The 144,179-nt window shown below is 48.1% G+C and overlaps 5 protein-coding genes across 11 annotated transcripts; 4 read left to right on the forward strand and 1 right to left on the reverse strand.

Moving 5' to 3' along the window:
- Positions 1–29,122: 29,122 nt before the first annotated feature.
- Positions 29,123–46,337, forward strand: jakmip3 (Janus kinase and microtubule interacting protein 3; the record flags this gene model as incomplete). The annotated part of the gene is made up of 21 exons (XM_083994317.1): positions 29,123–29,257; positions 31,291–31,533; positions 31,809–32,048; positions 38,229–38,429; positions 38,766–38,879; positions 40,285–40,440; positions 40,531–40,668; positions 40,768–40,803; positions 41,160–41,336; positions 41,419–41,541; positions 41,649–41,732; positions 42,497–42,559; positions 42,705–42,803; positions 42,926–43,024; positions 43,170–43,223; positions 43,444–43,509; positions 43,882–43,950; positions 44,683–44,760; positions 45,356–45,589; positions 46,133–46,198; positions 46,287–46,337. The coding sequence occupies 21 exons, from the start codon at positions 29,123–29,125 to the stop codon at positions 46,335–46,337; spliced, it is 2,526 nt and encodes an 841-aa protein (XP_083850443.1).
- Positions 46,338–50,811: 4,474 nt separating this feature from the next.
- On the forward strand, positions 50,812–63,335 carry dpysl4 (dihydropyrimidinase like 4; the record flags this gene model as incomplete). The annotated part of the gene is made up of 15 exons (XM_083994783.1): positions 50,812–51,066; positions 53,635–53,723; positions 54,760–54,944; positions 57,314–57,478; positions 57,606–57,667; positions 57,755–57,835; positions 58,433–58,501; positions 58,935–59,055; positions 60,562–60,718; positions 60,876–61,017; positions 61,115–61,199; positions 61,311–61,396; positions 61,501–61,680; positions 62,479–62,644; positions 63,225–63,335. The coding sequence occupies 15 exons, from the start codon at positions 50,812–50,814 to the stop codon at positions 63,314–63,316; spliced, it is 1,935 nt and encodes a 644-aa protein (XP_083850909.1). The 3' UTR covers positions 63,317–63,335.
- A 4,905-nt stretch (positions 63,336–68,240) lies between these two features.
- LOC311003099 (rac GTPase-activating protein 1-like) lies at positions 68,241–82,678 on the forward strand. The gene is given in 16 exon segments (XM_083994784.1): positions 68,241–68,478; positions 71,352–71,554; positions 72,755–73,017; positions 73,158–73,214; positions 74,083–74,155; positions 74,775–74,828; positions 75,221–75,508; positions 75,514–75,619; positions 76,353–76,783; positions 77,976–78,071; positions 78,293–78,497; positions 79,463–79,568; positions 81,071–81,203; positions 81,845–81,950; positions 82,388–82,490; positions 82,626–82,678. Coding segments are annotated over 16 exon segments (2,361 nt in total). The 5' UTR covers positions 68,241–68,387; the 3' UTR covers positions 82,672–82,678.
- Positions 82,679–85,123: 2,445 nt separating this feature from the next.
- a1cf (apobec1 complementation factor) lies at positions 85,124–105,415 on the reverse strand. Of its 4 annotated transcripts, XR_014596251.1 has the most exons (14): positions 105,288–105,415; positions 102,856–103,005; positions 101,896–102,030; positions 101,677–101,807; positions 100,064–100,302; positions 99,382–99,546; positions 98,435–98,532; positions 98,214–98,351; positions 96,768–96,912; positions 94,450–94,673; positions 92,570–92,706; positions 89,652–89,815; positions 85,720–87,252; positions 85,124–85,534 (listed from the first exon to the last, which is right to left on the reverse strand). XR_014596251.1 is itself a non-coding variant. In XM_083994322.1 (13 exons), the coding sequence occupies exons 2-13, from the start codon at positions 102,955–102,957 to the stop codon at positions 87,101–87,103; spliced, it is 1,806 nt and encodes a 601-aa protein (XP_083850448.1). In that variant the 5' UTR covers positions 102,958–103,005; positions 105,288–105,415; the 3' UTR covers positions 86,139–87,100. The 4 variants fall into 4 exon arrangements, 3 of the variants coding, with proteins under 3 accessions (XP_083850448.1, XP_083850449.1, XP_083850450.1); XM_083994322.1 differs by lacking the exon at positions 85,124–85,534 and having other exon boundaries at positions 86,139–87,252; positions 94,450–94,649; XM_083994323.1 differs by lacking the exon at positions 85,124–85,534 and having other exon boundaries at positions 87,123–87,252; positions 89,642–89,815.
- A 5,978-nt stretch (positions 105,416–111,393) lies between these two features.
- Positions 111,394–135,426, forward strand: LOC311002805 (cGMP-dependent protein kinase 1-like; the record flags this gene model as incomplete). Of its 4 annotated transcripts, none has more annotated exons than XM_083994319.1 (19): positions 111,394–111,591; positions 111,685–111,791; positions 114,371–114,537; positions 116,493–116,606; positions 117,571–117,676; positions 117,758–117,821; positions 117,910–117,987; positions 119,692–119,786; positions 121,494–121,559; positions 122,640–122,714; positions 128,200–128,296; positions 129,653–129,792; positions 130,428–130,517; positions 130,644–130,785; positions 132,056–132,219; positions 132,402–132,524; positions 133,460–133,522; positions 133,709–133,775; positions 134,319–135,426. In XM_083994319.1, 19 exons carry the CDS (start codon positions 111,394–111,396, stop codon positions 134,415–134,417), a joined length of 2,055 nt encoding a protein of 684 aa, XP_083850445.1. In that variant the 3' UTR covers positions 134,418–135,426. The 4 variants fall into 4 exon arrangements, with proteins under 4 accessions (XP_083850445.1, XP_083850444.1, XP_083850446.1 ...); XM_083994318.1 differs by having other exon boundaries at positions 111,394–111,573; positions 111,664–111,791; XM_083994320.1 differs by lacking the exons at positions 111,394–111,591; positions 111,685–111,791; positions 114,371–114,537; ... (5 more) ...; positions 121,494–121,559; positions 122,640–122,714 and adding an exon at positions 125,235–126,021.
- Between the last annotated feature and the right edge of the window lie 8,753 nt (positions 135,427–144,179).

Genomic DNA, 144,179 nt, shown 5'->3' on the forward strand with positions numbered 1-144,179 from the left:
TGTCTCTCTACCTGTCTGTCTCTCTACCTGTCTGTCTCTCACCTGTCTGTCTCTCACCTGTCTGTCTGTCTACCTGTCTGTCTCTCACCTGTCTGTCCTCTCACCTGTCTGTCTCTCTACCTGTCTGTCCCTTTACCTGTCTGTCTCTCACCTGTCTGTCCTCTCACCTGTCTGTCCCTTTACCTGTCTGTCTCTCACCTGTCTGTCCCTTTACCTGTCTGTCTCTCACCTGTCTGTCCCTTTACCTGTCTGTCTCTCACCTGTCTGTCCCTTCACCTGTCTGTCTCTCACCTGTCTGTCCTCTCACCTGTCTGTCTCTCACCTGTCTGTCCCTTTACCTGTCTGTCTCTCACCTGTCTGTCTCTCACCTGTCTGTCCTCTCACCTGTCTGTCTCTCACCTGTCTGTCCTCTCACCTGTCTGTCTCTCACCTGTCTGTCTCTCACCTGTCTGTCTCTCACCTGTCTGTCCCTTTACCTGTCTGTCTCTCACCTGTCTGTCCCTTTACCTGTCTGTCTCTCACCTGTCTGTCCCTTCACCTGTCTGTCTCTCACCTGTCTGTCCTCTCACCTGTCTGTCTCTCACCTGTCTGTCCCTTTACCTGTCTGTCTCTCACCTGTCTGTCTCTCACCTGTCTGTCCTCTCACCTGTCTGTCTCTCACCTGTCTGTCCTCTCACCTGTCTGTCTCTCACCTGTCTGTCTCTCACCTGTCTGTCTCTCACCTGTCTGTCCCTTTACCTGTCTGTCTCTCACCTGTCTGTCCCTTTACCTGTCTGTCTCTCACCTGTCTGTCCCTTTACCTGTCTGTCTCTCACCTGTCTGTCTCTCACCTGTCTGTCTCTCACCTGTCTGTCCCTTTACCTGTCTGTCTCTCACCTGTCTGTCCCTTCACCTGTCTGTCTCTCACCTGTCTGTCCCTTTACCTGTCTGTCTCTCACCTGTCTGTCCCTTTACCTGTCTGTCTCTCACCTGTCTGTCCCTTTACCTGTCTGTCTCTCACCTGTCTGTCTCTCACCTGTCTGTCTCTCACCTGTCTGTCCCTTTACCTGTCTGTCTCTCACCTGTCTGTCTCTCACCTGTCTGTCCTCTCACCTGTCTGTCTCTCACCTGTCTGTCTCTCACCTGTCTGTCTCTCACCTGTCTGTCCCTTTACCTGTCTGTCTCTCACCTGTCTGTCCCTTTACCTGTCTGTCTCTCACCTGTCTGTCTCTCACCTGTCTGTCTCTCACCTGTCTGTCCTCTCACCTGTCTGTCTCTCACCTGTCTGTCTCTCACCTGTCTGTCTCTCACCTGTCTGTCCCTTTACCTGTCTGTCTCTCACCTGTCTGTCCCTTTACCTGTCTGTCTCTCACCTGTCTGTCCCTTTACCTGTCTGTCTCTCACCTGTCTGTCTCTCACCTGTCTGTCTCTCACCTGTCTGTCCCTTTACCTGTCTGTCTCTCACCTGTCTGTCCCTTTACCTGTCTGTCTCTCACCTGTCTGTCCCTTTACCTGTCTGTCTCTCACCTGTCTGTCTCTCACCTGTCTGTCTCTCACCTGTCTGTCCCTTTACCTGTCTGTCTCTCACCTGTCTGTCTCTCACCTGTCTGTCCTCTCACCTGTCTGTCTGTCTACCTGTCTGTCTGTCTACCTGTCTGTCTCTCTACCTGTCTGTCTCTCTACCTGTCTGTCTCTCTACCTGTCTGTCTCTCACCTGTCTGTCCTCTCACCTGTCTGTCTCTCTACCTGTCTGTCTCTCACCTGTCTGTCCTCTCACCTGTCTGTCTGTCTACCTGTCTGTCTCTCACCTGTCTGTCCTCTCACCTGTCTGTCTCTCACCTGTCTGTCTCTCTACCTGTCTGTCTCTCTACCTGTCTGTCTGTCTACCTGTCTGTCTCTCACCTGTCTGTCCTCTCACCTGTCTGTCTGTCTACCTGACTGTCTGTCTACCTGTCTGTCCTCTCTCCTGTCTGTCTCTCTACCTGTCTGTCCTCTCACCTGTCTGTCTCTCACCTGTCTGTCTCTCACCTGTCTGTCCTCTCACCTGTCTGTCTCTCTACCTGTCTGTCTCTCACCTGTCTGTCCTCTCACCTGTCTGTCTCTCTACCTGTCTGTCCTCTCACCTGTCTGTCTCTCACCTGTCTGTCTGTCTACCTGTCTGTCTCTCACCTGTCTGTCCTCTCACCTGTCTGTCTGTCTACCTGTCTGTCTGTCTACCTGTCTGTCCTCTCTCCTGTCTGTCTCTCTACCTGTCTGTCCTCTCACCTGTCTGTCTCTCACCTGTCTGTCTCTCACCTGTCTGTCCCTTTACCTGTCTGTCTCTCACCTGTCTGTCCCTTTACCTGTCTGTCTCTCACCTGTCTGTCTCTCACCTGTCTGTCTCTCACCTGTCTGTCCTCTCACCTGTCTGTCTGTCTACCTGTCTGTCTGTCTACCTGTCTGTCTCTCTACCTGTCTGTCTCTCTACCTGTCTGTCTCTCTACCTGTCTGTCTCTCACCTGTCTGTCCTCTCACCTGTCTGTCTCTCTACCTGTCTGTCCTCTCACCTGTCTGTCTCTCTACCTGTCTGTCCTCTCACCTGTCTGTCTCTCACCTGTCTGTCTCTCACCTGTCTGTCCTCTCACCTGTCTGTCTCTCACCTGTCTGTCTCTCTACCTGTCTGTCTCTCTACCTGTCTGTCTCTCACCTGTCTGTCTCTCACCTGTCTGTCCTCTCACCTGTCTGTCTGTCTACCTGTCTGTCTCTCTACCTGTCTGTCTCTCACCTGTCTGTCCTCTCACCTGTCTGTCCTCTCACCTGTCTGTCTCTCTACCTGTCTGTCTCTCTACCTGTCTGTCTCTCTACCTGTCTGTCTCTCACCTGTCTGTCTCTCACCTGTCTGTCCTCTCACCTGTCTGTCTGTCTACCTGTCTGTCTGTCTACCTGTCTGTCTCTCTACCTGTCTGTCTCTCTACCTGTCTGTCTGTCTACCTGTCTGTCTCTCACCTGTCTGTCCTCTCACCTGTCTGTCTCTCTACCTGTCTGTCCTCTCACCTGTCTGTCTGTCTACCTGTCTGTCTCTCACCTGTCTGTCCTCTCACCTGTCTGTCTCTCACCTGTCTGTCTCTCTACCTGTCTGTCTCTCTACCTGTCTGTCTGTCTACCTGTCTGTCTCTCACCTGTCTGTCCTCTCACCTGTCTGTCTGTCTACCTGTCTGTCTGTCTACCTGTCTGTCCTCTCTCCTGTCTGTCTCTCTACCTGTCTGTCCTCTCACCTGTCTGTCTCTCTACCTGTCTGTCTCTCACCTGTCTGTCTCTCACCTGTCTGTCCTCTCACCTGTCTGTCTCTCTACCTGTCTGTCTCTCACCTGTCTGTCCTCTCACCTGTCTGTCTCTCTACCTGTCTGTCCTCTCACCTGTCTGTCTCTCACCTGTCTGTCTCTCACCTGTCTGTCCTCTCACCTGTCTGTCCTCTCACCTGTCTGTCTCTCACCTGTCTGTCTCTCTACCTGTCTGTCTCTCACCTGTCTGTCTCTCACCTGTCTGTCCTCTCACCTGTCTGTCTGTCTACCTGTCTGTCTCTCTACCTGTCTGTCTCTCACCTGTCTGTCCTCTCACCTGTCTGTCCTCTCACCTGTCTGTCTCTCTACCTGTCTGTCTCTCTACCTGTCTGTCTCTCTACCTGTCTGTCTCTCACCTGTCTGTCTGTCTACCTGTCTGTCTCTCACCTGTCTGTCCTCTCACCTGTCTGTCTCTCTACCTGTCTGTCTCTCTACCTGTCTGTCTCTCTACCTGTCTGTCTCTCACCTGTCTGTCTGTCTACCTGTCTGTCTCTCACCTGTCTGTCCTCTCACCTGTCTGTCTCTCACCTGTCTGTCTCTCACCTGTCTGTCCTCTCACCTGTCTGTCCTCTCACCTGTCTGTCTCTCACCTGTCTGTCTCTCTACCTGTCTGTCTCTCACCTGTCTGTCTCTCACCTGTCTGTCCTCTCACCTGTCTGTCTGTCTACCTGTCTGTCTCTCTACCTGTCTGTCTCTCACCTGTCTGTCCTCTCACCTGTCTGTCCTCTCACCTGTCTGTCTCTCTACCTGTCTGTCTCTCTACCTGTCTGTCTCTCACCTGTCTGTCTCTCACCTGTCTGTCCTCTCACCTGTCTGTCTGTCTACCTGTCTGTCTCTCTACCTGTCTGTCTCTCACCTGTCTGTCCTCTCACCTGTCTGTCCTCTCACCTGTCTGTCTCTCTACCTGTCTGTCTCTCTACCTGTCTGTCTCTCTACCTGTCTGTCTCTCACCTGTCTGTCTCTCACCTGTCTGTCCTCTCACCTGTCTGTCTGTCTACCTGTCTGTCTGTCTACCTGTCTGTCTCTCTACCTGTCTGTCTCTCTACCTGTCTGTCTGTCTACCTGTCTGTCTCTCACCTGTCTGTCCTCTCACCTGTCTGTCTCTCTACCTGTCTGTCCTCTCACCTGTCTGTCTGTCTACCTGTCTGTCTCTCACCTGTCTGTCCTCTCACCTGTCTGTCTCTCACCTGTCTGTCTCTCTACCTGTCTGTCTCTCTACCTGTCTGTCTGTCTACCTGTCTGTCTCTCACCTGTCTGTCCTCTCACCTGTCTGTCTGTCTACCTGTCTGTCTGTCTACCTGTCTGTCCTCTCTCCTGTCTGTCTCTCTACCTGTCTGTCCTCTCACCTGTCTGTCTCTCTACCTGTCTGTCTCTCACCTGTCTGTCTCTCACCTGTCTGTCCTCTCACCTGTCTGTCTCTCTACCTGTCTGTCTCTCACCTGTCTGTCCTCTCACCTGTCTGTCTCTCTACCTGTCTGTCCTCTCACCTGTCTGTCTCTCACCTGTCTGTCTCTCACCTGTCTGTCCTCTCACCTGTCTGTCCTCTCACCTGTCTGTCTCTCTACCTGTCTGTCTCTCTACCTGTCTGTCTCTCACCTGTCTGTCTCTCACCTGTCTGTCCTCTCACCTGTCTGTCTGTCTACCTGTCTGTCTCTCTACCTGTCTGTCTCTCACCTGTCTGTCCTCTCACCTGTCTGTCCTCTCACCTGTCTGTCTCTCTACCTGTCTGTCTCTCTACCTGTCTGTCTCTCACCTGTCTGTCTCTCACCTGTCTGTCTGTCTACCTGTCTGTCTCTCACCTGTCTGTCCTCTCACCTGTCTGTCTCTCTACCTGTCTGTCCCTTTACCTGTCTGTCTCTCACCTGTCTGTCCTCTCACCTGTCTGTCCCTTTACCTGTCTGTCTCTCACCTGTCTGTCCCTTTACCTGTCTGTCTCTCACCTGTCTGTCCCTTTACCTGTCTGTCTCTCACCTGTCTGTCCCTTCACCTGTCTGTCTCTCACCTGTCTGTCCTCTCACCTGTCTGTCTCTCACCTGTCTGTCCCTTTACCTGTCTGTCTCTCACCTGTCTGTCTCTCACCTGTCTGTCCTCTCACCTGTCTGTCTCTCACCTGTCTGTCCTCTCACCTGTCTGTCTCTCACCTGTCTGTCTCTCACCTGTCTGTCTCTCACCTGTCTGTCCCTTTACCTGTCTGTCTCTCACCTGTCTGTCCCTTTACCTGTCTGTCTCTCACCTGTCTGTCCCTTCACCTGTCTGTCTCTCACCTGTCTGTCCTCTCACCTGTCTGTCTCTCACCTGTCTGTCCCTTTACCTGTCTGTCTCTCACCTGTCTGTCTCTCACCTGTCTGTCCTCTCACCTGTCTGTCTCTCACCTGTCTGTCCTCTCACCTGTCTGTCTCTCACCTGTCTGTCTCTCACCTGTCTGTCTCTCACCTGTCTGTCCCTTTACCTGTCTGTCTCTCACCTGTCTGTCCCTTTACCTGTCTGTCTCTCACCTGTCTGTCTCTCACCTGTCTGTCTCTCACCTGTCTGTCCCTTTACCTGTCTGTCTCTCACCTGTCTGTCCCTTCACCTGTCTGTCTCTCACCTGTCTGTCCCTTTACCTGTCTGTCTCTCACCTGTCTGTCCCTTTACCTGTCTGTCTCTCACCTGTCTGTCCCTTTACCTGTCTGTCTCTCACCTGTCTGTCTCTCACCTGTCTGTCTCTCACCTGTCTGTCCCTTTACCTGTCTGTCTCTCACCTGTCTGTCTCTCACCTGTCTGTCCTCTCACCTGTCTGTCTCTCACCTGTCTGTCTCTCACCTGTCTGTCTCTCACCTGTCTGTCCCTTTACCTGTCTGTCTCTCACCTGTCTGTCCCTTTACCTGTCTGTCTCTCACCTGTCTGTCTCTCACCTGTCTGTCTCTCACCTGTCTGTCCTCTCACCTGTCTGTCTCTCACCTGTCTGTCTCTCACCTGTCTGTCTCTCACCTGTCTGTCCCTTTACCTGTCTGTCTCTCACCTGTCTGTCCCTTTACCTGTCTGTCTCTCACCTGTCTGTCCCTTTACCTGTCTGTCTCTCACCTGTCTGTCTCTCACCTGTCTGTCTCTCACCTGTCTGTCCCTTTACCTGTCTGTCTCTCACCTGTCTGTCCCTTTACCTGTCTGTCTCTCACCTGTCTGTCCCTTTACCTGTCTGTCTCTCACCTGTCTGTCTCTCACCTGTCTGTCTCTCACCTGTCTGTCCCTTTACCTGTCTGTCTCTCACCTGTCTGTCTCTCACCTGTCTGTCCTCTCACCTGTCTGTCTGTCTACCTGTCTGTCTGTCTACCTGTCTGTCTCTCTACCTGTCTGTCTCTCTACCTGTCTGTCTCTCTACCTGTCTGTCTCTCACCTGTCTGTCCTCTCACCTGTCTGTCTCTCTACCTGTCTGTCTCTCACCTGTCTGTCCTCTCACCTGTCTGTCTGTCTACCTGTCTGTCTCTCACCTGTCTGTCCTCTCACCTGTCTGTCTCTCACCTGTCTGTCTCTCTACCTGTCTGTCTCTCTACCTGTCTGTCTGTCTACCTGTCTGTCTCTCACCTGTCTGTCCTCTCACCTGTCTGTCTGTCTACCTGTCTGTCTGTCTACCTGTCTGTCCTCTCTCCTGTCTGTCTCTCTACCTGTCTGTCCTCTCACCTGTCTGTCTCTCACCTGTCTGTCTCTCACCTGTCTGTCCTCTCACCTGTCTGTCTCTCTACCTGTCTGTCTCTCACCTGTCTGTCCTCTCACCTGTCTGTCTCTCTACCTGTCTGTCCTCTCACCTGTCTGTCTCTCACCTGTCTGTCTCTCACCTGTCTGTCCTCTCACCTGTCTGTCTCTCACCTGTCTGTCTCTCTACCTGTCTGTCTCTCTACCTGTCTGTCTCTCTACCTGTCTGTCTCTCACCTGTCTGTCCTCTCACCTGTCTGTCTGTCTACCTGTCTGTCTCTCTACCTGTCTGTCTCTCACCTGTCTGTCCTCTCACCTGTCTGTCCTCTCACCTGTCTGTCTCTCTACCTGTCTGTCTCTCTACCTGTCTGTCTCTCTACCTGTCTGTCTCTCACCTGTCTGTCTCTCACCTGTCTGTCCTCTCACCTGTCTGTCTGTCTACCTGTCTGTCTGTCTACCTGTCTGTCTCTCTACCTGTCTGTCTCTCTACCTGTCTGTCTGTCTACCTGTCTGTCTCTCACCTGTCTGTCCTCTCACCTGTCTGTCTCTCTACCTGTCTGTCCTCTCACCTGTCTGTCTGTCTACCTGTCTGTCTCTCACCTGTCTGTCTACCTGTCTGTCCTCTCACCTGTCTGTCTCTCTACCTGTCTGTCTCTCACCTGTCTGTCCTCTCACCTGTCTGTCTGTCTACCTGTCTGTCTCTCACCTGTCTGTCCTCTCACCTGTCTGTCTCTCACCTGTCTGTCTCTCTACCTGTCTGTCTCTCTACCTGTCTGTCTGTCTACCTGTCTGTCTCTCACCTGTCTGTCCTCTCACCTGTCTGTCTGTCTACCTGTCTGTCTGTCTACCTGTCTGTCCTCTCTCCTGTCTGTCTCTCTACCTGTCTGTCCTCTCACCTGTCTGTCTCTCACCTGTCTGTCTCTCACCTGTCTGTCCTCTCACCTGTCTGTCTCTCTACCTGTCTGTCTCTCACCTGTCTGTCCTCTCACCTGTCTGTCTCTCTACCTGTCTGTCCTCTCACCTGTCTGTCTCTCACCTGTCTGTCTCTCACCTGTCTGTCCTCTCACCTGTCTGTCCTCTCACCTGTCTGTCTCTCTACCTGTCTGTCTCTCTACCTGTCTGTCTCTCACCTGTCTGTCTCTCACCTGTCTGTCCTCTCACCTGTCTGTCTGTCTACCTGTCTGTCTCTCTACCTGTCTGTCTCTCACCTGTCTGTCCTCTCACCTGTCTGTCCTCTCACCTGTCTGTCTCTCTACCTGTCTGTCTCTCTACCTGTCTGTCTCTCTACCTGTCTGTCTCTCACCTGTCTGTCTCTCACCTGTCTGTCCTCTCACCTGTCTGTCTGTCTACCTGTCTGTCTGTCTACCTGTCTGTCTCTCTACCTGTCTGTCTCTCTACCTGTCTGTCTGTCTACCTGTCTGTCTCTCACCTGTCTGTCCTCTCACCTGTCTGTCTCTCTACCTGTCTGTCCTCTCACCTGTCTGTCTGTCTACCTGTCTGTCTCTCACCTGTCTGTCCTCTCACCTGTCTGTCTCTCACCTGTCTGTCTCTCTACCTGTCTGTCTCTCTACCTGTCTGTCTGTCTACCTGTCTGTCTCTCACCTGTCTGTCCTCTCACCTGTCTGTCTGTCTACCTGTCTGTCTGTCTACCTGTCTGTCCTCTCTCCTGTCTGTCTCTCTACCTGTCTGTCCTCTCACCTGTCTGTCTCTCTACCTGTCTGTCTCTCACCTGTCTGTCTCTCACCTGTCTGTCCTCTCACCTGTCTGTCTCTCTACCTGTCTGTCTCTCACCTGTCTGTCCTCTCACCTGTCTGTCTCTCTACCTGTCTGTCCTCTCACCTGTCTGTCTCTCACCTGTCTGTCTCTCACCTGTCTGTCCTCTCACCTGTCTGTCCTCTCACCTGTCTGTCTCTCACCTGTCTGTCTCTCTACCTGTCTGTCTCTCACCTGTCTGTCTCTCACCTGTCTGTCCTCTCACCTGTCTGTCTGTCTACCTGTCTGTCTCTCTACCTGTCTGTCTCTCACCTGTCTGTCCTCTCACCTGTCTGTCCTCTCACCTGTCTGTCTCTCTACCTGTCTGTCTCTCTACCTGTCTGTCTCTCTACCTGTCTGTCTCTCACCTGTCTGTCTGTCTACCTGTCTGTCTCTCACCTGTCTGTCCTCTCACCTGTCTGTCTCTCTACCTGTCTGTCTCTCTACCTGTCTGTCTCTCACCTGTCTGTCTCTCACCTGTCTGTCCTCTCACCTGTCTGTCTGTCTACCTGTCTGTCTCTCTACCTGTCTGTCTCTCACCTGTCTGTCCTCTCACCTGTCTGTCCTCTCACCTGTCTGTCTCTCTACCTGTCTGTCTCTCTACCTGTCTGTCTCTCACCTGTCTGTCCTCTCACCTGTCTGTCTGTCTACCTGTCTGTCTGTCTACCTGTCTGTCTCTCTACCTGTCTGTCTCTCTACCTGTCTGTCTGTCTACCTGTCTGTCTCTCACCTGTCTGTCCTCTCACCTGTCTGTCTCTCTACCTGTCTGTCCTCTCACCTGTCTGTCTGTCTACCTGTCTGTCTCTCACCTGTCTGTCCTCTCACCTGTCTGTCCTCTCACCTGTCTGTCTCTCTACCTGTCTGTCTCTCTACCTGTCTGTCTGTCTACCTGTCTGTCTCTCACCTGTCTGTCCTCTCACCTGTCTGTCTGTCTACCTGTCTGTCTGTCTACCTGTCTGTCCTCTCTCCTGTCTGTCTCTCTACCTGTCTGTCCTCTCACCTGTCTGTCTCTCTACCTGTCTGTCTCTCACCTGTCTGTCTCTCTACCTGTCTGTCTCTCACCTGTCTGTCTCTCACCTGTCTGTCCTCTCACCTGTCTGTCTCTCTACCTGTCTGTCCTCTCACCTGTCTGTCTCTCACCTGTCTGTCTCTCACCTGTCTGTCCTCTCACCTGTCTGTCCTCTCACCTGTCTGTCTCTCTACCTGTCTGTCTCTCTACCTGTCTGTCTCTCTACCTGTCTGTCTCTCACCTGTCTGTCTCTCACCTGTCTGTCCTCTCACCTGTCTGTCTCTCTACCTGTCTGTCTCTCACCTGTCTGTCCTCTCACCTGTCTGTCTCTCTACCTGTCTGTCCTCTCACCTGTCTGTCTCTCTACCTGTCTGTCCTCTCACCTGTCTGTCTCTCACCTGTCTGTCTCTCACCTGTCTGTCCTCTCACCTGTCTGTCCTCTCACCTGTCTGTCTCTCTACCTGTCTGTCTCTCTACCTGTCTGTCTCTCACCTGTCTGTCTCTCACCTGTCTGTCCTCTCACCTGTCTGTCTGTCTACCTGTCTGTCTCTCTACCTGTCTGTCTCTCACCTGTCTGTCCTCTCACCTGTCTGTCCTCTCACCTGTCTGTCTCTCTACCTGTCTGTCTCTCTACCTGTCTGTCTCTCACCTGTCTGTCCTCTCACCTGTCTGTCTGTCTACCTGTCTGTCTGTCTACCTGTCTGTCTCTCTACCTGTCTGTCTCTCTACCTGTCTGTCTGTCTACCTGTCTGTCTCTCACCTGTCTGTCCTCTCACCTGTCTGTCTCTCTACCTGTCTGTCCTCTCACCTGTCTGTCTGTCTACCTGTCTGTCTCTCACCTGTCTGTCCTCTCACCTGTCTGTCCTCTCACCTGTCTGTCTCTCTACCTGTCTGTCTCTCTACCTGTCTGTCTCTCTACCTGTCTGTCTGTCTACCTGTCTGTCTCTCACCTGTCTGTCCTCTCACCTGTCTGTCTCTCTACCTGTCTGTCCTCTCACCTGTCTGTCTGTCTACCTGTCTGTCTCTCACCTGTCTGTCCTCTCACCTGTCTGTCCTCTCACCTGTCTGTCTCTCTACCTGTCTGTCTCTCTACCTGTCTGTCTGTCTACCTGTCTGTCTCTCACCTGTCTGTCCTCTCACCTGTCTGTCTGTCTACCTGTCTGTCCTCTCTCCTGTCTGTCTCTCTACCTGTCTGTCCTCTCACCTGTCTGTCTCTCTACCTGTCTGTCTCTCACCTGTCTGTCTCTCACCTGTCTGTCCTCTCACCTGTCTGTCTCTCTACCTGTCTGTCTCTCACCTGTCTGTCCTCTCACCTGTCTGTCTCTCTACCTGTCTGTCCTCTCACCTGTCTGTCTCTCACCTGTCTGTCTCTCACCTGTCTGTCCTCTCACCTGTCTGTCCTCTCACCTGTCTGTCTCTCTACCTGTCTGTCTCTCTACCTGTCTGTCTCTCACCTGTCTGTCTCTCACCTGTCTGTCCTCTCACCTGTCTGTCTGTCTACCTGTCTGTCTCTCTACCTGTCTGTCTCTCACCTGTCTGTCCTCTCACCTGTCTGTCTCTCTACCTGTCTGTCCTCTCACCTGTCTGTCTCTCTACCTGTCTGTCTCTCACCTGTCTGTCCTCTCACCTGTCTGTCTGTCTACCTGTCTGTCTCTCACCTGTCTGTCCTCTCACCTGTCTGTCTCTCACCTGTCTGTCTCTCTACCTGTCTGTCTCTCTACCTGTCTGTCTGTCTACCTGTCTGTCTCTCACCTGTCTGTCCTCTCACCTGTCTGTCTGTCTACCTGTCTGTCTGTCTACCTGTCTGTCCTCTCTCCTGTCTGTCTCTCTACCTGTCTGTCCTCTCACCTGTCTGTCTCTCACCTGTCTGTCTCTCACCTGTCTGTCCTCTCACCTGTCTGTCTCTCTACCTGTCTGTCTCTCACCTGTCTGTCCTCTCACCTGTCTGTCTCTCTACCTGTCTGTCCTCTCACCTGTCTGTCTCTCACCTGTCTGTCTCTCACCTGTCTGTCCTCTCACCTGTCTGTCCTCTCACCTGTCTGTCTCTCTACCTGTCTGTCTCTCTACCTGTCTGTCTCTCACCTGTCTGTCTCTCACCTGTCTGTCCTCTCACCTGTCTGTCTGTCTACCTGTCTGTCTCTCTACCTGTCTGTCTCTCACCTGTCTGTCCTCTCACCTGTCTGTCCTCTCACCTGTCTGTCTCTCTACCTGTCTGTCTCTCTACCTGTCTGTCTCTCTACCTGTCTGTCTCTCACCTGTCTGTCTCTCACCTGTCTGTCCTCTCACCTGTCTGTCTGTCTACCTGTCTGTCTGTCTACCTGTCTGTCTCTCTACCTGTCTGTCTCTCTACCTGTCTGTCTGTCTACCTGTCTGTCTCTCACCTGTCTGTCCTCTCACCTGTCTGTCTCTCTACCTGTCTGTCCTCTCACCTGTCTGTCTGTCTACCTGTCTGTCTCTCACCTGTCTGTCCTCTCACCTGTCTGTCTCTCACCTGTCTGTCTCTCTACCTGTCTGTCTCTCTACCTGTCTGTCTGTCTACCTGTCTGTCTCTCACCTGTCTGTCCTCTCACCTGTCTGTCTGTCTACCTGTCTGTCTGTCTACCTGTCTGTCCTCTCTCCTGTCTGTCTCTCTACCTGTCTGTCCTCTCACCTGTCTGTCTCTCTACCTGTCTGTCTCTCACCTGTCTGTCTCTCACCTGTCTGTCCTCTCACCTGTCTGTCTCTCTACCTGTCTGTCTCTCACCTGTCTGTCCTCTCACCTGTCTGTCTCTCTACCTGTCTGTCCTCTCACCTGTCTGTCTCTCACCTGTCTGTCTCTCACCTGTCTGTCCTCTCACCTGTCTGTCCTCTCACCTGTCTGTCTCTCACCTGTCTGTCTCTCTACCTGTCTGTCTCTCACCTGTCTGTCTCTCACCTGTCTGTCCTCTCACCTGTCTGTCTGTCTACCTGTCTGTCTCTCTACCTGTCTGTCTCTCACCTGTCTGTCCTCTCACCTGTCTGTCCTCTCACCTGTCTGTCTCTCTACCTGTCTGTCTCTCTACCTGTCTGTCTCTCTACCTGTCTGTCTCTCACCTGTCTGTCTGTCTACCTGTCTGTCTCTCACCTGTCTGTCCTCTCACCTGTCTGTCTCTCTACCTGTCTGTCTCTCTACCTGTCTGTCTCTCACCTGTCTGTCTCTCACCTGTCTGTCCTCTCACCTGTCTGTCTGTCTACCTGTCTGTCTCTCTACCTGTCTGTCTCTCACCTGTCTGTCCTCTCACCTGTCTGTCCTCTCACCTGTCTGTCTCTCTACCTGTCTGTCTCTCTACCTGTCTGTCTCTCACCTGTCTGTCCTCTCACCTGTCTGTCTGTCTACCTGTCTGTCTGTCTACCTGTCTGTCTCTCTACCTGTCTGTCTCTCTACCTGTCTGTCTGTCTACCTGTCTGTCCTCTCACCTGTCTGTCTCTCTACCTGTCTGTCCTCTCACCTGTCTGTCTGTCTACCTGTCTGTCTCTCACCTGTCTGTCCTCTCACCTGTCTGTCCTCTCACCTGTCTGTCTCTCTACCTGTCTGTCTCTCTACCTGTCTGTCTGTCTACCTGTCTGTCTCTCACCTGTCTGTCCTCTCACCTGTCTGTCTGTCTACCTGTCTGTCTGTCTACCTGTCTGTCCTCTCTCCTGTCTGTCTCTCTACCTGTCTGTCCTCTCACCTGTCTGTCTCTCTACCTGTCTGTCTCTCACCTGTCTGTCTCTCTACCTGTCTGTCTCTCACCTGTCTGTCTCTCACCTGTCTGTCCTCTCACCTGTCTGTCTCTCTACCTGTCTGTCCTCTCACCTGTCTGTCTCTCACCTGTCTGTCTCTCACCTGTCTGTCCTCTCACCTGTCTGTCCTCTCACCTGTCTGTCTCTCTACCTGTCTGTCTCTCTACCTGTCTGTCTCTCTACCTGTCTGTCTCTCACCTGTCTGTCTCTCACCTGTCTGTCCTCTCACCTGTCTGTCTCTCTACCTGTCTGTCTCTCACCTGTCTGTCCTCTCACCTGTCTGTCTCTCTACCTGTCTGTCCTCTCACCTGTCTGTCTCTCTACCTGTCTGTCCTCTCACCTGTCTGTCTCTCACCTGTCTGTCTCTCACCTGTCTGTCCTCTCACCTGTCTGTCCTCTCACCTGTCTGTCTCTCTACCTGTCTGTCTCTCTACCTGTCTGTCTCTCACCTGTCTGTCTCTCACCTGTCTGTCCTCTCACCTGTCTGTCTGTCTACCTGTCTGTCTCTCTACCTGTCTGTCTCTCACCTGTCTGTCCTCTCACCTGTCTGTCCTCTCACCTGTCTGTCTCTCTACCTGTCTGTCTCTCTACCTGTCTGTCTCTCACCTGTCTGTCCTCTCACCTGTCTGTCTGTCTACCTGTCTGTCTGTCTACCTGTCTGTCTCTCTACCTGTCTGTCTCTCTACCTGTCTGTCTGTCTACCTGTCTGTCTCTCACCTGTCTGTCCTCTCACCTGTCTGTCTCTCTACCTGTCTGTCCTCTCACCTGTCTGTCTGTCTACCTGTCTGTCTCTCACCTGTCTGTCCTCTCACCTGTCTGTCCTCTCACCTGTCTGTCTCTCTACCTGTCTGTCTCTCTACCTGTCTGTCTCTCTACCTGTCTGTCTGTCTACCTGTCTGTCTCTCACCTGTCTGTCCTCTCACCTGTCTGTCTCTCTACCTGTCTGTCCTCTCACCTGTCTGTCTGTCTACCTGTCTGTCTCTCACCTGTCTGTCCTCTCACCTGTCTGTCCTCTCACCTGTCTGTCTCTCTACCTGTCTGTCTGTCTACCTGTCTGTCTCTCACCTGTCTGTCCTCTCACCTGTCTGTCTGTCTACCTGTCTGTCCTCTCTCCTGTCTGTCTCTCTACCTGTCTGTCCTCTCACCTGTCTGTCTCTCTACCTGTCTGTCTCTCTACCTGTCTGTCTCTCTACCTGTCTGTCTCTCACCTGTCTGTCTGTCTACCTGTCTGTCTCTCACCTGTCTGTCCTCTCACCTGTCTGTCTCTCTACCTGTCTGTCTCTCTACCTGTCTGTCTCTCTACCTGTCTGTCTGTCTACCTGTCTGTCTCTCACCTGTCTGTCCTCTCACCTGTCTGTCTCTCTACCTGTCTGTCTCTCACCTGTCTGTCTCTCTACCTGTCTGTCTGTCTACCTGTCTGTCTCTCTACCTGTCTGTCTGTCTACCTGTCTGTCTCTCTACCTGTCTGTCTCTCACCTGTCTGTCTCTCACCTGTCTGTCTCTCTACCTGTCTGTCTCTCACCTGTCTGTCTCTCACCTGTCTGTCTCTCACCTGTCTGTCTCTCTACCTGTCTGTCTGTCTACCTGTCTGTCTCTCACCTGTCTGTCTCTCACCTGTCTGTCTCTCACCTGTCTGTCCTCTCACCTGTCTGTCTGTCTACCTGTCTGTCTGTCTACCTGTCTGTCTCTCACCTGTCTGTCTCTCACCTGTCTGTCTCTCTACCTGTCTGTCTGTCTACCTGTCTGTCTCTCACCTGTCTGTCTCTCACCTGTCTGTCTCTCTACCTGTCTGTCTCTCACCTGTCTGTCTCTCTACCTGTCTGTCTGTCTACCTGTCTGTCTCTCTACCTGTCTGTCTGTCTACCTGTCTGTCTCTCTACCTGTCTGTCTGTCTGTCTCTCTACCTGTCTGTCTCTCTACCTGTCTGTCTGTCTACCTGTCTGTCTCTCTACCTGTCTGTCTGTCTACCTGTCTGTCTCTCTACCTGTCTGTCCTCTCACCTGTCTGTCTCTCTACCTGTCTGTCCTCTCTACCTGTCTGTCTCTCACCTGTCTGTCTGTCTACCTGTCTGTCTCTCACCTGTCTGTCCTCTCACCTGTCTGTCTCTCTACCTGTCTGTCTCTCTACCTGTCTGTCTCTCTACCTGTCTGTCTGTCTACCTGTCTGTCTCTCACCTGTCTGTCCTCTCACCTGTCTGTCTCTCTACCTGTCTGTCTGTCTACCTGTCTGTCTCTCTACCTGTCTGTCTCTCACCTGTCTGTCTCTCACCTGTCTGTCTCTCACCTGTCTGTCTCTCACCTGTCTGTCTCTCACCTGTCTGTCTCTCACCTGTCTGTCTCTCACCTGTCTGTCTCTCTACCTGTCTGTCTGTCTACCTGTCTGTCTCTCTACCTGTCTGTCTCTCTACCTGTCTGTCTGTCTACCTGTCTGTCTCTCTACCTGTCTGTCTCTCTACCTGTCTGTCTCTCTACCTGTCTGTCTCTCACCTGTCTGTCTCTCTACCTGTCTGTCTCTCACCTGTCTGTCTCTCACCTGTCTGTCTCTCACCTGTCTGTCCTCTCACCTGTCTGTCTGTCTACCTGTCTGTCTGTCTACCTGTCTGTCTGTCTACCTGTCTGTCTCTCTACCTGTCTGTCTCTCTACCTGTCTGTCTGTCTACCTGTCTGTCTCTCACCTGTCTGTCCTCTCACCTGTCTGTCTCTCTACCTGTCTGTCCTCTCACCTGTCTGTCTGTCTACCTGTCTGTCTCTCACCTGTCTGTCTCTCTACCTGTCTGTCTGTCTACCTGTCTGTCTCTCACCTGTCTGTCCTCTCACCTGTCTGTCTGTCTACCTGTCTGTCTGTCTACCTGTCTGTCCTCTCTCCTGTCTGTCTCTCTACCTGTCTGTCTCTCACCTGTCTGTCCTCTCACCTGTCTGTCTCTCTACCTGTCTGTCTCTCACCTGTCTGTCTCTCACCTGTCTGTCCTCTCACCTGTCTGTCTCTCTACTTGTCTGTCCTCTCACCTGTCTGTCTCTCACCTGTCTGTCTCTCACCTGTCTGTCTCTCACCTGTCTGTCCTCTCACCTGTCTGTCCTCTCACCTGTCTGTCTCTCTACCTGTCTGTCTCTCTACCTGTCTGTCTCTCACCTGTCTGTCTCTCACCTGTCTGTCCTCTCACCTGTCTGTCTGTCTACCTGTCTGTCTCTCTACCTGTCTGTCTCTCACCTGTCTGTCCTCTCACCTGTCTGTCCCTTCACCTGTCTGTCCTCTCACCTGTCTGTCTCTCTACCTGTCTGTCTCTCTACCTGTCTGTCTCTCTACCTGTCTGTCTCTCACCTGTCTGTCTGTCTACCTGTCTGTCTCTCACCTGTCTGTCCTCTCACCTGTCTGTCTCTCACCTGTCTGTCTCTCTACCTGTCTGTCTCTCTACCTGTCTGTCTGTCTACCTGTCTGTCTCTCACCTGTCTGTCCTCTCACCTGTCTGTCTCTCTACCTGTCTGTCTCTCACCTGTCTGTCTCTCTACCTGTCTGTCTGTCTACCTGTCTGTCTCTCTACCTGTCTGTCTCTCTACCTGTCTGTCTCTCTACCTGTCTGTCTGTCTACCTGTCTGTCTCTCTACCTGTCTGTCTCTCACCTGTCTGTCTCTCACCTGTCTGTCTCTCTACCTGTCTGTCTCTCACCTGTCTGTCTCTCACCTGTCTGTCTCTCACCTGTCTGTCTCTCACCTGTCTGTCCTCTCACCTGTCTGTCTGTCTACCTGTCTGTCTGTCTACCTGTCTGTCTCTCACCTGTCTGTCTCTCACCTGTCTGTCTCTCTACCTGTCTGTCTGTCTACCTGTCTGTCTCTCACCTGTCTGTCTCTCACCTGTCTGTCTCTCTACCTGTCTGTCTCTCACCTGTCTGTCTCTCTACCTGTCTGTCTGTCTACCTGTCTGTCTCTCTACCTGTCTGTCTGTCTACCTGTCTGTCTCTCTACCTGTCTGTCTGTCTGTCTCTCTACCTGTCTGTCTCTCACCTGTCTGTCTCTCTACCTGTCTGTCTGTCTACCTGTCTGTCTCTCTACCTGTCTGTCTGTCTACCTGTCTGTCTCTCTACCTGTCTGTCTCTCTACCTGTCTGTCTGTCTGTCTCTCTACCTGTCTGTCTCTCACCTGTCTGTCTCTCTACCTGTCTGTCTGTCTACCTGTCTGTCTCTCTACCTGTCTGTCTCTCACCTGTCTGTCTCTCTACCTGTCTGTCTCTCTACCTGTCTGTCTCTCTACCTGTCTGTCCTCTCACCTGTCTGTCTCTCTACCTGTCTGTCTCTCACCTGTCTGTCTCTCTACCTGTCTGTCCTCTCACCTGTCTGTCTCTCTACCTGTCTGTCCCTTCACCTGTCTGTCCTCTCACCTGTCTGTCTGTCTACCTGTCTGTCTGTCTACCTGTCTGTCTCTCACCTGTCTGTCTGTCTACCTGTCTGTCTGTCTACCTGTCTGTCTCTCTACCTGTCTGTCTCTCTACCTGTCTGTCTCTCTACCTGTCTGTCTCTCTACCTGTCTGTCTGTCTACCTGTCTGTCTCTCTACCTGTCTGTCTCTCACCTGTCTGTCTCTCACCTGTCTGTCTCTCTACCTGTCTGTCTGTCTACCTGTCTGTCTCTCTACCTGTCTGTCTCTCACCTGTCTGTCTCTCACCTGTCTGTCTCTCACCTGTCTGTCTCTCTACCTGTCTGTCTCTCACCTGTCTGTCTCTCACCTGTCTGTCTCTCTACCTGTCTGTCTGTCTACCTGTCTGTCTGTCTACCTGTCTGTCTCTCTACCTGTCTGTCTCTCTACCTGTCTGTCTGTCTACCTGTCTGTCTCTCTACCTGTCTGTCTCTCTACCTGTCTGTCTCTCTACCTGTCTGTCTCTCTACCTGTCTGTCTGTCTACCTGTCTGTCTCTCTACCTGTCTGTCTCTCACCTGTCTGTCTCTCTACCTGTCTGTCTCTCACCTGTCTGTCTCTCACCTGTCTGTCTCTCTACCTGTCTGTCTGTCTACCTGTCTGTCTGTCTACCTGTCTGTCTCTCTACCTGTCTGTCTCTCTACCTGTCTGTCTGTCTACCTGTCTGTCTCTCTACCTGTCTGTCTGTCTACCTGTCTGTCTCTCACCTGTCTGTCCTCTCACCTGTCTGTCTCTCTACCTGTCTGTCTCTCACCTGTCTGTCCTCTCTACCTGTCTGTCTCTCACCTGTCTGTCTGTCTACCTGTCTGTCTCTCACCTGTCTGTCCTCTCTACCTGTCTGTCTCTCACCTGTCTGTCTCTCTACCTGTCTGTCTGTCTACCTGTCTGTCTCTCTACCTGTCTGTCTCTCTACCTGTCTGTCTGTCTACCTGTCTGTCTCTCACCTGTCTGTCTCTCTACCTGTCTGTCTCTCACCTGTCTGTCTCTCTACCTGTCTGTCTCTCACCTGTCTGTCTCTCTACCTGTCTGTCTCTCACCTGTCTGTCTCTCTACCTGTCTGTCTGTCTACCTGTCTGTCTCTCTACCTGTCTGTCCTCTCACCTGTCTGTCTCTCACCTGTCTGTCTCTCTACCTGTCTGTCTGTCTACCTGTCTGTCCTCTCACCTGTCTGTCTCTCACCTGTCTGTCTCTCACCTGTCTGTCTCTCTACCTGTCTGTCTGTCTACCTGTCTGTCTCTCTACCTGTCTGTCTCTCACCTGTCTGTCTCTCACCTGTCTGTCTCTCACCTGTCTGTCTGTCTACCTGTCTGTCTCTCTACCTGTCTGTCTCTCTACCTGTCTGTCTGTCTACCTGTCTGTCCTCTCTACCTGTCTGTCCCTTCACCTGTCTGTCTCTCACCTGTCTGTCCTCTCACCTGTCTGTCCCTTCACCTGTCTGTCTCTCACCTGTCTGTCTCTCACCTGTCTGTCCTCTCTACCTGTCTGTCTCTCTACCTGTCTGTCTCTCACCTGTCTGTCTCTCTACCTGTCTGTCTCTCTACCTGTCTGTCCTCTCACCTGTCTGTCTCTCACCTGTCTGTCCTCTCTACCTGTCTGTCTCTCACCTGTCTGTCCCTTCACCTGTCTGTCCCTTCACCTGTCTGTCTCTCACCTGTCTGTCTCTCACCTGTCTGTCTCTCTACCTGTCTGTCTCTCTCCTGTCTGTCCTCTCACCTGTCTGTCCTCTCTCTGACAGATGGGAGATGTCTGTCATCTGGTCTCCATGGTAACGATGACGATGATGAGCGCGAACACAGCTCCAAGAAAAACAGGTGAGGTTAAAGGGATATTCCGGCGTCAGTATAAGCCATGGTCCAACATGGTAACACCATGGTAACACCATGGTAACACCATGGTAACACCGAGTTAGACCCCCCCTCGAGAGATGAAGTCTGCTAACCGCTAGCTTCTCTAGTTGTAGCAACTTTAGCAATGACCGCACCATAACAAACAGCGCAGTATACGGATCCACTAGCCACCGATCAAAAAGCCACTTACAGCCACAAATAATGTTCACAACAGCACCAAACGTCATCAACAGTACAAACAGGGTCCCATCCCATAAAACGAGGCATCAAACATCTGTTAGCTTAGCCTGGTTTCTATTGAAAAGAGACGAAAACAACTCACCCACTCTGCTCCAGTTATACGCTATGCAGCAGCTTTCCGTGTCCAGCACAGAGTCCAGGCACTGACAACACACGTCCGAGTCCGACTGGCAGCACAAACATCTGGTTTCAGCACAAACATCTGGTTTCAGCACAAACATCTGGTTTCAGCACAATCATCTGGTTTCAGTACAAACATCTGGTTTCAGCACAAACATCTGGTTTCAGCACAGACATCTAGTTTCAGCACAAAGATCTGGTTTCAGCACCGACATCTGGTTTCAGCGGCCACCGACAGCACAAACATCTGTTTCAGCACAATCTGGTTTCAGCACAAACATCTGGTTTCAGCACAAACATCTGGTTTCAGCACAAACATCTGGTTTCAGCACAGACATCTGGTTTCAGCACAAACATCTGGTTTCAGCGGCCACTGGCAGCACAAACATCTGGTTTCAGCACAAACATCTGGTTTCAGCACAAACATCTGGTTTCAGCACAGACATCTGGTTTCAGCACAAACATCTGGTTTCAGCGGCCACCGGCAGCACAAACATCTGGTTTCAGCACAAACATCTGGTTTCAGCACAATCTGGTTTCAGCACAAACATCTGGTTTCAGCACAGACATCTGGTTTCAGCACAAACATCTGGTTTCAGCACAAACATCTGGTTTCAGCGGCCACCGACAGGCAGTGACCACCAGACTGACCACTTGATTCCCCCATATCCTATCTGTGATGTCTGCTAGTTGTAGCCATGGTTACAGGTAGTCAGCTGTTGTAGCCATGGTTACAGGTAGTCAGCTGTTGTAGCCATGGTTACAGGTAGTCAGCTGGCGTGGAGGCGATTACCGAGTGAAGTAGAGTCCCGCAGCTATAGGATGAATGTGTGTGTATTACTCCATATAATGCAGCCAAAGTTCCTATGTATCTTCATCAGTTTATAAAAGTTATTATCGAGTGTTCACAGAGTGTTCGCAATCAGGACGCCGTTTGTTGCCGGAAGAGACTGTCTAATTTAGTGAAGGAGACATCACGGACACGACTGGTTTCATTTCGATGGGCGCCACTATCCGTTTGAGACCGAGTTTACTGAAGACGAGCTGAAGGAAATGGAGGAGTAAAGTCAAAGATGGGCAGCTGCGGTGGAGACTATGTTCTGGACCTGGGGGAATCAAGTGGTCAGTGTGGTGGTCACTGTCTGTCGGTGGCCACTGAAACCAGATGTTTGTGCTGAAACCAGATGTTTGTGCTGAAACCAGATGTCTGTGCTGAAACCAGATGTTTGTGCTGAAACTAGGGATGTGTACCTTTCGCATTTGAATCGATACGGTATCGATACTCTGTACCTGGGAACCGATACCGGTACCAATCGGTACCTGTTTTTGGTACTTTTTGTGTGTGTGGCAATTAAAAAAAAAAAAAATCAAAATGTCTAAAATTTTAATATTTACCTCTTAACAACTCCTCAGCCTTTAAGAGTATTTTATGTTTTAGGGATGGGCAATGATTTTCATATATTGGAATAGTCATTCAATGAAAAAAAAAAAAAAGAAGTTTATGAGACTATCGTCTTGTCTGAAAAAATGTCCGTTTTTACTGTGGGAAAAGGAGAAACATGGAGAGACTCCTGCAGCCATCAGAAAGCTCTGTGTGAAACTTTGTCAAATAAAAAAAACAACTGAAACTGCAGTGCAAACTCTGTAACATGTGGACTTCACGTTTTGACGAGAGGAGAGTGGGAGACTTCATCCTCATTACGTGACGAGGACTTGAATGGCGCCGCTGTGATGAGAAGCGGGACTCGGGACCGGACCGCTTCGGTACGGATTGTCACAAAAGTCCGTTCTTCACGTTAAATGACGGACGGCTGTTTTTCACATAGTGATTTTAAACGACGGGCTGGCGCTACCACTTCTCCGCGTCTCATTTCAGAGAGAGAGAGAGAGAGAGAGGGAGGAGGGGGGCGGGCGCGAGTGTGCGGGGCTCATGCAGACTGCACTCTCGCTGACGCACGGCGAAGGTGCGTTCAGGTACCGAACTGTGGTACCGATTGACTTTATGTGAATCGATACTCGGTACTTTGGTGGGAATTCGGTCGGTACCAAAAAAGTACCGAATTTCGGTACCCATCCCTAGCTGAAACCAGATGTTTGTGCTGTCGGTGGCTGCTTAAACCAGATGTTTGTGCTGAAACCAGATGTTTGTGCTTAAACCAGATATTTGTGCTGCCAGTCGGCCTCGGACGTGTGTTGTCAGTGCCTGGACTCTGTGCTGGACACGGAAAGTTGCTGCATAACGTATTAGCAGAGTGGGTGAGTTGTTTTCATCTCTTTTCAATAGAAACCAGGCTAAGCTAACAGATGTTTGATGCCTCGTATTATGGGATGGGACCCTGTTTGTACTGTTGATGACGGTTGGTGCTGTTGTGAACATTATTTGTGGCTGTAAGTGGCTTTTTGATCGGTGGTTAGTGGATCCGTATACTGCGCTGTTTGTTGTGGTGCGGTCATTGCTAAAGTTGCTACAACTAGAGAAGCTAGCGGTTGGCAGACTTCATCTCTCGAGGGGGGGTCTAACTCGGTGTTACGGTGTGTTGGACCATGGGTTAAACTTACGCCGGAATATCCCTTTAATTAAACCAATCAGAATGTGACCTGCTGATGACATCATCATGACGAGGCCGTGTCATTGGTCAGTGTTTTCTCTCTCTCTCTCCAGAGTGGAGGAGCCGATGTCTCTCGTCCCACTGGAGCGACGCATCACTCACTTCAGAGAGATGATGCTGGAGCGAGGGGTAACACACACACACACACACACACACACACACACACACACACACACACACACAACGTAATAAATATAACTTGTAATAAATTGATCGTCTCCATGACAACAGGTGTCGGCGTTCTCCACCTGGGAGAAGGAACTCCACAAGATGGTGTTCGACCCCCGATACCTGCTGCTGACCTCAGACCAGAGGAAACTGGTGAGTTCCTGTGGATTGATGTGTTTCACATGACATCACTGTTACCATGGTGACATCACTGTTACCTGTGTGATGTCACGGTGACATCACTGCCCCCTGTGTGATGTCACGGTGACATCACTGCTCCCTTGTTACCTGTGTGCAGGTGTTTGATCAGTTTGTGAAGAGCCGAGTGAAGGACGAGAACAGAGAGAACAGGAGCAAACAGCAGAAAGCCAGAGAGGAGTTCAGACAGCTGCTGGAGGAGGCCAAGCTCTCCTGCAGGTACCACTCACTCACTCACTCACTCACTCACTCACTCACTCACTCACTCACTCACTCATTCATCATTCACTCATTCATTCATTCGTTCATTCATTCATTCATTCAGAAAAAACAAAAATCTTCACACATCTATTTCTTAGGCAGGTGCATCGGAGGGTGACAATTAAGTTCAAATTCGAAAAAGAAGAGTTCCCGCACACATGGCCAACTTGCAGAATTTATTATATTGCAACATTTCGGTGCTAGACCTTTTTCAAGAATATGTACACATTTGTACACGACGTGGGAGGCGGTCGTCGGCAGAACCATCATGGGCCGATATGTGGAGGATGCCCCAAGCAAGGCTGAGCTTCACCATAAGGGCCACGTACGACTCTTCCCAGTCCCACAGAGGAGACATGCCAACTCTGCAGCTCTAGCAACCCAAGTCTGCAGCATATCCTCTCTGGCTGCAAGGCGGCGCTGATGCAGGGCCGGTACAGATGGCGCCATGACAAAGTGCTACGCAAGCTAGCCGAAATCCTGGAGGTACGCAGGCTAGAAGCCAACAACGCCAGCCCTCTAATGTCTCAGCAGCAGATCAAGTTTGTCCAGCAAGGAGGTGAAAGCCAGAGCAGCAGCGTCTTCTTTCCCCCGGAGGTGAGTGGAACATGAGAGCTGACCTTGACCGGCAGCTAAAGTTCCCTCAGGTCATTACACCTACCACCCTCCGACCAGACATTGTCCTTTGGTCCATCCCCACAAGGACAGTCATCATGGGAGAGCTGACAGTCCCTTAGGAGGAGGGATGGATGCTGCCTTTGAGAGGAAGAAGGAGAAGCACACTGATCTGGCAGCTGCATGTCAGCAAGCACGGTGGAAGGCTACCGTTTTTCCAGCAGAAATCGGGTGCCGAGGCTTCGCTGGAACCTCCACCCAGCGGCTCATGGTGTCCCTGGGAATCACTGGATCCAAGCTGAGGAACACTCTCAAGGATCTGGCAGTGGAGGCAGAGCAAGGGGGAAGCAACGAGCTTAGGCTAGTCGGTCCGGTATGCTGGAATGCCGTCAGGCCCAAGTCGGTTCGGTATGCGGTCAGGCCCAAGTCGGTCCGGTATGCGGTCAGGCCCAAGTCGGTATGCCGTCAGGCCCAAGTCGGTATGCGGTCAGGCCCAAGTCGGTATGCGGTCAGGCCCTAGTCGGTTCGGTATGCCGTCAGGCCCTAGTCGGTCCGGTATGCCGTCAGGCCCAAGTCGGTCCGGTATGCGGTCAGGCCCAAGTCGGTATGCCGTCAGGCCCAAGTCGGTATGCGGTCAGGCCCAAGTCGGTATGCCGTCAGGCCCAAGTCGGTATGCCGTCAGGCCCAAGTCGGTATGCGGTCAGGCCCAAGTCGGTATGCCGTCAGGCCCAAGTCGGTCCGGTATGCCGTCAGGCCCAAGTCGGTATGCGGTCAGGCCCTAGTCGGTTCGGTATGCCGTCAGGCCCAAGTCGGTATGCCGTCAGGCCCTAGTCGGTTCGGTATGCCGTCAGGCCCTAGTCGGTCCGGTATGCCGTCAGGCCCAAGTCGGTATGCCGTCAGGCCCTAGTCGGTTCGGTATGCCGTCAGGCCCTAGTCGGTCCGGTATGCCGTCAGGCCCAAGTCGGTTCGGTATGCCGTCAGGCCCAAGTCGGTATGCCGTCAGGCCCAAGTCGGTCCGGTATGCCGTCAGACTTACAGCTGGCTCAGGGAGATGGACGCCCCTAGTCCCTCGGGGCTCATTCCACATCCGCAAATACAATAAAACAAGGACAGAGCGCGGGGAAGGATTCCCAAGCCAGCGGCGGGGAGACGTCCCTGACACTGCCCCACCCCCCTGAGACATTCCGGGATTAAAGGGGCGAAACCTTAATTCATTCACTCATTCGTTCATTCATCGTTCATTCCTTCATCATTAATTTATTCATTCATTAGTTAATTGACTCATTCATTCATTCATTCATTCACTTGTTCAGATGACATCATCATCGTTTGTCTCTGTCCTCTGCAGATCGACCTTTAAAGAGTTCTGTGCTCGTTGCCATGGAGACCAGCGGTTCAGCGCCCTGAACAGTAAGAAGGAGCAGGAAGCGCTGTTCAACCACCACATCACTTCCTTAAAGAGACGGGACAACAACAATCACAACAACAATCACAACAACACAATAAGAAGGAGCAGGAAGCGCTGTTCAACCATCACATCACTTCCTTAAAGAGACGAGACAAGGAGAACAGAGTCTGGCTCCGGAAGACCAGATGAAGACCTGGTCCTGGACTAGACCTGGTCCTGGACTAGACCTGGTCCTGGACTAGACCTGGACCAGGACTAGACCTGGACCAGGACCAGGTTTGGAGCCAGTTCTGGTTCTGACTGGTTCGTCCTCTGCAGGTTCGTCGTCCTCTGCAGGATCTTCTGGTCTCTGTTGTGGACGGACGTGGACCTGCTGGACTGGACCAGAACTGGACCTGAGAAAGAATTAGCACAAAATACCTGTCTGTCTCTGTCTCTCTGTCTGTCTCTGTCTCTCTGTCTGTCTCACACAGTGTCCTCAGACTTTGTCCTCAGACCGTGTCTCCTTTATTGTCCCATGTTGAGTGGACATTGATGAACCTCAGTGAACTCTTTGCTGCGCTGTGATTGGACCGTCAGTGTTCTGATGATGTCGTGTTTGTGTTCTAATGTTTCATTGGCTGTTGTTGTTGTTGTTGTTTTCAATAAACTGTCAATCAAACACACGTGTTGTTGTTGTTGTTGTTGTTGTTGACACGCCTTAGTCTGTCGCCAAGGCAACCTGAGGTCATGACAGAGGGAACTATTATGGTCTTTTGAGTGCAAACACATTCAATTCAAACAGCTTTATTGACAGGAACAAGATTCACTAAATATTTACAGACAATACAATTTTATACAATTACATATAAATCTATGAGTTCCTCAGATCCATGTGAAGCTGCTGTCTGTCTCTTTACCTGTCTGTCCCTTTACCTGTCTGTCCCTTTACCTGTCTGTCCCCTCACCTGTCTGTCCTCTCTCCTGTCTGTCCTCTCACCTGTCTGTCCCCTCACCTGTCTGTCCTCTCTCCTGTCTGTCCTCTCACCTGTCTGTCCTCTCACCTGTCTGTCCCTTCACCAACAGAACTGACATTTTCTCTTCTGGGCCTAAAAACCTTTGACAACGGCCTCGGCCGTTTTCTCCCAGTTGGACCATCGGCCCCTCGGCCCCACGGCCCCTCGGCCCTAGAGGACAATTTGGAGAAATTTGAAGAAGTTTGATGTTTGGCCAAAAAAAACTTTTTGGACAGCATTAAACATGTGAAACGTCCTTATTTTGTCCTTGTTTTGTGTTGAGCGGTAACGGGAACCGTCCCAGTTCTGCTCGGCAGCCGTTGTTTGGGGTTTTCCTCTGAACATTTAGGATTCTTCGACAGAACTCAGTGTGGACGGATTCTATTGGCTGTTTATCCCATGAGCTATAATCTAATCTACTGAGACCAGACCTTACTTCCATAGAGAGCTACTGCTGAAATTACATAATCAAATATTTTTGTCCATATTCTAACTGGAATGTTGAGTAGTTTGGTTTTTAGTGCATTTACATTTACATTGAAACTTCCTGATGCAGATCCGGTCAGACCAGAAGGAAGAGTCACGTTCTGTCTGTTCAGTTAGTGTCTCTCTCTGTCTCTCTGTCTCTGACTGGTCCTCTCTTCCTGTGTGTGTGTGTGTGTGTGTGTGTGTGTGTGTGTGTGTGTGTGTGTGTGTGTGTGTGTGTGTGTGTGTGTGTGTGTAAGAGAGAGAGAGAGACTTGTTTTCCTCCTGAATACAAATGCAGCCTTTAGCTTCTCATTGGTATTCACACACAGAGTCCCAGTGATGTGTTGCCGTGACGACGGCGGCCGTCCAGCAGAGGGAGGCAGAGCGCTCGTGGTCCAGCGCTCCATCACACCGAGGGATGCTGGGAGGAGGAGGAGGAGGAGGAGGAGGAGGAGGAGGAGGAGGAGGAAGAGGAGGTGACGCCAGCAGAGCTGCAGAGATGCTAACACACACACACACACACACACAGGCTGCAGGAGCTAGCTGCTAACGGCTAACTGACATCACACACTGACGGACGGATAAATAGAGAGGTGGAGGCAGCACACACACACACACACACACACACACACACACACACACAAACACACACACACACCATCACAGTGAGCAGCAGCACACTGAGCTACAGTGAAGCTAAGTGCTGTTAGCTACTGAGCAGGCTAACCCTCTGACACACACACACACACACACACACACACACACACACACACACACACACACACACACACACACACACACACACACACACAGAGGGCAATGCAGCGTCGCCGGCTTTCTATTGGACGGTGAGTGATTATCTCTTAGTGTGTGTGTGTGTTCAGATAGGCCTCAACTCTGTGTATGTGTGTGTGTGTTTAAATGTGCAGCAACTATGACATTTGATGGTGTTACCATGGAAACAGCCATGTATTCACGCTGTGCAGTGTGTTGGTTCATGTGTCAGTCAGTCACTGGTACGACTGGTACGACTGTACTACCACACAGTCAGTACTTTGGAGTACTTGAAGACTACTGCTACTACTACTGATACTACTACTACTACTACTGCTACTACTACTACTGCTACTACTGCCATTACCACAACAACAAATACTACTATTAATGTTATTATTATTAAAGGGACAACAAGGAGTTTTGGAAAGCGAAGTGTTCTCAAACTACATTTCCCATGAGCCTCAGCGTGCACGGTGAAATTCTTTGACCGGTGCAAGACAGACTCATGTTTTCATTCATCAAGAATTAAAGTCAGAGGTTGGAAGACGATCACATACCGTCGTAGTTCCCACCATAAACGATGCCAACTCGCTATCCAGCGGCGTTATTCTCATGACTCGCCGGGCAGCGTCCGGGAAACTGAAAGTAAAGAACCGCTGGTCGGCTCGCCCAGCATTTCCACCACCACTAATAATAACAAAATAACCATAGAGACAAAACCATATATTTATCTAAAATGGACCATTAACAAGTGGTAACGGAGATTCATCCACATTAATATGAGACTCTGTTAGAACCAAATACAAACTCCTGGTTGTCCCTTTAATAATAATAATAAGTCATTTATTCATAGAAAACGGCTTCGATATAAAAACATAATAACACACAGGAACTAACTCCACATAGAGACACACTATGTGTGTGTGTGTGTGTGTGTGTGTGTGTGTGTGTGTGTGTGTGTGTGTGTGTGTGTGTGTGTGTCATTTATGGGGTGAAATTGAAGTCAAAACAACCGGAAAGACGCACAGAGACGTGTGTGTGCACGCATGGTTACTTTGTTATGCGTGCGTGCGTGCGTGCATGCGTGCGTGCGTGTTACGCGCAGGTTGTAGGGTTACTAGTAGCGAACCGAAAGTCGTCCAGAAGATGAAAAATAAAAAAATAAAATACTAGGAAAAAATCCACACAATAACAGTAGTGCCCGGTGCGATGGCCTGTGGCCCTAATTAGGTTTAAATTAGGTTTAGAGTAATGGTTAAGTTTAGACATTTGTTTTGGATGGTTAAGGTTAGGGTTAGGGGCTAGGGAATACATTATGTCAATGACATGTCCTCACAAAGATAGATTTACAAGGATGTGTGTGTGTGTGTGTGTGTGTGTGTGTGTGTGTGTGTGTGTGTGTGTGTGTGTGTGTGTGTGTGTGTGTGTGTGTGTGCAGATGTTGTCAACCTTCAGATTGACAGACACTTCATCCAGGAGGGGCGGAGCCAGCAGAAGGGGCGGAGCCAGCAGAAGGGGCGGGGCCAGCTGGTGGAGGTGGTGATGTCAAAGCGAGGAGCTGGGGGGCGGGGAAAGGGGGAACGACCGGACGCCATGGCAACCCTTCAAGCAGCCAATGAGGAGCTCCGAGCGAAACTGACAGAGATCCAGATAGAACTACAGCATGAAAAGAACAAAGTAAGGAGCCCAGAGTACTAACACAGTACTACAGTACTACAGACTTACAGTACTACAGTACTACAGACTTACAGTACTACAGTACTACAGACTTACAGTACTACAGACTTACAGTACTACAGACTTACAGTACTACAGTACTACAGACTTACAGTACTACAGACTTACAGTACTACACGTAAACATGGCGGCGCCCTGTCTGGCTGCAGCAGCTTTCGTTCTATGCACACTGTGTACTTGAATGACAATAAAGTAGCTATCCTCTTCTACTTCTACAGTACTACAGACGTACAACAGCTACTACAGCGTGTCTCTGGTTTTCATCACCAGTCCCAAATAAACACATCAACCAATCATCGTGACTCTACACAGCAGTTTCACAACGCTGCCGGTGTGAATGGTTTTGATGTGAAATATTCGCCGTTGAATATTTCGCAATTTCGTGTCTTTTATTTGTAACAACGCGGGGTGTGTAACGGCCTTTACAGTAGTACAGACTCACAATGAAGCCACTCAAAAGTTCCCCTCTTTCCATGATGAGTCCTTGACTGGTCCTTGACTGGTCCTTGACTGGTCCTTGGCTGAATCCTCGGGGTAATGTGATCGATCCCTCGTGATGATGTCGTCAGTGAGACTGGAAACGCCTCTAAGCAGCCTGAGTGAAAACCAGCTGCAATGCCTCATCTGTCCATGGGGAGGAGCAGTGATTATGGTCTGCTCTCAGTTTAAAAACAACAACACCACATGGCTCCAGTGCAGAAACTGTATTAAATACCCACGACGTTTGGAGCTGCCGCTCGGCTCCTAGGTGACGTCGCTTCCTCAATCCCCACACGTCGCATTATTTAGAAGATGCAGCTGCTAGCGTCAGCGTCAGCGTTAGCGTTAGCGTTAACCACAAGTTAAGAAACAAAGTTCAGTTTGACACAAAGAAAGGGGCCGATGGCCAATCGTCAAACCACTGAGACAAACATGTGACTAGTATGTTAGTGTAAAGTGTAAAGTGGGTTTCTCCAAAATATCTGCTAAATATAGTGTGAGGAGGGAACCTGTTAGGTATAATTATACTATATTGACTGGGTTAAATAGAATTACATTTCTAGAAAGAGATTTAAAAAATTGACTAAAATTGCTTCGCCTGTGATTCTGCGATCAGAGAAAAAAACGCTCCGGCCGCTTGGAATTCTTTCAACCAGTCACAATCGTTGCGGTCGGCGCCGTAGCAACAGTGCGCTTTCAAAATATTGCCGGTTGGAAACTGGATTTGGGTGCGTGATGTAACGACGGTCCGCATGGCAACCGCTGAAGGATATTTCTTCTTCTGTTCAGTTCAAGACACGGATGTAAAATAGATCCATGGTTCGGTTCCTGTTGTTGTTTGTTGATGTTTCCCGTTGCCGGGCGACGGACTGGGGCAGCTGCAGCACGGAGGCTCGTTCCGACCAATCAGAGGCTGATCGCAGCAACGCACTTCCGTCAGGCCAGACTAACTGAAACTAGACGAAAATAGTCATGGATTATTCTGACTAAAATAAGACTGAACTGCTCAGACTTTTAGTCGTTTGAGTAAATCAGTATGAACTAAACTAAAATGACAGTTTGACACTAAAACTAAACTAAAATTAAAACTGTCTGTTGGGTGATTGGCTATTCGTGGGTAACTAGTACTGTAACTTGTAATCTAACTAATTACTTTTGAATTGAAGTTGAGTTTAGAGTTATTTAAGTAGTAGACTTGTAAGAGTAGTCATCAGAAATACTGGTCATTTAAAAGTCTGTCCCACAGGCCATAGCCTTCCAACAAAACTAGTCCTTTCAAAGTTGAATAGCCAGCTGCATTTCTGGCTCTGTATGTGATTTGTGTGACAATGGGAGACCACTAGCCCATTGAGCAAACAAAAGGTTGAGCAATGATAATGCTAATTGGGTTAGGGTTAGGGTTAGCCTGCCTACACTACTTCCTGTTCATCACCTGTAATTCTTCCTCTTTACGTAGATTCACAGCTAATAAATTGTGATCAAATATTCGACAGGTGAGTCGTCTGGAGAGAGAGAAGAGTCAGGAGCTGAAGGCGGAGCATCACCGGGCAACGGTTGCCGTGACAGAACTGAAGACCAAACTCCATGAGGAGAAGCAGAAGGAACTGGCGGTTACTAGGGAGACGTTACTACGGCAACATGAGATGGAGCTGATGAGGGTCATCAAGATCAAAGACGGAGAGATTCAACGTCTGAACGGACTCGTGCTGACGCTGAGGGACGGCTCCGCTGACAAGGTGTCCACCTGTCTGTCTCTCTACCTGTCTGTCTCTCTACCTGTCTGTCTCTCTACCTGTCTGTCTGTCTGTCTGTCTGTCTGTTAACCTGTCTGTCTGTCTGTCTGTCTGTCTGTCCACCTGTCTGTCTCTCCACCTGTCTGTCTGTCCACCTGTCTGTCTGTCTGTCTGTCTGTCTGTGCTGGTATCACCAGGTGTGGATCAGCTGATCTTTGTGGTGACCTCACCAGAGTCCGGTGTGACAGTGTGTGTGTGTCTGTGGTGTGTTTGTGCAGGTGCGTAGCGCCCTGCTGGCGGAGGTGGAGGATGCGCGGCGGAGCTGGGAGTCGGAGCGCTGCCGGCTGCAGCAGGAAGCAGCGGAGCTCCGAGGAGCCAAGAGGCTGACGGAGGAAGCTCTGAACTCGGCTCAACAGGCCGGACAGGCCCGAGCAGCCGAGCTACGATCCGCTCACCACCAGCACCAGGAGGAGCTCAGCAGGACCAAGAGGGACTGTGAGAGGGAGATCCGCCGCCTGGTACCACTACACTATAGTACACTACACTACACTACACTACACTACACTACACTACACTACACGACACTACACTACACTACACTACACACTACACTACACTACACTACACTACACTACACTACACTACACTACACTACACTACACACTAGGAGCTCAGCAGGACCAAGAGGGACTGTGAGAGGGAGATCCGCCGCCTGGTACCACTACACTATAGTACACTACACTACACTACACTACACTACACTACACTACACTACACGACACTACACTACACTACACTACACACTACACTACACTACACTACACTACACTACACTACACTACACTACACTACACTACACACTAGGAGCTCAGCAGGACCAAGAGGGACTGTGAGAGGGAGATCCGCCGCCTGGTACCACTACACTATAGTACACTACACTACACTACACTACACTACACTACACACTACACTACACTACACTACACTACACTACACTACATTACACTACACACTAGGAGCTCAGCAGGACCAAGAGGGACTGTGAGAGGGACATACGCCGCCTGGTACCACAACACACTACACTACACTACACTACACACTATACACTACACTACACTACACACTACACACTACACTACACTACACACTATACACTACACTACACTACACTACACTACACTACACACTATACACTAAACTACACTACACTACACACTACACAACCCAACAATATCACCTAAACCAACAACACATTCATCCAGGTCAGAATTTCTTACCTGGATAAATTAAGGTAAAAAACAACAACAACATAGCACATAATTTAACACAATACAACACACGTTTTTACCACCAGTTTGTCTCAAAGGGCTTTACATCCCATCATAACAACATCCTCTGTCCTTAGACCCTCACATCCACTGAGGAAAAACTCCATAGAAAACCCTTTTAACAGGGAAAACCAGGAGAAAGCTCAGGGTGAGCAACAGAGGAGGGATCATCACCCAGGACGGACAGACGGGACAGAGATGTTGTTACAGACAAGAAAACTGTTTATAACAGAGAATGTGAGAAACATGGAAATGTTAACAACAGCTGAAGGAGGAAGCTTCTGGTAGGCAAGAGAGGCAGGGAGAGCAGACCAGCTTAATGGGAGGACTGGATGGCAGACTGGTTCATGGGAAGAGAGGACAGACCAGCTTAATGGGAGGACTGGATGGCAGACTGGTTCATGGGAAGAGAGAGCAGACCAGCTTAATGGGAGGACTGGATGGCAGACTGGTTCATGGGAAGAGAGGGCAGACCAGCTTAATGGGAGGACTGGATGGCAGACTGGTCCATGGGAAGAGAGGGCAGACCAGCTTAATGGGAGGACTGGATGGCAGACTGGTTCATGGGAAGAGAGGGCAGACCAGCTTAATGGGAGGACTGGATGGCAGACTGGTCCATGGGAAGAGAGGGCAGACCAGCTTAATGGGAGGACTGGATGGCAGACTGGTTCATAGGAAGAGAGGACAGACCAGCTTAATGGGAGGACTGGATGGCAGACTTGTTCATGGGAAGAGAGGGCAGACCAGCTTAATGGGAGGACTGGATGGCAGACTGGTTCATAGGAAGAGAGGTCAGACCAGCTTAATGGGAGGACTGGATGGCAGACTGGTTCATAGGAAGAGAGGACAGACCAGCTTAATGGGAGGACTGGATGGCAGACTGGTTCATAGGAAGAGAGGGCAGACCAGCTTATTGGGAGGACTGGATGGCAGACTGGTATAAGGAAGAGAGGACAGACCAGCTTAATGGGAGGACTGGATGGCAGACTGGTTCATGGGAAGAGAGGACAGACCAGCTTAATGGGAGGACTGGATGGCAGACTGGTTCATGGGAAGAGAGGACAGACCAGCTTAATGGGAGGACTGGATGGCAGACTGGTTCATGGGAAGAGAGGGCAGACCAGCTTAATGGGAGGACTGGATGGCAGACTGGTCCATGGGAAGAGAGGGCAGACCAGCTTAATGGGAGGACTGGATGGCAGACTGGTTCATAGGAAGAGAGGACAGACCAGCTTAATGGGAGGACTGGATGGCAGACTTGTTCATGGGAAGAGAGGGCAGACCAGCTTAATGGGAGGACTGGATGGCAGACTGGTTCATAGGAAGAGAGGTCAGACCAGCTTAATGGGAGGACTGGATGGCAGACTGGTTCATAGGAAGAGAGGACAGACCAGCTTAATGGGAGGACTGGATGGCAGACTGGTTCATAGGAAGAGAGGGCAGACCAGCTTATTGGGAGGACTGGATGGCAGACTGGTATAAGGAAGAGAGGACAGACCAGCTTAATGGGAGGACTGGATGGCAGACTGGTTCATGGGAAGAGAGGACAGACCAGCTTAATGGGAGGACTGGATGGCAGACTGGTTCATGGGAAGAGAGGACAGACCAGCTTAATGGGAGGACTGGATGGCAGACTGGTTCATGGGAAGAGAGGTCAGACCAGCTTAATGGGAGGACTGGATGGCAGACTGGTTCATGGGAAGAGAGGGCAGACCAGCTTAATGGGAGGACTGGATGGCAGACTGGTTCATGGGAAGAGAGAGCAGACCAGCTTAATGGGAGGACTGGATGGCAGACTTGTTCATGGGAAGAGAGGTCAGACCAGCTTAATGGGAGGACTGGATGGCAGACTGGTTCATGGGAAGAGAGAGCAGACCAGCTTAATGGGAGGACTGGATGGCAGACTGGTTCATGGGAAGAGAGGTCAGACCAGCTTAATGGGAGGACTGGATGGCAGACTGGTTCATGGGAAGAGAGGTCAGACCAGCTTAATGGGAGGACTGGATGGCAGACTGGTTCATAGGAAGAGAGGACAGACCAGCTTAATGGGAGGACTGGATGACAGACTGGTCCATGGGAAGAGAGGGCAGACCAGCTTAATGGGAGGACTGGATGGCAGACTGGTTCATAGGAAGAGAGGACAGACCAGCTTAATGGGAGGACTGGATGGCAGACTGGTTCATGGGAAGAGAGAGCAGACCAGCTTAATGGGAGGACTGGATGGCAGACTGGTTCATGGGAAGAGAGGTCAGACCAGCTTAATGGGAGGACTGGATGGCAGACTGGTCCATGGGAAGAGAGGGCAGACCAGCTTAATGGGAGGACTGGATGGCAGACTGGTTCATAGGAAGAGAGGACAGACCAGCTTAATGGGAGGACTGGATGGCAGACTGGTTCATGGGAAGAGAGAGCAGACCAGCTTAATGGGAGGACTGGATGGCAGACTGGTTCATGGGAAGGGAGGGCAGACCAGCTTATTGGGAGGACTGGATGGCAGACTGGTTCATAGGAAGGGAGGGCAGACCAGCTTAATGGGAGGACTGGATGGCAGACTGGTATAAGGAAGAGAGGACAGACCAGCTTAATGGGAGGACTGGATGGCAGACTGGTTCATGGGAAGAGAGGTCAGACCAGCTTAATGGGAGGACTGGATGGCAGACTGGTCCATGGGAAGAGAGGGCAGACCATCTTAATGGGAGGACTGGATGGCAGACTGGTTCATGGGAAGAGAGGACAGACCAGCTTAATGGGAGGACTGGATGGCAGACTGGTTCATAGGAAGAGAGGACAGACCAGCTTAATGGGAGGACTGGATGGCAGACTGGTTCATGGGAAGAGAGAGCAGACCAGCTTAATGGGAGGACTGGATGGCAGACTGGTTCATGGGAAGAGAGGTCAGACCAGCTTATTGGGAGGACTGGATGGCAGACTGGTTCATAGGAAGGGAGGGCAGACCAGCTTAATGGGAGGACTGGATGGCAGACTGGTATAAGGAAGAGAGGACAGACCAGCTTAATGGGAGGACTGGATGGCAGACTGGTTCATGGGAAGAGAGGTCAGACCAGCTTAATGGGAGGACTGGATGGCAGACTGGTCCATGGGAAGAGAGGGCAGACCATCTTAATGGGAGGACTGGATGGCAGACTGGTTCATGGGAAGAGAGGACAGACCAGCTTAATGGGAGGACTGGATGGCAGACTGGTTCATAGGAAGAGAGGACAGACCAGCTTAATGGGAGGACTGGATGGCAGACTGGTTCATGGGAAGAGAGAGCAGACCAGCTTAATGGGAGGACTGGATGGCAGACTGGTTCATGGGAAGAGAGGTCAGACCAGCTTAATGGGAGGACTGGATGGCAGACTGGTCCATGGGAAGAGAGGGCAGACCAGCTTAATGGGAGGACTGGATGGCAGACTGGTTCATAGGAAGAGAGGACAGACCAGCTTAATGGGAGGACTGGATGGCAGACTGGTTCATGGGAAGAGAGGTCAGACCAGCTTAATGGGAGGACTGGATGGCAGACTTGTTCATGGGAAGAGAGGTCAGACCAGCTTAATGGGAGGACTGGATGGCAGACTGGTCCATGGGAAGAGAGGGCAGACCAGCTTAATGGGAGGACTGGATGGCAGACTGGTTCATAGGAAGAGAGGACAGACCAGCTTAATGGGAGGACTGGATGGCAGACTGGTTCATGGGAAGAGAGAGCAGACCAGCTTAATGGGAGGACTGGATGGCAGACTGGTTCATGGTAAGAGAGGTCAGACCAGCTTAATGGGAGGACTGGATGGCAGACTGGTTCATAGGAAGAGAGGACAGACCAGCTTAATGGGAGGACTGGATGGCAGACTGGTTCATAGGAAGAGAGGGCAGACCAGCTTAATGGGAGGACTGGATGGCAGACTGGTTCATAGGAAGAGAGGACAGACCAGCTTAATGGGAGGACTGGATGGCAGACTGGTCCATGGGAAGAGAGGGCAGACCAGCTTAATGGGAGGACTGGATGGCAGACTTGTTCATGGGAAGAGAGGTCAGACCAGCTTAATGGGAGGACTGGATGGCAGACTGGTTCATGGGAAGAGAGAGCAGACCAGCTTAATGGGAGGACTGGATGGCAGACTGGTTCATGGGAAGGGAGGGCAGACCAGCTTAATGGGAGGACTGGATGGCAGACTGGTATAAGGAAGAGAGGACAGACCAGCTTAATGGGAGGACTGGATGGCAGACTGGTTCATGGGAAGAGAGGGCAGACCAGCTTAATGGGAGGACTGGATGGCAGACTGGTTCATGGGAAGGGAGGGCAGACCAGCTTAATGGGAGGACTGGATGGCAGACTGGTTCATGGGAAGAGAGGGCAGACCAGCTTAATGGGAGGACTGGATGGCAGACTGGTTCATGGGAAGGGAGGACAGACCAGCTTAATGGGAGGACTGGATGGCAGACTGGTTCATAGGAAGAGAGAGCAGACCAGCTTAATGGGAGGACTGGATGGCAGACTGGTTCATAGGAAGAGAGGACAGACCAGCTTAATGGGAGGACTGGATGGCAGACTGGTTCATGGGAAGAGAGGACAGACCAGCTTAATGGGAGGACTGGATGGCAGACTGGTTCATAGGAAGGGAGGGCAGACCAGCTTAATGGGAGGACTGGATGGCAGACTGGTTCATGGGAAGGGAGGGCAGACCAGCTTAATGGGAGGACTGGATGGCAGACTGGTTCATGGGAAGAGAGGGCAGACCAGCTTAATGGGAGGACTGGATGGCAGACTGGTTCATGGGAAGGGAGGACAGACCGGTTTTGCATTTGCATTTAAAGGGACAGACACTGAAACCAGCCGTTCTGAGAGAGCTGTGATGTTTGATCCTTGGAGGATTCAGACCGAAGCCGAACAGACACACGACTTTAAGAACCTGGTTTAATCTGTGGAGAAGAGACAGAATGTGTCTCCTAGAAACACAGAGCCAGAACCGAACCAGAACCAGGTTCTTATTGGTGAAAAAGGGGAATGAGTGTTTCACCCCGGCCTGACGGACTAACCTCCTGTTTAACCCCTCCTCTCACCTGTCTGTCTCTCACCTGTCTGTCCACCTGTCTGTCCACCTGTCCGTCTCTCACCTGTGTGTCCACCTGTCCGTCTCTCACCTGTGTGTCTCACCAGATGGATGAGATCAAGCTGAAGGACAGAGCAGTCCGTCTCACCTGTCTGTCTGTCCACCTGTCTGTCCACCTGTCTGTCTCACCTGTCCGTCTGTCTCACCTGTCCGTCTCTCACCTGTCTGTCTCACCTGTCTGTCCACCTGTCCGTCTCTCACCTGTCCGTCTCTCACCTGTCCGTCTCTCACCTGTCCGTCTCTCACCTGTGTGTCTCACCAGATGGATGAGATCAAGCTGAAGGACAGAGCCGTCAGTGTTCTGGACAAAGCTCTGGGTCTTCAGGCCGGCCACGCCCACCGCCTCCAGCTGCAGACTCAGGCGGCTGAGCAGCAAATCGCAGCGCTGAGAGACGCTCAGAGGGCGGGACTTAACCATCCAGGCCACTCCCCTAACTCCGCCCCTAACGCCACTCCTCATATTGTAAGCCCCGCCTCCTCCTGCTCCCGCTGCATGATGGGAAAACCGTCTCTCAGTTCATCTTCATTGACCTTCATCGTGACATCAGATTCAGGCTCCGCCCCCTTTACATGTCTCAGTATCTCATTGGTCCTCACAACCCGGTCATGTGACCATTATGGACCAATGAGAATGCTGAATGAACCTGAGTCTCAGGAGCGTCTCCATGGCAACTGGCGTGAAGCTGAAACCCGGGTTCAAACATGTCAAAGTAAAACCGGCTGCTGCAATGTAACAGTAACGACAGTGTGTGTGTCTTTGTGTGTGTGTGTGTGTGTGTGTGTGTGTGTGTGTATGTAGTCCCAGGAGGAACGAGACACTCGCAGGTTTCAGTTAAAAATCGCGGAGCTCAGCGCCGTCGTCAGGAAACTGGAGGATCGAAACGCTCTTCTGTCTGAGGAACGCAACGAGCTGGTAACACACACACACACACACACACACACTAGAGGGCCCGTTACCTGAAATGTATCAAAATGCAGGTTAATGTCAATGACGACAGACATTCAGACGTGTTTATAAGGTTAAAGGGATATTCCGGCGTAAGTTTGAGCCATGGTCCAACGCATCGTAACACCGAGTTAGACCCCCCCCCTCGAGAGATGAAGTCTGCTAACCGCTAGCTTCTCTAGTTGTAGCAACTTTAGCAATGACCGTACCACAACAAACAGCGCAGTATACGGATCCACTAGCCACCGATCAAAAAGCCACTTACAGCCACAAATAATGCTCAGAACAGCACCAAACGGCATCAACAGTACAAACAGGGTCCCATCCCATAATACGAGGCATCAAACATCTGTTAGCTTAGCCTGGTTTCTATTGAAAAGAGACGAAAACAACTCACCCACTCTCCTCCAGTTATACGTTATGCAGCAACTTTCCAAGTCCAGCACAGAGTCCAGGCACTGACAACACACGTCCGAGGCCGACTGGCAGCACAAACATCTGGTTTCAGCACAAACATCTGGTTTCAGCACAAACATCTGGTTTCAGCACAAACATCTGGTTTCAGCGGCCACCGACAGGCAGTGACCACCACACTGACCACGTGAGCTGTCCCTCTTTCACTTTACTCCTCCATTTCCTTCAGCTTGTCTTCAGTAAACTTAGTCTCAAACTGATAGTGGGTTAACAGATGTTTGATGCCTCGTATTATGGGATGGGACCCTGTTTGTACTGTTGATGCCGTTTGGTGCTGTTCTGAACATTATTTGTGGCTGTAAGTAGCTTTTTGATCGGTGGCTAGTGGATCCGTATACTGCGCTGTTTGTTGTGGTGCGGTTATTGCTAAAGTTGCTACAACTAGAGAAGCTAGCGGTTAGCAGACTTCATCTCTCGAGGGGGGGTCTAACTCGGTGTTACGGTGCATTGGACCATGGGTTAAACTTACGTCGGAATATCCCTTTAAGGGTGAGTTTATAACTCTGTGTTTATAGAGTTAGGGTTAGATTATAAGGTTAAAGTTAGTTTATAACTGTGAGTTCGGCGCTCGTCAAGCGGCTCAGAAGTGAGACGACTGGTTGTGTTACCCTGGTAACAGCAGCGTTCACGGTCAGAAACATCGACAGCAGCTTCTCAGGGTTAGTAACCTCACCCTAACCCTTCTCATGCACCAACAGGACGACAGCGTTCCCAATAAACAGACGGAATAAACGGGAAAATCACCTAAAACAACTGAAACATCTGTGCGTGTGTGCGTGTGTGTGTGTGTGTGTGTGTGTGTGTGTGTGTGTGTGCGTGTGTGTGTGTGTGTGTGCGTGTGTGTGTGTGTGTGTGTGTGTGTGTGTGTGTGTGTGTGTGTGTGTGTGTGTGTGTGCAGCTGCGGCGGCTGCGCGAGGCCGAGAGTCAGTTTCTTCCTCTTCTGGACAAAAACAAACGTCTGAGCAGGAAGAACGAGGAGCTCGCTCTGTCTCTGCGTCGCCTCGACAACAAGCTTCGCTTCGTCACTCAGGAGAACCTGGAGATGGTAACTATGGTAACCCCTCATCCCAGTGCTAACAGGCAGCTTCGCAGCGCCGGTAGACAGTGTTACCATGGTTACAGCGGCATCTGTTGTCGTCCACAGCGACGGCCGAGTTCCCTGAACGACCTGGACCGCAGCCACTCCACCAGTTACCATGGCTACAGCCAGGAGGACAGGGAGATGGAGTTTCTACGGTTACAGGTTCTAGAGCAGCAGCACATCATCGACGACCTGTCCAAGGTAAAGTACTGTCACTACTAGTATTAGTACTTCTACTACTAGTACTACTGCTGCTCCAGCGGCCCGTGGAGTTTCTCTGAACGACCGTTTGTGTTTCAGGCTCTGGAAACAGCCGGTTACGTGAAGAACGTGATTGTGAGTATCAGTACTTTGTAGTTTACTGTGTTAGTTGTTTTCTAGAGTCAACTTCCTGTTTCCGTGACGTCTCACTTCACCTTCCTAACGACTGAACAGGTTAACTCAAACCTCCACCTTCACCTTCTGAAAGGATAATTACAAGTCGTTGTGATGAAATTAGCATCGTTTTAAAATGTGAATGAACCTGAACAGGAAGTGACTGAGTTCAGTTTGTTCCAGAGGTTCAATGAGGTCAAAGGTCAATGAATCTGAGTGAAATGTCTCACACACACACACACACACACACACACACACACACACACACACACACACACACACACACACACTGAGCCTGTGCTGCTGCTGCTCTGCAGGAGAGAGACATGTTGCTAAGATACCGGCGCCAGGACACGGTGAGGAGGAAACGGACCTTCAGGGCCTGCAGAGTCATCGAGACGTTCTACGGCTACGACGAGGAGGCGTCGGTCGACTCTGACGGCTCCTCGCTGTCGTTTCACACCGACAGAACTCCAGATACTGAACCAGAGGAGGTAACACACACACACACACACACATACAAAAACACACACACACACACACACCCGGCTGAGTGTTTGTGTGCTTCAGGTGTGTGTGCGTGAGGAGGCGGAGCTTCGGTACCGTCAGCTGACTCAGGAGTACCAGGCGCTGCAGCGAGCCTACGCTCTGCTGGCCGAGACCAGCGGAGGAAACTACGACGCTGAGAAGGAGATCAAGGTGAGGAACCAATGAGAAGGCAGTGTCAGACAGGTTACCATAGTTACCTCAGAGCTCCTCCCCTCTCAGCCTGTGATTGGTTGATGGTTGTGTTTCTGCTGTTTCAGACCAGAGAGCAGCTGCTGATGGAAATCAGTCGATACGAGACCAGAGTCACTGATCTGGAGTCAGCGCTGAACCAACAAGGACTGGTAACACACACACACACACACACACACACACACACACTGAGAGAGCCAATGGGAGCCAGTGGTAGAACATGGTTAGTTAATGAGTCACTTAGGGTGCACTCAGACTAGGCAGTCGTATAGTCCGGATTCTATTGCTAGTGTGAGTGAAGTGTACCGGTCCACTTCCCTGGCCCGGCTCGGTTGGGAGAGGCTTGGGCACGGTACGCTTGGCCAGGTTATGCTACAGTAATGCGCTGCGGGCTCGTTCTCCACCACGTGTCTGCAACCACGTGTAAACAACAGTCACTTAACGATTACGTCGCGCCATGCGTATGTAAACATCGCTAGTTAACGTCGCTTTGATTAAACTTCAAGATAACCATGACAACCGGTCAAACAATTAAAAAGCGCCGTTCTTTCTGCAGTCAGAGCGCATCCTCCATGTTGGTATATCAACGTGATGACGTATGTGTCGGAGGCAACGTGCTTCAGCAGCTTGGGTTGGAGGTGGTGTGAGTGCGGGCCAGCGGGGGACAGGGGAGGGGGAGGGGGGGCATTCGGGCTTCAGCACGGTACAGAACAACTGGTCCTAGTGTCAGTTTCTAGACTCACTAAGTGGAAGTAAAATGGTGAATAAGTCAGGATGAGCTGAAGCCTCGTCCTCTCAGCCTGTGCTGGGCTGCACGGCCGGCCGCCCCCCCCCCTCAGGAAAGACACGGTAGCAGACAGTACCCCCCCTCAGGTCTGTTACAGGTCTAACCCCCCCCTCTCTCTCTCTCTCTCAGGATGTGAAGTGGGTGCAGGAGAAACAGGCGCTGTACCAGAGGAACCAGGAGCTGGTGGAAAAGGTGACTCACTCATTCAGTCCATGGCTCAGCTGTATATTGATATTATATTATATTAGTATTATATTGTGTTAGTATATTGTGACTCTGTGGCTCATCTGTATGTTGATATTATATTATATTAGTATATTGTAACTCTGTGGCTCAGCTGAGGCAGATGGAGACTGAAGAGCTGCGACTGAGGAACGACATCCAGGATGTCAGAGACCAGAACGAGCTGCTGGAGTTCAGGATCTTAGAGCTGGAGGTAACAAACACAAACACACACAAAGCTGCTGATCGCTGGTTCCACTCTTGACTGAGCCCAAATAAATAACTTTAAATAAACGCGCTGCCTCTGTTTCCATGGAAACGCTGTTCACTGATCAGGAGAGGGAACGACGCTCACCTGGTATAAGCTTCCAACATCTCCATTTCCCAGAAGGCCTCAGTCCTCTACAGATCTACTGCGAGGCCGAAGGAGTCACTGTGAGTACCACACACGTCAACACACCTTGTAAACACACATGTGTAAACACACATGTGTAAAGACACCTGTGTAAAGACACATGTGTAAAGACACCTTTGTAAAGAACCTGTAACAGTTTGTGTATGTGTCTGTTTCGTGGCTCAGGAGATCGTGATCAGTGAGTTGATGAAGAAACTGGACATTCTGGGCGATAACGCCGTAAGTGTATGTTGATTTATTCTGTACATGTTTCTGTTGTTTCATGTACGAAGTCGTCAACGTCGTTAGAGCTGTTTACATATGTATCAACAGACACATTGTTGTTATGATGTTGTTGATGTGTTGATGTCATGTGACTGACACAGGTTGTTGTTGTTGTTGTTGTTGTTGTTGTTATGGTGACACACAGTTATTGTTGTATTTCCATGTTTCCTTGTAGAATCTGTCCAATGAGGAGCAGGTGGTGGTGATTCACGCCCGGACGGTGCTCACGCTGGCAGAGAAGGTAACACACCTGAAAACACTGTTGTTCTCTGTCTCTATGGTGACCACGGTTCTCTGTCTCTATGGTGACCACGGTTCTCTGTCTCCATGGTGACCACGGTTCTTCTGAACATTCACAGCTCATGTTTGATCCTCCACGTGTTGACTCTCTCCTCTGACCTTTGATTCTGTTCCAAACCTTGGACGTTTGTGATGATTGTTTTGGATCCAAAGTGAAACGTCACTGTTTCCTCTTCAGGATAGAAACGGAGCTCAGACTTTATCACCGAGCTGAGGATGGAACCGGGATGTCACCTTCCTGCTGTCCTTTCACCTGTCTCTCTTTTCCTGTCTCTCTACCTGTCTGTCTCTGCCTGTCTGTCTCTCTGCTCAGTGGCTAGAGTCCATCGAAGTGACAAAGTCGGCTCTGCAGCAGAAGATGTTGGACATTGAGAGCGAGAAGGTAAAAGTTCATGACAGACAACATTCACCTACGGCCTCTCAGCTGTTACAAGGTGACAGTGGTTCTCTCCAGCCGGGAACATGAGGCGATACATTACAATGTCTGCAAACTATTACATCACATGATCATGACATCAGAGGCTGAAGCATCACTGGGCTGAACCACATTAACCCATCGTTTTCCACTCATGATGATGCTGAAACATGATTCAGATCGACACACAATCAACAGCTACATCAACACCTGATAAAGACCCAGATCAAGTTCATGTCAGGTGAAGGTGAAGGTGTGTGTGGCCTTCTAAAGTCCTCAGAGTCTCTGCTGTTGATTCATTTCTTTTTTATTTTTTTATTTTTTGGCTTTTGTGCCTTATTAGATAGTGCAGTTGAGAGAAACAGGAAATGGGGAGACAGAGAGAGGGGGAATGACATGCGGGATTCAAACCTGCAGCGAGGACCGTAGCATCTAGCTTCTGAGCTCTGGCTGTTGTTCTCCATCAGCTGTGTGATCATGTGACCACTCACTCTTTAAAAATGGCGTCTTCCATTATTGTGTATGACCTGAGGAAGAGTAATAGCTCGAAACGTTGTCACTATTAAATTATATTTATAGGAGCCCTTGCAGTGTGCGAGCTTTTCTTCATTTTTTCAGTCTTGTTTTTTGGCTCTGCACCTGCACACTGTGTTGTCTATGGATGTGTGTGCGTTTCTGCTACTTTGCTGTTGTTCTCAGGAGCTGTTCAGTAAACAGAAAGGCTACCTGGACGAAGAGCTGGACTACAGGAAGCAGTCCATGGATCAGGCTCACAAGGTCAGTGAACGCAACACAACACAGACATGCACGAGACATGACGAGCAATGGATCATTGAGCAACACAGTTAGCAGTTAGCTGTGTGGATTTACCTTCACGTATTAACGTCTTCCACAGGGACAGAATTCATTCCTGTGATTTAATTTTCAAGATATATTTTTGACTGCAGGGTGTGTTACATAGTGTCACAGTGGTTCACACTCACAGTTAGAAGGTTCTGGTTCAATCCCCGGGCCTTTCTGTGAGTCTTTTCAGACTGATCCAGTTCTGGTTCTAAAGTCTCAGGACCTCGGTGCTTTCGGGCAAACCGGCAGCGTTCACACCAGTCGAACCGGCAGCGTTCACACCAGTCTAATGAAACCAAGTGGCCGTGTGTCACTCAGCTGGAAATAAAAACTACAGTGGCAACATTTTTTGCATTTTTTTGTCTCTCGTCTTTCTTTGCTGTTTAGTTTGGTCTGGTGTGAACGTGGGCCGTCTCTCCCCAGAGTTCCTGTTGGTGTGAATGTCTGAGAGAGGTTCTAACAGATGTTCAGAGGTTCTAACAGCTGTCCAGAGGTTCTTCAGAGGTTCTAACAGCTGTTGTTCCTCCAGAGGATCTTGGAGCTGGAGGCCATGCTGTTCGAGGCTCTGCAGCAGGAGGAGGAGTCCCGGATGGAGGGGTTTAAGATCGGAGAGGGTCGTCTCTCTGAAACTCTGACTGACGGGGAGAGGGAGGGGCTTAGGAGAGCCATGGACCAATGGAAACGAGCCATGATGTGTGAGCTGAGAGAGAGGGATGTTCAGATCCTGAGAGAGAGGATGGAGATACTGCAACTGACACAACAGGTAAACAACCACACACAACAGGTAAACAACACACAACAGGAAAAACCAACACCCGACAGTTAAAGGGACAATGAGGAGTTTCTATCTGGTTATAAAAAGTCTCATATTAATGTGGATGAATCTCCGTTACCACTTGTTAATGGTCCATTTTAGATAAATCTATGGTTTTGTCTCTATGGTTATTTTGTTATTATTAGTGGTGGTGGAAATGCTGGGCGAGCCGACCAGCGTTTCTTTACTTTCGGTTTCGTGGCGAGTCATGAGAATAACGCCGCCGAATCTCCGTTTATGGTGGGAACTACGACGGTATGTGATCGTCTTCCAACCTCTGACTTTAATTCTTGATGAATGAAAACATGAGTCTGTCTTGCGCCGGTCAAAGAATTTCACGGTGCGGAGGCTCATAAATGTAGTGTGGAAACACTTCACTTTTACAAAACTCCTCGTTGTCCCTTTAAACCAACACCTGACAGGTAAACCAACAGTTTAACCCTTTGCAGCATGTTTCTAGTTGTTTGACTGTGATGACTGTGTGTTTGACAGAGGAACAAGGAGCTGGAGGAGTTCATAGAAGCTCAGAAAAGACAGATAAAGGAGCTGGAGGAGAAGGTACGTTGTAGCCCCGCCCCCTCAGGTGATGTCATCATGCTGCTGTAAAACCTGTGTTGACTCTGTTATTGTTTTCTCTTTTTTTCAGTTTCTATTTCTGTTTCTATTCTTCTCTTTGGCGTTCATCCTCTGGTCCTAACGGCAGCAGCTGGTGAGTGAACGGGGTTAACCCTAACCCTTCAGGTGTAGACGGTTTCTGAGCAACGTCACTGCAGATCTGTGTTATAATATGTTGTTACAAGCAGAGTCAAGCAGCTAAAGAAAATGACAAGGAGTTGTTGTGCTGTTAACTGCACAAACCGGTAAAAGGATAGATGGAAATTGTATAATATCCAGAGGGAATGTCATCAGGATGTACCGTAGATCCCTGTGCAGTGCACTCAGGCATCAGAAGGTTTTGTCTTTGTCCTTCAAAGCGCAAAACCCTGAACCTGTGTCATAAAACTTTAAGTCTTGCACATGACCACAAAGTACATCATTTCCGTCTAAAGATTTATATACTGTACATGCAGAGTCTTCAGGTCTTCAAGTCTTCAGGTCTTCAGGTGTTCAGGTCTTCAGGTCTTCAGGTCTTCAGGTCTTCAGGTCTAGTTCTGCAGCGTTAACTTGTGCTTCGTGTTTTCAGGACTCCAGACTCCGGCAGCGATTCAGGATTTGGACGCAGCAGCTGACGGAGGTTCACCGGCTCCACTGCCGCACTCACCGGCCTCTGGCGGCTCTCGGCCAATCAGAGCAGAGCTGCTCTCAGCCAATCAGAGCAGAGCTCAGGTGTCAGCTGACTTCACACCATCACTCCCACCCAGAACGACCAGAACGACCGCTGCTGCTTCAGAGACAGAAGGACTTTGTTTCAGACTGAGAACCGCTGACCGGCCAACTGGCTAACTGATGCTGTGGTTGCCATGGAGACCTGGCGCTATGGTTGCCATGGAGACCCGCTGAACCAAACAGTGCTGGACTCATTAGCGTTAGCGACATTAGCTGGAGCCAGTGACGCTAGCTGTGTTAGCTGAAGGAAACATTGGATTGTTGGACGGATCTGAGGTGTTCGTTCTGATTGGCTGCTGCACCAGCAGACTGTGGATCTGAGCGTTCTGATTGGCTGCTGCACCAGAAGACTGTGGATCTGAGCGTTCTGATTGGCTGCTGCACCAGCAGACTGTGGATCTGAGCGTTCTGATTGGCTGCTGCACCTGAGGGTTCAGGTTCAGACCGGCCGCGTCGCCTCGGGACCAACACCTGACAGAGGAAACATCGGACACGAGGTCAAACAGACCAGACTGTTGTGATTGGTGGACGTGCAGCGAGTCGGGTCCTCGTCGCTCTGCAGAGTTTACACACAGAGAGGTCAAAGGTCGAGTGGTTACACACAGAGAGGTCAAAGGTCAAGTGGTTACACACAGAGAGGTCAAAGGTCGAGTGGTTACACACAGAGAGGTCAAAGGTCAAGTGGTTCCATCCGTGCAGATCAGCTGATGAAAGACAACGGTGCTTCACAGACACAACTGAACAACAGAGGATCATTTCACAGAACTAAAAAATAAACATAGTGGATCAATTATATTATATTAAATTATATTAAATTATATTATATTATATTGGAATCAGTTGATTCCTAAATGTTCCAACATTTAAAGGAGCTGTTATGTTGTTGCTGTTGGTACAAAGCTAACGCTAGCCGTAGCGGCTTAGCGTTCTCGACCACATCTCTTCTTGTTCTGCAGTTAGCATGCTAACAGCTAGCTCTGGTCCAGTCAGACTGAAGCTGCTCGGACGACACGTTGGTGCTAATGTTGGCGTTACCAAACACTCACAGACTGCTCCTTTAAATGTTTGTAAAATGCTTGATATTTTGAAGTTTGCCTGAACTCACGCTGAGTTGTTTTTTGTTTTTTGTTTGGTTTTCGTTTCCAGTTTGAATTTAATTTGGTGTGATGTCAGTGAACGTAAGGAGGAGCCATGTTTTCTGTGATTTGTCCTCAGTGTTTCACTGAAGCAACACAAACCAGTTGTTGTGCTTTTATTAGTCCAGATGATATTTTTCTAACTGAGTGTGAACATGTGAAGAGTCGTCAGTTTGATGTGATTAAGATTAAAGACGGTGGAAACAGAACCAAGACAAACTGTTGGTGTTTTGTTGTTGAAGTTGAACTGCAGTTCCTCTGAGCCACTAGAGGGAGCCATCCCATAGAGCAGCCATCCCATAGAGCAGCCATCCCATAGAGCAACCATCCCATAGAGGAGCCATCCCATAGAGGAGCCATCCCATAGAGCAACCATCCCATAGAGCAACCATCCCATAGAGCAGCCATCCCATAGAGCAGCCATCCCATAGAGCAGCCATCCCATAGAGCAACCATCCCATAGAGGAGCCATCCCATAGAGGAGCCATCCCATAGAGCAGCCATCCCATAGAGCAGCCATCCCATAGAGCAGCCATCCCATAGAGCAGCCATCCCATAGAGCAGCCATCCCATAGAGCAGCCATCCCATAGAGCAGCCATCCCATAGAGCAGCCATCCCATAGAGCAGCCATCCCATAGAGCAACCATCCCATAGAGCAGCCATCCCATAGAGCAGCCATCCCATAGAGCAGCCATCCCATAGAGCAGCCATCCCATAGAGGAGCCATCCCATAGAGGAGCCATCCCATAGAGGGAGCCATCCCATAGAGGAGCCATCCCATAGAGCAGCCATCCCATAGACCAGGGGTGCCCAAATTCTTCTCAGTGAAGGGCCAAACATGAATCGGTCTGGAGGGTCGGGGGCCAAAACTAAACATTCTAATTAAATATGTCTGGTTAATGTGCAAAATAATAACACTACTGATTATTGTGTTTCACTGTTAAACAGGGCTCCAGACCCCTAAATGGAGGCATTCTGCCCCTACATGGAGGCATTCTGCCCCTACATGGGGGCATTCTGCCCCTACATGGAGGCATTCTGCCCCTACATGGGGGCATTCTGCCCCTACATGGAGGCATTCTGCCCCTACATGGAGGCATTCTGCTCCTACATGGAGGCATTCTGCTCCTACATGGAGGCATTCTGCCCCTACATGGAGGCATTCTGCTCCTACATGGGGGCAATCTGCCCCTACATGGGGGCATTCTGCTCCTACATGGAGGCATTCTGCTCCTACATGGAGGCATTCTGCCCCTACATGGAGGCATTCTGCTCCTACATGGGGGCAATCTGCCCCTACATGGGGGCATTCTGCTCCTACATGGAGGCATTCTGCTCCTACATGGGGGCAATCTGCCCCTACATGGGGGCATTCTGCTCCTACATGGAGGCATTCTGCTCCTACATGGAGGCATTCTGCTCCTACATGGAGGCATTCTGCCCCTACATGGAGGCATTCTGCCCCTACATGGAGGCATTCTGCTCCTACATGGAGGCATTCTGCCCCTACATGGAGGCATTCTGCTCCTACATGGAGGCATTCTGCCCCTAAAATCTGGGACAGTGCCAGTAAATATTTCATCTACTTGTGCACATGTGCAACCAGTGAATTTGCCTCTTGTTTTGTAACGCTGAAACATGAAAGGGGGGGACTCAAAAAATCTGATGTTTGTCATTACAGGTGGCAGGTCAATGTGTGTGAGTGTTGTGAATATTTGCTTTACAAGTGTTCGCCCCTAAATTTTCTACTTGCTCTCCTAAAATGTTAAGTTAGGGTTCACTGCTCTAGTGAAACGGTTAGTGGAGCTGCTGTTGAAACAAAGCTGAGTGACTGGTGCTGGTAGCTGCTCTGGTTGAAGGGAAATGACTGAGAACTGAGTCTGGTTGAGCTTTTATTTCACTGTGAAACGACATCTTCACGTTGCAGAGAGACAGAGACTTTGTTCTGGTTCACTGAGAGTGTGTGTGTGCGTGCGTGTGTGTGTGTGTGTGTGTGTGTGTGTGTGTGTGTGTGTGTGTGTGTGTGTGTGTGTGTGTGTGTGTGTGTGTGTGTGTGTGTGTGTGTGTGTGTGTGTGTGTGATTCTGTCAGGGAAATAAATCCAATTCAGACTGAAGGGACCTCAGAGTTTCAGATCATCAGCTGTAATGAGCACTGACCTGTGTGTGTGTGTGTGTGTGTGTGTGTGTGTGTGTGTGTGTGTGTGTGTGTGTGTGTGTGTGTGTGTGTGTGTGTGTGTGTCTCGTTGTGTTCACTGAAGCTGAAACTTTGAGGCCACTCACTGTGATGTCATAACAGGTCACGAACAAACCTCCAATCGATCAACACTCGTTCTAAACATCAATAGGGTCGGTTATACACATCTATATATATATATACACTTATACAGTATATATATTTATATATAATATAACAATCGGATCACTTTGAGTCATCTGATCCAGACCTCCTCCTCCTCCTCCTCCTCCTCCTCCTCCTCCTCCTCCTCCTCCTCCTCCTCCTCCTCCATGACCTCCTTTTCTTCTCCTCCTCCTCTCATCTCCTCATTTACTGCCCGAGGTACTCAGCCCTCTTCCTCTTCCTCCTCCTCCTCCTCTCTCCTCCTCCTCCTCCTCCTCCTCCTCCTCCTCCTCCTCCTCCTCTCCTCCTCTCCTCCTCCTCTTCATCCTTTGTCCCTGTGGTCTGGTGGTCTGATCTCATCTCTCCGTGATGTCTGAGGAGGACGACCGCTGCTCCCTGCTGTCCCGGCTCGGCTCCGACTCTCCTCGGCCCAGGATGAAGTATGGAGGGATGTTCTGCAGCGTGGAGGGAGCCTTCGAGAACAAAACCCTCAACTTCGAGTCCTTCAGTCCACGGACGGAGCGGCGGAGAGCTGCTCCGAGTCGCCACGACGACCACCATGGAGGAGGAGGAGGAGGAGGAGGAGGAGGAGGACGCGCCCGGGAAAACTACGGCAAGAGAGAGGTTTGTTCTCACCTGATGGTTCTCTATAGAAACACTAGTGAACCACAGAGCTGCAGCTCACAAGTAACTTAACATCACAACTCTGAACTGGAGCTGGTCAGAGCTGTAACAGAGAGTAACGCCACCTCCATTGACTCCTGTGGTTAAAGCCTCATGCCCCCTAGTGGCAGGATATGGGTGTTGCAGCAGCGCCCAGAAAACCCATTCACTCCAATGTATGTGTGTTGCCCACTGGCTGGTAAATTGATGAAAACTGCCGTGTTTTTGTTTTTAGGTGTCTTGGTCATATCAGATTATATTTATAATCTGTTTATTACAAAATGTAGATTGAAACATTCATGTAGAAAACTATTTATTTACTCTCCTATGTGTTAATGTTTATCTGTAAAGGATCCTCAATGATGCTATTAACGTAGGTGATATTTTATTTATTTATTTATTTAGAAGTCAGGACAATGCACATTAATAAAACATGTACCGTAGTACAGATTGTAGCCCGTGGGCTAATTTCCATCTGGATCTATAAATGTCCTTAAATGATTGAAAACACCAAACTACTCATTCACCAACAATGTAGAGATGTCAGTTCTCTCCACCAGGAGGCGCTGCCATTGGACCGATGCTGTCGTTACCATAGATACTATATATATCTCTATGGTCCTTACTCTCTGTTACAGACGCTCTAGAGCCGGTACAAGAGTCTGATGAATCTTTAAAGGGATAGTTCACCCAAAATTGAAGTTTCCCTCATCATCTCCTCCCCCTCATGTGGACTAAGGGCTGGGAGAAGTTTCAGAGTCCTCCGTGTCTTCTCTGAGTTACAGGGGGTCTCGGCGTAGCACTGCATGTCCATATAACGGTTGAGAACAGAGAGAACTTTTCTTCATAACAAAAAGACACACCAGAAAACATCCAGATACCTCCATGCTGCTCGTCTGTCATGTCCCTCTGGTATTGAAGCCCCGACATGATTAAAAGGATGTTTAAAATCAATGTATTGAATAAATATTTAACACTAGGATAAAGTAAGTTAATTATTATTACTAAATGATGGTTCTGCTTGTTTTATTTTGATACTATTCACTTTACTTACTCTCTTCCAGTCTAATCCTACTACAAGTTTTGTTTAGTTTAGTTATTGTAATGTTTCTTCCTGTAAACAGGGGAGGCATCAATAAGCTGCTTCTGCCGTCGGCCTGAAGCCCTGAAGCAGCTTATTGATCATGACATTTTGACTTGTTTGTGTGTATGTTTATGTTTTGTGGAATGGACGAATAAATCAAATAAAATCAAATATTTGAAGCTTGTTTGTAGCGGAAGCTCCCAGTGTCTCAGTTCACTGCTCTGCCGGTGTCGAGGTGGAGCTCCGTTCTCAATATGGACATGCAGTGCTGCACGGAGCAAGTTTCAATTTTGGGTGAACTAACCCTTTGATATCACTATAATATCAACTCTGAACTGGAGCTGATGAAGCTGAACACACACACACACACACACACACACACACACACACACACACACACACACACACACACACACACACACACACACACACACACACACACACACACACACACACACAGGTGGAAGTCATGGACATTCACATCCGGAGCTTCTTTTCAAAATAAAACCACATCGTTTTTCTGATTAATTGTGGAATTTGATCAAATAATGAGCTGAAATATAAATATTAAAACATTATAACAACAGAGAGGATGCTGACGTCATGACTCTGAGTGAAGCTCAGAACTAATGGAGGGTTAGGGTCAAAGAGAGAGAGACTTCAGACTTCAGACACTTTATTGTCATTTCACTAAATGTAGCTACAGGAAACATCAGCTCCTACTAGCAGCTTACACACAGTGGTGTGTGTGTGTGTGTGTGTGTGTGTGTGTGTGTGTGTGTGTTTGTGTGTGTGTGTGTGTGTGTGAGGGAGGGAGGTGTGTTTTATTTTGAAGGTCCAAAACGGAAGTCGTGTGCGTGCATATTGCCGGCGACGTGACGTCAGAGCTCACGGCAACAATAGCAGCCTGTGTGTGTGTGTGTGTGTGTGTTGATCACAGATCGATCAGGATGAAGAAGAGCAGCGCGAGACCCGCGGTAGGTCCAACCCGAGCCGAACCGAGCCGAGCCGGGCCAGTAACCAGGGCAACCGGCCGGTGCGCGAGATGCTGCAGCTCCGTCTGGTCTGCACGAGCCGCTGACTGACAGGCGGGGCTGCAGCATCACGCGCACCGGCCGGTTGTCCCGGTTACTGGCCCGGCTCGGCTCGGCTCGGCTGGTCCGGTCCAGTCCGGTCCAGTCCGGTTCAGGTTCGAGTCCGCAGCTTCAGATAGAAACTCAGATTTACATGTTGAAGCGACGGTGCGTTCAGGACTGTGGGACATTTCAGTGTTGTCACATTTCACCTCTTTGATTGATGCTAATGAGAAGCTAAGCTGAACTGGACCGGAAGTGACGTCACATTCAGTCACACACACACACACACACACACACACACACACACACACACACACACACACACGTCAGTCTGACCGGTGTTTTACCCAGAATCCTTTGTGTTTGCAGAGCGACCGTGTCATCATCAAAGGAGGAAAGGTTGTCAATGACGACCAGTCGTTCTACGCCGACGTCTACGTGGAGGACGGCGTCATCAAGTAACTGTCACCAGTGATGTCATCAGTGATGTCATCAGTGATGTCACACTGGTTGTGTCCTAAACTCCTCCCTCCTCCCTCCTCCCTCCTCACTATAGTGAATTCAATATAGTGACTCACTGGTCAAATAAAAAAACACTTTCTGACACTACTCCGCCGCACAGTTAATGACGTATTACGTCGCGTAATTAAAACGTTCTGACCGCGATTGTAACGGCCGGCGTAGTTACCATGGATACAACCAGCTTAATGCTAATGTATAATGTAAAACACCATAGACGGGCTAACAGAAATTAGCCTCGCTATCCAGAGTCTGTGGTCAGTTTATAACGCTTGTTAGGAAATTTATTTGGTAGCTACACCGGTCACTACTGCATTTATTTGGTAGCTACACCGGTCACTACTGCATTTATTTGGTAGCTACACCGGTCACTACTGCATTTATTTGGTAGCTACACCGGTCACTACTGCATTTATTTGGTAGCTACACCGGTCACTACTGCATTTATTTGGTAGTTACACCGGTCACTACTGCATTTATTTGGTAGCTACACCGGTCACTACTTCATTTATTTGGTAGTTACACCGGTCACTACTTCATTTATTTGGTAGCTACACCGGTCACTACTGCATTTATTTGGTAGTTACACCGGTCACTACTTCATTTATTTGGTAGTTACACCGGTCACTACTTCATTTATTTGGTAGCTACACCGGTCGCTACTGCATTTATTTGGTAGCTACACCGGTCACTACTGCATTTATTTGGTAGCTACACCGGTCGCTCTGGGTCGCTGTGGTAACGGCGTCGATCCGTGACCGCAATGCATGATGGGATATCTTGCTCCGGTTAGTGACCATCGGATGTTCACTACATTTTGCGGTGAATTAATTAATAATCACTAAACATTCAGACACCACTACTACAACTGGTCACTAGATAGAGAGGAGGGGGTTATTATGGGCTGTAGAGTTCTGTGGGCTATTATGGGTTGTCCGTCCCTGTCTCATCCCCGTGTCGTTGTGTCGTCCTCAGGCAGATCGGCGAGCAGCTGGTGGTGCCGCCCGGCGTGCGGACGCTGGACGCCTACGGACAGCTGCTCATCCCCGGCGGCGTCGACGCCAACACCTCGCTGCTGGCGCCGCAGAGGGGACAGAGCCCCGCCGACGACTTCACCACGGCAACCAGAGCCGCGCTCGCCGGGGGAACCACCACCATCAGTCAGTCCTCGCCGATCACCGATCACCGATCACCGATCAATACGATCGATAGAGGGATTATTGTCTAAAGTCTGAAACAGCTGCATCCTGACCGTGAACTGTAACGTTACCTGCATGGCTGAGTATCTTAACGTTAATTAATCTCAGCTTTCCATTAGTATGTGACCTCGTCTTCAGTCACTGTCGTAGTGAACATTTCACAACTCATTCTCTGCAGTTATAACGTTACAGCTGTGCCTGTGAGCATTTAGCTTTATCACCATTCAAACCAACGTGTCTAACACGTTATATTACTCCAAATTAATCTCCAATGTACTATTTTCTCCCTCGTTTGCCTTGAAAGGGGTGCGAGTTGACGGTATTCTGTAAAATTTGTGCGTTTTGTTATTTTTATCAAAACAATTAGTGCAACTAACAGCACAAAAAGACCTGGGTGGGGTTGCACCAGTTTGGCGTATCTCTTTACTAAATTCAGGATTTAGTAATTACTAAACCACTACTAAACCCTTAGTAATTACTAGCTAGTTTGCAACTAGTTGTTTACTAATTTCGGTTGCACCAGACCAGTGTATGCAATCCCGTATCTAGTTATGCGTAAGTGGTTACTAGCAGGTTACTAGTCTAGTTAAGTGACGACAACAACTTGGCTACCCAATCAGCGTGCGGAGCAGAATGTACACAGGAACAGCTGGGCGCTTTTATTTTGAAGTGTGCGACACATGCCACCACATCCGGGAAGCCGGCAATGTTGTGGTATTTCTGCCTGCACGGGCAGCTGCACGTACTCGTTGAGGTACTCACACTGCCACCCGACACACAGTACCGTTGTAGACTTGAATTGTGTCCCCAACCACATTCTGAATCGACCCCGTAGTGAAGTATCGCAGCGTAACAACGGAGGTAGAGCCCCGTTCGGACCCATGCTAAATTGCCGCAGCTAACGTTAGCATGTCCGTGATCCGCATTATGTGGTCGCATATTTAAACGGTACCGACAGTAAATATCAAAGTCATCATATCCACCACTTTATTTTCGTCACACCACAACGGAAGTCGGTTTTCAACTTCCGTTTCACCCAGGAATAGCATTCTAGCAAGCGGCTAACTGGTAGCGCTAGCCACCGGTGTAGGCACCAAATGTGGGGGCTCCGGGCCGCAATATTTTTTTTCCTACTATGACCAGCCAAGACCCGCCTTACTAGGCCTCTGATTGGCTTATCACGATGCCCTCGACTCTGACGGTTAGGTTTAGGCAAAGACGGTTGGTTTAGGCGTGTGAAGGGAGTGGTTAAGGTTAGGGTAAGATGCAGGGATAGGCTTAGCCTTGCAGAGGCAGCCAATCAGAGGTGGAGTAAGGCGGGTCTTGGCTGGTCATAGTAGGAAAAAAAATATCGCCTCCGGGCTGCCAAAACCGCCCTGACTAATCTGATGTCTGTCATGTCTACAAAACGAATTACCGAACAAACACCACCACTTCTGTGTGCACGCCTCTGCAACTAGTCATGGTTGTCGTAGTTGTTAGCTTTGCTGCTGCTGACAGCTAACAGCAGCAGCAAACTAACTCAGGACGTCAGCTGTTAAAACCCTCCCGTTGTCGGACACGACATGAAACTACTCCAGTTAGCTCAGTCATGTTGTAACAAAGATATCCGCTGGGGAAAATATTTTTTTTCATGGGCTGTTTATTGAGTTATTTAAGACACTGCTAACGGCTAATAGCTAACGGTTAGCCCAGCTAACGTTAATCTAAAATGTAATGAATGGAGTGTCATGGCGACACCCAGCGTCGTTCTCCGGAAAGTGGTGTGGATACATCTAAATTGTGGACTCTGTCTCTCAAAAGCCTTTTCCTAACGGCAGGTTCTCTGTTTTGTAAAGCAAACCTCTCTAAACGAGCCGTTATAAGCTAGTTGTTGTTGTTTTTTTCCAGTTGGTTTTGATCCTGTGTCGACAAACTGTAGCCTAACTAGTAAACAGTTACACAACCCCTAGGGTAGGTGTAAATATTTAGTAAACACTTAGTAATTACTAGCTCTACGTGATTCCTAGTAAAACTGGTGCAACCCATTTTAATTTAGTAATGACTAAATCTTGATTTAGTAAACACTTACACATTTACTCAGGTTAGTAAACACTTAGTGAGAGGTGGTGCAACCGGCCCCTGATCACGGCTCTTGCTGCTGTCTTTCTGCAGGCGACATGCGCAGTAGAACGTCTGTGACGTAGACGTAGAATCCCTCGATACGATCGGTACGATCGCAGCTAACAGTGTGTGTGTGTTTCAGTGATCTCAGCTAACGGTGTGTGTGTTGTTAACTGTGTGTGTCAGTCGACCATGCTAACAGTGTGTGTGTTGTGTGTTGTGTGTAGTTGACCATGCGCTGGCCGAGCCGGGGACTAGTTTGCTGTCGGCCTTCGACCAGTGGAGGGAGGCGGCGGAGCAGACGGCGTGCTGCGACTTCTCTCTGCACATGGACGTCACGCGCTGGCACGACGGCCTCTACGAAGAGATGGAGACGCTCACCAAGGACCGAGGTCAGTTACCGCAGTAATCTATTACCTCAGTAATCTATTACCTGCAGTACTCTGTTACCTGCAGTATTACATCAGTACTCTGTTACCTCAGTACTCTATTACTTAAGTACTCTGCTCCCTACTGCAGGCGTGAACTCCTTCCTCTTCTTCATGTCCTACAAAGACCGATTCCAGAGCTCCGACTCTCAGGTGAACTTCCTCTTCCTCTTGTTGCCATGGTTACACCTTGTTGTTCTGTCACTTCCTGTTACTGAGCTCTCGTTGCCATGGTTACAGCTCTACGAGGCGTTCGGGGTGCTGCGGGATCTTGGCGCCATTGCACTGGTTCATGCTGAAAATGGTGACATCATCGATGAGGTAATACATCCTGACCAATGGGAGCACTTGATCTTTCCACCACGTCAGACAGAAAAAACTAAACTAAACTAAACTAAACTAAACAAACTGAACTGAACTAAACTAAACTAAACAAACTAAACTAAACTAAACTAAACTGAACTAAACTAAACTAAACTAAACTGAACTAAACTAAACTAAACTAAACTAAACTAAACTAAACTAAACAAACTAAACTAAACTAAACTAAACAAACTAAACTAAACAAACTGAACTGAACTAAACTAAACTAAACTAAACTAAACTAAACTAAACTAAACTAAACTAAACTAAACAAACTAAACTAAACTAAACTAAACTAAACTAAACTAAACTAAACTAAACTAAACAAACTAAACTAAACTAAACTAAACTAAACTAAACTAAACTAAACTAAACTAAACTAAACTAAACTAAACTAAATGAACTAAACTAAACTAAACTAAATGAACTAAACTAAACTAAACTAAACTAAACAAACTAAACTAAACTAAACTAAACTAAATGAACTAAACTAAACTAAACTAAACTAAACTAAACTAAACTAAACTGAACTAAACTAAACTGCTGCTGTTTCAGGAGCAGAAGAAGCTTCTGTCTCTGGGAATCACCGGACCGGAAGGACACGTTCTGTCTCATCCTGAGGAGGTAACACACCTAACACACACCTGATACACACCTGTTACACACCTGTAATACACCTGTAACGGCGTGTCCACACCGGGCGCGAGGCAAATTTTTCTCGCGATAAGATTACATACAAAGTCAACGTACAGACGAGAATGGACGCGAATTTGTGCCGGTGGCGCAAATGACACCAATGGTGCGGCGCGAATGAAGCGAACGCGCGAAATTCGCGCAAATGCCGCAAGTAAAAACAAATATTCCAGCGGGCAAACTCGAACGAGTAGAGCGAGGCGAATATTTTACTCGCGCCCGGTGTGAACGCACTTTAACACACCTGTTACACACCTGGCTGTTACACACCTGTTACACACCTGTTACACACCTGTTACACACTGCTGATGTATCAGATGACGACACATGGTTGTGTTGCTGGTTTGTGTACTCGGACATTCAGGTGGAGACAGAGGCGGTGTATCGTGCTGTCACCATCGCCAAACAGGCCAACTGTCCACTGTACGTTACCAAGGTGATGAGCAAATCTGCTGCTGATGTCATCGCCAAATCCAGGAAGAAAGGTGACATCATCATGTTTATCATCACACCTTTTAAAAAAGAAAAAAATACCGCCATTTCGACCTTAGGAGACAAAAATTGTCGGAATGATGGGACTTTAAATTAAAGGGTTAAGTGTTGCCATTCCGACAATTAGGGCCTAATGTCGGAATGGCGGCATGTCGGAATGGCGGTTGCCATTTCTCCACATTTGAATATGTCATCTGGGGGGCCGAGGGGAGTCCAACGCAGAAGTTTGGTTGAAATTGGGCCGGTGGTTTTGGAGAAAACGACCAAGGCGATTTTCGAAGATTTTTAACCCCCGCAGCTGTCGAAAAAGTTTTTTTTGGCCAAACATCAAACTTCTTCATACTTCTTCAAATTTCTTCAAATTTGGATATGTCATCTGGGGGGCCGAGGGGAGTCCAATGCAGAAGTTTGGTTGAAATCGCCCCTAGTGGCAGGATATGGGTGTTGCAAAAGCGCCCAGAAAACCCATTCACTCCAATGTATGTGTGTTGCCCACTTGCTTGTAAATTGATGAAAACGGCCGTGTTTTTGTTTTTAGGTGTCTTGGTCATATCAAATTATACTTATAATTTGTTTATTACAAAATGTAGATTGAAACATTAATGTAGACAACTGTTTGTTTTTTTACTGGCCTATGTGTTAATATTTATCTGTAAAGGATCTACAATGATGCTATTAACGTGGGTGATCTATAAAAGTCCTTAAAGCAGATATCAGCTTCACGGCCGTTTCGGCTAATGCTGCGTTCAAGGCAGGCTTTTGAAACCGTAAGTTACAGCTTCAAGTCACAACTACGACTTGGTAGCGTTCCAGGTAACCCGTAGCTCGTGTTTTTACCATCCTGTTGTCTGTGAAAGTTCCCTATAACGGCCACTCGTAACTTCCGACCCGTGAACTCGTACCAGATCGAACTGGTATGACTTCACAGGAAGGAAAAACACAAAGTACGAGTTTCTTTGAACGCACCATGAGTTAGCAGCCCCCGCCCTTGTCAGGCATCAATTGGTCCTCGTGCTACGTCACCACATTCACGCGCATCCCTTGGCTGCACACACAGCCCTTCATGCCGTTCTCTCTCCTCATTGGATAACACTTGTATCCCACAAGGAAAATTTTCTCCTCGGGTTACAGCAGAGCAGAGTGACGGAGAGACTCGTGTTTAGGCTGAAATACTTCATGTAAGTGATTGCTGACGGAAAATAGGACTATTTAGGACTTATATTAACAAAAACATTCCACTGATATCTGCTTTAAATATTTGAAAACACCACACTGCTCATTCACCAACAATGCAGAGATGTCAGTTCTTGGGCGCTTTTGCAAAACCCATATTCCTCCACCAGGAGGCGCTTCCATTGGACCGATGCTGTCCTTACTCTCTTTTACAGTGCTCTACTCTGACTGAGTTGTCCTGAAGGTCAAAGTGTCCCACTGCTGCCATGGGACAGCGACTATCAGAGAGATATGTAGCTTCAACATCCTCCTGTTTGTGTCCTTAGGGATGGTGGTGTACGGGGAACCAATCACAGCCAGCCTGGCCACTGACGGCTCTCACTATTGGTCTAAAGACTGGGCGACTGCCGCTGCCTTCGTCACGAGCCCGCCCCTCAACCCCGACCCCTCGACACCCCAGTACCTCTCCTCTCTGTTGGCATGGTGAGTATGACGTCTCTCTGTCGGCATGGTGACGTCTCTCTGTCGGCATGGTGAGTGTTGGCATGGTGAGTGTTGGCATGGTGAGTGTGACTTCAGTATGACGTCCAGGTGAAGCAGCTGAGTCTGAGCTGCTTTGTGTCTTTGTGTCTCTGTTCAGCGGCGACCTTCAGGTGACCGCCAGCGCCCACGCCAGCTTCTCCACGGCCCAGAAAGCTGTCGGTAAAGACGACTTCACTCTGATCCCAGAGGGAACCACTGGGGTGGAGGAGAGGATGTCAGTGGTCTGGGACAGAGCTGTGGTGAGATGGTTTCACATTGGACCTTTAACCCCGAGCTGGCTGCACGACGGTTTCTCCTTGAAGACTTTAATGATGACCCGTTGTTCTGTTTCTACAGGCCACAGGGAAGATGGATGAAAACGAATTTGTGGCAGTGACGAGCACCAACGCCGCAAAACTGTTCAACATGTACCCACGAAAAGGTTTTCCGTACTTTTTAAAAACAGATGCAGAATGTGTACGACCTCAGCTGAAGGTGATGTTGATGGTTGATGTAAAATAAATCCACATGATGAATCTCTGTCTGTGTTCAGGACGCATCGCTGTGGGATCGGATGCTGATATTGTCGTCTGGAACCCGAAGGAGACAAAAACTGTTTCTGCAACGACTCACAACCTGGTAACGACAAGACCACACCCACACAGTGTCACTTAGTCTGGATATCCATCATACATCATACTGACTGAACATCCATCATACACTGCCCTCCCCCCCGTGTGCAGACAGTGGAGCTGAACATCCTGGAGGGGCTGGAGCTCCGCGGCGCCGCCTCGGTGGTGATCAGCGGAGGACGAATCGTCGTGGAAGACGGAAAACTCAACACAGTGGAGGGATCAGGACGCTTCATTCCCAGGAAGGCGTTCCCAGATGTCATCTACAAGAGGATCAGAGCCCGGAGCAAGGTCACTGACCAGCTGACTGACTCACTGACCAGCTGGTCACTGACCAGATGACTGACTCACTGACCAGCTGACTCACTGACCAGCTGACTCACTGACCAGCTGACTCACTGACCAGCTGACTCACTGACCAGATGACTGACTGACTGACCAGCTGACTCACTGACCAGCTGATTCACTGACCAGCTGACTGACTCACTGACCAGCTGACTCACTGACCAGATGACTCACTGACCAGCTGATTCACTGACCAGCTGACTCACTGACCAGCTGACTGACTCACTGACCAGATGACTGACTCACTGACCAGCTGACTGACTCACTGACCAGATGACTCACTGACCAGCTGACTGACTCACTGACCAGATGACTGACTCACTGACCAGCTGACTGACTCACTGACCAGATGACTCACTGACCAGCTGACTCACTGACTGACTGACTGACTCACTGACCAGCTGACTCACTGACCAGCTGACTCACTGACCAGATGACTGACTCACTGACCAGCTGACTGACTCACTGACCAGCTGACTGACTCACTGACCAGCTGACTCACTGACCAGCTGACTGACTCACTGACCAGCTGACTGACTCACTGACCAGCTGACTCACTGACTGACTGACTGACTCACTGACCAGCTGACTGACTCACTGACCAGATGACTTACTGACCAGATGACTCACTGACTGACCAGCTGACTCACTGACTGACTGACTGACTGACTGACTGACTCACTGTCCAGCTGACTCACTGACCAGATGACTGACTCACTGACCAGCTTCTCTGTCTTCCACCAGATGGCGGAGGCTCGCGGCGTTCCCAGAGGGAACTACGACGGTCCCGTCCATGACGTCATCAGCATGACTCAATCCGTCCCTCCCACTCCGACCGGTCGAGGAACTTCCTGTCCAAAAACCCTGACTGGTCCTCGAAACCTTCACCAGTCAGGATTCACCTTAGCAGGTAGATCGTACATCTAAAACTGATGGACTCTGGTGCATTCTGGGTAAAGACTGTACTCATGCAGTTCATGTGAATGTGTTCCGTGTATTACGATGGATTTTATTTGTATTTCTTACTGTGATGGACGTGGGCAATGTAGCGGCCTGACGCCCAAGACGAGTTTCCCTTCATGGGACAATAAAGTAAGCAAGCAAAAGTTAGCAGCCCCCGCCCTCGTCATGGATCTATTGGTCCTCGTCCCTACGTCACCACATTCAGGCGCATCCCTTGGCTGCACACACAGAGAGGACTGCCCCTTTATGCCGTTCTCTCTCCTCATTGGATAAAGGTTGTAGGATACAAGGAAAGTTTTCTCCTGGGCTCAGAGCAGAGCAGAGTGACTGACAGACCCGTGTTTCAGACCAAACACTCTATAGAAGTGATTGCTGTCGGAAGATACAACTATTTAAGACTTATATTAACACAAACATTCACCTTACTTCTGCTTTAACTAAATAAATACTGCAGTCAGGCACTACGTGTGAATCAGAAGAGGAAGAAGACGACTTATCCATAATCATCAACACTTCTTCTCTTCCAGGAGCCCAGATTGACGACCACATTCCTCGTCGCTCTGCCCAGAAGATTGTGGCGCCTCCCGGTGGACGATCCAACATCACATCTTTATCTTAAAACAGGAAGAATCACACCGATGCTTTGGGTCTCACAAGGGAAACATTTACTACAACTCCACAAGAAGGGAAACATTACAAATCCTCCAGCTGTACCGCTGGCCTCTGGCCCTATGACAGTACTCCTTCATGTATACAGTACTTCCATATCCCAACAAACCCACAAGATAAGTACTTTAATTCATTTAACTACTTAAATTATTATTAAACCCAATGATGGTCCCAAAGGTAAGATCAACTCTAAAACCTTGTAATTGCACAACTAATACTAAATCTTAAAGGTTACACAAAAACCTTACAACTAGTGAAAAACTCTAAATCTCCCACTGAATGTTGCAGTAAAGTTACCACAACCTAACAACTACTACTACACTGAACTAGGACATAGTACTGCATCAACATGCTCTAGTACTCAGCTCCGTAACAATAATATGACTTCAGCCTCACAACAACCAAGCAGCAAGTACTCAATCCCACATCATGTACTGTACATCAACTGTTGTAGAAGGTTAGGTATTAGTACAGCCCAGGTAGTAGTAGTAGTAGTAGTAGTAGTATAAATCTAGAACAAAACCCAACAACAAGATGAATTCAGTAGTAGTACTACAACCAATACTAAATACTAATACCCAATAACTACTAAATGTTCATCTACTTGTTCTAGTTGTAGTATTCAGTCAACAACGCAAGTACAAGATACTACAACTGGCTCTTAAAGGGATAGTTCAACATTTTGTCAAATTGGCCCATCACCATAATCCCTATAGTCATAGCAGTAGGTTCGTTACCTTTAATTGTCGGTGCAAGCTGTTTTTAGAACGGCGGAGCAGAGCCGTGAGCTGCTCAGAGCTACGCTACGGAGGCTCATTATGGGATTTCTTGGTTTCCCTCATCAAACTCATCAAATACACAATCCAACAACTCCACAACGCTCTGGTGGACAAGTTGTGAGCTGCACATTCACCACGCTATGAGATAATAACACAACGTTACCACACAGAGTTGTTTTAGAGGGAAATACAGAGACTGTTGATGAAAAACTGTCCCTGAAGGCAACGTGCATCAGTGGTTTTACATGAATTTCCCTCTAAAACACTCCTATGTTCCCCCCTTTTCCCCATAGGACCCTTTTTGGGGAAAAGCGGGGAACATAGGACTCACAGCTCTGCTCCACCGTTCTAAAAATAGCTTGCACCAACAATTAATGGTAACGAACCTACTGCTATGACTATAGGGATTATGGTGATGGGCAATGTTGAACTATCCCGTTAACACAACATTGTACTTCAAATAGGACTTGAGGCATTTGAAGTACTGTAATCCTACCGAGTACTCAACAACCTCAAGACTCTTCACTCATCACATTTAGTAGTAGTAGTAGTAGTAGTAGTAGTAGTAGTAGTAGAATGAAATCCTTTAGTACAGACGTGCAGTACTTCCTCTTCTCCTCCGTTCTTTACATCAACTCATTCTGCTCATTGTACATGACATCATTTAGCCCCGCCTCCTCTGAGGTCATGACATCATTTAGCCCCGCCTCCTCTGAGGTCACCACCAAGCTCATGACATCATTTAGCCCCGCCTCCTCTGAGGTCATGACATCATTTAGCCCCGCCTCCTCTGAGGTCATGACATCATTTAGCCCCGCCTCCTCTGAGGTCATGACATCATTTAGCCCCGCCTCCTCTGAGGTCATGACATCATTTAGCCCCGCCTCCTCTGAGGTCATGACATCATTTAGCCCCGCCTCCTCTGAGGTCATCACTCAGCTCAGCAGTCGTAATGTTTTTAAATGTTTCTACATTTTACTGAAACTCTTCCAAGTCCAGGTTTGTCTCAGATGAATTGATCCGTCCATATCAGCCTGGTATTGATCGGTCTAATATCTGTTAGTATTGATCAGTCTAATATCTGTTAGTATTGATCGGTCTAATATCTGTTAGTATTGATCAGTCTAATATCTGTTAGTATTGATCAGTCTAATATCTGTTAGTATTGATCGGTCTAATATCTGTTAGTATTGATCGGTCTAATATCTGTTAGTATTGATCAGTCTAATATCTGTTAGTATTGATCAGTCTAATATCTGTTAGTATTGATCGGTCTAATATCTGTTAGTATTGATCGGTCTAATATCTGTTAGTATTGATCAGTCTAATATCTGTTAGTATTGATCAGTCTAATATCTGTTAGTATTGATCAGTCTAATATCTGATCAGTCTAATATCTGTTAGTATTGATCGGTCTAATATCTGTTAGTATTGATCGGTCTAATATCTGTTAGTATTGATCAGTCTAATATCTGTTAGTATTGATCAGTCTAATATCTGTTAGTATTGATCGGTCTAATATCTGTTAGTATTGATCAGTCTAATATCTGTTAGTATTGATCAGTCTAATATCTGATCAGTCTAATATCTGTTAGTATTGATCTGACCCATGTTCTCATTAGTCTGGACTGAACCGGTTTAGTTTCCCACCATTAGACCTCATGTCAAGTCCCAAACATCACATGACTCTTAATGGTGCTAATCAGAACTCCACCGGTAGCTGCACGTAGCCCCTGAAGGGATTTTTAACAGTGTCTTTGATTTGTTGATACCTTGATCATTTTGTATTTTTTTACAGTGTTTACATCGGTGATGATGTCACAGTTCAGACCCGCAGGGCGGCCATGTTGGCGGCCGTGTTGGCGGCCGTGTTGGCGGCTGGATGCAGCATGGCGGCCGTGTTTCTGCAGCAGCAGGGTTGGGTATCGAACCTCCTCCTCATTAACTGACGGAGTCTCCATATGAACCAATACCTGAGGGGTAAATGAATAGAAGCTCATCCAGCTCAGTGATTGGCCGATAGAATTACACAGTAAAACAGCAGCAGCAGCTCCAACATGGAGCCAGGACGGATCGATACCCAGCTCTTTCTCTGAACTCTTTGTATGTGTCGTGTTCATGTGCAGACATAAAGAGTGTAACCATGGTGACAGTGCATCTGTTGTTGTTGTTGTTCCTGTAGTGAATGTAGAAGTACTTGTACTGGTGATACGAGCTGCATGAATAAAGTGTGACAGAAAAACCACCAGAGTGAGACGTCTGTTCTTCACCGAGCAGCTCCTTCAGTTCCCTGCAACAGCCAATCACGTCAGAGGACGATCCAACAGCCAATCACGTCAGAGGACGATCCAACAGCCAATCACGTCAGAGGACAATCCACCAGCCAATCACGTCAGAGGACGATCCGACAGCCAATCACGTCAGAGGACGGTCCGACAGCCAATCACGTCAGAGGACAATCCACCAGCCAATCACGTCAGAGGACGATCCGACAGCCAATCACGTCAGAGGACGGTCCGACAGCCAATCACGTCAGAGGACGGTCCAGCAACAGGATCACTGCAAAAAATCAAATATCTTACCAAGAATATTTGTCTTATTTCTAGTCAAAACTAATCTCTTTCTACTTAACTTTCTAACACTTTTTACTTCTTTCAAGCAGATTTTCACTTGAAATAAGTAGAAAAATCTGATAGTGGAGCAAGTTTTTCTTTCTTATTACAAACACAAAAAACTTGCTTTCACTGGCAGATTTTTCTACTTATTTCAAGTGAAAATTAGTTTGAAACAAGTGAAAATGATCTAAAAACAAGTTCATTTTTAGGTGATGAGTCTTATTCTAAGTGGAAAGAGATTAGTTTTGACTAGAAATGAGACATTTTGACAAGAAATAAGACAAATATTCTTGGAAAGACTTAGAGTTTTTACAGTGAAGGGTTAGGTGAAGTCGTGGTTATGATGATGAGCCATAAACAGCTGCTGATGAGCTCCAGATGTTGGTGTTGTTGAGCTGCTCCAGATGTTGCACATCCTCAGCAACAGAAACATCTGGCTCTGCTCTGAACTGTTTCACATTCACTGACAGATATAATGTCGGTTCACTGTTGATTCAAGGAGCATTAACGCAAATCCAAATTCTTAATCCGGCCACTAGATGGAGCCAGTGGCGCAGCATCTCAGATAGAAACACTCTCCTCCAGACATGTTATTTTAGGCTTTATGGTATTTAACAACCAGCTGACTCCTCTATAGGTTAAAATGCTTTATGGTGTTTAGAAACCAGCTGTCAGAGAGAGAGCAGCCTCGTTGGTGATAAGAAGAACAAGTTCTCTAGTGTAGGAACATGAGGAGAAAAAACATGCAGCTTTTCTGTCACATTATAATCAAATCAAAATCAAATAAACTTTATTTGTCCCGGAAGGGAAATTTGTCTTGGGCAAGTGGCGTCGTATCAGCTGCTTTGCACTTGCAATACATAGATACACAATACACACACTACAGTAGTAACAATGGCACACACATTCAAGAAAGGAAAGAGAAAAAGAGAAAGTGCGGAGAGTGCAATAAATAGTTTAAAATACTTATAATACAAGTTCAAATAAAAACATACTAAAACAAAAACAAAAAAGACGGCGGCCATCTTTTGCATATTTCAGCTCATTTTATGCTGTTACTGCTGTTTTTGCGACAATGCTCCTTTAATCAGTGATATTGATCAGCGTGATCAGCGCTGATCCTCGTGCAGGTGGACTGAACCACTGTGTGTCTTCTGTAGGGGGGGGGGGGGCAGTGCCGACGCAGTTACAGTTACACTTATAGTTACAGTTACACTTATAGTTACAGTTACAGTAGAAAGAAAAGAATATAAACAGAAACCAACCTCCGCCTGGTCCACGTGGATCCACCTGCAGCAGCTGCGTCTCATCATCATCATCATCATCATCATCACCTGTAGGATGAAGTCACCGCCCGGAGGAGGAGGAGGAAGAGGAGGAGGAAGAGGAGGAGGAGGAGGAGGAGGAGGAGGAAGAGGAGGAGGAGGAGGAGGAGGAGGAGCAGCAGCAGCAGCAGCAGCAGCAGAAGAGCTGCGCAGCGTCTTCACCTGTCTTCACCTGGCGGCTTCACCCGCGTGGCGTCGCTCCGCGTGAGCTCTGTGTTCTGTGGACTACGTCACGGTCCGGACGCCAGAGGAGCGCGCGCTCCGGTGTGGGAGCGCGTGGAGCTGTGAGGACCAGGTGCATCATGGGAGAGTCGCGGGTGGTCGTGGAGCAGCTGCTCGCTCTTTGTCTCCAGAGGATCCACATGGAGGAGGGAGCGGTCAGCGCTGAACTGGGTCAGTACCAAGACCAGTAGACCTGTAGACCTGTAGACCAGTACTAAGACAAGGCAGTTTTATCTGTATAGCCCGTTTTTACCACCAGTTTGTCTCAAAGGGCTTTACATCCCATAATAACAACATCCTCTGTCCTTAGACCCTCACATCCACTGAGGAAAAACTCCATAGAAAACCCTTTTAACAGGGAAAAATCGGAGATAAGACCTGTAGACCAGGACCAGGACCAGGACCAGGACCAGGTCCACTCTGCGAGGTCAGGTTCGGGTCAGAAGTAAACCTGGTTTAAACCAGTTTGACCTCAGATCATCAAACTAGTGTTTTTAGACCAGAATGTTCTGGACCAGGTCCAGTCTGCAGACGGTGGCTCTTCTTCAACTTCAAGTCTTTTTATTGAGAACAAGGTACAAAGAGACAGTTATATAAACAGACAATATTTTAGATTTTTCTCAGAACACGTACAGTATAAATAAGTAAACAAACTAGAACATTTCCTCTGGGGACATTTTGAAAGGGCCACGGGGCTACTGCCGGTTTTGCCATCTCTGTCAACATGGGAATCAAACCCACGATCTTAAGGTCAAGACAGAGCTGATCAGACAGACACATGATCATCTTTCTATAAGCACTGATATGGAGGAGCTGTAACCACATTAGGTTACCTGTGTGTGTGTGTGTGTGTGTGTGTGTGTGTGTGTGTGTGTGTGTGTGTGTGTGTGTGTGTGTGATTTAGCTGTGTCTGTGTTTATAAGCATTTAATCGAGCGCCAGGTGGATTGTTTATGAAGTTAACGAGCTCTGGCCTGAGGATCAAAGAGGTTAAATGTTGGTACGATTTGGTGTTTCTACAGTAAATATTTTGGCGACGCTGGCAGTTTTAAAACATCAGGCCGTTCTGCTTCTCTCAGAAAATATTTGTATTCATGGGTTGCAGTGACGTCACGTCGAAGGGACCGCCGCCATATTTGTGTCCGATTTGACAGGTCTCCTCATATGACAGCATGAAACCGCAGGATGGAAATGACAGTTTCTTGACAAAATGACAGGGTTTCATACATCCTGTCTGGGTTTATATCTCTATAACAACAGACTAACTCTATATTATCACACTTATTACACAGTTTATGAATTAATTAATTAATTTGAGACGTAATGTTGATCAAAGTCCTTAGTCCGGTCACTTCTCCGCTGTTTGCTCCTCACCCTCCTCTCGGTCGACTCGTGTGTAGTTGTTTTCAACAAGCTTTTGATAATCAATCAGTAGACTGATGAATTATCATGTGAATGTTACGTTGTGGCATTTATGTCGTCCTGTCTGTCATAAGAGATTACGGTTACGGGACACGTTTGTGTCACGGACTCGCGGTGGCACAGACACAGCTGGTCACAGCTGTGACACTGCGCTGGCCCGTCCGCTCTGTCCGCTCTGATCGCAGGTTTGATTCCAGCAGCGGTGAGGGAGGCAGAGAGCCTCCACTCTCCCTCTAACAAGCTACAAGTCATTTCTCTAACATCACAATTAGTCTGTAGCTGGTAAAAATGAAACACAAGGTAAAAGTCCTTGATAGTTCTTCTGCCCTGCTCCGCTGATCAGAGCGGCGTCCCTAGCAACGGCCCGTTTTACTTAGCAACGGTCTGTTATACAGAAATAAAAGACCCTAAATGCAGAATCAGTGAGTAATTAATAAGAAAGTAATCAAAATGCAGAATTCAATATATCCATGTTATTAAAAAAAAGTGAATCCCCTCTTTTTGTGAGACTTGTCACAGCCCACGCTGCTGATAGATGCCTGCAGTCAACTATTTATTCCGCCTATAACTTTACGTCTTTTGGGATGGAATAAAACTGCAGTCCGGGTTTTTTTTTGGCGACTGCTATCACAATCAACAGCACAATATAATCCTGGCATCTTTCAAATAACGTAAATTTTCGGTCTCTTGCTGATTTCCTCCTCCTACTCCACTTGTTCTGGTAACGTGACGCTGTGATCTGTGCCCAGATCGCCCTGATTCAGACACAAATATGGCGGCGCAGAAACACAGTGACGTCATGTGAATCTAATGAATTGGAGTCAATGAGGAGCAGAGACAGACGTGGCCGCACTCAGAGGCTCAGAGTTTAAATTCTGTAAGTCTCTCTGATATTTTGAGCAGATGATGAGTGACAGGACAAGTTTGTCTTACAAATTCTGAAAAAATGATGTGTGTAGAGTGTAAATTGTGGCCGGGCCGAGTTTGGAAAGAGAAAAAATCTGGAGTTTTTCTGGCATCTCTCCCACTCTAACCAATGATGTCACCCACTCTGACACGAACATTCCGTGCAATACACACCCATTATAATCTCATAATTTCTCCAAAAGTGATCATGGTCATTGAACAGGGATTGATCAAAAACTATATGACCTATCAAAACGTGGAGTAATACGACAATACATAAGACTTGTGTCTACTGTTTAAAGTTTAAATGAAGTCTCTAGGTGAAAGTATGCCTGAGCAGTAGACGTTTGTTAAACTCCAATGATTGGTCTTTTTCGCCCGTCCCATTGACTTACATGCAAAATTTTGCGCAGTTTTTCGGGGCTTCGCCCGGGCACTACTGTTATTTCATAGCTGTTGGGACCAGTGCCTGGTGCGATGGCCCGTGGCCCTAATACATAAATACATAAAGGTTTTGGTGGAAGGAGGTAATTAGACAGTGAAGTTAGAGACTAGATGAGGAGGCTGAGCAGCATCGGCCTTCAGGATGTAGCAGCTACCGGTGGACTCAGGATGTTGTATTGATGCAGTTCTGGTCTGGTTGTGGTGGTCTCCAGAGCTGGTTGCCGTGGTGAGGAACTTCGAGGCGGTTCTGATGTGGTTGTGGTCTGGTTGTAGAGCTGGTTGCCGTGGTGAGGAACTTCGAGGCGGTGCGGCGGCGCTGGCTGACGGCCGAGTTGGAGCTGAAGAAGTTCAAGGAGCTGCTGGTGAAGTCGGACGTGGCCAAGGCGGCGCTGGAGGTCAAACTGAAGCACGCGCGCAACCAGCTGGACGTGGAGATGAAGAAACGCTACAAGATGGAGGCCGACTACCAGTACCTGGTAACACAACCAACCACACAACAACACAACAACACAACACCACAACACCACAACACAACACCACCACAACCACACAACAACACTACAACCTCAACAACCAGCTGGACGTGGAGATGAAGAAACGCTACAAGATGGAGGCCGACTACCAGTACCTGGTAACACAACCAACCACACAACAACACAACCTCACAACAACCTCACAACCTCCAGCTGCTGTGTGATGTCATGATGACACTGTGTGTGTTGTGTTGTGTGTGTCTCTCTCTGTAGTCCAGTCATTTTAAGCCTAAAAAGGGGTCAACGTTGAACAAACTGCAACAGAATCAAACTCAACTGGTTTTGTCTCCTCAACATGTCCTGAGTGAGGGAGAAAAAGCCCAGAAGAATCCCATTAGGGGAAAGTTTAGAAAAAGACCCAAATATAGCCCATAATACGCCTATTCATTATGTTTCTCATGTGAATAGGGTAACATTTTTAACCTTTAGATATCTCCATGAAAATTACTGAGTTGACATTAAGACAAACAAAAAATGTATTACAAGATTTTTTTTAATTCTTTGTTAACATGAGCAGATTTGCATAAATCTGCATAAATTCCACTGTTTTGATGGCACATGTGTATATATATATATAAAGGTGCTGTGGTACCGGCATGAAAACTGGAATGAGTTGACTCCATCGGTCAACCAACAAGAAATCACTTTAAATTCAAGATGACTGCAATTTTTCAAGACAGCCACATCCTTAGTAGAGCAGGTATCATGCTCCGCCTCCTATCAGGAGAAGGACACTTATCTTTTGATGGTTGTTTTGATTGAACAGACATTTAAAAAAAAATACTTTGCATTTTCTCCTTTAATGATAGATAGAGGTATTAGTGAAAGGGGGGTGGAGAGATGAAAGGACTTGCAGCAAAGGATGTGGACTGGATTTGAATCCGTCGCTGCAGGAAGCACTCGTTTTACATGGTAGCCTAAGCGCCCTAGCTCATTAAAGCTACAGTTGGTAAGTTGATGACGTATTATGGGCTATATTTGGGTGTTTTTCTAAACTTTCCCCTAATGGGATTCTTCTGGGCTTTTTTCCCTCACTCAGGTCATGTTGAGGATACAAAACCAGTTGAGTTTGATTCTGTTGCAGTTTGTTCAACCTTTTCTCATAAAATGACTGGACTACTGTGTGTGTCTATATGTGTGCAGCAGAGGCAGATGCAGCTGATGTGCGACATCCTGGTCCATGACAGTAAATCCTCTGCCGTTCTGAACGAGGAGCAGAAGTCTCTGTTGGCCACGTTCGAGCAGCGAGCGGGAAACGTGACGCTGCAGCAGCAGCAGCGCAGCGGGAGGAGGGAAGTTCTGTCTGTTGTGTGTCTGTTGTGTCTGTGTCCCACAGTTTCTACACACACTGGTTGTGTCCTAAACCCCTCCCTCCTCCCTCCTCCCTACTCACTACTCACTACATAGTGAATTCAATATAGTGACTATATAGTGACTCACTGGTCAAATGAAAAAACTCTTTCTGACACTACTCCGCCGCACAGTTAATGACGTATTACGTTGCGTAATTAAAACGTTCCGACTGCGATCGTAATGGCTGGTGTAGTTACCATGGATACAACCATGGTAACAGCCGGTGTAGCATAGACCTACGGGTGTATAGGTACCAACATAAAAAGAGTTAACAATATATTAAGCTTCAAAGATGTTCAATCAAACCCACATAGTTTGAAACAACGTTCAAAACACACACAGCCAGTGTCACAACTAAGCATAAAGTCCGCTAGCTTAATGCTAACGTATAATGTAAAACACCATAGACGGGCTAACAGAAATTAGCCTCGCTATCCAGAGTCTGTGGTCAGTTTATAACGCTTGTTACGAAATTTATTTGGTAGCTACACCGGTCACTACTGCATTTATTTGGTAGCTACACCGGTCACTACTGCATTTATTTGGTAGCTACACCGGTCACTACTGCATTTGTTTGGTAGCTACACCGGTCACTACTGCATTTATTTGGTAGCTACACCGGTCGCTCTGGGTCGCTGTGGTAACGGCCATCCGTGACCGCAATGCATGATGGGATATCTTGCTCCGGTTAGTGACCATGGGATGTTCACTACATTTGGTGGTGAATTGTGGGATAGATTCAGTCACTATATAGTGAACATTAATAATCAGTAAACATTCAGACACCACTACAACAACTGGTCACTAGATAGAGAGGAGGGGGGTTAGGACACAGCCTGTGGGTTATTATGGGTTGTAGGGTTCTGTGGGTTATTATGGGTTGTAGGGTTCTGTGGGTTATTATGGGTTGTGGGGTTCTGTGGGTTATTATGGGTTGTAGGGTTCTGTGGGTTATTATGGGTTGTAGAGTTCTGTGGGTTATAATGGGCTGTAGGTTATTATGAGCTGTAGAGTTCTGTGGGTTATTATGGGCTGTAGAGTTCTGTGGGTTATTATGGGCTGTAGGGTTCTGTGATGTGATTGGTTGCCGTGACGATGCTCCTCCTCTGTTCCTGCAGGCTGTCGGTGATCGATGAGTCGTCGTTCTTGTCTCACTCCGACATCAGCTACGACCGGACCGACGACGACATGGTACCAGAACCTAGAACCTCTAGAACCTCTAGAACCTAGAACCTCTAGAACCTCTAGAACCTCTAGAACCTCTAGAACCTAGAACCTCTAGAACCTAGAACATCTAGAACCTAGAACCTCAGTGGCTCTGGTAGAGTTCAGGGGCCGGTTGCACCACCTCTCACTAAGTGTTTACTAAATCAAGATTTAGTCATTACTAAATTAAAATGGGTTGCACCAGTTTTACTAGTAATCACATAGAGCTAGCGCCCAGCTGTTCCTGTGTACATTCTGCTCTGCACGCTGATTGGGTAGCCGAGTTGTTGTCGTCACTTAATGCGACTAGTAACCTGCTAGTAACCACTTACGCATTTACTAGATACGGGATTGCATACACTGGTCTGGTGCAACCGAAATTAGTAAACAACTAGTTGCAAACTAGCTAGTAATCACTAAGGGATTAGTAGCGGTTTGGTAATTACTAAATCCTGAATTTAGTAGAGAGATACGTCAAACTGGTGCAACCCCACCCAGAACCTCAGTGGAAGAGACGGCGAGGGTCACGTGACCGTCGCCATTAGACCACATGAGGAGTTTATTGACCAGTAACCGATCAGCTTGTTGTTGTTTGATGTTTCAGGATCTGGACACGACGGTGATTAAACCTCTGAGATCCAGAGTCAGAGAGAAGAGAGTGAGTCAACAGCTGCTGTTGTTGTGTTGTGTTGTTGTGTTATGTTGTTTTGTGTTGTTGTGTTGATGTTGTGTTGATGTTGTTGTGTTGATGTGTTATGTTGTTTTGTGGTGTTGTGTTGTGTTGATGTTGTGTTGATGTTGTTGTTGTGTTGATGTTGTGTTGATGTTGTTGTTGTGTTGATGTTGTGTTGATGTTGTTGTTGTGTTGATGTTGTTGTTGTGTTGATGTTGTTGTGTTGATGTGTTATGTTGTTTTGTGTTGTTGTGTTGTTGAGTTGTGTTGATGTTGTGTGTCCTCGGCAGCGTTCCTCCATGGAGCCGGCAGCGCTCGGCGTTCCGGTTGTTGATGTTGTGTTGTTGTGTTGTGTTGATGTTGTGTGTCCTCGGCAGCGTTCCTCCATGGGGCCGGCAGCGCTCGGTGTTCCGGTTGTGCGACGAGGCCGGAACGTGTCTGCGGAGCTGGAGAGGAGGACGGTGGAGAAGGTGAACGTTCCCATGGAGACAGACGTCACCGAGCGGCTGCTCCCGATTGGCCGATCGACGAGCGGCTGCTCCCGATTGGCCGATCGCCGAGCGGCTGCTCCCGATTGGCCGATCGCTGAGCGGCTGCTCCCGATTGGCCGATCCGCTGACTCAGCTTTGTGTCTCAGGAGGTGGAGACGATCGTCAAGGCAACGGTGACGACTCCCGAGGGCGGCGGCCACATCCACATGGTGCTGGGAATCAGTCAGGACCCGGAACGCCCCGCGCAGCCGCTGCCCCGGGAACGCTGCGTCTCCATGGAAACAGGTGAGTCGCTGTCGGTGTCAAACTGCTCTCAGGTCAGTTTACTGATGTCACAGCGAGGCCAGAGGCTCCGGTGTCTCTGAAGGTAAAACACCTGTCAGGACCCAGGTTGTGTCCTAACCTCCTCCTCTCTGTTGTTGTAGTGGTGTCTGAATGTTTAGTGATTATTAATGTTCACTATCTAGTGACTGAATCTATCCCATAATTCACCGCAACATGTAGTGAACATCCCATGGTCACTAACCGGAGCAAGATATCCCATCATGCATTGCGGTCACGGATGGCCGTTACCACAGCGGCCCAGAGCGACCGGTGTAGCTACCAAATAAATGCAGTAGTGACCGGTGTAGCTACCAAATAAATGCAGTAGTGACCGGTGTAGCTACCAAATAAATGCAAGTAGTGACCGGTGTAGCTACCAAATAAATGCAGTAGTGACCGGTGTAGCTACCAAATAAATGCAGTAGTGACCGGTGTAGCTACCAAATAAATGCAGTAGTGACCGGTGTAGCTACCAAATAAATGCAGTAGTGACCGGTGTCCGAAAGTGTTTTTTTATTTGACTAGTGAGTCACTATATTGAATTCACTCTATAGTGAGGAGGGAATGAGGGAGGAGGGAATGAGGGAGGGATTTAGGACACAACCCTGGTTGCGGTCGCAGCGGCCGTCGTGCTGCCTTCACTGTCCACTGTGAGCTGCTGCTGTGATGCTGTGGTGTGTTTGCTGCCCCTCAGACCAGACCTCGGACCGGACCTCGGACCAGACCTCGGACCCGACCTCGGACCAGACCTCGGTGTGGTTTCCCTGTGAGGAACCTGAAGCTCCGGTGCTCCAGACTTCCGTCCCAGCGGCTCCTCCTCCTCCTCCTCCTCCTCCCTGCAGACCCGACAGAACCCAGAAGCACGTGTTTCTGTCCAAGACGGTACGATTCCCCACGGACCTGAACGCCACACAGAACCGTCCGGTCCAGTTTGTCAGCGTCTCTCTGTCCGACCGGCTGCAGGTGATCCGGCCCGAGACCTGTCTGCCGTGCGGGAAGAGGATTCGCTTCGGGAAGATGGCGGTGAAGTGCCGGAACTGTCGCGTGGTCGCTCATCCAGAATGTAAACACAACTTCACTCCCGACTGCTGCTCCGCCTCCACGACGGGAAGTGCAGCTGCCGCGGTGCGTCAGGCTGAGGGGGGGTCGGGTCTGGACCGGCGCCGCGACTGGCGATGACGTGGCGCATCGTGATTACTGAACTAACAGTGACGAAAATGATTAAAATACTGTAATTAGTGGGGAACGTTTGTTTAGCGTTGCCATGGAGATCTGAGCCAAATCTGGTGAGAGTGTGTTGTTGAGTTGGTTACTGTTGCTGTTGCTACGCCGGGCAAGCTTTCACTCCCAGCCAGGCTCCTGGCAGTATTTGGTATCGATTTCAAAGGAAATATCAGAAAATTTCTGGATAAACTGTTGTGAGATAATAGAGAGAAGAAGTCACAAAGATCATTCATAGTTTTCAGTGACGTGACTCGCGCAGGAGGATAAAACATCTGTTCAACGACACGACTGGACAATGTACAGAGCAGCAGTAAGGGCTGGTCATTTTACCGTCTATCAACCCACCAAGACTTACGTCATCTCACTGGTCATGAAACGTTGTCAAACTAAAAGTTTTTGGGCGATTGTGAACCACATACAGCTTTGGCTGCTGTTTTGTTTTCTCCCACCGCTGTATCAGTCAGTGAAAGCAGTCCCTGCCTGGAGGATCCCTCGCCTACAAGCCCAGGTAAAAGCCCTAAAAGCCCAGGTAAAAGCCCTAAAAGCCCTAAAAGCCCTAAAAGCCCTAAAAGCCCAAGCCGCCGCCGCCGTAGTAGCAGCAGCAACAGCAGCAACAGCAACAACAACAACATCCTTCTCTACAAACAAATGTTTTTAGTCCTAGTCTCAAAATGTGTCCACAAAAGCAAACGTAATGACTCACTGCAGAAAGCTTGCCAGGCCTATAGTTACGGTTGCTAACGTAGGATTGGACAATAGCCGTTGGAGAGGGGTTGGAGAAGGGTCAATTGTCCGTCTGAAAGTTTCCATTTTGGTGTCAAACTGTAGAGAAGAGATGTGTCTGTGACAGATGAGTCCAGTATTTACTACGGAGCCAAGATACTAACTTCACTAACATCCGCGGTAGCATCCAAGTAGCTAACGCAGCTAACGCATTACGCCACCACGACCAATCACCATGCGCCACGTCATCACCAGTCGCCGCCCGGACACATCTGTGTGTGTGTCTGTGTGTGTCGTCCCTCAGGACTCTGTGTGTGTCTGTGTGTGTCGTCCCTCAGGACTCTGTGTGTGTGTGTGTGTCGTCCCTCAGGACTCTCTGGAGGCCTTCGCTCCGTCCACTCATCCCAGAGTTCCTCCGCTGGTGCTGCAGTGTGTAGCCGAGATCGAGCGCCGCGGCCTGGAGGAGGTGAGCCGGTCCTTCAGGGTCTAGTGACGTCACCGTTATAGAGTCTGTTTGTACGATTATTGTCAGAGAAATAATCACGGTGTTACAATCATCACGATTATTAATTAATTCCAAAACATATGAATGTGTAAAATCAAATACAGTCAAAATATAATTACATTACACATTTTTACACTAAGATGTGTGTAATGTTTTAAGTTGTATGCTCTATGTGTGTGCAGAGAGGTCTGTACCGAGTCCCCGGAGGAGAGCGTGTGGTGAAGGAGCTCAGAGACCGGTTCCTCCAGAAGAAGCTGCCGCTGCAGCTGCTGCTCGGCCGCGTGCACGACGTCCACGTGCTCTGTGGCTTCCTCAAAGACTTCCTGAGGAGGCTGAAGGAGCCGCTGCTCACGTTCCGGCTGCACTGCAGCTTCATGGAGGCAGCAGGTAGGAAAGACCGGACTAGACTAGACCGGACCGGACATATCTCCAAATCTCTCCAGTATCTGACCAGTCTACATCGTGTCCTGTATCCCACAATGCAATGCTCCCCTGACGTCTAACCGTAACCAAAGACGGTTTAGAGTAGTGAAGTTTTTTTGCCGTGTACGTAACTATGTTATATAGTTTAATAAAATAAAACTTACTGCAGACTGATGTGTTGATAGTAAAACATGTATTTCTTGATGTAAATGTGGTGGTTTGTGTCCGTAGGCTCCAGAGCCCCGAGGCAGCGCTGCTCTTCTGTCCAATACACACAGGAAGCTTCACTTTACATTCACACTAACTAATGCTACTGATACAGCTGTTAGATTTCATCACTGAGACCAACATTTATCTCCTAGAAATAATTTAACCAGCCGGTGGTAAACCTCTAAAAACCTGCGGGTAAGTTAATTAGCGATGGTTTTCTCCCCCGGGATGAGGACGGAGGTTGGCCGGCCGAGCAGCTCTGCAGACCGGCTGCTGCCTCTGTGATGTCCCGGTCGCTGCAGAGCTTCACTTCTCTGAAAAACATCGGAGCAAACTTCTAGACAGCCGTCGTTTGTTAAGATCCCAAACATACGGCCAATTTATCCAGTTACTTTCTCACATGAAAACATATTAAAACTTAATAAAGTTACATAATAACAGCACTAGAGCGGGAAATAAAACAGCTGTTAGCCTGTTTTACAGCTACCGCTACCGGTTGCTGTGAAATGCATTCTGGGAAACTCGTATACTGTTACTGTGGTGTGAACGGTGTCGGTCTGCTGAAGTAGCAGACTGATACTACATTCAGTATGCAGTATATAGTACATACTAACGTAGTATGCAGTATACAGTACATACTAACGCAGTATGCAGTATACAGTACATACTAACACAGAGGGTCATGTGACCGTCCCCATGACGACGTCTGTGTGTTTCAGAGCTGGCGGATGAAGACAACAGCTCAGCCATCATGATCCAGACGGTCGCTGAGCTGCCGAAGCCCAATAGAGACACACTGGCTGTTTTAATACTGCACCTGCACAGGTACTACTACTACTGCTACTGCTACTACTACTACTACTACTACTACTACAGAGACACACTGGCTGTTTTAATACTGCACCTGCACAGGTACTACTGCTACTACTACTACTACTACTACTACTACAGAGACACACTGGCTGTTTTAATACTGCACCTGCACAGGTACTACTGCTGCTACTACTACTACTACTACTACAGAGACACACTGGCTGTTTTAATACTGCACCTGCACAGGTACTACTACTACTGCTACTACTACTACTACTACTACTACTACTACTACAGAGACACACTGGCTGTTTTAATACTGCATCTGCACAGGTAACGGCTGCTGCCCCCCCCCCCCCCCCCCCCCCCGGTGGTTCGATGACCATTACATGTCCGTGAAGGTTCTCAGTCATCCAGGTCGTCTTATTCTTGTGGAGTTGTAGTAAAAAGCAACTGGACTTCAGACGTTTCACCTTCATCCAAGAGGCTTCTTCACTTCTGAGTTGTGTATGCAGTCCAATGCAGCGAGGAGTGCTCAGACCTCTACATAGGGGAAACCAAACAGCAGTCCAATGCAGCGAGGAGTGCTCAGACCTCTACATAGGGGAAACCAAACAGCAGTCCAATGCAGCGAGGAGTGCTCAGACCTCTACATAGGGGAGACCAAACAGCAGTCCAATGCAGCGAGGAGTGCTCAGACCTCTACAGAGGGGAAACCAAACGGCAGTCCAATGCAGCGAGGAGTGTCAGACCTCTACATAGGGGAAACCAAACAGCAGTCCAATGCAGCGAGGAGTGTCAGACCTCTACATAGGGGAAACCAAACAGCCCCTCCACCGACGCATGGCACAACACAGAAGAGCCATCTCATGGAGACAGGACTCAGCTGTCACTGTACATCTGCATCTGAAGGAGAAAGGTCACTCTATTGAGGACTCCAATGTCCTTGTTTTGGACAGGGAAGACAGATGGTTTGAGAGAGGGGTGAAGGAAGCCATCTATGTCCACTTAGAGAAACCTTCTCTAAACAGAGGTGGGGGCCTAAGACACAATCTATCTGCCACCTACAATGTTGTCTTGGGAGCTCTCCCCAGGAAGTTTAAACCCCATAATACACACCTGGAGACATGTCACTCCTCGTCACATGACCCCCCTCCAGTCTCGGGGGTGTGGTCATGTGACTTTGGTTCACTAGAAACCAATCATAGGACCACCCACTCTGGGTTTCTGGCATTAGTCTCAGAACTGAAGAAGCCTCTTAGATGAAAGTGAAACGTCTTCAAGCAAGAAAAGAAGTCCAGTTGCCTTTTACTACAACTCCACAAGGTGACTATTACACTGTGTTGACCCCCCCACCCCCACCCCTCCCCGGTGGTTCAGTCTATTCTACTGTGTTGACCCCCCCCACCCCCACCCCCACCCCTCCCCGGTGGTTCAGTGACTATTCTACTGTGTTGACCCCCCCCACCCCCACCCCTCCCCGGTGGTTCAGTCTATTCTACTGTGTCTTCCAGAGTGGCGAGGAGCCCCCAGTGTCAGATGGATCATAACAACCTTTCCCGTGTGTTCGGGCCGACGCTGGTGGGTCACGGGATGTCTGAGCCGTCACCAACGACGATCATGAGAGACACCAACACGCAGCCCAAGGTCAGAGCTGTTTCTATGGCAATCACGTGACCACGGCCGGTCGTCACGACTAGAGCTCTGTAAAAGAGAGTAAGGACAGCGTTGGTCCAATGGCAGCGCCTCCTGGTGGAGGAACATGGGTATTGCAAAAGAACTGACATCTCTGCATTGTTGGTGAATGAGCAGTGTGGTGTTTTCAATAATTTAAGGACATTTATAGATCAGCCACGTTAATAGCATAATTGAGGATCCTTTACAGATAAACATTAACACATAGGAGAGTAAAAAAACAGTTGTCTACATGAATGTTTCAATCTATATTTTATAATAAACAAATTATAAGTATAATTTAATATGACCAAGACACCTAAAAACAAAAACACGGCCGTTTTCATCAATTTACCAGCAAGTGGGCAACACACATACATTGGAGTGAATGGGTTTTCTGGGCGCTTTTGCAACACCCATATCCTGCCACTAGGGGCGCAAAACCCTTAAACCCTTAAACCCTTAAACCCTTAAACCATTAAACCCTTAAACCCTTAAACCCTTACCACGGGAGTCAATGGTGGTGTCCTTACTCTCTTTTACAGCGCTCTAGTCAGGCCCGGTCGTCACGGTGACCGCGGCGGTTGTCACGGTGACCTGTTCTTGTCTCTCAGGTGGTGTGTCGGCTGCTGTCGCTCCCTGAAGACTTCTGGAGACGAGTCCTGGCCGTCCACACGGAGCAGCTGTCCTCTAAGACCTGCAGCCAGGAGGCAGGACACGGTGAGTCTGGTTCACCTGGTCACCTGGTTACCTGGTCCCCTGGTCACCATGGTTACCTGGTCACCTGGTCACCATGGTCACCTGGTCACCTGGTCACCATGGTGACGTCTGTCCGTCCTGGGTGATGATCCCTCCTCTGTTGCTCACCCTGAGCTTTCTCCTGGTTTTCCCTGTTAAAAGGGTTTCCATGGAGTTTCTCCTCAGTGGATGTGAGGGTCTAAGGACAGAGGATGTTGTTGTTATTATTAGTTTATTTGGGAGGGACAATGCATGATAATGAACATTTCTTCACTAGGAATAAGATGTAAGCAGGCCGGAGTGTAACCAAAGGCTAATTTCCATCCGTTGTCCCCATCATGACCTTAGTATGATGGGATGTAAAGCCCTTTGAGACAAACAGGCTATACTAATGTAAAACTGTCTTGTCTTCATAGCAGGTCGGTTGTTCCAGCCGCTGACGTCTCCGGAGCTCAACAGTTTTTACCAAACGGCTGGAAGAGGATCAGGGAGAGGACGGACACGCAACCTGGGGAGCAACACGTAAGATTACCACCTGAACCTTGAGTCAGTGAACACACCACAGGCTGGCGATGTGTTCACTGACTCTGTGGTCAGACAGTGAACGCACCACAGGCTGAGACCAGTGACCTCTGACCTGATGTTTTGTCTCTGCAGAGGACGAGTGGAACCAGGAAGGAGGTTCTTCACCTCCCCCAGCTGATGCAGACCCCCCCCCCCCCCACCAGCTGACCCCCCGAACCCTAACCCCAACCCCGCCCCGACACACCCACTGTCCAGCACTCACCTGTCCTCACCCAGGTCCTCACTGTTCTCATTAATACTACAGTAATACTACGTCAGACTGGGACTGTTCACACACACTGGTGTTGTATAGCTGTGTGTATATGTGTGTGTATGTGTGTGTGTGTGTGTGTGTGTGTGTGTGTGTGTGTTGTGGTGTGTGTGTGTGTGTGTGTTGTGGTGTGGTGTGCAAGGCGACTGGATCAGACCGGTCTGGTCGGCGGCCATGACGCCTCTGGATCCTAAAACACTGAAACATAAACTCACCTGCACTTTGTTGTAAAAAAATAAAAATAAATGAATAAATATGAAATGATGAATGTGTCGACAATTGTTATTGGTGACATCACCATGGCAACAAATCATCAGATCGTCTGTTCAGGTCCTGGACTGATGGCGCAGCACGGCCTAGTACCTGGTACCAGGTAGTATTTTAGTTCCTCCTCCTGGTTCCTAGCAGCCGAAGCGACACTATAACATGACGTCAGCCGACTGCCTTCCACTGATTGGACAGAGCGTCGTCGCGAGCGCCACGTCGGACATGAGAATCAAACCTGGAAATTTCAAAAACAGCAGCAACAGCAGCTGATCTGTATCAGACTGTTGTTGTTCCTTCACCTGAGTTAAATGTTGCTGTGTTAAACCACTGAGGTCTGTTAACGAGCTGCAGACCACCGTGGTCTGTTAACGAGCTGCAGACCACCGAGGTCTGTTAACGAGCTGCAGACCACCGTGGTCTGTTAACGAGCTGCAGACCACCGTGGTCTGTTAACGAGCTGCAGACCACCGTGGTCTGTTAACGAGCTGCAGACCACCGTGGTCCGTTAACGAGCTGCAGACCACCGTGGTCTGTTAACAAGCTGCAGACCACCGTGGTCTGTTAACGAGCTGCAGACCACCGTGGTCTGTTAACGAGCTGCAGACCACCGTGGTCTGTTAACGAGCTGCAGACCACCGTGGTCCGTTAACGAGCTGCAGACCACCGTGGTCCGTTAACGAGCTGCAGACCACCGTGGTCTGTTAACGAGCTGCAGACCACCGTGGTCTGTTAACGAGCTGCAGACCACCGTGGTCTGTTAACGAGCTGCAGACCACCGTGGTCTGTTAACGAGCTGCAGACCACCGTGGTCTGTTAACGAGCTGCAGACCACCGTGGTCTGTTAACGAGCTGCAGACCACCGAGACCGAGGTCTGTTAACGAGCTGCAGACCACCGTGGTCTGTTAACGAGCTGCAAACCACCGTGGTCTGTTAACGAGCTGCAAACCACCGTGGTCCGTTAACGAGCTGCAGACCACCGTGGTCTGTTAACGAGCTGCAGACCACCGTGGTCTGTTAACGAGCTGCAGACCAGTGAGTCTGTTAACGAGCTGCAAACCACCGTGGTCTGTTAACGAGCTGCAGACCACCGTGGTCTGTTAACGAGCTGCAGACCACCGTGGTCTGTTAACGAGCTGCAGACCACCGTGGTCTGTTAACGAGCTGCAGACCACCGTGGTCTGTTAACGAGCTGCAGACCACCGTGGTCTGTTAACGAGCTGCAGACCACCGTGGTCTGTTAACGAGCTGCAGACCACCGTGGTCTGTTAACGAGCTGCAGACCAGTGAGTCTGGAGCTGACGAGACGAGAGAAAAAAGAGAGACAGACAATGAGACTCCGCGATCGCCCCCGTGCCGCCCCCGCCCCCGCCCCCGCCCCCGCTGAGGAGGAACTAGAGAACTCGGCTGTAGTGGAAAAGCGCCATGAGACTCTGGTTCTGGTTCCAGAGTCTCAGACCCTCAGTTCTTCCTGTTGCAGCAGCGTTGGGACGTTTCTCTGCTTTAGTCTGAATGTTTTCTTTCTCTCTCTCTCTGTAATGACTCTTCAGTTTATTTAGTTTCCTAATGGTCTGGTCTGGGTCTGGGTTCAGTCTGATGGAGGAGGCTGAGTTCACTATCTAGGATAAGACACGCCCACTGATGATGTCACCGTTCACAGGGAAGAACTAGAGCTCTGTAACAGAGAGTAAGGACAGCATTGGTCCAATGGCAGCGCCTCCTGGTGGAGGAATAAAGAACTGACATCTCTGCATTGTTGGTGAATGAGCAGTGTGGTGTTTTCAATAATTTAAGGACATTTATAGATCAGCCACGTTAATAGCATCATTGAGGATCCTTTACAGATAAACATTAACACATAGGAGAGTAAAAAACACAGTTGTCTACATTAATGTATTAATCTACATTTTATAATAAACTAATTATAAGTATAATCTGATATGACCGACTCTTCAGGTTCTGAACGAGCCGGGCGGTTCAGAACCTGGACCAGGACCAGGACCATCATGAAGTCCTGCAGGTTAAACTCTGTCACTGTGTGAATAACAAACACTGTTCAGATTGTTGTCAGTTCCTTTATTACAGGTCAAGATTATTACGGATCATGATACATCACATCTTATCACAGCAGTTTCCTAAATACCCACAATCCTCAGCTCAGATTGGTCGATCACTCAGATTAATTATGAGACAAACAGAATTCAGCGTCTGGATATTTCTTCCTCTTCTGCTTCCTGGTATAAAAATAACTTCTAAGTGTTTCACACACTTTACTACTAATACTTAATACTGTCTCTACTGTCTCTGCTGTGGTCGGTGTGAACCTCCTGCTGCTGCTAACGCTGCTGCTAGCGCTGCTGCTAACGCTGCTGCTAACGCTGCTGTTAGCGCTGCTGTTAGCGCTGCTGTTAGCGCTGCTGCTAACGCTGCTGCTAGCGCTGCTGCTAGCGCTGCTGTTAATGCTGCCTTCACAGTCATCAGTGTGAACCTCCTGCTGCTAACGCTGCTGCTAGCGCTGCTGCTAACGCTGCTGCTAACGCTGCTGCTAGCGCTGCTGTTAGCGCTGCTGTTAGCGCTGCTGCTAACGCTGCTGCTAGCGCTGCTGCTAACGCTGCTGTTAACGCTGCTGTTAGCGCTGCTGCTAACGCTGCCTTCACAGTCAACGCTGCCTTCACAGCCGTCGGGACAAAGCGCCGCTCTCGGCTCGTCCTCGTGGCCACAGTTACACAAACAGGTTTTTCACCGGCGACGACTTTTCTCTCTGACTTTATCTGACTCACGGTGAAGAGACGCAGACATGAAACCTGAAGCAGCTTCACCATGACGACCAGCTTCACCATGACGACCAGAGGACGTTCAGTCTTTGTTCCCTCATGAACAAAATGGAACAAACCAGAATGTGAAGGAGAAAACACACCGACAGCTAACGCTAACGCTAACACCTGTTCTCAGACGCACAAAGAGAAAAAACCTATCGCTAAAAACTAAACGTGACAAAGTGTCACAACCTGAACGAAGCAACGACAGACAACGAGACAAACATCAGACGACTGGGGGGGGGGGGGGGGGCTTTTCTTCCTGTCTTTTTTTTATTCTTTTATTTATGGTTTTTACTACTCTGCCCTACAACAGAAGAACGGGGTAAAACTCCTCAGAGCAGTTCTGAGAAAAATGAGTTGAAAGTATTGTTGTTGTCCAGTCAACTGTATTGAACTGAGGATTCTGAAAACTGGTCAAATCCTTGAGTAGTATTCTAGCTGTGTAAAAATATTTAACTCAAACTGAACATTTAACCCTTATTTCAGAGTTACCTCTGTCTGTCTGTGCATTGAGGCTAAATATAAGCTGGCCATACAACACAAGAAAGGAAACTAACTCCTATTGGTTCATAATGGCAGCAGCCTGTTGTACAGTAGAGAGTGTTGATCATCTATACACAGAGAAAAAGGTAACTAGTTACTGTGTTCTCTTGTTGTTTCACTACAGCTTTGGGAGTTACTGTGAAAACCACCCTCAGATATAAATATATCCCAAATAAGATCATGTTGAGTCCAGATATTTATCCACATGATGTAGCAGAACCTTTAATGTCCCAAAAATGACAAAATCTCATTTTTGACAAAAAATGAGTTACCCCCTTCTAGCGTTGTAGGGCAGAATGTTGCAATGTACCTTTACCTCTATCAGACTAATATACTTGTTTCCCTTTAAAAGCAATAAAAAAGTTGTTCACAAACAAAAAAATAAGATGACTGGGGGACAAGACAACACGACAACAAGACAACAAGACAACACGACAACAAGACAACAAGACGAGCTGTTTCTGTAAACACACTGAAAGAAAATAAAAGATCACAACAGGAAATGAACCGTGAGCCAATCACAGGCCTCGTTAACGGTTACACAGACATGGCGGCGGTGGATGACGTCGGGGGGGGGGCGGGGTTTGTTTCAGGGCCTCTGATTGGATCTCGGTCACCAGGCGACTCTGTCTCCATGGCGACGGGCGGGGCCGGCGGGGGGCGGGCCGCTCTAGAAGACGCCGTAGCCGTCGGAGTGGCGCGTCGCCACGGCGAACGCCGGGTAGCCCTCATAGGTGGCGTAGGCCGTCAGGTCCTGAGCCAGAGACACCGTCTGCTTCAGCTGGGACGGGACGGACGAGGACGCCGCCGCCAGGGTGTAGCCTGAGGGGGGGGGGGGGGGGGGGGGTTAAACTGTTAAACCTTTAAACATCGAAGCTTTTACACTGAAAAAAAAATCGAAGCTTTTACACTGAAGTCTGAACTAGAGCAGTGTAACAGAGAGTAAGGACAGCATTGGTCCAATGGCAGCGCCTCCTGGTGGAGGAATATGAACTGACATCTCTGCATTGTTGGTGAATGAGCAGTGTGGTGTTTTCAATAATTTAAGGACATTTATAGATCACCCACGTTAATAGCATCATTGAGGATCCTTTACAGATAAACATTAACACATAGGAGAGTAAAAGAAACAGTTTTCTACATGAATGTTTCAATCTACATTTTGTAATAAACTAATTCTAAGTATAATCTGATATGACCAAGACACCTAAAAACAAAAACACGGCCGTTTTCATCAATTTACAAGCAAGTGGGCAACACACATACATTGGAGTGAATGGGTTTTCTGGACGCTGTTGCAATACCCATATCCTGCCACTAGGGGGCAAAACCCTTAAACCCTTAAACCCTTAAACCCTTAAACCCTTAAACCCTTACCACGGGAGTCGTTACTCTCTTTTCCAGTGCTCTAGTCTGAGGTAAGTAAGTCAATTTAATTTCTATAGCACTTTTCATAGATAAACTCACAAAGTGCTTTACAACAAAGATAAAGTACAGAGATCACAACACAATACACATAACAGCACAAATACAGGAAACTTCACAGACAGACCCACAACATCAACATCAGTTGAAAGGTCACATGTTAGGCAAGGTAGTTTTATTAGTATAGCCTGTTTTTACCACCAGTTTGTCTCAAAGGGCTTTACATCCCATCATAACAACATCCTCTGTCCTTAGACCCTCACATCCACTGAGGAGAAACTCCATAGAAAACCCTTTTAATTTAACGTGTTAACAACCAAGCTTATTTTTTAGGCCTTTTCTCGAAAATTGCATATCCATAATAAAATGAGTAAATCTCTGCAACCACAAGGTCTATTTGAATACTTTTGGTGTCATAGTAAAGGGACAAAATGAGAAATTGCTGAGATGTGTAAATGTCAGTATTTGTGTCACTGGTGAAGAGTAAATGAAGATGGCACACAGAAAAAATTAAATAAATTTAATGTTCTCCTAAAAAATGAATAAATCCTATTTTAGATGCGTGTCCTTCAGAATGATGCTGCTAAAGCTCAAAACCTCTATCACATGATTGTACATGAACATTGTCTCTGCAGCGGTTCATTCTGATAAAGTGAAGCAGGACAAAATTATTGAGATTTTACTACAAAATATTCAGGTGAACTTTCCCAAACCCCCAGGACAGAGACGCTGTTACAGACAAGACAACAGTTAATAACACAGAATGTTAGTTGGTCACTTCCTGTAAACTCAGAGGTCAGAGGTCATGAGGCTGAGGTCCTGTTGCTTAGCAACAACACATAACACTTCCTCAGAAACTGGAGGTTGGACTAGAGGAGCGCCGGGTCGATTGATACACTTTTCAGTTAAACGTCTTTTTCAAAGATGACGTCATGTACACAAACATTTGTATCATGTGATCAACAACTCACATGTGTATTCTCTTAGTTACAAGTGTAATTTAACACATATGTTGGATGATCGCGCTGTTTTATAACTTTGAACATAAGTTGACATGTGTCTCAAACGCCCCACCTATGCGGGTCGTTGGGACGGTTGAAACAGAAACGACTGAACTTACTCGGTTGTTGTTCATTGCAGAACAGTTAGGGTATTAATTAAGTGATTTATACAGATATTGATCGCACAATGTGACCACAATCACTACGCACAGTGGTGTGAGGGACATTTGAAACAGCTGCAGCGACTACTGACACTTCAACCTGTTTTGCCTCTAAACTTCTAAACTATGACATTGCTACATTAGGACCTGTTTATGTACGAATTCATCTGTTGTTAGGTCATATTATTATTATTATTGCATGAAACACACAATACAACTTTTGATCACAAAAAAACTACCGCACCTAACATTTTACTTTCCGTAGTCAAAAACCGGTTCGCGCTAATAACTTTTGAATGGTGTGACGTCATTTCAGGAGCTTTCCCAGGATTGGTCGGTGTTGAGTGCTGAAGGTAGTGACGAAGCTGGTTGGTTATAGAGGAAATCGCTGTGTATCAATCGACCCGGCGCTGCCCGAGCTCCTCCTCCTCCTCCTCCTCAACAAACACAGTTCAGATCAGAGATTATTATTAAACAACCTCTCTTAAAGGAGTGTTACTGAGCTGGGGGTCATTAGGGGGGTCAGGTGCCACCATCGTCCTATCAGAGGGCGGCGCCACACTGACCTGAGACCAGTGAGAGACCCGTGTGCAGAGTTAGTGCAGAGTTAGTGGAGGTACGGACCTTCACATACCTGGGAAAGCCACCGAGGCCACGGCGGCGGCGGCGGCGGCGGCGGCGGCAGCGTCGGCCGCTCCGCTCTCCGTCTGAACGCCCAGCGTCTGCAGCGCGTGCTCCGCCGCGTGGATCTTAGCTTCATCTACGGCGGCGCACAGTTTGGCCGGGGTGAAGGGATGACTGGAGACACACACAGACACACACAGACAGACGGGTGTTAGTGGTCAACACTATGGTACTGGTAGCTGTGGTGTTGGCAGGGCCGGCCCGTGGCATAGGCCGTATAGGCAAATGCTAAGGGCGCCGTCCATCCAGGGGGCGCCAGCGCCACAAATGGAAAAGAAAAAAGAGTGTAACTTTCACTATTTTTATAACTAGTTGGTACTATTATTTCTTAATACAAAAAATAACCCCACCTTAATTTAAATGCAAAGCAATACCTATTAAAAAGTAATAATATAATATGTTACAACATTACTTACTAAGTCGCCCCCCCCCCCCCTCTCCCCCACATGCCCATTGGTACTGCCCTCCGCTCTCCCCACAGTCACACACACAGCAGAGGTACCTGCCTGCAGTAGGAATGCTTTCAAGCCGTTTTCTTGTTAGAAACGCCACATTTTTAATTAGATGTGTGGATACTTGGTTGCATTAATCCTCAAAGTCGGCACAAATGCCGCGCGACCGTCTCGATATGTTTTTGTTTATATTTCAGTCATTTTACGCCGCCCTTGACGACCTGTCAATCAAGAGAACAGCTGTGAAGCGCTTCGAACCCGCAGAATCGTTAGGAGAGAGAGAAGCAGTGAGGGGATGACGGTGCTTCAGAGGCTGAAAGTTCTGACTCATTAGATGAGGAAGATATTGAAAAAAGAAGAGAGAGTTGAGACTTCAGCCTGCTCAGACAGCAGGGCCAGTGGGCCACAGCTCCAGATCAGCTCCAGCTCTGTTTACAGACCTGCTGAGCTCTCAAACTAGTTTTTTTTTTACCTCTTAAACAGCACCACAGTGACATATATAGGGTACATTATATAGCAGTGTTTCCCCCAGAAAATGTGTTAGTTAAAGCAGATATCAGTGGAATGTTTTTGTTAATATAAGTCCTAAATAGTCCTATTTTCCGTCAGCAATCACTTACATGAAGTATTTCAGCCTAAACACGAGTCTCTCCGTCACTCTGCTCTGCTGTAACCCGAGGAGAAAATTTTCCTTGTGGGATACAAGTGTTATCCAATGAGGAGAGAGAACGGCATGAAGGGCTGTGTGTGCAGCCAAGGGATGCGCGTGAATGTGGTGACGTAGCACGAGGACCAATTGATGCCTGACAAGGGCGGGGGCTGCTAACTCATGGTGCGTTCAAAGAAACTCGTACTTTGTGTTTTTCCTTCCTGTGAAGTCATACCAGTTCGATCTGGTACGAGTTCACGGGTCGGAAGTTACGAGTGGCCGTTATAGGGAACTTTCACAGACAACAGGATGGTAAAAACACGAGCTACGGGTTACCTGGAACGCTACCAAGTCGTAGTTGTGACTTGAAGCTGTAACTTACGGTTTCAAAAGCCTGCCTTGAACGCAGCATTAGCCGAAACGGCCGTGAAGCTGATATCTGCTTTAAGGTGGTGTCTGTTCTGTTGGCGGGGGGGGGGGGGGGGGGGGGGGGGGGGGGTCGGCGCGCCGTATTAAGTTTCACCACGCGGCGGCGGCGGCGAATATCGCTACATTTTAATTTTTTTAAGACGTTAGTTTAGGCGGCAGCTCATTGTTGTTAAGGCCGCCGCCTTAACAGGAAAGCGCTGCGGGAAACCCTGATATAGGTTAAATATTGTACATTTTGTGTTTTTTGGTTGTTTAGTTGATATTTTGTTTGGAGAAAAAAAGCTAATTTCTCATTTAGGGCTACACACACCTCATGAAGTTTGAAATGTAATGTTAAGTCAATATTTAGCTTTTTTTATTTTACATTTGAGACATTTGGTGAAAATAGAATGACAGATAACATTTATGCTCAAAAAGCAATTTCACAAAATTTCATTTTAACGTGTTTTCCACACGTATCTATTAGCTTTTATTCAGACAGTATATTCCACTGCTTTTGTGAAGCTAAGACTTTCGTATACCCATTTCAAGCATCACAACAGGTTATTCTCATGACTGTAGACTAATTTTTTTCATGTCTTCACCCAGGATTTACTTAATGACATTTTACTGATTGTTGTGCAAGTTGTGTATCTCGGGGTCAGAGGGGACAGATACACTGCTACGTTATCATTCTAATCATTATTGATCATTGTTGGGGGGGGGGGGCGCCTGGGAGTAATCTCGCCTAGGGCACCAAAATGGCTAGAGCCGGGCCTGGGTGTTGGTGTGGGGGTGTGGGGGGGGGGTGTGGTAGGGATGGGCATTTTGAATCATTTTCTAACCGAGTATCCTAACCTGGTGTTAACAGAGCAGCCGGGGCATAAAGCCTCTGTCTCTCTGTCTCTCTGTCTCTCTGTCCGTCAGACAGTCACATCACTGTCACAGCGTCGTCAGACTAAACATCAGGTGATAATCAGAGTACAGATGGAGTTGAAGATGCTCATACGAGGCAGATGTCGTCGCCGAGGGAACCACCACAGATTCTTGTAAAAGGTTTGAAAGTCCGAGGCTCGATCCAAAAACACTTGTACAGCAGAAAATCACGTTGCTGTTTGATCTGAAACTGTTTAACACTAACAACAAAAAGCTGAACCACGATGATGATGTAGTTTGATCCGACACTTGACTGTTGCTCTAACGTGACGTTATTTAATCCTATTAACCGGATAATAATTCATAACCGGATAGAAGATTACCTGCACATCCCTAGTGTGTGTGTGTGTGTGTGTGTGTGTGTGTGTGTGTGTGTGTGTGTGTGTGTGTGTGTGTGTGTGTGTGTGTGTGTGTGTGTCCTACACGTTGGGGTACTGCGTGGCGAGCGCCGGCACCGTGATCTTGTAGAGGAACAGCTGCCTCTGGTCTGGACCGATGGCCGAGTGCAGCTGGTAAACCGGTTGACCCCAGTTGTTCTTCTGGCACAGCTCCTCCAGCACCTGCAGATACATTCATTCACTTATTCACTTATTCACTTATTCACTTATCTCTTTATTTCAATGGGACAGTGCACATTGTAAATATAAATGCCAGATTATAGCAAGAGGCTGATTTCCGTCCGTAGTCCCAATAACATAAAACAGTTCAACAGCAGTTCAACGTTACACACATATAGATATACGTAGATATAGAAATAGAAGAGAAAGAAAGAAAAGTAGACAACACAAAGAGGCAACAATAACAATGAAAAACATATTGAGAGACACATTAATTTACTCTTCATTCATTAGTCCACAGGTATTCAAACATTAAAGTAGCACTATCGCAAATACAGCAGTAATAGTATTAAAAACAACTGAAATATGCAATAAATAGGTTGAGGGGAGCATTAACTATATGTATACAACATATATCCAACAGTGTAGTGTCTGTGGAGCAAATGCAGAATGTCTTGTTGTTATGAGACAAGGGGCCCGGTGTTTACTTCAGATACGCTGCACCACCAGCCCCATCTAGTGGCCGAACAAAGAATTGTAATTTGTGATAATGCTCCTTTAAGAGTGTAGTTTGGGGAAATTTCTTAACAATAGCTACTGCTTGAGTTTGTGCAATAATAGTGCTCTGACTATGGTGAATTTATGAATTGTATATATGTTATGTGATGGGATATGTGCAATATGTGTTATATTATGGGATATGTGCAGTGCTGTTATGTTTTGTGTTTGCTGGGTTGTGGTTGAGGTTTATGATGCAGCTGCAGAGTCCAAGACAAACTTCCCTGAGTGGAACAATAAAGTTTATCGTTTTGTATCGTAGATAAGATAAGAGCTGTGTCGGGCCACGACCCCCCGGGGCCGGCGGCCTGTTACCTGTGGTGCAGGTTTGATGCCGGCGGCCTGTTAAAGGGACAACGAGGAGTTTGTATTTGGTTATAAAAAGTCTGATATTAATGTGGATGAATCTCCGTTACCACTTGTTAATGGTCCATTTTAGATAAATCTATGGTTTTGTCTCTATGGTTATTTTGTTATTATTAGTGGTGGTGGAAATGCTGGGCGAGCCGACCAGCGTTTCTTTACTTTCGGTTTCGTGGCGAGTCATGAGAATAACGCCGCCAAATCTCCGTTTATGGTGGGAACTACGACGGTATGTGATCGTCTTCCAACCTCTGACTTTAATTCTTGATGAATGAAAACATGAGTCTGTCTTGCGCCGGTCAAAGAATTTCACGGTGCGGAGGCTCATAAATGTAGTGTGGAAACACTTCGCTTTAACAAAACTCCTTGTTGTCCCTTTAACTGTGGTGCAGGTTTGATTCCGGCGGCAGCGGCGGCCTGTTACCTGTGGTGCAGGTTTGATGCCGCACTGCAAAAACTCAAAATCTTTCCAAGAATATTTGTCTCATTTCTAGTCAAAACTAATCTCTTTCCACTTAAAATAAGACTCAACTTGTTTTTAGATCATTTTCACTTGTTTCAAACTAATATTCACTTGAAATAAGTAGAAAAATCTGCTTTTGTGTTTGTAATAAGAAAGAAAAACTTGCTCCACTATCAGATTTTTCTACTTATTTCAAGTGAAAATCTGCTTGAAAGAAGTAAAAAGTGTCTAAAAACAAGCTGCTTTTTAATGTGATGAGTCTTATTTTAAGTAGAATGAGATTTTTTTTGACTAGAAATGAGACAAATATTCTTGTTACCTGTGGTGCAGGTTTGATGCCGGCGGCGGCGGCGGCCTGTTACCTGTGGTGCAGGTTTGATGCCGGCGGCCTTCAGGCTCATGGCGGCCGGGCTCATGGGGGTCAGCTCCATGCCGGGCAGCAGGTCGTACAGCTTCTCCTCCGGCTGCTTGTCGGGCTTGAGGCCGCGGCCGGTGGCCCCGCCCCCCGCGGCGGCGTAGGCCAGGTAGCCCCGCCCCCCCAGCCCCCGCACCCCCGCCGCCCCTACAGGCACAGTCATGTAAATGTCTACAGGAAACCGAAACACAGCGGCAGTGAAACCAATCAAATCACCGGGAATCAGCCGGAGGAAGAATCAACAGTCACACGATTACTGTAACACCTGTCAGTCAACGGTACAGTGGTTGCCATGGTAACGCGTAAACCACCTCACATCCATCTGTTGCTCACAACTAGAGCGCTGGAGAAGAGAGTAAGGACCATAGTATATATATATAGTATCTATGGTAACGACAGCATCGGTCCAATGGCAGCGCCTCCTGGTGGAGAGAACTGACATCTCTGCATTGTTGGTGAATGAGCAGTGTGGTGTTTTCAATCATTTAAGGACATTTATAGATCAAACAAACAGTTTTCTACATGAATGTTTCAATCTACATTTGTAATAAACTAATTATAAGTATAATCTGATATGACCAAGACACCTAAAAACAAAAACACGGCCGTTTTCATCAATTTACAAGCAAGTGGGCAACACACATACATTGGAGTGAATGGGTTTTCTGGGCGCTTTTGCAATACCCACATCCTGCCACTAGGGGCGCAAAACCCTTAAACCCTTAAACCCTTAAACCCATAAACCCTTAAACCCTTAAACCCTTAAACCCTTAAACCCTGAAACCCTTAAACCCTTAAATCCTTAAACCCTTACCACGGGAGTCATAGTGGTGTCCTTACTCTCTTTTCCAGCGCTCTAGTCACCACCACAGCGGTCGTCATGGAGACCAAACATCTGATTAGTTTTCCAGTGTTGATGAAGTGGGAGTGGCCCCTCCCACTTCTACAGGACTGTGACATCATCAGAGGGGGAGTGGCCCCTCCCACTTCTACAGGACTGTGACATCATCAGAGGGGGATTGGCCCCTCCCACTTCTACAGGACTGTGACATCATCAGAGGGGGAGTGGCCCCTCCCACTTCTACAGGACTGTGACATCATCAGAGGGGGATTGGCCCCTCCCACTTCACACTGTCATCATGTGTCATTCCTGATTACTTGGACCGGGTTCGATTCCCGGCCGCCAACAGACACATGGATCATTGGAAACAGCTGATTGGATACAGGCGAACTAACCGCTACCAAGGCCCCGCCCCTCCTGCTACTGCTCCGCCCACATGTGGTGTTACCATGACAACGGCCACACTGAGCCGTGTGGACAGGAAGCAGCTTGTCCCTCAGTACGGAAAGACAAACGGGTCAAATTCCTCCCACCAGAGCGCTGCTCTGTGATTGGCTGCTGTGGGCTCAGGCCCGAGCGCTGCTCTGTGATTGGCTGCTGTGGGCTCAGGCCCGGGCGCTGCTCTGTGATTGGCTGCTGTGGGCTCAGGCCCGGGCGCTGCTCTGTGATTGGCTGCTGTAACAACAGCAGGTGTTAATCGATGCTTATTAAACATCTGGTGGTGTTTACATGTTTGTGGGAAGAGTTGTGACCTGTTTGGGTTTCCATAAGGAGGTTGCAGCGCGGTGGGCGTGGCCTTCACCGCGGTGGGCGTGGCCTTCAGCGCGGTGGGCGTGGCCTTGATTCCACCAACAGAAACTCATCTGATCTGAGTGTGACATCACAAATACTCCTTTTCCACCAAACTGGTTCTGAGCCAGAGTCACAGTCAGCTGACCAACAGGATATCGACCTTATCAATATCTGATTACGTTTGTTCAAACCATAGTCGCCATTCGCTGCGGTTACGACGAAGACGGCTTCTGTTTTTCTTTCTTTTTTTGACCAGTTTCGTGCCGAGAATTAATTCTAGTGAAACGGTCTGGACCGGGTCTAGACTTCAAACAGGAGCAGCTCCTGGACGGGAGGCGTGGCTCCGACTCGGCGCCGAGTCGGCTCCTCGCCGGTCGAACCAGCTCAGAACTGGCACCAGGTTGTTTTTGGTGGAAAAGGGGTAACGGATACGTTTCAGTCCCAGGGATTCATCAGAGACCCAGAACTGTGAGGTTTATATTTACAACGTAGTCATAATGGACTAAGGATTGGTTTTGGTTTTGGTTTTGGTTTTGGTTTTGGTTTTGGTTTTGGATTAGAAGGATTAGGTTTTTGAATCCCTTGAGCTCTGAGTCACGCTGCACCTTTGATTTCACAGCGAGCGCCCTCACCTCTGACCGACGGCGTCCTGATGAGACCGCGGCCGCCGACGTGAGCTTTGGTTGCTGGGAAACGGAACTGTCCTGGGATGGCGGCGTAGGCCTGGGGGGCGTAAAACACCGGCGCCCCCAGATACGCAGCAGAAGGGTCGTACACCTGAAGGACGAGGGGAGGGAAGGAAGCAGAGAGAAGGAGAAGAGAAGCTCTTAATCCCTGAGTTTGGTCCTGAAGGATCACGGTCCAGAGGTGTAATGACTCAAACTGTCCACCAGGTGGAGCTGGTGACACCTGGAGGTTCCTCGTGTGAGCATCATTTACATCACAAAACATAAAGATATGAATGACCCTGTGCAAACTGTAGAGGTAGTAGACAAGTTCAAATATCTAGCTACATATATTGATTGTAACCTAAATTTCAGTGAAAACACAGACTATATTTTAAAACCTGTAACCAACTTCTCCATCTACTGCACAAGCTCAACTCCTTCAGAGTGAGTAAGCACATGATGGGAACAGTTTATAAGAACTTGATAGAGGGCATCTTCACTTTTAACATGGCAATGTGGTAGCTATGGTAATCTAAACATTAAAGGAAGAAGCAGCTGCAGAGAATAGTAAACCTAGCCTCAAAAATCATAGGGACAAGACAGAAACCACTAAGTTGTATGTACGAGGAAGTGCTGAGGAAAAAAGCTGTCAAAATAGCAAACGATCCGTCTCATCCACTCAATAGGGAGTTTGAACTTCTTCCCTCTGGTCGACGTTAGAAAGAACCAAGGACAAATCATAATATTAAAAAAAATGCCCTGAGGATGTCTGTGTGGAAGTGTTGTTGTTGTTGTTGTTGTTGTTGTCCTGCTTGTTGTTTTTTTATGAGACCAAAGACAAATTTCCACAGTTCAGTTCTGAGCCCCGGTTCGAGTCCTGCGTCGGACGGCCCTGTCCTGCGTGTCATTCCCCCCCATCTCTGCCTTCCATCTCCTGTTTCCTATTTAATAAAGGCATGAAAAGCCAAAAAATATACTTAAAAAAATAGTATTTTTATTTGTCTGTGTCTGTGTTAGCCTCGTAAACCAGCCAGGGAGAGTCTGGCCTCATCCCCGCTGTAGCGTTTGGCCTGAAACCCTCAGAAGGCCGAGCCAATCAGCGTCGCCCGCTGTGATTGACACAGCACGTTGGCCAATCAGGGACCGACTGGTGCAAAGCCCCGTCACTACACCAACTTGCTGATTGGCTGAATGAGGTTGTCTGTCAACGCTACTACTCCCACCCAGCTCCCGCCCCCCCAGACGCTTGCAGGGGGGATGAGGCCAGACTCTCTGAGGAATGAAATGAAATGCATTTCCGCGAGAGGCTGGTTTACGAGGCTACGTCTGTGTGGCCCCGCCCACAGAGTGCTGCGTTCAGGGCCTGTGGGAGAATCTGCCACCAACATCCCAGCAGCTAGAGTCCTGTACCTGTCCCAGAGTGTAGGCAGCGTAGTCGGTCTGCAGCAGAGAGCTGCCGCGGCCGCCCGTCCCTCTGGTGTAGCGGACGTAGCTGTCCTTGTCCACCGGCTTCGCCAGCGTCACCTCGATCGGGGAGCCGTCCACCACCTGAGGGGAGCGGCCGCACAGGTTAGAGGTCACGGTAACTACGACGTCGTCATGGCTTTTGTTGTGTCAGTGTGAGAGCAGACCTTCCCGTTGAGAGCGTTCATGGCGCTGACGGCGTCGTCTCTCTGAGTGAAGTGGACGAAGGCGTAGTCTCTGATCTTCTTCACTCGCTCCACTGCACCTGCACAGACACGACACACCGCGCTGCGTTCAAAGCTCTGCTAACGCCGCGCTGCGTTCAAAGCTCTGCTAACGCCGCGCTGCGTTCAAACGTCTGCTAACGCCGCGCTGCGTTCAAAGCTCTAACGCCGCGCTGCGTTCAAACGTCTGCTAACGCCGCGCTGCGTTCAAAGCTCTGCTAACGCCGCGCTGCGTTCAAAGCTCTGCTAACGCCGCGCTGCGTTCAAACGTCTGCTAACGCCGCGCTGCGTTCAAAGCTCTGCTAACGTCGCGCTGCGTTCAAACGTCTGCTAACACCGCGCTGCGTTCAAAGCTCTGCTAACGCCGCGCTGCGTTCAAAGCTCTGCTAACGCCGCGCTGCGTTCAAAGCTCTGCTAACGTCGCGCTGCGTTCAAACGTCTGCTAACACCGCGCTGCGTTCAAACGTCTGCTAACACCGCGCTGCGTTCAAAGCTCTGCTAACGTCGCGCTGCGTTCAAACGTCTGCTAACACCGCGCTGCGTTCAAACGTCTGCTAACACCGCGCTGCGTTCAAAGCTCTGCTAACGTCGCGCTGCGTTCAAACGTCTGCTAACACCGCGCTGCGTTCAAACGTCTGCTAACGCCGCGCTGCGTTCAAAGCTCTGCTAACGCCGCGCTGCGTTCAAAGCTCTGCTAACGCCGCGCTGCGTTCAAAGCTCTGCTAACGCCGCGCTGCGTTCAATGCTCCGCTAACGCCTCAAACGTCTGCTAACGCCTCAAACGTCTGCTAACACCGCGCTGCGTTCAAACGTCTGCTCACCTCAGATGCAGCTTCCTGTCACGACGGCCTGGTGTCTAGCTGCCCTACCTGGTTGCCATGGCGACCTACCTGGTTTGAGGCTGTTGAACTCTTTCTCGATGGTTTCCTCCGTGGTCTGAAGCATCAGGTTCCTCACGTAAAGGATCTTGACGGTTGCCATGGTATCCTCATCTACCTCCACCTCAGGCTCCGCCCAGTCCACGGCGATGGCATGACCCCACAGCTGGATACGACCTGAGACAGGTGAGACAGGTGAGACACAGAGGACAGGTGAGACAGGTGAGACACAGAGGACAGGTGAGACAGGTGAGACAGAGAGGACAGGTGAGACAGGTGAGACAGAGAGGACAGGTGAGACAGAGAGGACAGGTGAGACAGATCACATCATATCAGTGTTTATCTTATCAGCCATCGCAGCTTTTCAATTGGACACTGACATAGAGACTCAAGCTGTGATTGGCTGCTGATGTTGTCATCAGAAAGAGACCTTGGTTTTTTATGAAGTTGCCTTCAGCTTTATGAGTTTGTCACGTCCTCTACGCTCCAGTTGGAGGACGAGGAGGACGGTTCACCGGGTCAGAGATGCTCCACTGTTCTTCTTCTTGTCAATAAACTCTTTTTGAATACAAGCGAAGACGTGTCGGCGGTGATCTTCTTCTTTTCATCAACACATCAATATACCACAACAACAGGCGGTGTGTTCAGGTGTTCCTACCTGGCAGCAGTTTGCGGTGTGTTCAGGTGTTCCTACCTGGCAGCAGTTTGCGGCGCGCCATGGCGGCCGCTCGGTGGTTCTCGTACTCGACGAAAGCGAAGCCTCGGTTCTTGGTTTTGTCGGCGGCGCTCGGGTACACGATGACGTCCACGACTCCCTCGGTGACCTTCCTCATCTCCAACAGGATCTCCTCGCGCTTCTTCGTTTTGGGAATCCCGCCCACGAAGAGACGGCAGTTGTCGACGCTGGCGCAAACACCAAGGAGGCGGCCGTTCCTGCAGCGAGGAGAAAACATCAACAACAGAAAGAAACTGGCGAGCTCAACTCACAGTCTGATGAAACGTCAGCTGAATGCTGAAGACGCCTAGAGCTGGAACGCATACGTTTCTTTACTACTTCTTGGCGCAATGGACTTTATGCACAGCTCCACTACTTCCTGAAATAAGCCAGCTCGTTTATTTCCTGTCTTACATTATTGGACCAACTGATTAATGGGCTCTTTGCACAGCTCCACTACCTCCTGAACTTAATGCTGCTCCTTCATTTCCTGCCTACATTATTGGACAATTTGATTAATCCAGGCGTGTCTGACCATTGTGACTCCTCAGACACACCTGGATTAATCAGTTTGTCCAATAATGTAAGACAGGAAATGAAGGAGCAGCATTAAGTTCAGGAGGTAGTGGAGCTGTGCAAAGAGCCCATCCAGGTGTGTCTGACCATTGTTGTGAGGTCAGACACACCTGGATTCATCAATTGGTCCAGTGGATGGAAGTAGTGGAGCTGTGCATAAAGCCCATTAAATACAAAACATCAACAAACCCAAATATAAGTATAAGTGTCCCAATTCAGCAGCTGCTTTGAAGGTCGATGATGTCACAGCGTTGCAACAAGGCCTGTCCCGGTTCTCACAATCCAGCAAATCCAGGTTTCCTTTTCCAGTTCCTACCTGATTCTTTGCAGGCCGTTATTATGAGTTCTCTGACGGCTGCAGCCACTGAACTGGGAACCAGCTGTAGTTTGGGGTCATCCCTATGTTCTCCGGGTCTTATGTTCCCCGCTGTGTCCGGACCGGGGAACATAAGACCTTTTTTTAGAAAAGGGTCCTATGTTCCCCGCTGTGTCCGGACCGGGGAACATAGAACCCTTTTTTAGAAAAGGGTCCTATGTTCCCCGCTTTTCCCCCAAAAGGACCCGGGGAACATGCAATTTTTGTACCCATTCCTCCATAAGTGGAGTTGTGACCGACTTTGCATATTTTTGCCTATTTTTGAGTAAGAAGTTGAGTTGTGACTTTTAATGGGAAGTGTAATTGTCCCATTGGTTGGGTTTAGGCAATGAAGAAAGGAGTTGGTTAAGTTTAGTAAAAAGACCAGGTAGAGGCTAGACAGGCCAGATAGATAGAGTCCAGATAGGTAGAGAGAGTCCATCGACCAGCAACAGCGGGGAACCTAGGACTATGTTGTACTACCTATGTTCCCTAGTATGTATACACCGAGTCGGTAACCAAGGAAACGTCACTTCCGGTCAGAGCCGTTACACGGTTGGGTAAGATATAAAAGTTCAGGTTGTGGTTTTTCAATTTACACAATGTATGTACACAACAACTCTTAGGCATGGTCTCCAAGTGTGTAGAGCCGAGCACCAACCTGATCTCGTAGTTGTTGAGCTGCTTCATGGCGGCTTTGGCCTCCTGCTTGGTGCTGAAGGTGACGAAGGCGTAGCCGCGGTTGTTGCCGTTGAAGTCCATCATCATCCTCACCTCGTAGATTTTACCGAACTAGAGACAGGAAGAGAACGGAGGTGATGAGGTCGAAGGTCGTGTGGGTCATGGTTGCCGTGGCGTTGCCGTGGCGTCGACCTCTGACCTTCTCACACAGCGGAACCAGCTCGTCCTCAAACAGGTCTCTGGGGAGTTTCCCCACGAAGATCTCGCTGCCGCGCTCCGGGGGCGGGGCCTCCCAGCCGGGCGGCGGACCGCCGTACCGCCGCTGCCCGTTCTCCTGAGGACAGGGACCAATCAGAGACAAGGACCAATCAGAGACAAGGACCAATCAGGGACAAGGACCAATCAGGGACAAGCAGCAGCAGGGACAGATAGGGATGTCACCATTACTTGTTTTCACAATTAATCATGGTATTAAACGCCACAATTAATTGATCGTAAAGATTCATAAATACCGTCACTTTCCAAAAGCGATTATGTCGTAACCGTATCGGCACAGTAAAGGTAGACGCACAGATACTGGTCCATTTATCTAAAGTAACTCTGAATTAGTAGGAATTTAAATGTTTGTGTGTCATTTGTATTGTAAGAAAATGATTAATATAAACTTAAAGGGATAGTTCACCCAAAATTCAAGCTTCTGCTACAAACAAACTTAAAATATAGACTTATTGATTTTTTTTTTTAACAATTTCTCATGTCGGGGCTTCAATACAAGACGGACGTTACAGACGAGCAGCATGGAGGTATCTGGATGTTTGTCTCCTATTATGTCTCCTTGTCTCCTTGTGTCCTACCTGTCTCAACATGTCTTTTTCGTACCTTATGTTTTTATCTATTTATGCGCCGTTCATGGGTGGCAATAATTTCGTCATGCTTTGTATGATGACAATAAAGATATCTAATCTAATGTCTCCTACTTGTCTCCTTGTCTCCTTGTGTCCTTGTGTCCTACCTGTCTGAGCGTGTGTCCTACCTGTCTGAGCGTGTATCCTACCTGTCTGAGCGTGTATCCTACCTGTCTGAGCGTGTGTCCTACCTGTCGGAGCGTGTATCCTACCTGTCGGAGCGTGTATCCTACCTGTCGGAGCGTGTATCCTACCTGTCGGAGCGTGTATCCCGTCCGCTGCGTCAGCACGCGGAGCGCTGCCTCCTTCGGCGTTCCCGTCACGCCGTCTGTCACCACGTTCTGATTGGATTCCATTGGGTTGATTGACAGCAAAATGTAAATCAGGGAAATTAGCGGCGCTCACTGCAAACAAGAGGAGACAGAGTCAGATCGTCCAATCACAGAGAGGGGGCGTGGCCAAGAGGAGACAGAGTCAGATCGTCCAATCACAGAGAGGGGGCGGGGCCAAGAGGAGACAGAGTCAGATCGTCCAATCACAGAGAGGGGGCGGGGCCAAGAGGAGACAGAGTCAGAGATATTCACCACATAATTATATATAAATTATATAATTTATATTCTCTGTTCAGAGTTGAATAACACTTTAGTCTACTCTGAGTTTTTGTTGTAAATCTAGATCTTTTGATGGACTGATGAAGAGTTTTATGGTGTTGTGTTGTGGCTGAGCTGATGGAGCTGATGGAGCTGATGGAGCTGATGGAGCTGATGGAGCTGATGGAGCTGATGGAGCTGATGGAGCTGCTTACTGAGCTTCACCATCGGCTGATTTCAGGTTTCTAGTGTTTTAAATGGAAGACGTGTCCAAAATGTCACTGTCTGTCTGTCTCTACCTGTCTGTCTGCCTGTCTGCCTGTCTGCCTGTCTGCCTGTCTGCCTGTCTGCCTGCCTGTCTCTCTCTCTGTCCTCAGACAGACTTGTTGTTGTTGTGCAGCAGCGGCAGCGGCAGCGGCAGCGGCAGCAGCAGCAGCGGGTCAAGGTCTTCGTCTCTAATCATTGACAGACGTTGGACCGGCTGCAGCCTGAATGTCCAACGTGGAAACTACAGCTGGAGCAGGGAATTATGGGATGGATTTATGATGCAAACAAACATTTCACACATGTGTTTCAACAGAGGATTCTCCGTCCTAACCCTAACCCTTCATCCCACCAGAAGCTCTTCACCTACTGAAGGCTAAAGCTAACGCTAACGCTAACTGACCTGAAAGAACCTGAAAGAACAAGTTGATGTCATCACACACACACACACACACACACACACACACACACACACACACACACACACACACACACACACACACACACACACACACACACACACACACACACACACACAGAGATCATGACTGATGAGACTTTTTTTTATCCTGGTGTGAAAATTAAAACTAAAACACTTAACACTAAAACTTTATTTATAAATTGAACCGTGGAAACTGAAGGTGAAGAGTCATGAGACTGGAATCCCCCGATCAATACACACACACACACACACAACAACCACACACACACACACACACACACACACACACACACACACACACACACACACACACACACACACACACACACACACACACACACACACACACACACACACACACACAGTGTGGCGTCAGTCTAAACTCTGTTTTTTTGGTCCATGACTCAAGTTTTTCATCTTTTTTGCTGTAAAATGTTTAATTGATAATTAAAGTTTAGTTTTTATTAGAAATCAAAGTTTTTGTCTCAGTGATTTTAGAACCAGGAGGAAATGAAACCGTTCAGTCATTGAACGTCTCACGCAGCCTTGACTGACAGCGTTTCCCAGCATGCATCTCTGTGGCCCCAGTCACACTGCAGGTCAAAGGTCAGCTCACCGTGTTGCCATGGTAACGTTCAAGTCAAAGCGTTTAAAACGTTCAGAGACAACGGTGAAGTTAGCATGCTGACCTGCTAGCCTGTAGTTAGCATGCTGACCTGCTAGCCTGTAGTTAGCATGCTGACCTGCTAGCCTGTAGTTAGCATGCTGGCCTGCTAGCCTGTAGTTAGCATGCTGGCATGCTAGCCTGTAGTTAGCATGCTAGCCTGTAGTTAGCATGCTGGCCTGCTAGCCTGTAGTTAGCATGCTAGCCTGTAGTTAGCATGCTGACCTGCTAGCCTATAGTTAGCATGCTGACCTGCTAGCCTGTAGTTAGCATGCTAGCCTGCTAGCCTGTAGTCCCAGTGAGCTCCTGCAGAGCGGCGCCACTGAGTCACAGTAAACAGCTGTTAGCTGGTCGCTAACTTAACAGTTAGCACCTTTAATGTTAGAGTCACACACACACACACACACACACACACACACACACACACACACACACACACACACACACACACACACACACACACACACACACCTGTTTGATTAAAACACTCCTAGTGTTCACACTAACACTAACAGTGGTCAAGCGACACTTACTTTGCACTGTCTCTCTCTCTCTCTCTCTCTCTCTCTCTCTCTCTCTCTGTCTCCATAGTGATCCTGTTTGTTCATCACTGGTCAAACGACACTCACTTTACATGCTCTCTCTCTCTCTCTCTTTCTCTCTCTCTTTGTGTCTTTAATTAAATTCAAAGGTAAAAACTTTATTGGTAAAAGCAGCAGAACTCACCTGAGCAGATTCACCTCCCTCCGATCAGAGCTGTGTCATTCTGAGCCACAGAGAGTGTGTGTTCACGTGTCATCATGGCCCGTGTGTGTGTCCGCGTGTGTGTGTCCATGTGTGTGTGTGTGTGTGTGTGTGTGATCACATCATATCAAACTCCAAAGGTTCACTGTCCTGGTGTTAGCTTTACGAGGAGCCCACGTTAATGTTTAACTGCTGCTATCTGTGGACACACACACACACACACACACACACACACACACACACACACACACACACACACACACACACACACACACACACACACACACACACACACACACACACACACAACACAGACACACACACACACACACACACACACACACACATGCAAATACACAGGGGTAACACACACACACACAGACCTGAGTGTGTGTGTCAGGCCTTTGACCGACAGTCACTATCTGACCAGAGGCTCTTCACCTACTAACACACACACACACACACACACACACACACACACACACACACACACACACACACACACACACACACACACACACACACACACAAATATTTATTTATTCCCACATAATAAAGAAGTAAAGGGTTCTTGACATAAAAGCTGCCGATGCAGTCGACAGTCTCAGTCTTTTATCTGAACTAGATTCTCCGACCGTACATGAACGCCACATGAGGACGAGAACCAATCAGCTTCCAGCTCTCACATCTAAACCAATCAGCTTCCTGCTCTCACATCTGAACCAATCAGCTTCCAGCTCTCACATCTAAACCAATCAGTTTCCTGCTCTCACATCTAAACCAATCAGCTTCCTGCTCTCACATCTAAACCAATCAGCTTCCTGCTCTCACATCTGAACCAATCAGCTTCCAGCTCTCACATCTAAACCAATCAGCTTCCAGCTCTCACATCTGAACCAATCAGCTTCCTGCTCTCACATCTAAACCAATCAGCTTCCTGCTCTCACATCTAAACCAATCAGCTTCCTGCTCTCACATCTAAACCAATCAGCTTCCTGCTCTCACATCTAAACCAATCAGCTTCCAGCTCTCACATCTAAACCAATCAGCTTCCAGCTCTCACATCTGAACCAATCAGCTTCCTGCTCTCACATCTAAACCAATCAGCTTCCTGCTCTCACATCTAAACCAATCAGCTTCCAGCTCTCACATCTAAACCAATCAGCTTCCTGCTCTCACATCTGAACCAATCAGCTTCCTGCTCTCACATCTAAACCAATCAGCTTCCTGCTCTCACATCTAAACCAATCAACCCCTTTTCTTCCTTCTTACCTCCAGAATGAATGCTGTCATCAGTACTATTAAGAGTTATGTCTGCTATATGTTTGCTATGACAGCTGTTATCCCTACTACCCTTTATATCCTGTTTGTTATTGCGACCGATGTCACCGTCGTGATTCTTTCATTTCTTTCCTTATTTTTTTTATTTATTTATTGGATCTCCATTAGCTCCAGCACATTAGCCTGGCTATTCTTCCTGGAGTCCAAGTACCAGTCAAAGTGATCCTTCTCCGAGTTCACAAGACAAAACAAAACCAACAGTCAATACAGTCACAACACATATACAGTCAATGTTATCTTATCTTTGCACCATCACCATCACCACACTGTCACCACACTACACTGCACTACACTATCACCATCACCACACTGCACTACACTATCACCATCACCACACTGCACTGCACTATCACCATCACCACACTACACTACACTGCACTGCTCTATCACCATCACCACACTGCACTGAACTGTCACCATCACCATCACCACACTACACTGCACTGCACTGCTCTATCACCATCACCACACTGCACTGAACTGTCACCATCACCATCACCACACTACACTGCACTGCACTGCTCTATCACCATCACCACACTGCACTACACTGCACTGCTCTATCACCATCACCACACTACACTGCACTGCACTGCTCTATCACCATCACCACACTACACTGCACTGCACTATTACCATCACCACACTGCACTACACTGCACTGCTCTATCACCATCACCACACTACACTACACTGCACTGCTCTATCACCATCACCACACTACACTGCACTGCACTATTACCATCACCACACTGCACTACACTGTCACCATCACCACACCACACTACACTACACTATCACCATCACTACACTGCACTGCACTATTACCATCACCACACCACACTGCACTGCACTATCACCATCACCACACTGCACTGCACTATCACCATCACCACACCACACTACACTACACTATCACCATCACTACACTGCACTGCACTATTACCATCACCACACCACACTGCACTGCACTATCACCATCACCACACTGCACTGCACTATCACCATCACCACACTACACTGCACTATCACCATCACTACACTGCACTGCACTATTACCATCACCACACCACACTGCACTGCACTATCACCATCACCACACTGCACTACACTATCACCATCACTACACTGCACTGCACTATCACCATCACCACACTACACTGCACTGCACTATTACCATCACCACACTGCACTACACTGTCACCATCACCACACCACACTACACTACACTATCACCATCACTACACTGCACTGCACTATTACCATCACCACACCACACTGCACTATCACCATCACCACACTACACTGCACTATCACCATCACCACACTACACTGCACTATCACCATCACCACACTACACTGCACTATCACCATCACCACACTGCACTGCACTGCTCTATCACCATCACCACACTACACTGCACTGCACTATCACCATCACCACACTGCACTACACTATTACCATCACCACACTACACTGCACTGCACTATCACCATCACCACACTACACTATCACCATCACCACACTACACTGCACTATCACCATCACCACACTACACTGCACTATCACCATCACCACACCACACTGCACTATCACCATCACCACACTACACTGCACTATCACCATCACCACACTACACTGCACTATCACCATCACCACACTACACTGCACTATCACCATCACCACACTGCACTGCACTATCACCATCACCACACCACACTGCACTATCACCATCACCACACTGCACTGCACTGCACTATCACCATCACCACACTACACTGCACTATCACCATCACCACACTGCACTGCACTATCACCATCACCACACTACACTGCACTATCACCATCACCACACTGCACTGCACTGCTCTATCACCATCACCACACTGCACTACACTGCACTGCTCTATCACCATCACCACACTACACTGCACTGCACTGCTCTATCACCATCACCACACTACACTGCACTGCACTATTACCATCACCACACTGCACTACACTGCACTGCTCTATCACCATCACCACACTACACTACACTGCACTGCTCTATCACCATCACCACACTACACTGCACTGCACTATTACCATCACCACACTGCACTACACTGTCACCATCACCACACCACACTGCACTGCACTATCACCATCACCACACTGCACTGCACTATCACCATCACCACACTACACTGCACTATCACCATCACCACACCACACTGCACTATCACCATCACCACACTACACTGCACTGCACTATCACCATCACCACACTGCACTGCACTATTACCATCACCACACCACACTGCACTATCACCATCACCACACCACACTGCACTATCACCATCACCACACTACACTGCACTATCACCATCACCATCACCACACTGCACTATCACCATCACTACACTGCACTGCACTATTACCATCACCACACTGCACTGCACTATCACCATCACCACACTGCACTGCACTATTACCATCACCACACTGCACTGCACTATCACCACACTGCACTGCACTATCACCATCACCACACTGCACTGCACTATTACCACACTGCACTGCACTATTACCATCACCACACTGCACTGCACTGTCACCACACTACACTGCACTGCACTGCACTATCACCATCACCACACTGCACTGCACTGCACTGCACTATCACCACACTGCACTACACTATCACCACACTGCAATGCACTATCACCATCACCACACTGCACTACACTATCACCATCACCACACTGCACTACACTATCACCATCACCACACTGCACTACACTATCACCATCACCACACCACACTGCACTATCACCATCACCACACTGCACTGCACTATCACCATCACCACACTGCACTACACTATCACCATCACCACACTGCACTACACTATCACCATCACCACACTGCACTATCACCATCACCACACTGCACTGCACTATCACCATCACCACACTGCACTACACTATCACCATCACCACACTGCACTGCACCATCACCACACTGCACTACACTACACTGTCACCACACTGCACTGCACTATTACCATCACCACACTGCACTACACTATCACCACACTACACTGCACTACACTATCACCATCACTACACTGCACTGCACTATCACCATCACCACACTGCACTGCACTGTCACTACACTGCACTGTCACCATCACCACTCCAACTACACACGCACATCTTGTGTATCCATTGCTGTATGTCCGTTATGTTGTTTGTCTTGTGTTTCACAATAAAAAAAAACAAAAAAGAAACAATTAGCTTTCAGCTCTCACATCATTGGTTCTGTGGGTTCATCTCATAGAGGGAACATCAGATTCTCAGTGTGTTACCCCTTGGACGCACTGCACGCGGAAGCTGGGCGCGCGCATTGCGCGCGGCTTCTCAGGCGCTTGGGTGGTCGCACTTGGAGCGTACTTCTCCTCCTCTCTCCGCGCCGGTCAGACATCGACTGCAGTCGTTCATACTCGTATTCACTCGGTTTTTCACACACACGTCATTTTAAACATGAGTCTGTGTGTCTCATGTGCAGACGCAACGGTCAAATATGTATAGATGGACAAGCAACAACTTAATTAATCATCATTTAATTATTTTATTTTGAAAATTGACCGGATTCTCTCTCCTTTCCTGTGCCCGACTTCCTGTCTGGTACGACCACGTCTGTCCAGCTTGACAGACGGCGCTCTCGGCGCGCGCGGCTCGCGTGAAAAATAGAAATGAACCGAACTGAAGCGCTCCAGGCGCGCGCACTGCGCTCCACAGCGCGAGATGTGCGGCCAGGCAGACCTGTTAACATGTGCGCCGAACTGAAACTCCCTCCGCTCCAGGGCGCTGCGCTTCGGTTCCGCGTCTAGTGCGTCCAAGCTGTTAGAGTTAGACCCAGTTCCACTCCGACCCCTAAAGACTCACTGACATAGAGGCGCGTTCACGGGAAGTCTGTGAGTGTGTGAGGGCTGTTCCCTGGTCAGATCATCAAGTCCTTACTGCCCCCCCCCGATGCTCTTTGGTAAACGCTCCGACCCTAAACTAGTTAAACTAATGATGGTGATTAAAGCGGAGCAGACCCCCCCCCCCCCCCCCCCCGGATCATCTCTCTGTCATTCTGGTTCAAACCGGATCACTGGGTTTTAAAATCTGGTTTTCCACTTTCCCTCCGAGTCCGAGGAGAGAAGATGATCACAGTGTCTGCTGCTCTTCTCTTCTCTTCTCTTCTCTTCTCTTCTCTTCTCTTCTCTTCTCTTCTCTTCTCTTCTCTTCTCTTCTCTGCTCTTCTCCTCCTCCGCTCTCTCTGCCCCCTCACCCCCCCCATCCCCCACTCCTCCTCCTCCTCTCTCTCTCTCTCTCTCTCTCTCTCTCTCTCTCTCTCTCTCTGTGTTTCCGTCTCGTCAGTTTCTCTCCAGGTTCTCGTGGACTCGGCTGGTGCAGCAGAACCAGATCAGAACCAGATCAGAACCAGATCAGAACCAGATCAGAACCAGATCAGACTCTGACCACACACACACGTTCTCTCCAGAATCCTTTTTTTTTTTTTTTTTTTTTTACAGTTTTTTACTTTGAGGAACCAACTCAGACTCAGAACTGTGGACCACAGAGGAACCAGAACCCACCGGTCCAGCAGAACCATAAAGGACCTAAAAGACCAGACCTCTGCTCGTCCAGACCCGTGTGGTCCAGACCCGTGTGGTCCAGACCTCTGCTGGTCCAGACCCGGTCCAGCAGCACCATGGCGACGCTGCGGGACCTGCAGGCAGCGCTGCAGCAGAAGGTTCTGGAGCTGCAGCAGCGCGACGCTCTGATCGACGAGCTGGAGCTGGAACTGGACCAGAAGGACGAACTCCTCCAGCGGCTGCAGAACCAGCTGGACAAGTACCGGTCCGTGGTGGCGCCCGCCACCGCCCAGCGGGTCCACAACCAGAACCTGGTCCAGAACCAGCAGCAGAACCAGGACCAGCAGCAGGACCAGCAGCAGAACCAGGACCAGCAGCAGAACCAGGACCAGCAGCCGGACCAGCAGCCGGACCAGCAGCGCAGCAAGAGACTCGCCATCTCTGCTGAACCCACGGCCTGTGACATCATCGCTCTGAGTCACGTGACGCTGCCGAGCTGCCCCAAGAGCCCCGAGTGAGTGGGGGGGGGGGGGGGGGGGGGGGTAACTGTAATGTGTTAATACATTAACACATTAATACAGTTAGTTTTATTAATGTTTTCATTAATCTGCAGCGATGGGTCGGGTCCGGGCTATGTTTTAATTCTGAGCAACAAAGAGGAGAATAGGAAGACAGGACAGTTGAACCTTATAATGTTCACGTTGCACCAGTTGAGGATTGAACCCACAACCTCTGGAACCAAAGACCGTCTATCACACTGAGCTAATTAGCAAGCGGCAGTTCAGCAGTGGCTTCACAGACTGACTAAACCATTCACTGTTAAAAGAGGTACAATTCTGATATGTATTTGTCAGACATCTACTGTGACTCTAAGATGTTGTACATTTGTTTCACAAAGACCATCTGGTGTTTTAATCAACTCCCTTGATGGGTCTTGAACCCACATCCTCCAACACCAAGAACCAGCTGCTAACTCACTGAGCTAATGACTGGAAGTGAGACATGTGTGTCTTCTCTAATAGACTCAGGGAGTCACTGACCAGGCAGCTGTTGTAAAGGCAGATTTCAAAAATTGTCAAAATGTCAGAAATTCTAATATTTAAACAGAAATCTGATAAAACTGATAAATTGCATCTAAAGAGCATGGAAATGTTGGTGATTTGTTTTTAACGATAAGTGTTTTGCTTCACAAGAGAAAATGTGATGTTTAAAATGCCACTCTTACATTGACTGAAGTTGTTCCCATGAGAGCAGAATTCAAAATGTTCTAGAAAATTCCGTTTTTGAGATAAAATTCTGATATTTGCCAAACTTCATCAACCATGACTCCAGAATATTCTCCTTTTTTTTCAGGAAGATTGAAAATGTATTTAGCAGGAATTTGATGGTATATGTTTACAGTACTGTTTACAGTCAAACGTTTTCATGCACTGTAGGCTCAATTTTTGCTTAATCAAAAATCCGAGAAACAAGTTTTGTGGAGGACGGTCTGGAGATGCTCTGTAGCAAGTTTGGTGACAATTGAGCAAAAATTGTGGGAGGAGATACATTTTAAAAGTTTTGAAAAAAACAGAGTGATGGACTTCATAATTTGTAATAAGTTTAAGTGAATAAAAGTTTGAGCAGTATTGAGGCTACATTGTGGTGAAGTTTCAACACTGTAGCATCTACCGTTGGTTTGGTAGGAAGGTTTAATTTAAACGCTTATTGTGGCTGTTTCTAACAATATGAAAGTTTATGAAGTGATTCTGCTGTAAAATGATGATGATCCTCCCACGGTGTGTGTGTTGTAGAGAGAGAGTGTGTGTTGTTCAGTGTGTGTGTGTGTGTGTGTGTGTGTTGTAGAGAGAGTGTGTGTGTGTTGTTCAGTGTGTGTGTGTGTGTGTGTGTGTGCAGACGCATTAATGTTGAGCTACTGACACAGATCTGCTTTCTGCTTTTAATTTGAAAGTGAGGACCACAGACGTTGTCATGGAGACCATCATGTTTCTACTGTTTCTACACACACACACACACACACACACACACACACACACACACACACACACACACACACACACACACACACACACACACACACACACACACACACACTGTGTTGCTGCTTATCTGCCATTGAGGACAGAGTGAAACTCAGTGTTTCAGCCTCAGGTGGATAAAGTGTGTGTGTGTGTGTGTGTGTGTGTGTGTGTGTGTGTGTGTGTGTGTGTGTGTGTGTGTGTGTGTGTGTGTGTGTTATCAGATGTCCTGCTGAGTCCAGATGCCCCCCCCTGCCGCCATTTATCTCTTAAATTCTTAATAATCATTTTATTCTGTTTTACCCGTGTAGAGAGAGAGTTGTTAACATCTTATTGGTCGATATTAGAACAGTAACTCTTCTGTGTATTGATCCCTGATCCACTTTATTCCTCAGCATTTTATTCTACTTGATCTATTTCATTGTATGTAGAGACTGAGGAGTAGTGAGTGGGTTGTAGCACCTTTTATCTTTGTTGCTTTATTAAGTACATGGATAATTATCTGCTTCTGGCCTCCTGCTGAATGTTTCCATTCATATACAACATTCATTATTATTATCAGAACATGTTGTTTATGTCAGGATCCACAACACTGACTCTGTTCTTCATTTAACACCAGTGATGAGTTCTTGTTGTTGTTGTTGTTGTTGTTGTTGTTGTTGTTGTTGACACCAGGACTCGTCAGCTGATCAGAGACTCCATCAGTGATGAGTTCTTGTTGTTGTTGTTGTTGTTGTTGTTGACACCAGGACTCGTCAGCTGATCAGAGACTCCATCAGTGATGAGCTCTTGTTGTTGTTGTTGTTGTTGACACCAGGACTCGTCAGCTGATCAGAGACTCCATCAGTGATGTGTTGTTGTTGTTGTTGTTGTTGTTGTTGTTGTTGTTGTTGACACCAGGACTCGTCAGCTGATCAGAGACTCCATCAGTGATGTGTTGTTGTTGTTGTTGTTGTTGTTGTTGTTGTTGTTGTTGTTGACACCAGGACTCGTCAGCTGATCAGAGACTCCATCAGTGATGTGTTGTTGTTGTTGTTGTTGTTGTTGTTGTTGTTGTTGTTGTTGTTGACACCAGGACTCGTCAGCTGATCAGAGACTCCATCCTGGACAACGACTTCCTGAGGAACTTGGACCCGAGTCAGATCGAGGAGGTGGTGGACTGCATGGCGCCGGTGGATTATGGGATGGACTCGTGCATCATCAGGGAGGGCGACGTGGGTTCGCTGGTCTTCGTCATGGAGGGTGAGCTCACCTGAGTAACCATGGAAACCAGGACGTTGTCTCTAAGCTCCACCCCCCTCTAGAAGTAACGGTCGCCATGGGAACGGTGTGATGATAAAACTCTGTTACGGTTCATGAAGAGAAACCAGCAGGTTGTTGTCACGGCAACAGAAGACTACAGATCTGGTGTCACCAACGGACACGGGAAAGGAAGGACGCCATGTGGTCGCCATGGTGACGTCACTACGCCACCGTGAGTCTCCATGGTTACGGACTCTAAGGAGTTTTATTCTACAACAGTTTTACAACAAACTGCTGGTTTCTCTTCATGAACCGAAACAGAGTTTTATCATCACACCGTTCCCATGGCGACCGTTCACTCACATGGAGACTGTTTCTGTACTGAGTTCCCATGGCAACGACGTTACTTCCTGCTTCCTCTTCGGCTCTCTGTTGTTGTGACGCTGGTTTTCTAGCAGGAAGTTAAACCACAAGGAGACCCGAGGGTTTTGTTGTAGTGAGCTCTTTATTAAAATAATAAATGAATTCATTCATCAATATGCCATATGTCTTTGTTAGAGAGAATAATAGAAAGTCTTTCAGCAGTAAAACAGGTATCTGTAATGTGTGACAGCATCCTGTATCAGAACTACGTCTCTGTCCAACAAACCAAACCGTGTGATTATTGTAGTTGGGGGGGGGGACCCATCCAAGATGGCGTCCACGCTGACCCATCCAAGATGGCGTCCACGCTGACACGTCAGCTCCAACAGGCGGCGTCAGTGTGCCAGGCTTCTACGTAGATCACCAACAAATAGTCCATTACCAAAAACTCATTAGTCGACTGACCGCCATGAATGACGACTATTTGGTCGAGGGCGGCCCTACAGACATGGGAGTTTCCATGACAACGACCAGCTGACTGACAGCTATGGTTCCTGTGAAGGGACAAAACCACAAAACCACAAAACCACAAAACCACAAAACCACAAAACCACAAAGCCTGGACCAGGACATGTTGTAGTGGCGTCTGAATGTTAATGTTCACTATAGTGACTGAATCTATCCCACAATTCACCGCCAAATGTAGTGAACATCCCATGGTCACTAACCAGAGCAAGATACTTGGGATCGATCTACTCCCAGTTCCCAGTTGTAACTCGTAACTTCCCTGGAACGCTGCAAACTCCTAACTGGTGACTTGAAGTCGTGACTTACGGGTTCAGAAGCCTGGACGCACAATCTGTCACAGGAAGAGGAAGTGATCCCTAAAACAGACCAGGAGGAAGTGTGTGTGTGTGTGTGTGTGTGTGTGTGTGTGTGTGTGTGTGTGTGTGTGTGTGTGTGTGTGTGTGTGTGTGTGTGTGTGTGTGTGTGTAGTTAAATGTGATGCTCATTAATTCTGTGTTTGGAGAAACAGATGCAGCGGTTTGGTCTCATTACACAAGACAGGACACACACACACACACTCAAACTGACACACACACACAGAGACACACACACATACACACACTGAAACACACACTGTTCTCCAGTGGATGCAGTTGGCATGGCAACCTGTTGTATGACCATATTTAGCAGAAAATTTGGAATCAGATTGTAAAGGAGAGAGAGGAATGAAAGACAAGTGTGTGTGTGTCTCTGTGTGTGTGTGTCAGTTTGAGTGTGTGTGTGTGTGTGTGTCCCTGTGTGTGTGTGTGTGTGTGTGTGTGTGTGTGTGTGTGTGTGTGTGTGTGTGTCCCTGTGTGTGTGTGTGTGTGTGTGTGTGTGTCATTAGCCTAATGATCATTACAATCTGCAATTAGAAAAGCAGAAACAGAGACTCTGTTATCACATAATCACCACCATGTTTCCTAAATTACCCCTCTACCCCCCCCCCCCCTCCTCTCTACCCCTCCTCCTCCTCCTCCTCCTCTGCCCCCCCCCCCCCCCCCCCCCCCCCTATCTGCCCCCCCCTACCCCCCCCCCCCCCCCAGAGGGTCTGGTGCAGGTGACCAAGCAGCAGCTGAAGCTTTGCACCATGGGACCGGGGAAAGTGTTTGGAGAGTTGGCCGTTCTCTACAACTGCACCCGGACGGCCACGGTCAGGGGTGAGGAGGGGTGGGGTGGGGGGTGTGTGTGTGTGTGTGTGTGTCCAACTTTTTGTCATGGCTTCCTGGTAGAGTGGTTGCTAAGCAGCAGTTGCCAGGCAACAGTAGTAGTACTATATACAGCATCTCTGGGCTGTTTCACCTGTAATGACGACGACAGGTGAGTTCAGAGAGACAGGAAACAGGAAACAGGAAGCAGGAGGCAGAGGGGATGACATGCAGCAAAGGGCCGCTCCACGCGGGATTCAAACCGGGGCCTCCGGCAGTGTATGGTCCTCACTGCAGGAGGCCCCGGTTTGAATCCCGCGTGGCCTCAACACACGGGGCGGCTGCTCTACCAACTGAGTTCTTTCTCACTATCACTCTAGTAAATGTTTGACTTTTACCTGAGTAACATTATTCTAAAGTAACTATACTCTTACTCTATTACTCTACTACTCTACCGACCACTGCTCATAAAGCAGCTGACCTCTGACCTCTGACCTCTGACCCCCGTGCTGCGGGAGTGGATTTTCACACTAAGCCCGCAGTTACACTATTAACCCAGCAGGTGGCTCCAAAACTATACACATATGAGCACATCAATTTTGTAGAAATTCATAACAAAGGTTATTTCTAACCATAGTGCGAATTACAGGGGGGTTTGGGGGGGTTTGACCCCCCTAATTACAACTTCGACCCCCCTAAAAGAGGTACAAATAACAGATGGGGGGGTTAAAACATTTATCTTTCTTATTAGTAATCATAAATACTACAATATACAGTATTTCCATAGTCATGCCAAGAAGATGCTTGTAGTAAACATTCAGACACTAGTGGACTAAACCATTTCATTGCCTGAATCTGCGCGTGTCACTGACTATGAACATGAGATACCGGGAATGTGTTTCGTTCCTGTGTGGAGTTTAACATGTGACCTCTGACCTCTGAGCTGCAGCTCTGACCTCTGACCTCTGAGCTGCAGCTCTGACCCCGGTGAAGCTGTGGGCCATCGACCGTCAGTGCTTCCAGACCATAATGATGCGGACCGGCCTCATCAAACACGCCGAGTACATGGACTTCCTGAAGAGGTGACATCACTTCCTCACGCTCACAGCTCATTGGTCCGGTGTCACTTCCTGTTGAACTGACCTTTGACCTTCGACCCGCAGCGTTCCGACCTTCCAGGAACTCCCGGAGGAAACGCTCAGCAAGATGGCCGACGTCCTGGAGGAGGTGAGGCCGTCTCCATGGTGACGAGACACTGTGATGTGATTGGTCCTGAGGGACTTGTGATGTCATCGATGATGTCATGTCCCCCCAGACGCACTACGAGGACGGAGACTTCATCGTCCGCCAGGGAGCGAGCGGCGACACCTTCTACATCATCAGCAAGGGCAAGGTAACCGTCACCGTAACCACCTCATCCATCACCGTAACCACCTCATCCATCACCATAACGACCTCATCCATCACCGTAACCACCTCATCCATCACCTTAACCACCTCATCCATCACCTTAACCACCTCATCCATCACCATAACCACCTCATCCATCACCATAACCACCTCATCCATCACCGTAACCACCTCATCCATCACCGTAACCACCTCATCCATCACCTTAACCACCTCATCCATCACCTTAACCACCTCATCCATCACCTTAACCACCTCATCCGTCACCATAACCACCTCATCCATCACCTTAACCACCTCATCCATCACCATAACCACCTCATCCATCACCATAACCACCTCATCCATCACCGTAACCACCTCATCCATCACCGTAACCACCTCATCCATCACCTTAACCACCTCATCCATCACCTTAACCACCTCATCCATCACCGTAACCACCTCATCCATCACCGTAACCACCTCATCCATCACCATAACGACCTCATCCATCACCTTAACCACCTCATCCATCACCATAACGACCTCATCCATCACCATAACCACCTCATCCATCACCATAACCACCTCATCCATCACCGTAACCACCTCATCCATCACCTTAACCACCTCATCCATCACCTTAACCACCTCATCCATCACCTTAACCACCTCATCCATCACCTTAACCACCTCATCCATCACCTTAACCACCTCATCCATCACCATAACCACCTCATCCATCACCATAACCACCTCATCCATCACCGTAACCACCTCATCCATCACCGTAACCACCTCATCCATCACCATAACCACCTCATCCATCACCATAACCACCTCATCCATCACCTTAACCACCTCATCCATCACCATAACGACCTCATCCATCACCATAACCACCTCATCCATCACCATAACCACCTCATCCATCACCTTAACCACCTCATCCATCACCTTAACCACCTCATCCATCACCTTAACGACCTCATCCATCACCGTAACCACCTCATCCATCACCTTAACCACCTCATCCATCACCTTAACGACCTCATCCATCACCGTAACCACCTCATCCATCACCTTAACCACCTCATCCATCACCGTAACCACCTCATCCATCACCGTAACCACCTCATCCATCACCATAACGACCTCATCCATCACCTTAACCACCTCATCCATCACCTTAACCACCTCATCCATCACCATAACCACCTCATCCATCACCTTAACCACCTCATCCATCACCTTAACCACCTCATCCATCACCATAACCACCTCATCCATCACCATAACCACCTCATCCATCACCGTAACCACCTCATCCATCACCATAACCACCTCATCCATCACCTTAACCACCTCATCCATCACCGTAACCACCTCATCCATCACCATAACCACCTCATCCATCACCGTAACCACCTCATCCATCACCGTAACCACCTCATCCATCACCGTAACAACCTCATCCATCACCATAACCACCTCATCCATCACCGTAACCACCTCATCCATCACCGTAACCACCTCATCCATCACCGTAACCACCTCATCCATCACCATAACCACCTCATCCATCACCTTAACCACCTCATCCATCACCGTAACAACCTCATCCATCACCATAACCACCTCATCCATCACCATAACGACCTCATCCGTCGCCGTAACGACCGTATTGATCTGTGCTGATTGACAGGTGAACGTGACCCAGGAGGATTCGGCCAATCAGCAGCCGCTTCACCTCAGAGAGCTCGGCCGCGGAGACTGGTTCGGAGAGAGAGCGCTGCAGGGGTGAGTCTGACGTCACTATGACATCACGTCTCCATGGTTACTGATCATTTATGTCACTAGTGACTCATCAGCTGTGTCTCAGTTCAGCGGCTGCAGCTCACGCCGTCTCCGGGGGCAACGCCGTCGACCGTCAGGTAAACAGACGTCTTTCCTGACTGCGTCTGAATGTAAACAACGTCCTCCGCTCCATCACCTGTGGAGCCAGCGGCTCAGCGGGCGACCACGCCCCCACGCCTCCACGCCCCCACGCCACCACGCCTCCACGCCTCCAGGCCTCCAGGCCTCCACGCCTCCACGCCTCCACGCCACCACGCCTCCACGCCTCCACGCCTCCACGCCGCTGCAGAGTGGGGATACGGCGGAGAGCCGCTAACGTTGATAGCATGTGCGGTATATTGATGTGTTGATGAAAAGAAGAAGATCACCGCTGACACGTCTTCACTTGTATTATAAAATAAGTTTATTAACAAGAAGAAGAAGAGTGGAGCATCTCTGGTGCCAATGTGAGATCTCTCTCTCAACTCTAAAACCTTCCTTTTTATCCACAAGTTTCCCAACGTCATCTATGGGCAAAACTGGTGGAATTGTACGTTTCCATTTCCATGGTTTTCAGTCGTTGTCATAGTTGCGGTAAACGCGTGGATCTATTAACGCTGGTCAGTCTGTGTGATATCCACTGTTAAATCTGCTGTGATGATCCATGCGTTTTACAGATTTACATTGAAAAAAGAAAAAAAATCCATGCATTTACCGCGACTACCGAAACCATGGAAACGTAAACATAAAATTCCACCAGAAGAGCAAAACCGGCAAAACAGGCTACGTTGTTGACGTTCGGAAAAAGGTGGATATGTTGGCTTATCTCCAACACTCCACCTTCTCCAGACAGAGAGGAGCCTCCTGTCCAGGTGGTCAATGACCTCTGACTTGACCTTTTAACTTTGAGCTAACAGAAAACCACATCCTGTTTCCAATGTGTCTTTCCCATTAGAGAAGACAACAGGATCATTCAGTCATATTGAACCATGCATCTCCCATCAGGTCAGATGACTTCTAAGCAAATTATGGAACCCATGAAGTAGAGCATCTGTCCAGAAAAGGCCTACACACATACATACAAAGAAGAACATACAATACTTTAAGATATTAAAGTAAGAAAGTTAAGGAGTATAATATACTACACATGCTACGTTGCTAATAACAACAATGGCGCTCAAAGAATCTTGGGACACGGGAGGCTACGAAGGATCGGTGCGTCTCCTAGAACCGGCAGAGGAAGGAACGCTGCATTCATCGCTGCGTTTGGAGACTTCTAATTAAACTGAACTGGGACGCTGTGACGTCATCGGCCTCCGAAGGCTGCAGCCGCTGAACTAATGGTGCGTTCCAGGCAACCCGTAACTCGCGTTTTTCCGACCTGTTCCTATGGTTACCCGTTAGAACGTACAGTCAAACTCGTATTTTCCCACCTGTGAACTCGTACTAGATCGATCTGCTCCCAGTTCCCAGTTAGTAACTCGTAACTTGCCTGGAACGCTACAAACTCGTAACTGGTGATTTTAAGTCGTGACTTACGGGTTAAAAAGCCTACCTGGAACGCACCATGAGACACAGCTTCAGTTTCCCAGAGTAAAGATGGTTTTATCTGTGTGTGTGTGTGTGTGTGTGTGTGTGTGTGTGTGTGTGTGTGTGTGTGTGTGTCCACAGGGAGGACGTGAGAACAGCCAACGTCGTCGCCGCCGACAGCGTCACCTGTCTGGTCATCGACCGAGAGTGAGTTGTCACTACGACTTCATGACGTCACCATGACGTCACAGTGATAACCCTAACCCTAACCCTGACCCATCACCGGGATGTCATGGTCTGAGTGCAGCGGTGACTCTGGGGGTTCTGGCCCGATTTCAACCAAACTTCTGCGTTGGACTCCCCTCGGCCCCCCAGAGGACATATTCAAATTTGGAGAAATTTTTATATGTCAAATTGTCCAAAAAGACACACCAAAAAACATCCAGATACCTCCATGCTGCTCGTCTGTAATGTCCCTCTGGTATTGAAGCCCTGACATGAGAGATTGTTCCAAAAAAAATGAAATGAGTCTATATTTTAAGCTTGTTTGTAGCGGAAGCTCCCGGTGTCTCAGTTCACTGCTCTTCCTGGACATGCAGTGCTGCACGGAGCCCCGCTGTAACTCAGAGAAGCCACGGAGGACTCTGAAACTTCTCCCAGACCTTAGTCCACATGAGGGGGAGGAGATAATGAGGAAAGAAATTTATATTTTGGGTGAACTCTCCCTTTAAAACTGAAGCTTCAGTTACTGTTGGAGCTGGTTTCAACTAGACCACTGTAAAAGAGAGTAAGGACACCTCCATTAACTCCCGTGGTTAAAGCCTCGTGCCCCCTAGTGGCAGGATGTGGGTATTGCAAAAGCGCCCAGAAAACCCATTCACTCCAATGTATGTGTGTTGCCCACTTGTTGTAAATTGATGAAAACGGCCGTGTTTTTGTTTTTAGGTGTCTTGGTCATATCAAATTATATTTATAATTTGTTTATTACAAAATGTAGATTGAAACATTCATGTAGACAACTGTTTGTTTGATCTATAAATGTCCTTAAATGATTGAAAACACCACACTGCTCATTCACCAACAATGCAGAGATGTCAGTTCATATTCCTCCACCAGGAGGCGCTGCCATTGGACCGATGCTGTCGTTACCATGGATACTATGGTCCTTACTCTCTCTTACAGCTCTAGTGTGAGCAACAGATGGAGCAGATTGTTGTGAATCACCACGGCCTCTAGTGGGAATCAAACCCACGATCACGTTGTCTCTCTGTGTCTCCGCCTCCTCAGCTCATTCAAGCACCTGATTGGAGGATTAGACGACGTGTCCAATAAAACCTACGAGGACGAGGAGGAGAGAGCTAGGTACACACACACACACACACACACACACACACACACACACACACACACACACACACACACACACACACACACACACACACACACACACACACACACACACACAGACTGAGACACACACACACACACATGTGATTCCTGTCAGAGCCATCCCATAATGACAGAGCAGTGATTCCCACTCCTGCATCTGGACCAATCAGACGCCTCCTGAAGACGAGGAAGGAACTCCCAAACCGACACAGCTGCTGTCGGGATCACATGTCGTCATGTGACAGACACACACACACACACACACACACACACACACACACACACACACACACACACACACACACACACACACACACACACACACACACACACACACACACACACACACACACACACGCACACACTTGACGGGGCCTGTTGTTGTAAACCTAGATCAGGGATTCATCCGGGATATGTTGGTTATCTGGATGAATTCAGCCTCAGGTCGGTTGTTAGAAGCTGGACACCTTTATCCTGGTCAAGTTACCATGGTGATTTATTCTCTGCAGCTCGCTATCGGCTATTTATTGAAGCAGCAGACTGCATGATTCTTCCACTGCTCATCATTAAGGCAAAGTGCACAACTGTTACTTTGTGAAAGGAACTAAAATTGTGATTATAATTTTGGATTATTAAATTAGTCCGCAGTTCTCTGCTGCACTCTCTCTAAAGTTTGTGACAGTGGTGGTGCTTTTTTTTTTTTTCCTAAGAGGTGAGTCACCTGACGTCAGCATTGACCCGCTGTTGATTGGAGGAAAGTAGCCACACCTCCTCTCATCACCTGTCCTCTCATCGTCCTCTCATCGTCCTCTCATCAGTGAATCTGTGATCGATCTCTGTGGTCTACTGACAAGAGAACTAGTTCCACCTGGCTTGACAAAGCCGCTGCTCCTCAGCCTGGCTCAGCGTTCTGTGGCAAGGTGAAGAGGGCCCGGGCGGGGATTGAACCCACACCTCCCGGGAAAGAGTCATGCGCGCTTGCCAGTCACCCAAAGGGACACCCCCTTAGCTAAGTGGCCAGGGCACATGATCAACTGGAGGCTTAGTGACAGAACCACCACTGTCACAGTTCCAACAACCAGTTAAACCAGGATGGACTGATGAGACTTTGTCCAACCTGCTTTCCCACTGATCCTGGATGTATTTATTCTACTTTGGAACAACAGGCCCCTGGTCACTCACCTGGATCCACCAGAGGACGTGAAGCCGACGGTCTGGTGTCGTTTGTTTTTGTCCTAGAATCTTAAACGAAAATGTATTATTTGGTTCTTCAGTCTGTTTTTCATTAACATCAACAAAGTTCCTGTTCCTTCCAGCTCTGAATGAGCCGTTCATATCGTTCATATCTCCATGGAGACGGTAAGCTCGGTGCTGGCTGCCATGTGGTGTCTCCATGGTGACGGTAGGAAACCACGGAAACTCAGCGGAGACACCGGAGCTGTCGGCTCAGTCACCGCGGTAACGCAGTGAGGAGGAATGGAGCGTTACACTGATGCTGCATTCACCTGCAGTCAGGCAGACGGCCAGATGTCGTTTTAGTCACAGAAGTCCAGAGAAAGACGGTAAAACAATACCACATCACCATGACAACATGTTGTCACGTGTATTGTTTTGCCTCGTGCTGACGGACCACTTGTTTACATAGAGGCTTGTTTATGCCGTTACGTGCAGGAAACAGGAAACAGGAAGTGACAGCGTTCAGACTTTTAATGTGAAAAGCTGAGCGACTGAAGGACCGGTCCTGGACTTTTAAAGGGACAACGAGGAGTTTCTCCGTTGGCAGAACGAAAAATGCCGCGACAATAAACAGTCTCACGTTAATGTGGATGAATCTCCGTTACCACTTGTTAATGGTCCATTTTAGATAAATCTATGGTTTTGTCTCTATGGTTATTTTGTTATTATTAGTGGTGGTGGAAATGCTGGGCGAGCCGACCAGCGTTTCTTTACTTTCGGTTTCGTGGCGAGTCATGAGAATAACGCCGCCGAATCTCCGTTTATGGTGGGAACTACGACGGTATGTGATCGTCTTCCAACCTCTGACTTTAATTCTTGATGAATGAAAACATGAGTCTGTCTTGCACCGGTCAAAGAATTTCACGGTGCGGAGGCTCATAAATGTAGTGAGAAAACACTTCACTTTAACAAAACTCCTCGTTGTCCCTTTAATGTGAAAAGCTGACTGACTGAAGGACCGGTCGTCAGAGGTGTATAGTAACGAAGTAGATGTACTTCGTTACACTACTTAAGTAGTTTTAATTTATGGTATTTCTACTTTTACTTAGTTACTTTTGTCAAGTACTTTATACACCTCTGCTGGTCGTGGATCGGTATCTCGTGTCCTGTGGTTTGAGGTCAGGACAGTTTGTTCGTCTCTGAGCTGCGTTGACTGGCTCAACCTCTGAGCAATGTCCCATCTGCTAAAAATACTACGGATCGCTGAGGGGGGGGGTTAGGAGGGGGGGGGGAGGGGCGTCCTGCCATGAGGGTCCGTCCTCCTGGTGGGGGAGGGGGGGGTGTCGGTCCGGTCTGAACCCCTCAGCAGCAGCTCGGTGGCAGCAGCTCAGACACGTCGTGGAGCTGCAGACGCTCGGTGGTTTGGTTTGTTTGGTTTGTTTTGGACCGTGTTGCTGCTTCTCCAGACGCTGAGGTGCATTGTGGGTAAACGATAACAGAAGCCCGTGACCTTTGACCTTTGACCTCTGACCTGTGACCTCTGGACGTCTGTGACCTTCATGCACCAAGAACCGGAGGCTCTGGCCGCTTCACCGCGCCGCCGCCGGCACCGCTGTCGTCCCTGTCACCGCCACGGTCACCGTCCCCTCAACCAACATGTGAACTGGACGTGGAACTGGAACTCCTCCTTCGAGACCGCGCTGCTACGGACGCTCTGCCGCACGTTCTCCTGAGGACGGACACATAAACAATAATAATACGTTTATTTGAAAACAGGGACAGTCACATTAACAACATCACTGTGAACCAAGAGGCAGTTTTTCATCTGTCGTCCCCAGACGGATGTTAAAAAGTCCCTAAAAACAGAAATAACAGAAATAAAGACGTTCTCCTGAAGACGTTTTCCTTAGGACGGACACATAAAGACTAGACCGGTTCTCGGCTGCCGACCAATCAGGTCTGAGATGAGGGAGCTTGTTGCCGTGGCGACGAGGCGGCGGCGGCCGGAGAGGGAACACCTCCCCAGCCTCCCGGCTCCCATCACCTCCTTCTCCATCCACACCTCCAGGAAGTTCCCCTTCTTCCACGTGGTCAAATGCTGCAGGTAGGTAGGACCGGGAACGCCGGGAACGCCGGGAACGCCACGCAGCGCCGGGTTTCCTGGTTTTCATGGGTTTTCTGGGTTTTCATGGGTTTTCATGGGTTTTCATGGGTTTTCATGGGTTTTCTGGGTTTTGAATGAATGTTTTATTTCGATCACAGCATCAAAATTTCAACAAAACAAATTCAAGGTAGTATCAAGTAGCTACTATATAGCTGGTGGAAAAGGGTTGCAGCTGAAGCGAAGCTCATAGCTGCTGCACCCTCGTTTCTCATTTCATTATAAAAACCATAAGCAGTCTGATGGGAATGGCGCATGGCGCATACACACATACACACATACATACATACACACATACATACACACACACACATACACACATACACACATACACACATACACACATACACACATACACACATACACACATACACACATACACAGTACGTCCCTCAGCGACCATCCTATATCCACAAACCTTCACAACTCAAAAACAAAACAGGTCTAAATTTCCTCGGTTACGTTACCCAACCCAGATCAATCCTCAACTACAAACGTACGCTAAAAAACAGTCAGAAACAAACAAACAAGAAAACTTCATGTTTGTTGCTAAATTAAGTTAATTATTTCCCTTTGTTGCTCTCAACATTTTACATTTTGTACTTTTCAAAAATATTATTTTCCCGCGGTCAAGTGAAGGCTCCAGACTAACTTTTTTGACCACCGTCCCGACACTGTCCCCAAATATATTTTGAACCGTCCCAAAGTGAATGTTTGTCCCCCCCCCAAAAAAAAATGTTTGTCCCAATAATTTACTTTGACTTTGTCACCTATAATTAAGGTTCAGAAATAAACAATTATATTTTTATTTAATATTAATTTCAACATCATTCAACAGTGCCAGCGCGAGAGAGAGAGTCGCGGCCGCCACAGACTCCTTTATTGGTTTATTAACGGGAAACGCTGGTTGATAAGTTTAGTTTTTACGGAGCATTGTGAACAGAGCGACCTGTCGCCTGCAGCCTTGTTCTCCGGTGGTTGCCGTAGTAACATTTTCTTTATTGTTTTTTATTTCACGGGTCTATTGTGAGTCTCGTGCAGCAGGAAGCTTCGCGCCGTTTGTGTAGCGACAGTGATGTGTGCATTTTAAGTGCACAAAAGTTGAGTTGAGTTGAGTTGAGATGACTTTATTTATCCCACGGGGCAGTTCTGTTTCTGCAGCTGACCACCGCACCACAATCACATACACAAGCAGACATACATACGATTGAGGAGGAAAGTGCAAGGACAGTGCAAAATTGAGATCAGGTAAGATAAAGTACAAAAATATAATAAATACATAAGTAGGGCAATATACGTAAAAACACACTGTCAACAACAGTACTTGTACTAACTACAGCTTCAGGCCAGCTGAGCATTCACCAAACTAATGTCAGGACGCACAAAGACCTAGAACAGCGACTGGTCTTCCTGAGAGGATGCATGGAACGTCCATTGATTATATATATATTATATTATATTATTATGCATTCTGCCATTTGTGAGACTCGTCTTTCCCAGAGGGAGTTCAAGTCAGTCAGTTGGGTGCCAGTGATCTTCGAGCAGACTTTCACAATGTTATTTAAACAGTTCCTGTCCTTCACTGCCAGACAGGAACTGTCTAAATAACATTGTGCACTGCAAAAACTCAAAATCTTTCCAAGAATATTTGTCTTATTTCTTGTAAAAAATGTCTAATTTCTAATCAAAACTAAACTCTGAGACTCATCACCTAAAAATAGCTTGTTTTTAGATCATTTTCACTTGTTTCAAACTAATTTTCACTTGAAATAAGTAGAAAAATCTGCCAGTGAAAGCAAGTTTTTTGTGCTTGTAATAAGGAAGAAAAACTTGCTCCACTGTCAGATTTTTCTACTTATTTCAAGTGAAAATCTGCTTGAAAGAAGTAAAAAGTGTCTAAAAACAAGCTGCTTTTTAATGTGATGAGTCTTATTTTAAGTAGAATGAGATTTGTTTTGACTAGAAATAAGATAAATATTCTTGGTAAGATTTTGAGTTTTTGCAGTGTGAAAGTCTGCTCAAAGATTGTTGTCTGGATTCCTACGGTCAGTGAAGGCATCCTGTGTGTTGTGTTGTGTTAGTCCTACGGTCAGTGAAGGCATCCTGTGTGTTGTGTTGCAGGTTCGAGGCGGAGAACTCGTTCTTCTCCGGTCTGAAGCTCCGAGACTTCAACATCATCGACACACTGGGAGTCGGAGGCTTCGGACGCGTCGAGCTGGTACGACCCAACACCGACCAATCAGAGTGTGTGTGTGTGTGTGTGTGAGTGTGAGTGTGTGTGTTTTTTATTTTATTTAACCTTTATTTAACCAGGCAGAATCATTAAGTTTAGTTTATTAGTTTATTAAGGGACAGTTGTGCAATTACATTAATCACTTGCAGGAAAAAATGAGAAGATGGTTGCACCAGATTTAGCTCACAGCTAATTTCCATCTGTAGTCCCTACACATGACATAAAAATGATAAAATACACAGAATTACACAGACCACAAGCTACTATACGAAGGTGAGGCATAAAAAGACACAATTAGACAATAGACAACACATTAGACAATACAGAACCATGTATGAGGTAGACAAAGTGCAAAGTGCAAAGTGCAAAGTGCTCATAGCAGCATGATTATTCATGCTAATGATAATGATAAATAAATATGGTAATAGTGAAAATAAGATGAGCAAAAAAAGGGCTTGCGCACATCCAGAAGTGCAGCCAGGTGCTGAGTCTAGGGAAACGAATGTCAAAAACAAGAAAGGACTCGCCACACAGTAGTAGACAACGTTTCGAGCAGTGCGCTTTTCGTCAGGTCAATGGCGACGAAGAATGCACTGCTCGAAACGTTGTCCTTCTGATAGTCCTCCAATCATTTTTTGTATATTTGGGAGCTACTACTGTGTGGCGAGTCATTTCTTGTTTTTGATAATAGTGAAAATAAAACATAAGAGTTGCTTTCAGAAGGAGTTGTTATGACCAGAGGAACGGGTCTGAGTCTATTTGCAGTAACTTTCCAGTTCAGTCTAACAGCTGGTAACGGGAAACCAGTCGTCATGTGAACCGGGTCAGACCCAAACCCCTGAACCCCCCCTCTTACTCAATGTAACTGTGGTGGGAGGGGCTTGTAGAGGGGGAGGGGGGGCTTGTAGAGGGGGAGGGGGGGCTTGTAGAGGGGGGGGTTGTAGAGGGTTTGCCCAAAAACAGGAAGGAATCCCCACTCAGGGTTTCCCATCAGCCCCTGAAGGTATTTATAACCTCAGTGAAACTCTGCTCCGACCTCTGACCTACACACACATCTACACACACACCTACACACACACACACACACACACACACACACACACACACATCTACACACCTACACACACACACAGATCACATGTCACACACACACACACTGTGACCTCTCTGTCATGTCAGACTCAGATGTCCCAACATGAAGAATCCGTCCACAAATAGACGGTTGTGTCATGTCCCGTGTGTGTGTGTGTGTGTGTAGATAACGGTCATTAGGCTCCGTGTGTGTGTGTGTTAACAGACCCGGTGTGGTTGTCATGGAGACGTGTGTTGTGTGTGGTTCAGGTGCAGCTGAAGAACGAGGAGGCGAAGACGTTCGCCATGAAGATCCTGAAGAAGCGCCACATCGTGGACACGAAGCAGCAGGAGCACATCCGCTCCGAGAAGATCATCATGGCCGACGCCCACTCCGACTTCATCGTCAGGTCATCATCATCATCATCACCATCATCATCACCATCATCATCATCATCATCATCATCATCATCATCATCATCATCATCATCATCATCATCACAACTCTCTTCAGTGCTTTTATCATGTGGCCAAACGCAGAACTTCCTGTTCTTGTCTGAACCGCCCTGAGCCGGTTTCTAACCGCTTCGCCAAGAGGTCAACGACCACTTGGCGAAGCGGGTTAACACGTCTTTAATGGGCGAGTGAGTTTAACTCCAGTGCCGCTAACCGCCACACGCTGTCACTTGAGAAAGGCCACAGTGTTTTTTAAAATAATAATAAATAATTGTATAAAATAATAATAAGTTTCCCCGGGTCCAGAAAAACTCATTCATTCCCACAGACCAAAACATTCTCAACAAAAACTGAACAATTAAATCGCCTCGTCTGCGCCGTAACCAACCTTTTCTTTCATCAAGTCTGAAGAGAGCTTGTCTTGATTTACTGTGTTTTGAGCCAAAGATGGTTTTCTGTGATAAACAGACACTTTTCTAAGGCAATGTAATGTAAATAATGTAATGTAATGTAAATAATGTCTTGTAGTCAGGTTTAGTCTGGTTCTATCTGGTTCTATCTGGTTCTGATGAGACCTCTCTGTGTTCAGGTTGCACCGCACCTTTAAGGACAGTAAGTACCTGTACATGCTGATGGAGGCGTGTCTGGGCGGCGAGCTGTGGACGCTCCTCAGAGACAGGTGACTCATCATGACATCACAGACTCGTCGTGACATCACAGATACACCCACCAATCAGCTGTAGCTGTGTTTGCAGGGCCTCTAACCAGCTGAACATCTGTTACCATCTGTTAACATCTGTTCCAGGGGTTCGTTTGACGACGCCACCACCCGGTTCTACACGGCCTGCGTGGTCGAAGCCTTCGCCTACCTTCACTCCAAAGGAGTCATCTACCGAGACCTGAAGCCCGAGAACCTCATACTGGACGGCCGGGGATACGCCAAGCTGGTACACACACACACACACACACACACACACACACACACACACACACACACACACACACACACACACACACACGGTCAGTGATGCTTATTGAACCAACTTACAGTGTCATGTAAAGGTTTGCCCCCCCCCCCACCCCCTCTGGTCCAAATGTCTGTCAATGTGAACAGTTCATCAAGTGGAAGATGACATGATCCAAAAGACATAAAGTTACAGACGACACATTCACTTTACATTTATACAAATGGTGATGATTTTTTTTTTTTTTCCCATGTTCAAACTGACAGAAAAGGAAAAGGTCCCTCAGCGAAGGTCTGTATAGTTAGTAGCTAGTGGCCCCCCCTCCCCCTTTGTAAACTGTCCCAGTGTGTAAATAGTGAATCTCTTGTCTGATCCCTTGGTCAAAGTTCTCTGAGAGCTCAAGTCTCCTGCTTTGTTTCCCTTTTTCACTCTGAAACTGTAGAAAACTACAATAATACACTGATATTGATGAAAATATTGAAAAAGAGTGTTTCATGTTTAACTTTATGATCTTTATTGGAGATCATTTCATCTTCCACTTGATGAACTGTTAAACACATTAAACAGACATTTGAACCGAGGGGGGAGACAAACTTTTGCAGGGCATTGTATGTCAGTGTGGAGCCTCTCTTCTGATTGGCTGCCTGTTTTCTGAGAGATCCAATGAGAATCCAGCAGCTCTCGGGTCAAACAGGTTGTGCTTAGAGCACTGGAAAAGACAGTAACAACACGCATTGGTCCAATGGCAGCGCCTCCTGGTGGAGGAATATGGGTTTTGCAAAAGAACTGACATCTCTGCATTGTTGGTGAATGAGCAGTGTGGTGTTTTCAATAATTTAAGGACATTTATAGATCACCCACATTAATAGCATCATTGAGGATCCTTTACAGATAAACATTAACACATAGGAGAGTAAAAGAAACAGTTGTCTACATGAATGTTTCAATCTACATTTTGTAATAAACAAATTATAAGTATAATTTGATATGACCAAGACACCTAAAAACAAAAACACGGCCGTTTTCATCAATTTACAAGCAAGTGGGCAACACACATACATTGGAGTGAATGGGTTTTCTGGGCACTTTTGCAATACCCATATCCTGCCACTAGGGGGCATGAGGCTTTAACCATGGGAGTCAATGGAGGTGTTACTCTCTCTTACAGCGCTCTAGTTGTGCTTCATCAGGAACATCATCACGGTCATCAGCCGTCAGGACGAGACGTTCTGACTCCTCTGTCTTGTTCCAGGTGGACTTTGGGTTTGCCAAGAAGATCGGGTTCTGTAAGAAGACGTGGACGTTCTGCGGGACGCCAGAGTACGTGGCTCCAGAGATCATCCTCAACAAGGGTCACGACGTGTCGGCAGACTACTGGTCTCTGGGCATCCTGATGTACGAGCTGCTGACCGGCAGGTAAGAAAACACACAGCAGTCAGACCCGTGGTGCCGTGTGCAGTCACACCCGTGGTGCCGCATGCAGTCAGACTCGTGGTGCCGCATGCAGTCAGACTCGTGGTGCCGTGTGCAGTCAGACCCGTGGTGTCAGACCCGCGGTGCCGTGGTGCCGTGTGCTACAGCCTGTGTTGTGTCTCCAGTCCGCCCTTCTCAGGTCCAGACCCGATGAAAACCTACAACATCATCCTGAGAGGCATCGACATGATCGAGTTCCCAAAGAAGATCACCAAGAACGCTGCCAACCTCATCAAGAAGCTCTGCAGGTAGGTAGAGATAGAGAACTCTGTAGGTAGGTAGAGATAGAGAACTCTGCAGGTAGGTAGAGATAGAGAACTCTGCAGGTAGGTAGAGATAGAGAACTCTGTAGGTAGGTAGAGATAGAGAACTCTGTAGGTAGGTAGAGATAGAGAACTCTGTAGGTAGGTAGAGATAGAGAACTCTGTAGGTAGAGATAGAGAACTCTGTAGGTAGAAGGTGCTGCAGTTAGGAGACTCTGTAGGTAGAAGACTCTGTAGGTAGAGATAGAGAACTCTGTAGGTAGAAGACTCTGTAGGTAGAGATAGAGAACTCTGCAGGTAGAAGACTCTGTAGGTAGGAGACTCTGTAGGTAGAAGACTCTGTAGGTAGGAGACTCTGTAGGTAGAAGACTCTGTAGGTAGGAGACTCTGTAGGTAGAAGGTGCTGCAGTTAGGAGACTCTGTAGGTAGAAGGTCCTGTAGGTACGGGGATCGAGACTCTGTAGGTAGGAGACTCTGTAGGTAGGAGACTCTGTAGGTAGGTAGAGATAGAGAACTCTGTAGGTAGAAGATTCTGTAGGTAGGAGACTCTGTAGGTAGAGATAGAGAACTCTGTAGGTAGGTAGAGATAGAGAACTCTGTAGGTAGAAGGTGCTGCAGGTAGAAGACTCTGTAGGTAGGAGACTCTGTAGGTAGAGATAGAGAACTCTGTAGGTAGGTAGAGATAGAGAACTCTGCAGGTAGGTAGAGATAGAGAACTCTGTAGGTAGGTAGAGATAGAGAACTCTGCAGGTAGGTAGAGATAGAGAACTCTGTAGGTAGAAGGTGCTGCAGGTAGTAGACTCTGTAGGTAGGAGACTCTGTAGGTAGGGTTAGGACTGGGGATCGAGACTCTGTAGATCTGTGAGACACCGTCCAGATGTGTTGGTTCTAACTACAGAAACATGTGTTTGTGTTGACAGAGATAATCCTTCAGAGAGACTGGGGAACCTGAAGAACGGCGTCAAAGACATTCAGAAGCACAAGTGAGTTGGAACCGAGACGTCCATCTTCTGTCTGAGCGGTGTGACGTCACAGTGTGACATCACAGTGTGACATCATCACAGTGTGACATCACAGTGTGACATCGCAGTGTGACATCGCAGTGTGACATCGCAGTGACATCACAGTGTGACATCATGAACTAACGTGTGTGTGTGTGGTGTGTTCAGGTGGTTCGAGGGTTTCAACTGGGACGGTCTGAGGAAGGGAACTCTGACTCCGCCCATCTTACCTGCCGTGAGTCGAGGCCGACTTCATTTCATTCATTAAAAATTCTTTGCTTTATCTTGTTTTCAATGATTTTAGTGAGGTTTAAAGGTTTAAACAGCACGCTGATCACCATGGTGACCAGTGTCTCTGCACTGCAAAAACTTCAAAAATCTTTCAAAGAATATTTGTCTTATTTCTTGTCAAAATGTCTCATTTCTAGTCAAAACTAATCTCTTTCCACTTAAAATAAGACTCGTCACCTAAAAATGAACTTGTTTTTAGATCAAAATCTGCCAGTGAAAGCAAGTTTTGTGTGTGTTTGTAATAAGAAAGAAAAACTTGCTCGACTGTCAGATTTTTCTACCGATTTCAAGTGGAAAATCTGCTTGAAAAAAGTAAAAAGTGTCTAAAAACAAGCTGCTTTTTAATGTGATGAGTCTTATTTTATGTATAATTAGATTTATTTTGACTAGAAATGACATTTTGACTAGAAATAAGACAAATATTCTTGGTAAGATTTTGAATTTTTGCAGTGTGGTCCAGACTGACTCTGTCTCTCCTTGTGTCCAGGTGTCTTCTCCAACCGACACCAGTAACTTTGACAGTTTCCCCGAGGACACAGACCAGCCGCCGCCGGACGACAACACGGGGTGGGACTATGACTTCTAAAGCCCCGCCCATCGGCTAAGCCCCGCCCACAGACTAAGCCCCGCCCACCTGCTCCCAGCCTGAGACGCTGCAGAGACAAAGACGATGAGTTACTGTGCGTTCACATCAAAAGCTTCCAAAGCGTCAAAACGCCGGAAGTCAATTCATTTTCAATGAGAGCCGGCGACACTGAGCGACCAAAGCGTCAACTGGCGTCACCGCGCTTCCAAAGCTTCCAAAGCTTCCAATGCTTCCAAAGCTTCCAAAGCTTCCAAAGCGTCCAAAGCTTCCAAAGTGTCACCAGACGAGAAGTTGAGCCCTGGTTAACTTTATGCTAATTAGCTATGACGCGGTCCGGCGGCAACCAGTCAGAATATAGACGTCCTCTGGCTCCTTTTTCTTTTCTTTTTTTTTGTCCTTCGGCTCCCAGTGACCAGCGCGATCGAATGTGCGGCCAAAGCGGCTGAAAATATTTGCTGTTTTGGGAGCTGTCTTGTCTGACGCCCACCCTCGAGCGTTTTTGACGCTTTGGAAGCTTTTGGTGTGAACGCACAGTTACATGTGGCGGTTGCTGCTGTTTGTCAGCATGGCTGGACGCTGTGGGACTCAAACCTGCGATCTGTTGTAGCCACGTTGTGTCCTCACGTGGTCTGAGCTGGAGGCCAAAACGACGTTCAAGACCTGAACAGACGAGACCGCAACACTTTGTCCGTTTCCACGACCACAGGAGGATCTGAATCAGACTTCCTCCAGAAGGAAACAGGAAACCTCCCACCTGGTCGTCACGGCAACGTAATCGTAGTTCCTCAAGATGTTGATGAGCTGTCCAACATCTGGAACATTACCTTCTATCTCTTCTCCGGTCTGTTCTTCCTTCAGCAGCGACTGACAGAGTCCTGGTCGGTGCTGCGACTCTGGAACAAGATAGAAACATGTTTCTACAAAGAATGGACTCAGATTCCCTGATGAGCTGCATCTGAACTTCAGTCACGTTAAAGACGTTAAAAACCCCTGAGGGTAAAAGACCTTTAACCCCTGAGGGTAAAAGACCTTTAACCCCTGAGGGTTAGGGTTCTGCTGCAGCACTGGACCAGCTCAGACCTCCATCAGTCACACGGGTCCAGAGCCCAGTGGATCCAGTTGAGGGTCCAGACCAGGGGTCGGCAACCTTTAGCATTAAAAGAGCCGTTTGGTTTCTACCATATCGAAACCCACTCGGAGCCACAAGCCCCCAAAAATGCCAGTTTTGTCTATTTCAGAATGCCGTCATTCCTTGATTTCCGTGACGCACAGCATCCGTCAACCTGAATATGAGACTCGGTTCAAGTTCAAGTTCAAAGTGTTTATTGTCATATGCACAGTGGAAAGGTGAGTTTCCCTGACAATGAAATTCTTACTTTGCTGTCCTCGTCATAGAAGCCAGCAATTAATAAAAAGAGCAATTACAAAACAACAATAGTACAATACAACAACAATGAGCAGCAATAATAATAATAATAAAAGAAATAAAATTAGAGAGAAGGAGGTATGATGTGTGTGTGTAATATGCACTATGTATAATAATAAATAAATAATAAATAAATAGTGTGCAAATTGTGCATGTGCAAATGTGGTGCTACTGTGTGAATAATGAGTTACCGACTCCTATTGTTTAGGAGTCTGATGGCAGAGGGAAAAAATGAGTTTTTCAGCCTAGAAGTCCTGCTTTTCACACTTCTGTACCTCCGGCCTGAGGGCAGAAGTGTGAACAAGTTGTGCTGGGGGTGGGTGCGGTCATTGAGGATGGAGGCAGCTCTCCTGTGGACTCTGCGTTGGTGGATGCTCTGCAGAGAGGGCAGTGGGATCCTGATGATCTTTTCGGCCGTCTTCACCACTCTCTGCAGGCGTTTGCGGTCCATCACTGTGGTGTTACCGTACCAGACGGTGATGCAACTGGTCAGGATGCTTTCTACCACACAGCTGTAGAAGTTGCTGAGGATGTTCGTTGACATCCCAAACTTCCTCAGCCTCCTGAGGAAGTACAGACGTTGTTGGGCCTTCTTGACCAGCTGTGTGGTGTTGAATGCCCAGGTGAAATCCTCGCTGATGTGGACACCCAGGTACCTGAAGTTGCTCACCCTCTCCACCTCCAGCTCTCGGATGTATAGTGGCTGATGAGGTCTCCTCTCTTTTCTCATGTCCACTATCATCTCTTTGGTTTTGTTTGTGTTGAGGATGAGGTTGTTGTCATCGCACCATGACACCAACCTGGCCACTTCCTTCCTGTAGGCTGCTTCATCCCCCCCAGTGATGCGCCCTATCACTGCTGTGTCATCCGCGAACTTTAAGATGATATTGTCGTTGTGGGAAGCGACACAGTCGTGGATGAACAGGGTGTAGAGGATGTGGCTGAGGACGCATCCTTGTGGGGTGCCAGTGTTGGTGATGATGCTGGCTGAGGTTCTGTCACCAATCCTGACAGACTGAGGCCTGCCAGACAGGAAGTTTAGGAGCCAGTTACAGAGGGTGAGGTGTGGACCGAGTGTTAATAGTTTGTGGGTGAGTTTGTTGGGAATGACCGTGTTGAAGGCAGAGCTGTAGTCTATGAAGAGCATCCTGATGTATGAGTCCTTATTTTCCAAGTGGGAGAGGGAATAGTGGAGAGCAGCAGCGATGGCGTCTGAGGTGGACCTGTTGGGGCGGTAGGCATATTGCAGGGGGTCTAGGGTGTCTGGTAGGTTGCTCTGTATGTGCGCCAACACCACTCTCTCAAAACACTTGGTGATGATCGGAGTGAGTGCTATTGGCCTGTAATCATTCAGACAGGTGGGGGGGGTCTTCTTGGGGAGGGGGACGATGGTCGTGTTCTTAAAGCATAAAGGAACAATGCTCTGGCTGAGGGAGAGGTTGAAGATGGAGGTGAGAACATCAGCCAGCTCATTGGCACATGTTTTGAGGGCCCTCCCGGGGATGTTATCTGGTCCTGCTGCCTTCCGGGGGTTGATCTTCCTTAGTGCTTTATGGACTTGGGCTGATGTGATGGTTAGGGGGGGGGGAGGGGGTTGTGCCGTCCATAGGTGTGTGTGCCTCCTCTGTATTGTGGCTGGAGATCTCGAAGCGGGTGTAGAAGATGTTGAGGTCATCCGGCAGGCTTTCTGCAGAGCTGATGGTGCTGGTGGTGGTTCTATAGTCTGTGATGTGTTGCAAGCCTTGCCACATTCGCCCAGAGTCAGCAGTGAGGTAGAAGCTGTCTAGCTTCTCTTTGTACTGCCTCTTTGCCGTTGTAATGGCTTTCCTCAGTCCATACTTTGCAGCCTTGTACTCTATCTCACTGCCAGATCTGAATGCAAGAGAGCGAGCACGTAGCATGTGTCGTACCTGGCTGTTTACCCAGGGCTTCTGATTGGGGAATTTCTTGATTTGTATAGTGGGCACAATGTTGTTGATGCAGGTGCTAATGTACCCAGTCACAAACTCAGCATAATCCTGTATGTTGACAGAGAAATCCTCTTGAGTGGCTGCATCTTTAAACACATCCCAGTCTCTCTGAGCAAAGCAGTCCTGCAGGATGCTCTCAGTTTCTGGAGTCCAGAGTTTGACTTGTTTTGTGACAGGGTGTGCTTGTTTCAGTCTTTGTCTGTAGGCCGGATACAAAAACAGAGAGATGTGATCTGAGTGTCCAAAGTGGGGGCGTGGTGCAGCCCTATATGCAGCGCGTATGTTACTGTAAACATGGTCCAGTGTGTTTTTACCACGGGTGGGAATTTGTACATGTTGATAGTATTTAGGAAGTACAGTCCGTAAGTTGCACTGATTAAAATCGCCGGCAACGATGAAAACGGCATCAGGATGGGCCGTCTCTAACGTGCTGATGGTGTCGTGGAGTTTGCTGAGCGCTACAGTGGAGTTGGCTCGCGGGGGGATGTAAACAGCGGCCATAAACACGGTAGTAAATTCCCTCGGTAGATAGTGGGGACGGCATTTCAGCAGTAAAAACTCCACATCTGGCGAGCAGTGCTTATCAACAGTCTGTATGTCCCCACACCACAAGTTGTTAATAAAAACACACACACCTCCTCCTTTGGTCTTACCGGAGGCTGCAGTCCGGTCTCCCCTGTGCATGGAGTGAGTCTGTAGCTGGACGGAGCATTCTGGGACTTTGCCTGAAAGCCAGGTTTCGGTAAAAATCAGGGCGCAGCATTCCCTTGTTTCCCTTTGTGTTGTAATCCTGGCTCTTAGTTCATCCAGTTTGTTCTCCAGAGACTGTACGTTGGCTAGCAGGAGGCTGGGCAGCGGTGGTCGGCTAGCGCGAGCTTTTAGCCTAGCATGGAGCCCTCCCCGTTTGCCTCGTTTGCGTCGGCGTCTCCGACGCGTCTTCCTGGCGTCGGCTTGTTCACTTGAGTTCGGTGCATCGAGGTCCTCCCGGGGATTGTGGTGATGGTTGCTGTGGTGGACAATGTGATGTAGCTCCGGTGGTATGAAACCAGTGAATTCCAGTTGGCTGTGTAAATTAGCGATTTCCAGCAATGCCAGTCTGTTGTAGGTTAGCAGTGCATGACATTCGAGCACTACAGAAAAGGCGAAGAATAAAAAAGAAAGGAAAAAAAGCCGGCATTCTAGAGCGGAGCGAGCAAACACGTCTGCCACGGAGGGCGCCATCAAGGTCCGATATAGAAATATATTCAAAATAACAGCTCATCAAATCATTTCTCTCCCCTGGTTAATGTGATAACTGCCTCTGAACTTCACTACACGGGTTCTAAGAGGTCACTTTCATTTTCACGAGCTCTCATCTGTGAGACGCGAGCGATGTTTACTTTATGATGGAAAAAAAACCTAGGTTAGCCTACGTGATGCAAATTTTGATCGACAAAATATTGAAACAAGTTTTATTTTAATATCACATGAGCACCTCAGTCTCCAAAGAAACAACTATTAGCCTACAATGAACAAGTGAATGGCCATTATTTAGCCCCCCCCCCCCCCCCCCCCGCCCTCTGTAAACCACGAGAGCCACATGTTGCCGACCTCTGGTCCAGACTCTCTGCCTGAACCACCACCAGCTGATGTGGACTCTACATGAAGCCTGTAACATCTCTGTGGATGTTGTGTTCACATGGTGATGAAGGACAGACCCTCATTTACACAGAGGACATTACAGTTACAGTTACAGTTACAGTTACAGTTACAGTCACAGTTACAGTTACTCTACAGGGAACTTCCTGTCCAGTGTTCTTGATCTCTGGTTGACACTTGACCTTTGACTTCAGGCTGCTGGTCTGAGGTCTGGCTCCTCCGTCACACGATGCCTTCACTTCACTTCACTTCACTTCACTTTACTTCTCTTCTCATCTCATCTCGTGTTTGAGGACATGAACCCAGAGTCAGAGTGATGCGTTCAGGTGCAGCAGCTGTTGTCGCCCCCTGGTGGAAGATGCAGGAAGTGACATGAGCAGTTTCTACTCTGTGACTCTGTGACTTTACTTTCTATCATCATTCTCTATTATCTATCGCTGTTGTGGGTCTTTGAATCGCAGCATGACAATAGATGTTTTTATTTCCTAAACTTCCTACGTGATTGTTTTGTTTTGCACGACTTGGTTGAATTTCTTCTGGTTTGTTTCTCCTGATGAGTCTGAATCAGCTTCATGTGAAGTAAAAGAAGATTTCAGTTTCACACTGACATAAAGAAACAGAGGATTTGGACCAGAAAGAGGAAAAACTCAAGTTCATATTGATTCTTGGTGATTTTTAATATTTTTAAATTATAATATTTTGTGTTTCTGAACTAATGAATGAGTGTTACTGACATATTTGTATATTGGGAGTACAGTGATATGTGATATTTCAGCAGTTTGTAGTTTGTTATTATCGTCATTATTATTATTATTTTTACTATCGTTATTAGGGCCACGGGCAATCGCACCGGGCACTGGTCCCAACAGCTATGAAATAGCTGCAGGGACCAGTGCCCGGGCGAAGCCCGGGCACTACTGTTATTGTGTGGATTTTTTCCTAGTTTTTATTATTTTTCATCTTCCGGACGCTTTTTCGATTCGCGACTAGTCCTGCAACTCGAAGAGTTGCAGGACATATTATATATCAAAACGTGCGTCTTGATCGGGATCGCTATGCTTTTACTTTTTTCAACAGTTTACGAATTTTTCGCGACGTAAGTCGCGAAAAACTGCGCAAAATTTTGCATGTAAGTCAATGGGACGGGCGAAAAAAAAAGAGCGAAAAAGACCAATCATTGAATTTTAACAAACGTCTACTGCTCAGGCATACTTTCACCTAGAGACTCCATTTAAACTTTAAACAGTAGACACAAGTCTTGTGTATTGTCGTATTACTCAACGTTTTGATAGGTCATATAGTTTTTGATCAATCCCTGATCAATGACCATGATCATTTTTGGAGAAATTATGAGATTATAATGGGTGTGTATTGGACGGAATGTTCGTGTCAGAGTGCGTGACATCATCGGTTAGAGTGGGAGAGATGCCAGAAAAACTCCAGATTTTTTCTCTTTCCAAACTCGGCCCGGCCACAATTTACACTCTACACATATAATTTTTTCAGAATTTGTAAGACAAACTTGTCCTGTCACTCATCATCTGCTCAAAATATCAGAGAGACTTACAGAATTTAAACTTGGAGCCTCTAAGTGCGGCCACGTCTGTCTCTGCTCCTCATTGAGTCCAATACAAATATTTTCTGAGAGAAGCAGAACGGCCTGATGTTTTAAAACTGCCAGCGTCGCCAAAATATTTACTGTAGAAACACCAAATTGTACCAACATTTTCAGTAAGTCCTTAGAGCAACGTTGATCTGTGTTTTGTTCTGATAGGAGTTACCGTTTTGTCATGCTAAGCCTAAATGTGAGCCCGGTGCAGAGGCAGAAAATGGCTCTTTTTCTCCACGTTTCTGTCTGTCTCAGCCTGCGGGGGCCCCTATCGCCGTGGTAACCTCTTTGATCCTCAGGCCAGAGCTCGTTAACTTCATAAACAATCCACCTGGCGCTCGTTTAAATGTTTATAAACACAGACACAGCTAAATCAGACTGACACAGGATGCAGCTACTAACTAACTATGTGTCAAGTCAGTCACACACACACACACACACACAGACTCTAGAGCCAGCTTCATGTGATTACAGTCACACACACACACACACACACACACACCTTCATGTGATTAAAACACAGTTAACGTGCAACAGAATTTAAACTTAAACCATGATTTAATCTGGTTTTAAAGTTAAACCTTTTGGTGTCAAATGCGTCAAATGCCTCTCGTGGGAGCAGCTGATAGAGTCCCCCCCAGCTGAAAGCAGCCCACCCCACCAGCCAGAGGGTCCAGGACCATAGGGACTGCAGTGGAGGAAGGCTGCCTTAACACCCTGCACAATGGCACCCAGTACACAGAAGTTAGACAGGACCAGTCAGCCCATCACCTGGTCCGTTCAACAAATCAGTTTATGCTACTGTGATTTATGTAGCCTAGTTAAATACTACAGTAATCATCATAGTGTATTGGCAGGAAAGACCATTTAAATCTGTATCAAATATCGATTAATGAATTAATCGATAATTTGCATGTTGGTCTTGGTTAAGTACCACCTTGAAAAAAAAAACAATGTTTTGTTGCTTAAGCTATTCAGTCATTCAGTGGTATACTAAAATCCATGTGAAAAAAATGCTTCTCACTGTTCTCAGGTCAAATATTTATATGCGATTAAAATGCAATTAATTGCGATTAATTAATTACAAAGCCTCTAATTAATTAGATTAATTGTTTTAATTGAGTCCTGGCCCTATTACACAAGATAAACACACACACACACACACACACACACACACACACACACACACAGTTAACCTAATGTGGTTACAGCTCCTCCATATCAGTGCTTATAGAAAGATGATCATGTGTCTGTCTGATCAGCTCTGTCTTGACCTTAAGATCGTGGGTTTGATTCCCATGTTGACAGAGATGGCAAAATCGGCAGTAGCCGTGGCCCATTCAAAATTTCCCGAGAGGAAATTTTCTAGTTATCATTATTATCATTAATATCATTGTTATGACTATTGTTATTAGTATTATTATGACTATTGTTATAATGATTATTATGATGTCATGACCGTGCCAGTGCCTGCTGTCTGTCTGTGGAAGCTGGAGAACCTCTGAAGCTTTATGGACGTGACTGTTCAAAACTAAACTCAACCAGTTTTGCCAAAGTTGATTTGATTTGAAATAAAAACTGTTTAAAAAATTGTTCCTTATTTCTTCTAGTTTGAAGTTTTAGTTGTTAATATATTAATTCATGCTTAATAATGTACTAACTAATGTTAATTAAGGGACCCTTATTGTAAAGTGTTACCTCTATATGTGTATATATATATATATATATATATATATATATATATATATTAGTACTGTGAAGTAGAAATAGAGATGAAGAGAAGGACTGAATTGTTGTTTTGAATAAATGTTTCTGTGCATATTGATGTTCACAGGAAGGTATACTATACAGGCTAAATATGTAAAGCACATTTTAATATTATTATCAAAACTTTATTTAGCGTAGATCTTATTGTGGGGGGGAGGGGGGGGGGGGGGTTAGCATCTGTTCTGTATAACAAAACAGATGAAGCAGGAGTTGTGATGTCGGATTTGGACAAAACTCGTGACTGAATGAAACAGAATGAACTCTGGAGTCAAACAGCTGTTTCTCTCTTTGCAGCTTCAACGTCACACTGACGTTTTATTACTACGACCGGAAGTGGAAGCTGCGTTGCTGTAGCAACAAGCCGCCGCCAGGTGTCAGCGTTAGCCCGCGCGCTCAGGTGAAGCTGCTGGACTGAAGCTGCTTTTCTCTTTCTGTTTCTCACCGTTTCACTTTAATGTTTTGGTTTTTCACTCTGAGCGGAGCAGCAGTTGTTTAATAAAAACGGTGTTGATCAACACCGTTTTTATTAAACAACTGCTGCTTAGAAGTCTCTGCACGTTTATACACACACACACACACACACACACACACACACACACACACACACACACACACACACACACACACACACACACACACACACACACACACACACGTTGACAGAGCAGGGAGGAGGAGGGGGGGACGTCACCACCCGTCACTCACAGAGGCCCCGCCCCCTGGTGATGAGGAGAGGAACTGCAGCTCCACATCTGGACTGTGACTCATCCAGATGTTCAGGGGTTAAACCAGAGGAGAAGCTACACCCCCCCCTCTACCCCCCTCCTCCTCCTTTTTGCTTTTTCATGAATGAATTGAACCACACACACACTCACACACACACACACACACACACACACACACACACACACACACACACACACACACACACACACACACACACGGTGATGTCATCCTCTAGCCCCTCCCCCGCTACTGCGGGAAAAACCTCTCAAACCGAAACAGAAGCTCCTCATGGGGGAGCAGGGAGGGGGGGGGTGTCGTGAGAAGAGAGAGGGAGAGAGAGAGCGTGTGACGGAGGAGAGGAGAGCAGCATCATCATCATCATCGTCGTGGTCGTGGTCGTGCAGAGCGATGAAGATTCAAACCTCTCTGTTTCTGCTGCTGCACTCAGCCTCACCGGGCTCTGGCTAACCCCTGGACCAGACCACCGGGCTCTGGCTAACTCCTGGACCAGACCAGCTCAGCCTCACCGGGCTATGACTAACCCCTGGACCAGACCAGCTCAGGACGGCAGCTTCAGCTTTACATTTACACACACACTGGGACGGGCTAATCACTGGAGTGCAGAG

The sequence above is a fragment of the Trachurus trachurus genome (assembly GCF_905171665.1).
Source record: "Trachurus trachurus genome assembly, chromosome: 19".
Lineage (NCBI taxonomy): Eukaryota > Metazoa > Chordata > Actinopteri > Carangiformes > Carangidae > Trachurus > Trachurus trachurus.

Bases quoted from the DNA above. Each gene is read 5' to 3' on its own strand.
- a1cf (XM_083994322.1), bottom strand. From the start codon at position 102,957: ATGGAATCCAATCAGAACGTGGTGACAGACGGCGTGACGGGAACGCCG. The intron at 94,650-96,767 runs GTGAGGGCGCTC...CTGTGCCTGTAG, and splicing joins CAGGACGCCGTCGGTCAGAG to GGGCGGCGGGGGTGCGGGGG. The intron at 89,816-92,569 runs GTAGGACACACA...GTGTGTCTCCAG, and splicing joins GCCACGCAGTACCCCAACGT to TCATCCCTTCACCCCGGCCA.